Source organism: Bidens hawaiensis, unplaced genomic scaffold, assembly GCF_021521415.1.
Source record: "Bidens hawaiensis isolate Kalapana, Puna unplaced genomic scaffold, B.hawaiensis_p1.1 tig00012283_1, whole genome shotgun sequence".
NCBI lineage: Eukaryota > Viridiplantae > Streptophyta > Magnoliopsida > Asterales > Asteraceae > Bidens > Bidens hawaiensis.
In genome coordinates this window covers 386,478-530,656 of record NW_027491999.1, presented here as the reverse complement: position 1 = coordinate 530,656, position 144,179 = coordinate 386,478, and the positions used below count along the sequence as shown (strand labels likewise).

Genomic DNA, 144,179 nt, shown 5'->3' with positions numbered 1-144,179 from the left:
CATTTCGGTCCGAGGTGAGAGAAGCGGCATGACCACCAGCGTCATTACCCTCATGAAGGCGCAGAAGTACCTACGAAAGGGTCATCCGGCAGTTTTGGCGCAGATTGTTGAGAAACCCGCGGAGGAGAAGCGAATTGAAGATATACCAGTTGTGCGAGATTTTCCGGAAGTTTTCCAGGATGATTTGCCGGGACTCCCTCCTATACGACAAGTCGAATTCCAAATCGAATTGACACCCGGTGCAGCACCCATAGCACGAGCCCCGTATCGGCTCGCACCGGCGGAGCTTCAGGAGTTGTCCACTCAGTTGCAAGATTTGTTGGATAAGGGTTTTATCCGACCTAGCTCATCGCCATGGGGAGCCCCTGTCTTATTTGTCCGAAAGAAGGACGGGACTTTCCGCATGTGTATCGACTACCGGGAGTTGAACAAGGTGACGGTCAAGAACCGTTATCCTTTACCCCGAATTGATGATTTGTTTGACCAGCTTCAAGGATCGAGTTACTACTCGAAGATCGATCTGCGATCTGGTTACCATCAACTAAGAGTGCGCGAAGAAGATATTTCAAAGACGGCTTTCAGAACACGGTATGGTCACTACGAGTTTTCGGTTATGCCTTTTGGCCTAACCAACGCACCAGCCGTATTTATGGATCTCATGAATCGAGTATGCAAGGCGTACCTCGACAAGTTTGTGATTGTTTTCTTTGATGATATTCTCGTCTACTCCAAGAACGAGGCAGACCATGAAGAGCACTTGAGGTTAATTTTGAAATTATTGAAAAAGGAACAACTGTATGCTAAACTCTCGAAATGTGAGTTTTGGCTTCGCGAGGTTCACTTTTTAGGACATGTGATCAACGAGAATGGTATCCATGTCGATCCCGGTAAGGTAGAGGCCATCAAAAACTGGGAAGCACCTAAGACTCCGACTGAGGTGCGGCAATTCCTAGGACTGGCCGGCTACTACCGGCGTTTCATCGAGGGATTTTCAAAGATTGCTCAACCCCTCACCGCTTTGACTCACAAAGGCACTAAGTACAATTGGGGTGACGCGCAAGAATCCGCTTTTCAACTGTTGAAAACCAAACTCTGTAGCGCCCCTATTCTAGCCCTCCCCGAGGGAACGGAAAATTTCGAGGTACACTGTGACGCATCAATACAAGGTCTCGGTTGTGTGCTGATGCAACTCGAGAAGGTTATAGCTTATGCCTCTCGACAACTAGGGTTCACGAGAAAAACTACACGACCCATGATTTGGAACTCGGAGCTGTGGTGTTTGCCCTTAAGATATGGAGGCATTACTTGTACGGTACCAAGTTTACCATTTACACCGACCACAAGAGTCTCCAGCATATCTACGATCAGAAGGATCTGAACATGCGACAGCGTCGCTGGGTCGAGCTGCTTAAAGATTACGATTGTGCCATCAAGTATCACCCTGGCAAGGCCAATGTAGTGGCCGACGCCCTCAGTAGAAAAGAAACAGATAAACCCAGACGAGTGCGAGCATTGCAACTCACGATTCATGCCAGTTTACCCGATCAGATTCGCGATACCCAACTCGAAGCTTTGAAAGATGATAATCTTCCACCGGAACTCATGCGGGGCATGAGCAAGCAACTTGAAACCAGATCGGACGGGGTCCGGTATTTTGAGAACCGGATTTGGGTTCCACGGTACGGAGAGTTGAGAACTCTGGTGATGGACGAAGCACACAAGTCCCGATATTCTATCCACCCTGGCTCAGATAAAATGTATCATGATTTAAAGGCACTTTACTGGTGGCCGAACATGAAAGCCGACATTGCCACCTACGTGAGCAAATGCTTGACTTGTGCCAGAGTCAAAATAGAATACCAGAAACCATCTGGTCTACTGCAACAACCGGAACTCCCAATGTGGAAATGGGAACACATCTCAATGGATTTTATCACGGGTTTACCTAAGACACCGACGGGATGCGATACCATCTGGGTGATCGTTGACCGGTTGACTAAGTCTGCACACTTCTTAGCGATTAAGGAATCGGACAAAATGGAAAGACTGACTCGTGTTTACATGAAAGAAGTGGTGTCTAGGCACGGAGTGCCTGTCTCAATCATTTCCGATCGAGATTCTCGTTTCACTTCGCACTTTTGGAAGTCGCTGCAAAGCGCACTAGGCACCCGTCTTGATATGAGCACAGCATACCATCCTCAGACGGATGGGCAAAGTGAACGAACTATTCAGACCCTGGAGGATATGTTGCGTGCATGCGTATTGGATTTCGGAAAAAGTTGGGAACCTCACTTACCTTTGGTAGAGTTTTCGTATAATAACAGCTACCACGCAAGTATTAAAGAAGCGCCCTTTGAAGCGCTGTACGGACGGAAGTGTCGATCAACACTCTGCCGGGCAGAGGTGGGTGACAGCCAAATCACTGGTCCAGAACTGGTACTCGAAACTTCGGAAAAGATTGTTCAAATCCGAAATCGCATGGCAGCAGCACGAGATCGCCAAAAGAGTTACGCCGACAAGCGCCGAAAACCTCTCGAATTTCAAGTGAACGATCGAGTGTTACTCAAAGTCTCACCTTGGAAAGGTGTGGTTCGCTTTGGGAAGCGAAACAAACTCAACCCACGGTATGTTGGTCCTTACCGGATAACTGAGCGCATTGGTCCGGTGGCGTACCGACTGAACCTATCAACGGAACTCAGTGGCGTACACAATGTTTTTCACGTATCCAATTTGAAGAAATGTCTATCTGATGAAACCCAAGTAGTCCCTTTGGAGGAACTGCAAGTTGATGAACAGTTACGTTTCATTGAGGAACCAGTCGAGGTTTTGGATTGGGAAACCAAAACGCTCAAGCACAGCAAAATTCCAATCGTTAGGGTTCGTTGGAACTCGAGAGGTGGACCGGAGTTCACGTGGGAACGCGAGGATCAAATGATGAAAAAGTATCCTCACCTTTTTGAAGGGCTGACCAAACACAGAAAACCGCGAAACCCGGCAAACCGTCAGAAATCACCGGAGGTATGAATTAAATTTCGGGACGAAATTTCTTTCTACTATGGGATGATATGACAAACTGAAAATTTGTCTTACTTTTTCTGACACTCATCACGACTTGACTCAAATTTTCGAGACGAAAATTCTTTAACTTGGGAATGATGTGACAATCGTCAATTTCAGGTTAACTCCGTTAACTCAACTCCGTCAATTCAAACTTAAGATCACTGAATCTATAACGCACACTTCATTACATTTAAACTAGGGTTTAAATGACGCTTAACACTTACTACATGTGTAGTCTTTCGGGAATTGCACCGAAACGCAAACGAGTTGACACAAACGATTGGTGAATAAACGAAAAACGTCAAAACAGTAATTATGTGATAATTATGTGTTAGACTTATGTGTTATGTGATAACATCATTATAAACACTAACTCAAGATGTAAACAAGTTAGTTTAAGCTAGGAAAAGTAATACTTAGAAGTGGAGGGGCCAAAGTGTAACATAGTATTATTATAAATAATAATAATAATAAACCCTAACTATTCTTTTCTTTTCCCACACATCCCGATCGGAACCCCAAACCCTTGGCTCCTTGGCTGCCGTCACCTATACACACACATACAACCATCAATTTCAACTTTTGATCGAAGATTAAGGTGCTAGGAATGTATAAACGACTATCCTATGCATCCTTTATACTTGATTTTGATGTTTAATGGGTTAATTGAAAACCCTAAAAGCCGATTTTATGTGTGTATGTAATTAATATGATTGTTGTTGATTTGATGATGATTTGATAACTAGATTGGATATTGTTACATGTTAATTGCTTGTGTCTTTGATTTGAGTTCAAACAAAAACCCTAATCATGTATGTAATGTGTAATTGATGTGCATGGATAGTGTTTATGGAGTCTAGAGTGTTATATGAATGCATGATGGTCCATAGATAGTTAATATGTTGAGTTTGGATGCAAACAGTTTCTGGACAGATTGTGTTATTGATGTTTAATTGACTGTAACGAAGTGTAAATGTGAAAATTGGTTGAGATTATTGATATTACAGTAAACTAGGTTGAGTCTAGTTTCTAAAGAATATAAATTTGTAATTTTTGGACAAGTAAAGGTTAACTTTTATGATTTTACAAAAACATTGTGCAAAGCTGAGTTGTTAGACCTGCTGTTAGGTTGTTTTGTAAATGTTATATCTCATGAACTACGAGACCAATTGGGTTGGTTCCACTTCTGAAAGTTGACTCATTCAGTTAGGAACCTAACCCAAGTGGTCTTGCATTTATTGGATTTTTCGTTTAACGGGAATTTCAAATAACATTCAGTTGCGCATGAATTTGACTGTTATGAGTTTGCTGTAATGATTTGATGATTGTGAGAGATCTATGTGGAATAAAAATATAATAAAATATGTTCTGGAAACCTAAGACATATATGCTTTTGTGATGATTTTTGGTAAATTAACTGTGATGCTGTGATCGCTGAGATAGTACAATTTTCAAGTAGAATTTCTGTCTCGGTGAAACTAGCTGCTGAGTTTTGTGAAATTGCATGAAACATGATACTTGCTATATAGTTGTTATGTTTTGACCAAATTGCCCTTGCGGGGAATAATTGCTAATTGATTGTCATGATTTGACCAAATTGCCCTCATGGGGAATAATGGCTAGTTAATTTTTATGTGTTGACCAAATTGCCCTTACGGGGAGTAATTGCTAGTGATATACTTTATAAATACGTGACACGTAAATAATTGCTTAACATGTAACGTGTCACAAATACACTTGTTAAAGTCACACACGATTCACAAACGAAACACGAAACATGTTATGTGCATAGGTATTATGTGCCGGGTCTAGAGACTCGATAATATTCCGACACTTAGAAAAATCTCTTTATTGTTTTAGAACGCTAGAGAGAGTTTTTCTGTGACGCGCATCTTGGTGAATTATTTTGGGAATACTTCGCAAACAGTGAGTTTCACTTTCCCCTTTTAAACTTTTTAAACGCTTTTCACTTGGGGGAGATAACATACTCCGAAAACGCATTTAAGATTTTGTTAATATAGATTATATATCACTTGTAAAGACTAAGTGGCAAACGCGTTAACTAAAGTCCTTCATTCACATCGAACCGTTTAATATTGGATAATAGCGAGTCATTGTTGAGTAGTACTACTGGGTTTGACAAACCCCACCCAACGCTAAACTCGACTGGAGGTCGAGTGGGTGTAATCTTGGCTAAACACATACCATGGTCTGGATGACCTGGTGGCAAGGCAAATGATAAACAGTCAGCTTCGGTGTCGAACACTTAGTGATACTTGTTTTATAGGCTAGCTACCTATAGATATATAATTGACATAACATTATCTGGTAAAGCAAAACGCTGTAACGCAAAACGCTTAACGCAAAACGCTGAACGCAAACGCTAAACATTTATTTTTATATAAACTTGTGAACTCACCAACCTTGTGTTGACACTTTTAGTATGTTATTCTCAGGTAGCCGAGGCGGGCGCGCGGTTTAGGAACATGCATTGCTTGAAACATTTTTAATTATGTAAACTTATTTTAAACTGTGATCATTGGGTTTTAAGTCGTCCTGCGTGACGTAACATTGTTTTCTTTGATTTTACGCTTCCGCATTTAATTACTCGTAAACGTTTTCATGGTTTTGAAACTTTGTTTTATGGTTTGATTATAACTAATGATTTCGATCCTGTTAGTTCACACCCTCTGAAGGTAAAACTCCGTTAGTGGATTTTGAGGGTGTGACAGATTGGTATCAGAGCCATTGGTTATAGCGAACTAGAAGCTGCATGCATACTAGACTATAACCGTGACGACCCATTAGTTATAATGTTACGCACTGCATAGATTTGTGTAGTCTTTGTTATCTTATCTCTTTACCTCTTTCACTCATACGCGCGCGCATACACGGCTTACCTGTAGGAATGTCGACGCCGCCACCCTCATCATCATCTGATCCGATGACTCATGCTCACGGGAAGGAACCGCAGTTACCCACCGCATCGCCACCCCGTGTAGTCCCGGAACTCGAAGCTCCCGCACCAAAGAGGTACCGCTTATCGGGAGGCATGTACGAAAACGAAGTTAGCTGGGATTGGTACCCTAACATGATCAGACGTATGGTCTATCGCGAACAAGTTCCCCCGTTACCTCACCCGAACCACCCTGCTTATCCCAACACCCTACCACCCATAACCGAACCTGTAGAGCGAGTTCTCGCAGCTGTTGTTTCATGCTTGGAGCTTGACGTGGGTTACATGCGCTATACGAGAGCGAACGTTTCCGGACTGTTAAAAGACGGAACCGAGACTAAGGAGGAAATTGCCCGCATGGCAGCGGCAATGAAGGAAATGCAAGAGGCTAGTGATCAACAGATGAAGATCATGAGAAAGATGCAAGCCGAGATGATAGACTTGCAAGTGCAACTCCAAGTAGCAAGGACCCGAACCGAGATGGCTCTAGAGCGTTGCGATGTGTTACAAATGCAAATTGCTCAGAACGCAGCAAAACCTGGGGCAGAGCCTGAAGAGGAACCTGAAGAAGATCCCTAAGAGGAGCCCGAGGAAGATCCCGAGGAGGAACCCGAAGAAGAGCCGGAGGAAGAACCGGCTGAGGAGGAGGCACACTCAGAGGTGTCCTCAGATGATGACATCTAGTGATGATGACACCTAGATGGAGGGGTTGTCTCCATCCGAACTATTATTTTCTATGATTATAAGGATTGATTGAAATACTTTGTAGCGAATACAATGGTTTTAATCATGAATTACTAATTAGATTAATATATGGTTGTGATGTGATGTTGTTTCTTAGGTCCTACCTACCTGTCTTTTAATTACGAGTATGGTGTGTTGTATATGAAAGAAAAATTCATGTTTAACATTTTATACTGTGATTCTAGGAAATGGCTGGAAGAAACGCTGGACACGGACGTGGTAACATCAACTTGACTGCAGCTGAACTCCAAACTCTGCTGAACGACCATGCAGCGGCCGCTTTAGCCGCACACGTTCAGAATCAAGCTGGAGGTCCAAGTGGAACGTGTACCTTCAAGAATTACCTTGACTGCAAGCCCATTACGTTTAAGAGCACTGAGGGAGCTATAGGCTTCCTGCGTTGGGCTGAGAAGGCCGAGTCGGCGTTTGAGATGTGTAATTGTCCCCCTGCCAGTAGGGTCAAATTCGCTGCTAGAACACTTGAGGATGCTGCCCTCACTTGGTGGAATTCGAACGTGCAGATCCTTGGATTGGAACTGGCTAACGCGATGAACTAGGAGGAGTTCAAAAACATGATGCGAGAAGAGTACTGTCCGAGAGAAGAGATTTCAAAGTTGGAGTCAGAATTCTGGTCATTGAAGATGGTGGGTTCAGAAATTGAAACCTACACTACCCGTTCTCACGAGTTGGCTGTGATGTGCCCGCGGATGGTGGATCCGCCGAGTAAGAGGATTGAGATGTATATTGATGGGTTAGCACCGCAAATTCAGGGCATGGTGACGTCTTCCAGACCAGCCACGATTCAACAAGCGATCTGTTTAGATCACAAACTAACGAATCAAGCAGTGACCCAAGGTGCGTTACCACCTAGGGGTTCAACCACTAAAGCCCGTGACAACCCGAGTAATGACAACAACAGCAACAGCAACCCGAGCAGCGGAAAGAGAAAGTTTGACAACACCAGATCCTCATCCTCGAACCTCCCACCGCAACAACACTACCGTAAGCCCGAATTCACTCGGAGCTTTAACAATGAGAGTCACAACAACAATAACAACGGTAGCGGGCAGGGTTCGAGCGGATATGCTGGGAAATATCCGAGGTGCAATAGGTGCAACTATCATCATGCTGGCCCGTGTGACCGTGTCAAGTGTCAGAGATGCGGAAAGATGGGTCACCAGGCAAAGGAATGTAGAGGAGACCTTGCGGCAAAGGGTGCTCCTAAACCACCTATGACGACGAAGGGATGTTTCGAATGTGGGCAGGAAGGTCATTTCAGGAAAGATTGTCCCAAGCTGAAACAGAACGACAACAATGGAGGTAATGGAAGTGGCAGTAGTGGTGGAAGCAATGGCAAAGGAAGAGCTTTTGTAATTGGGTCGGGTCAAGCCCGCAATGATCCGTACGTGGTGACTGGTAAGTTCCCTGTGAACGATTGTTTTTCTTCTGTATTGTTTGACACTGGAGCTGATAGGAGTTTTGTGTCGAAATCCTTTAGCCAACTCTTAGACCGTCCAACTCCGTTAGATGCTAAGTTTCCTGTTGAATTAGCTGACGGTAAGACTATAGTAACGACTCATGTGCTTGCGGGATGTAAGTTAAAACTGTCAGGTCATGTCTTTGATATCGACCTTATTCCTTTTACGCTTAGTAGTTTCGATGTCGTGGTCGGCATGGACTGGTTATCCGAGAACCGAGCGGAGATTATATGTCACGACAAGATATTCCACATTACTACCCCTTCCGGCGAGATCATTTCGGTCCGAGGTGAGAGAAGCGGCATGACCACCAGCGTCATTACCCTCATGAAGGCGCAGAAGTACCTACGAAAGGGTCATCCGGCAGTTTTGGCGCAGATTGTTGAGAAACCCGCGGAGGAGAAGCGAATTGAAGATATACCAGTTGTGCGAGATTTTCCGGAAGTTTTCCAGGATGATTTGCCGGGACTCCCTCCTATACGACAAGTCGAATTCCAAATCGAATTGACACCCGGTGCAGCACCCATAGCACGAGCCCCGTATCGGCTCGCACCGGCGGAGCTTCAGGAGTTGTCCACTCAGTTGCAAGATTTGTTGGATAAGGGTTTTATCCGACCTAGCTCATCGCCATGGGGAGCCCCTGTCTTATTTGTCCGAAAGAATGACGGGACTTTCCGCATGTGTATCGACTACCGGGAGTTGAACAAGGTGACGGTCAAGAACCGTTATCCTTTACCCCGAATTGATGATTTGTTTGACCAGCTTCAAGGATCGAGTTACTACTCGAAGATCGATCTGCGATCTGGTTACCATCAACTAAGAGTGCGCGAAGAAGATATTTCAAAGACGGCTTTCAGAACACGGTATGGTCACTACGAGTTTTTGGTTATGCCTTTTGGCCTAACCAACGCACCAGCCGTATTTATGGATCTCATGAATCGAGTATGCAAGGCGTACCTCGACAAGTTTGTGATTGTTTTCTTTGATGATATTCTCGTCTACTCCAAGAACGAGGCAGACCATGAAGAGCACTTGAGGTTAATTTTGAAATTATTGAAAAAGGAACAACTGTATGCTAAACTCTCGAAATGTGAGTTTTGGCTTCGCGAGGTTCACTTTTTAGGACATGTGATCAACGAGAATGGTATCCATGTCGATCCCGGTAAGGTAGAGGCCATCAAAAACTGGGAAGCACCTAAGACTCCGACTGAGGTGCGGCAATTCCTAGGACTGGCCGGCTACTACCGGCGTTTCATCGAGGGATTTTCAAAGATTGCTCAACCCCTCACCGCTTTGACTCACAAATGCACTAAGTACAATTGGGGTGACGCGCAAGAATCCGCTTTTCAACTGTTGAAAACCAAACTCTGTAGCGCCCCTATTCTAGCCCTCCCCGAGGGAACGGAAAATTTCGAGGTACACTGTGACGCATCAATACAAGGTCTCGGTTGTGTGCTGATGCAACTCGAGAAGGTTATAGCTTATGCCTCTCGACAACTAGGGTTCACGAGAAAAACTACACGACCCATGATTTGGAACTCGGAGCTGTGGTGTTTGCCCTTAAGATATGGAGGCATTACTTGTACGGTACCAAGTTTACCATTTACACCGACCACAAGAGTCTCCAGCATATCTACGATCAGAAGGAGCTGAACATGCGACAGCGTCGCTGGGTCGAGCTGCTTAAAGATTACGATTGTGCCATCAAGTATCACCCTGGCAAGGCCAATGTAGTGGCCGACGCCCTCAGTAGAAAAGAAACAGATAAACCCAGACGAGTGCGAGCATTGCAACTCACGATTCATGCCAGTTTACCCGATCAGATTCGCGATGCCCAACTCGAAGCTTTGAAAGATGATAATCTTCCACCGGAACTCATGCGGGGCATGAGCAAGCAACTTGAAACCAGATCGGACGGGGTCCGGTATTTTGAGAACCGGATTTGGGTTCCACGGTACGGAGAGTTGAGAACTCTGGTGATGGACGAAGCACACAAGTCCCGATATTCTATCCACCCTGGCTCAGATAAAATGTATCATGATTTAAAGGCACTTTACTGGTGGCCGAACATGAAAGCCGACATTGCCACCTACGTGAGCAAATGCTTGACTTGTGCCAGAGTCAAAATAGAATACCAGAAACCATCTGGTCTACTGCAACAACCGGAACTCCCAATGTGGAAATGGGAACACATCTCAATGGATTTTATCACGGGTTTACCTAAGACACCGACGGGATGCGATACCATCTGGGTGATCGTTGACCGGTTGACTAAGTCTGCACACTTCTTAGCGATTAAGGAATCGGACAAAATGGAAAGACTGACTCGTGTTTACATGAAAGAAGTGGTGTCTAGGCACGGAGTGCCTGTCTCAATCATTTCCGATCGAGATTCTCGTTTCACTTCGCACTTTTGGAAGTCGCTGCAAAGCGCACTAGGCACCCGTCTTGATATGAGCACAGCATACCATCCTCAGACGGATGGGCAAAGTGAACGAACTATTCAGACCCTGGAGGATATGTTGCGTGCATGCGTATTGGATTTCGGAAAAAGTTTGGAACCTCACTTACCTTTGGTAGAGTTTTCGTATAATAACAGCTACCACGCAAGTATTAAAGAAGCGCCCTTTGAAGCGCTGTACGGACGGAAGTGTCGATCAACACTCTGCCGGGCAGAGGTGGGTGACAGCCAAATCACTGGTCCAGAACTGGCACTCGAAACTTCGGAAAAGATTGTTCAAATCCGAAATCGCATGGCAGCAGCACGAGATCGCCAAAAGAGTTACGCCGACAAGCGCCGAAAACCTCTCGAATTTCAAGTGAACGATCGAGTGTTACTCAAAGTCTCACCTTGGAAAGGTGTGGTTCGCTTTGGGAAGCGAAACAAACTCAACCCACGGTATGTTGGTCCTTACCGGATAACTGAGCGCATTGGTTCGGTGGCGTACCGACTGAACCTACCAACGGAACTCAGGGGCGTACACAATGTTTTTCACGTATCCAATTTGAAGAAATGTCTATCTGATGAAACCCAAGTAGTCCCTTTGGAGGAACTGCAAGTTGATGAACAGTTACGTTTCATTGAGGAACCAGGAGAGGTTTTGGATTGGGAAACCAAAACGCTCAAGCACAGCAAAATTCCAATCGTTAGGGTTCGTTGGAACTCGAGAGGTGGACCGGAGTTCACGTGGGAACGCGAGGATCAAATGATGAAAAAGTATCTCACCTTTTTGAAGGGCTGACCAAACACAGAAAACCGCGAAACCCGGCAAACCGTCAGAAATCACCGGAGGTATGAATTAAATTTCGGGACGAAATTTCTTTCTACTAGGGGATGATATGACAAACTGAAAATTTGTCTTACTTTTTCAGACACTCATCACGACTTGACTCAAATTTTCGGGACGAAAATTCTTTAACATGGGAATGATGTGACAATCGTCAATTTCAGGTTAACTCCGTTAACTCAACTCCGTCAATTCAAACTTAAGATCACTGAATCTATAACGCACACTTCATTACATTTAAACTAGGGTTTAAATGACGCTTAACACTTACTACATGTGTAGTCTTTCGGGAATTGCACCGAAACGCAAACGAGTTGACACAAACGATTGGTGAATAAACGAAAAACGTCAAAACAGTAATTATGTGATAATTATGTGTTAGACTTATGTGTTATTTGATAACATCGTTATAAACACTAACTCAAGATGTAAACAAGTTAGTTTAATCTAGGAAAAGTAATACTTAGAAGTGGAGGGGCCAAAGTGTAACATAGTATTATTATAAATAATAATAATAATAATAAACCCTAACTATTCTTTTCTTTTCCCACACATCCCGATCGGAACCCCAAACCCTTGGCTACTTGGCTGCCGTCACCTATACACACACATACAACCATCAATTTCAACTTTTGATCGAAGATTAAGGTGCTAGGAATGTATAAACGACTATCCTATGCATCCTTTATACTTGATTTTGATGTTTAATGGGTTAATTGAAAACCCTAAAAGCCGATTTTATGTGTGTATGTAATTAATATGATTGTTGTTGATTTGATGATGATTTGATAACTAGATTGGATATTGTTACATGTTAATTGCTTGTGTCTTTGATTTGAGTTCAAACAAAAACCCTAATCATGTATGTAATGTGTAATTGATGTGCATGGATAGTGTTTATGGAGTCTAGAGTGTTATATGAATGCATGATGGTCCATAGATAGTTAATATGTTGAGTTTGGATGCAAACAGTTTCTGGACAGATTGTGTTATTGATGTTTAATTGACTGTAACGAAGTGTAAATTTGAAAATTGGTTGAGATTATTGATACTACAGTAAACTAGGTTGAGTCTAGTTTCTAAAGAATATAAATTTGTAATTTTTGGACAAGTAAAGGTTAACTTTTATGATTTTACAAAAACATTATGCAAAGATGAGTTGTTACACCTGCTGTTAGGTTGTTTTGTAAATGTTATATCTCATGAACTACGAGACCAATTGGGTTGGTTCCACTTCTGGAAGTTGACTCATTGAGTTAGAAACCTAACCCAAGTGGTCTTGCATTTATTGGATTTTTCGTTTAACAGGAATTTCAAATAACATTCTGTTGCGCATGAATTTGACTGTCATGAGTTTGCTGTAATGATTTGATGATTGTGAGAGATCTATATGGAATAAAAATATAATAAAATATGTTCTGGAAACCTAAGACATATATGCTTTTGTGATGATTTTTGGTAAATTAATTGTGATGCTGTGATCGGTGAGATAGTACAATCTTTCAAGTAGAATTTCTGTCTCGGTGAAACTAGCTGCTGAGTTTTGTGAAATTGCATGAAACATGATACTTGCTATATAGTTGTTATGTTTCGACCAAATTGCCCTTGCGGGGAATAATTGCTAATTGATTGTCATGATTTGACCAAATTGCCCTCATGGGGAATAATGGCTAGTTAATTGTTATGTGTTGACCAAATTGCCCTTACGGGGAGTAATCGCTAGTGATGTACTTTATGAATACGTGACACGTAAATAATTGCTTACACATGTAACGTGTCACAAATACACTTGTTAAAGTCACACACGATTTACAAACGAAACACGAAACATGTTATGTGCATAGGTATTATGTGCCGGGTCTAGAGACTCGATAATATTCCGACACTTAGAAAAATCTCTTTATTGTTTTAGAACGCTAGAGAGAGTTTTTCTGTGACACGCATCTTGGTGAATTATTTTGGGAATACTTCGCAAACAGTGAGTTTCACTTTCCCCTTTTAAACTTTTTAAACGTTTTTCACTTGGGGGAGATAACATACTCCGAAAACGCATTTAAGATTTTGTTAATATAGATTATATATCACTTGTAAAGACTAAGTGGCAAACGCGTTAACTAAAGTCCTTCATTCACATCGAACCGTTTAATATTGGATAATAGCGAGTCATTGTTGAGTTCTACTACTGGGTTTGACAAACCCCACCCAACGCTAAACTCGACTGGAGGTCGAGTGGGTGTAATCTTGGCTAAACACATACCATGGTCTGGATGACCTGGTGGCAAGGCAAATGATAAACAGTCAGCTTCGGTGTCGAACACTTAGTGATACTTGTTTTATAGGCTAGCTACCTATAGATATATAATTGACATAACATTATCTGGTAAAGCAAAACGCTGTAACGCAAAACGCTGTAACGCAAAACGCTTAACGCAAAACGCTGAACGCAAACGCTAAACATTTATTTTTATATAAACTTGTGAACTCACCAACCTTGTGTTGACACTTTTAGTGTGTTATTCTCAGGTAGCCGAGGCGGGCGCGCGGTTTAGGAACATGCATTGCTTGAAATATTTTTAATTATGTAAACTTATTTTAAACTGTGATCATTGGGTTTTAAGTCGTCCTGCGTGACATAACATTGTTTTCTATGGTTTTACGCTTCCGCATTTAATTACTCGTAAACGTTTTCATGGTTTTGAAACTTTGTTTTATGGTTTGATTATAACTAATGATTCCGATCCTGTTAGTTCACACCCTCTGACGGTAAAACTCCGTTAGTGGATTTTGAGGGTGTGACATGATTACACCTATTAAATTATTTATGTTGGTATGCTATATATATTTATTATATATGTGGTACGTGTAAGCAGGTGTATGTACGGTATGCGGACTCTATGCCTAACATAATAAATTAGGATGGAAAATCCTTCTAAACTTCTGTTTGGACATGGACGTGGCATGTGATAGCATAGTTAAGGACTATGGACCTTATATGTGTTGTAGATATAGGTGTCAGCATAGGAAAGGACTACGGACCTTATACATGTTGCAAATGTAATGTGGTAGCATAGGGGAGGAATGCGGACCTCGTACGTGCTATGATATAGGTGACAGCAAAGGGAAGGACGGCGAGCCTTGTATGTGCTGTTAATGTATGATGGTATATGGAATGATCGCGGACCTTGTACGTACCATGAATGATGAACACAGGTAAGGACTGGGGACCTTGTATGTGTTCATGACCTTGAGTATAGGTATAGACGGCGGACTATATACATACTCTTGGTAGGTTAAGGTAAGTGTTGAACATGAATGTGCTAAATATATATACGTATGGTCAAATGTTAATAAAGTTTGTATGAATATATGAATGTGGACAGCTTATTAATTGTATGTGTATCTTCGGATATGAATGTATGGATGTGTAAGTATGGCTTGTTGTCTGTTAAAACTAGAACTCACTCAGCATAGCTGACTATTAGTATGCATGCAGGTAGTTGATTACGGAAAGAAATGGAGCTAGGAGTGCACGCAGGGTTATCCATACAGTGTTGGTATCCAAAGAGTCATTTTAGAAAGAAAGTATTATGTAAATGTAATAACATTCCGTGAAAGTTTTTGTAAACTCTGATAATTAAGCTGTGTTCAAGTGTAAATCCAACTGTTAGTAGGGTTATCGGGTCCGATGCCTTACACTTTGCCACCACAACCCCATTCCCTTACACATCAGATTTCGCCAGAGAACGATTCTCACCCGAAAACCTTTGCTCGTTTTTATCTCCGGCACTATCTTCGTCTCCGAGCACTACCAAATCTGTCACCGAGCACCTCTATATCCGTCATCGAGCACCACCTCCGACACCTTCTTTTTGGGTATAACAAATTTTTCAAGAATCGCCCAACCATTATAATCATCAACATCTCGTCGATCAGAAGAAGCCAAACTCAATTCATAGTTATCTTGGGTAGCAAATAAAGATGTTAACTTGTTTGAGATTAGGATTATTGATTGAAATTGGAAACGAGTATGAAATTTAAGGATGTGGCGTTTTGTACGAGGGGTGCAAAATGGGAAAAAGATGGATGTGAAGAAGTTAGAAGGTGAGTATGAAGAAGTTGGATACTAGCTTATTTTGTAAGGCCATAAAAGCACTTTTCATATCTTTTTTAAAAAATAGTCTTTTGAGGCTTATGTTTGCAAGCCTGCAGACCTTTTATGCAGAAACAAACATAACCTAAGTGTTCATAGATATGTTATAGAAAGCAAATTGTTTAATATAGTTTTTTTTTCTTTTCAAATTAACTAATTCTGAGAACTTTATTTAAAACATAAATTCTGTGATTTGTGCAACATGAGTATTATAAATTTGAGACCAAATTTGTAATTACAAAGATATGTCCTTTATTTTCGAAATTACATACTTTGTACTTTACGTTTCCAACTACTACATTGTTTGTCCTTTGACCCTAACCAGGTTAATTTTTCTCGTTAATACACACACACACACACACACACATATATATAAATTAAGTTTTTTAATTGCTTTTTATTTAATAAAATATTTTTAATTAAATAGGTAAAATGATCAATTTGACCCTCATGTGCAGGCGTATGACCTAACTTAACGAGAAAAAGTAACTGGGTTATGGTCAAATGACAAACGGTATAGTATTTGAAAATCTCAAGTACAAATTATTTCAATTTGGCATGTAAAGGACAATCATTTAATTTGAAACAAATATAAAGGATAGTTTTTGTAATTCCGTCTAAATTTGAAGATTTTTTCAGATAGTCACATGTAGGGGTATTAAAAAAATCCGAATCCGAATTATCTGAAATTTCGGTTTTCCGAATTTTTGGTTTTGGATTCAGATTTGGATTCGGATATTAGTTTTGAAAATTTTCGGATATTTCGGATATTCGATATCCGAAATTTTAAATTTGATTATTTTTAATTAGTTTATATACATAAATATATATATTGTTAGAAACGGGGTTGGATATGGTAAAAAACAAGTTTTACGTAAGAATGGTGAGAATAGATCCTGACCGTACGTAATTAAGATTGATGGTCAAGATCTACTTTGTTAATAATTTTAAAAACTGATTGATTTCTTAATGATAATAAGGGCAAATCGGTCCAATTTTTTAGGCTTACTAAATGATCCCCCATTTAAATTCCAGAAAATTTGCACTTTCTATCACACGGTTTGCAAAATCCAAGGAGGATTAAATTCCAAATTAATATAAAATCTTTCCTAAAATTTAATAAATCTTCGCAACAAGCATTCTGTTTTCAAAATATTTCGTTTAAATCTTTTCAATAAGAATATAAAACTAAAACAACACTAATACTTTCTTTGTAGTTGTTCTTGTGTTGTTATTGTATGGGTGGTGTTGTTGGTGGTGTTATTTAAATAGCACAATTATTTACAGTACATTGTAAAACCAACACAAATATGTTTTACCAGCACATACGGTAAACATTAGCAGCACATAATTAATTTTCAAGATGTAGAATTAAACATGCACACCTTTATAATTAATATATAATATTTCTGATTTATCTATCGTGAACTTCTCTTCCATAAATATAGGAGACACAACAAAATGGCCGAATCAATTTTTTTTTTGAAGTACTATAATGCCCTTTCTTATTTATTTATTAATTTTCATGTGTCATCTTTTAATTGGTTCCTATCATTCTCACAAAAAACACATTTTTTATTTGATCCTACCTCTTTACAAACCCCTAAAATCCCTTATATCAGTTATTAGCATACGCCGTTATCCCCATTAAGCAATCGAACTTTTCACGCCATCGACTCCAACACGACCACTCGCTAAAACTTAGTTCTTCGCATCTCTCTAGTAACCACTCTATCGACTTTTGTCGGCCTTTGCTGCATTGAAGTTATTACTTCTGTGGTTACCGACTTTCACCGGGTCAATAGATAACTCAATTTTCTTTGGTCATCAATATTCCATGCGTGTTCTTATTTGAGTGTCATTTATTAGAATTGTGGAACACAGGAAAAGGTAGGTGAAAGTCTTGAAGAGATCGAACTGGATGTATTTTTCTTTTTTATTTTATTTTTTGGTATTAGGAATTTGGATATCCAAAATTTCGGATATCAAAATTCACTATCCGAAGTTTTCGGATATCCTAAATCCGGATATCCGATTTTGAGCACCCCTAGTCACATGTAGATGATTTAAAAATTTTAGAAAGTAGATTAAATGTTAATATGTAATAATAATGAGAAGTAAGAATCGAATTGTTAGCACAAACACACAAACACAGTAAAACAAAAATAAAAAAGAAAATACAGATACAAATAATTATAATCTATAATATATATAAATAAAACCCTTAAAATCCTACGTGTGGTAATGTGGTCGCTCCCTCCTTTTATGGAAATCACCAGATTACTTGATTTTTAAATGGAGACATCTCATTGATTTAACCCAAATTCATGGGTATGGGTCTTACCAAAATCAGATAGCTCTTAAACGGGTTATAACATCTCATTAAATTAAAAATAATCTTACCAATTATTTGATATGAAAATCCTATAAAATAGGGATATACTAAAATTTAATATCTAATTTAAAAAGAAAAAGATATTATTTATAATTAATAAACAATTTTATAGTAAAAACATACGCGGGTCATGGGTCACCAAATCCAGATAGCTTTTAAACGGGTTATAACATATCATTTATTTATGAAACCCTTTCATCATCAAACCCTAAGTATATTAAAATCCAAAAAATAAATATTAAAAAACGAAAAATGTAAAACAACCATTCTCTTAAGTCATCATATTGCTTTATTTGTAAATGAAAGTTTCTTACGCATTTGACCTGAATTCACGGGTAAAGGTCTCACCAAACCTAGATAGCTCTTAAACGGGTTATAACATCTCATTATATTAAAAATTAATCTCACAAAATATTTGATATGAAAATCCTATAAAATAGGGATATACTAAAAATTAATATACTATTTTATTTAAAAAAAGATATTATTTATAATTAAAAAAACAATTTTATAGTAAAGAAAATAAACGGGTAATGGGTATCATCAAGCCCAGATAACTTTTGAACCGGATTATAACATATCATTTATTTGTGAAACCATTTTATCATCAAACCTCAAGTATATTAATTATTAACTTTCTTACAATTAATAAAATTAAAATCCAAATATACATATATAAATATTAAAAACGAATAATGTAAAACAACCCCATCATACGAGGGATAAACATAAAATATGATTGATGACGCATGCAAATTTTATCGGTTAAATATGGGAAAAGAATAACATGTTGAAATGTTTATCTAAAAAGATAGAAACTTCTATATAAACCGACATGCATATAGCGAGAGCGTTGATAATATTTGAAACCTTCTATATATAGGTAGCATTTTATAAAGAAAATAAATCACTTTATTAATATATTAAAGGTAGCATTTTGAAAAGATTTCACTTGAATTAAATTTAATTAAAAAGTTTTTTTTTAAATATATAAATTACTGTTATGTAAGGTGAATCAAACTTGAAGGACCAAACATGCTAAATATCTAGAAAAGAATTGTTATAAAAAATATAATAAAGTTACATAATCTCGATAGATAATGCGAACCAGTTATAATTGAGTGAATTGACAATCGAAAGCTTATATAAGAAAAAAAATCAGTTAGAAAAGTTCACGTCAAAACATGTATAAAACTAAACACGCCGCATCGACAAGAACGTTTATAACAGAACTTCCAAACTTATATCAAACCATGAAAAAAATTGTGATGGGCTAAAAACATAACATACTATCTTTTTTAAGTATTATGTAAATGTTTACTAAGATAACGTGTTTATTTAATTATTTTACAAAGTATGTTTTTAAAATTACTAATTTAAGTATCATATAAAGAATAGGACAAAAAGCGGATTTGTGTGAGATGAAATATTATTTGCATATTCATGAAATATTCATACAAAACGGTTTGCAGGGCGATTCGACCTTTTCTAAAGTCCTAATAAGTTTTAAAATCATTGTATCTTCTTTCAAGAACATACATTTTGTTTACGATCCTTGAAAATAGATGATAAAATTAGCTCACGACCATTAAAAAGAGTTACTAGTGCATCTAATATTCCTTGACCCCCTAATTAAGTTATCGCCTTTAAAGTAACTTAAACGAATACGACAAAAGTTACTTGTTATCAAGTGAGTTAGACGCCTTACAACTTATTGCTCGAAATCCCTCATGCACATCTGAGTTAGACAAGACACCACGTCTACAATAAATGCATTTGTCAAGTTTAAAATCACAGTTTATTATAATATGTTCCAATAACTATGCCGCTATTCAAGTTCACGCGTTGTTTGTTGTATTATTTTTCATAAATATTTTTACATTTAGGTGTTTCTTATAAGAAACAAAATTTATTGCTATCCATGGTTCGATAGCTGCCAGAAAATGTGGTGTGGCAATCTCAAATCAATAAGACTTGGCTAACATTATTTAAGTTGTAGCTTTCTATATATCATATGAAAAGACAATTCGTTTCCAAGTTGATACAACAAATCAAACCTCGATTTTGAGAGGAAAAATAACATGTGTGCCAATAGTGCTTATGACTTCATGCCGATCATATGAAGTCTAGAAGGCCGATCGTTTGAGTCTTTTTATAAACAATATATAGAAATAGATACCCACAAGAATATTGTGGGGTTAAACCCATATAATGTTAAAATAGGACAGTTTGATTAGCACAATAAGTTGATGTATGTGTATCTATGGCGCGTACGTATATTACATATGTGCACAAAGTTCGTGAGAGAAAAAATAAATAAAAATAGGCATGGGTTTATCAGCGTACCCAGCCTTAATCAGGTAAGATCAAATTAAATAATATTTTTTGAGTTTTAATTTTCTAACTATTTTCAATAATAATAACAACATATAGCATGGCTTTTACAGGATGTTGCATAATCAAGTAGAATAATGTAGAGTTGGTAAAGAATCTTAAAATATTTTTTTAAATAACATGCCAAACATTAATAATAACTAAGTTAACAACCCAATTAAATTTAAATTAAACCAAACTACTAGTAGTGAGTGTTTCTATCTTCTATAGCGAGTAGTCGGATTTTAAAAAATGTTAACAAAAAAACTACTTTATAAAAAAAAGTACTCGGCATGCATATGATTTTACTATACATTATTTTATATGTACAATTTCATTTATAAACAATATTTTAAGTCATTAGAACTTGTTACCAGAAAACTCATGTGATAAGGTAACATCATGTTAACCAACGAGATTAGATAAATTACAACTTGTTTTATGCATGTGGCATTCAAGAGGTTATCATAGGAAATTAAGTAGGGGAAGAAAGATTAAAATTAACCTAGAGCCCCGGCTAGTGATGAATAAAATGTTTACCACTAAACCACCGCTTGAAGGTTAAATAAATAGTTAATGATCTCATATTAGCCCATCACATAGTAGACAGAATCAAGCAAATATCAACCCCAATCCTACAATAGAACCAAAAAAATAAGGCTCAAGGCTGCACCCTAAGTGGCTGTCTGGCTGAGTCCCTTAGCAGTTAGCACAATGTTTCATGGAATATGCTGGTTGGGTTTTAATGGGCTTATTGTAAGGCCAGTTCATAGCATGCCCAATAGGCCAGTGTGCTACACAATGAAGGCCCATCTGAAACCAACTAACAGGGTATAATTTTTGACGAGTTCCACCCGTGTTAAACTTAATAGGACTTTACTTATTTGCTAATAAATATGATAAATGCTAGATTTCTGATGCTTCGTATATAAACGAACCAGGTCGCACTTACAAAAATCATATATCTACAAATGATGAGCTTGTTTCACTTACTTTCTTTGCTCGATCGAAAGTATGACAAAATATAAAAAATAAACACAATAATAATTATCAAATGCAGTTGCTCTAATTATTACTACATATTTACTCACTAACTAATGACTGTTGATTTAATTGTAAATGCACTTTTGAATTATTACTTTTTTATTTGGAAAAAAACAATATACATTATCAATTTTCCAAAGGCTGACAACATGGTTTCGTGGTGTAGTTGGTTATCACGTCAGTCTAACACACTGAAGGTCTCCGGTTCGAACCCGGGCGAAGCCACATAAGATGTAATTTTTTGGCTCAGCAGAGATCTAAAAACACCCGAACCTGTAACAAAGATTATCCATGGCTGCTGTTCCAGTTACTTGTGTTTGGTGTTCTTGAAACTATGCTTATAATTTGTCAGTGTCTATAATATGTCGATCGTTTACACATGTCAAGTTCAGGTTACATATATCATTTAACTTTTAAGTGGTGTCCGACATTAAATATATGGGTTTTTTTTTTCTTCTTATCATTGTCAATGCATTAACCTAACACGACTGCAATAACCGTTTGACTCAAATGATTCTTGCATACGATTTACTTAGCAGATGGTAGGAAAATCCTTAATATTTCAGTTAGTAGCCACGAGTGGAGAAAACGGTGGCTTGAGTACATCACGGTTTCAAATCTCTTGCTCTGCAATTTCATTGTTATTTTATTTATTAATGGTTTAACGTTTATACAAATTCGGATTAATATTTGTAAATTGAAAAATGTAGTACACAAGGGCGGAGACTATAAACAAAGTTTGTGAAATCTCCACATAAGAAAAACACCGGTCAGATAATGTTAGCTTACACATATGAAAAACATTATCCTTCAAAAACATCAAAATCTCCGCAATAAAAAGATCCAAAGTACCCAAAAGCCTTATCACATCATTAGCACATTTAAAATAATAATAATAATAATCGTCCCCACCATCTTTTCGTTCTTTTTTAGTCAATGGCGAATCATGAATTTTTTCCAATGGGTTCACTATTTTCATACACTACAATTTCATATGACTGGACATAGAAATTTTCGGATCAATTCGACAGTTTGAGTCAGGTAGGGGCGGCTCATTCATTCTAGAGGCCTAAAGCGAATAAGAACTCGGGCCTTTCACAAAAAATATAACTTTTGTTTAAAATCCTAACACACGCGGTTTCCCAATTGAAAACTCCCTTCTTGTACTCAATACAATAATCATAACCCAACAACTTTGGTAGTCATCTCGATTGAGCCGGTTTCGTAACCACAGACAGGCACCCCAACAAATAATGGCGTCAATTCCAGACTGTCATGAAAAAAAAAAAGAAAAACTAAAAGATGAAGTCGATATTACATATACTCAAGTTGATCTTTATCTATATTGAATTACCTCTTTAAATCATTTAACATCATTTTAATGTGACACGACCACCAGTCGATATTACTTTTTGCTAGATTTTTAGATTTGTTAATTATATGAGCTTTTGGTTCTATTAAAAAGTTTTATAATTGTTCATATTTTGTTGTTTGTACATGCTTTCTTCACAGAATCCCTTGAAATAATGAAAGATTTAACTATTCATAAAGGACCAACCATAAAATGGGGGCAAAAGTTAAGGCTAGGTTGGGTATAGGTGATCGTGTCACATAAACGTACCGGAAAAAAAAACGTATGTATTTTTACCATTCATTCTTTTTATTGATACCGGTGTAACCGGTAAATTTATATGCAATTTTAGCAACACTATATGTTCTTTTATTGACACCAATCTACCTTGCTAATCCATTTTAGCAATTTCTTATATACTAATGAGTAATATTTAATAGATGTTTATGTGTAATATAATTTAAGGGTAAGCAATAACAATTATAATAGAACATAGAAAGCAAAACTTATGGCAATTTAAAGCAAATGTATTTCATAATGTGTCAGTCAGTTTATAAGCAAATGTTGATAAATGTGTATCTATAATATGCTTGATATGGGGTAATGTAATAAAATGAATGTAAAAATGAAATGAACGAGGTAATGGAATGGATAATCATCATTTTATTATTTTGTTTGGTTATCATGTGCGAATGGAATGAATTATTACTTTGTGTTGTTTGGTAGATGAAGGAATAAAATAAAATTAGTGGTGACTCGAGGTGGTGGTGGTGGTGGATGGCAGCGATGATCGGTGGCGACGGAGATGGTGGATGGAAAAATTGGTCGGAGGTGGTGGTGATGGAGGAGGAGGATAGCGACAGTGGTACCCTGGTGGGTGGCAGTGGTGATCGATGGCGGTGATGGGTGGCGGCGGTGGTGGGTGGCGGCGGTGGTGGGTGACGGGTGGGGGCACATGTAGTTGTGGAGGTGATGTAGGGTGAAAGATTGAATGAAATGGAAAAAAAAAGACATAGGTGGTGGATGTAATGAATTTGAGTTGTTTTAATGGGAACTAGGATATAGCCCGTGTGATACACGGGTGGTTAAAAAGAAAACAAAAAAGTTAAATTTAATAATATACATAATAACATACTTTATGAATTTATAAGATATAAATAATTTTTTTTTCTAAAACACATAGATTGGTAAGAATATCTTGTATTTGTATTTTAAAAGAAATCAAAATGTAAGGTTGTGAATCTATAACAATTAAGAAAAAGAGAAGGTTAATATCAATTCATTCTAGGTGAGTTGGTAAGCCAAAAACATTTTTAAATTAAGGTAGTGAGTTTAATTCCTACCAACAACATATTTTTCATTTTATCATTCATTAAATGAAAATTGTAAAAATGGAAAGTTATACACTTGGCACCTATGTGGAGGGTCTAGTTGAATGACATGTGGAGAGAATGTGTTGCTATAGGTAGATAATGGACTAGCTAATCTGACTACTATATTAAAGCAATACATAGTTTCCAGATGACCTTTAACTAAGTTATCCACGTAAGATTTCACCTCAACAATTTTCAAAATTATAATTTACGCACAAGTTTTCATTTTTACAATTCATAAATTGTAAAATGAAAATATGTTGTTGGTGAGAATCAAACTCACCACCTTGTTATTAAAATGCTTGTAACTTACCAACTCAACCATGATGAATTGATGTTAACCTTATCTTTTTTTAATCAATATAGATTCACAAGATATGTTATTATGTATATTATTAAATTTAATTTAATTTTGATATTTTTTAACCACCCGTATATCACACAAACTATATCCTAGTTGATCATTCTATTAACCAACCAAACATTTTTTAGCATTGATCTATTCTATTCCGCCTCTCATTTCTGCATATCAAACACTACCTAAGCATCTAATAAAGAATTACAAAAACAACTATCGTCATAAATCAACGCAATTAACATATAGTTCAATGAATCTAATTTAAAGAAATACTATGATTTGTGCGATTTTAAAATTGTTTATAAGGCTTTCAGTATGAGTTAAATAGGCACATTATTTATGCGATTGTTGTTATATGTATATCTTGGTCTTAAAGTATAATACTTGATTGTTGGAATCTTGGAGATGGGGCCTAATGAAAAAATGTGTTGTACATCCTATTGAGACATGTGACAACTGTAAATAAAAAAATTAAAATCATTCTGAATATCAAGCTACCCATATAAGAAAAGCCGTTGTGATTGTAGTGTAATAGAAAAGCATATTCCGCTAGCATTACACTACAACAAAATCGATAACTGAAAAGTATATAGTTTATTAAGTTAGTAAAATATTTCATGTTTCACATTAGTAAACCAAACTTTACCAATGAATTACTGACGAATATTGCCTTCGGTGATACACATGTTTTTTTAGTTTAAGTGATGCGGCATGATAGTGTTAGGGAATGAATTAAGGGTTAGGCCATCAAAAAAAAGTAGCCTCCACGTACCCTTTTTCAAAAGATAATAATTATATATCGCGAGGGTATTATTTTGTTTTTAAATACAGATCGCTCATTCTTGTATTCTTGACCTTTTACTTCCTTGAACTAGGGTCTCTTAGTTCAAATTTTTATTGTTCAGGTTGTAAAGTTCTTAAGATAGTAACCATAATGTAATGTCTAAATGTGATTATTAGGCCTGAGTATCTGACTTGAAGACCTTGATTCCAAGTTCATGTAAAGAAAAAAAGGTTTAGTAAATGAGTAGGAAAAAGAAAAAGGAAACAACTTGATAATTGAGGACATATGCAAATGAAAGATTTCAGAAAGATCAAAAGCATGAGTTTGGTGTGAATATCTAAACTTACTTTCGTAAGTGATTTTCTTATCTTAACTTATATTTGTTCGTATGTATGCTTTTGCTTTTATATGTTGGTACGATTGAAATAAGTTAGAGCTATTCGTGGTTGTATAGCTTAATTAAGTCTACCGTAAGCAAAATAATATTTTTGTTTTTACGAGAAAGACCACAATTTTAGAATTCACCAGAATTACAAAAAAATTGGCATAATGCAACCTTTATTTTACAAAAAAAGCTGCATTAGGTGAAGTTGCATTAGATCTAATGCAACCTTGTTATCAGATAACGCAACTATTTATTTCAAATGCAACCTTTTTAAAATGTTACATTTGAAAAAACAGTTGCATTATCTAACAAAAAGGTTGCATTAGGTCTAATGCAACTTCACATAATGCAGTTTTTTTTGTAAAATAAATGTTGCTTTAGGCTAATTTTTTAGTAGTTTCGCTCCCAAAAATTGTTGAGTCGGGTCCTAACCATTAGGATTCTAAATTGTCATGTAGAGTCAGAATTGAGCCACGAGCTTTTACTGATAGTTATATTCTTGCTAGGATTTCAATTTTGAACTATGAATTCTTAATTCTTGGTTATGTAGGTATGGTATGATTTTTAAATGTTCTTGGTGATGAGAAGATGTTGTCGGAAATCAAGAGTTAGTCTGTAGTCAGATGAGACAACACGATAAATTCGATTTTGAATAAGAAATAAGATAAAACTAACAGATAAATTCGATTTTGAATAAGAAATAAGATAAAACTAACTTATCTTTTAATTAGCGAATTGAATTCAAATGCTCATACATAATATAGATGTTAGAACGGTTTGATGTGAACCGAGGAGCCCATGGACTGTTTCTTAAGCGTTTTCCAACCCTATTGCAACTTGAGCCGTTTACATTGCATACTAACTACGACATAAGTAATTGTCACACTAATAATAATAAACTAGCATAATATATCCTAAGGTTTATGTTAAACATTTAATAGTCGCGTTGATGGCGGATTTACTTTTAACCTCAAATTAATTGGTTAATTAAACACATCTAAAGAACATATATTCACAATTGATAGTGATAATTAATTGCCAAAAATTTTTGGGATTGAGTTTAAAAGCAACTTATTGATTTATTAGCTTTTTAAAAAAGTTAGTAAGTTACAAAAAATGTGTGTCAATCACAAAAGTCCTTTATATTTAACTTTCTGTTAAGTTTAAAAAGTTGTTGTCTAAAAGACACAAATTAATACTTTAAAAAAATGTTTTTTAAAAAAATTAATGAGTCAATAAGTTAATTTCAAACTCAATACATGTTCCCCATACGGCCAGAGTATGATAGAATAAAAAAAACTATGGTCTGATGCCTTACTAAAAGGGAGAATCAATAACTTTAACGAATGACAAACAAAGTTTATGTTATGATCTAGCACACAAACGAAAATGAAACGCATACGAGCAGGGGTGGATTTAATATGGGTTCACTAAGTTCATGGAACCCATTGATTTTCAATTTTACATTAAAACGATACAAAGAGATATAGTGAGCTTATAACGAAAAGTTTAAGATGATGTAATTCAAGTCTTTCTAAGACTGATTTTGGTAACCTACCTTTTTTCTTTTTGGCAAACCATCAATGTGCTTAGTATTTTTAAGACCGATCCTGGTAACTTTTTTTTTTCTTTTTGGTAAACCATCCTCGATCCACCACTGCATTCGAAAGTAATAAATGAACACGAGGATTTAACTTGGTTCAGTCTAGACTAGCCTACATCTACAAGTTGCAACTGGATATTCTTTATTAAGTTGCAAAAACATTGCAGGTATATTATATATAGGGCAAATCTAAAATAAAAACCCAACCAAGTTTAAAAAACTCTTGCAAACTCTATATGTGGTCTACATACAATACACCACATCACCATGTCCATATATAATCAGATTTTTCATAAGAGGGGCAAATTAGTCCAATATATTTTTCGTGTACCTGCATCCCTTAAACACAGATTTCATGTTCTTCGAGAATTCTGATCCAAGATTACATCCACCTTGATTTGACCTTAAACATAAGAGGCGCCATCTGAATGTTAATTTAAACATAAACCACCCAACTAACATTATCTCATTAATCCTCTTCCTTTTATCCCACCCCCTCCCAAACCCAAAATAGCCCCTGGAACATTGAATGAGTAGTCATCATCTTAGAGCATTGAATGAGTTTTCATTGAATTCGTAATCATGGAACCCTCGTATGTTGTGTCAACATCAAACGATCCAGGTTATTGTTTTCTTTTATTATTTCATTTTTTGTACATACCAAATTCCAATCTTCAATCGCTGAACGTTTTATAAATGTTTTTTCAGGTGAAGATCATGTGGTTGTTTCGTCTCCTTTATATGTGAATCCAGTTTTTCAAGTTAATTGCAACTCTCCTGTTCTTTCTCGGTCACATGAACCCGGAGGTTTTTTTTTTTTTTTTTTTTTTGTTATGTATTTTTTATCTAGTTTTATGGTATTTTTAACCCCTTAGTTTTTGGTATTTCAAGTTAATTAGTTTTTTGTAATATTTTTTGGTATTTTTAACCCCCTTAGTGACAATTTACATTTTTGTTAGTGTTTTTACCTTTCCGTGACAGTTTATAATTTATACCTTTTATTTTAATTTTTTTTTTTTGGATTTAGCATCATCACTAAGTATAGCTAATTTTGTCCTTTTTTGACATTTTTTTCAAGATACCAATGAGTCCGAGGGAGACAATTTCTTTCATACTCCAAACAGAACCACATTTTGGTGTCCTGATGTTAGTGCCCACCTAAAACCGGCGATTGGTGTTACTTTCAATAGTTGGGAAAAAGTTGTTCGGTTTTACAAAAATTATGCCTTTAAGGCTGGTTTCTCAATTTGAAAAGGACAGACCAAGAGATGGAAGGATGTTGTTACACATAAGTATTTGAGGTGTAACAAGGCTGGCAAACCACAGGGTAAACGTAAATTTGACACGTTATGTGAGAGCTCCTTGAAAATGAGGCAGTGTATATTTTCTATTACCGATTGTCCAGCAAGCATTACGTTACAAGTATGCGAAGAAACGTCCGTGTACAATATCAAAAAGTTCTGTGAAAATCACAATCATCCTTTAATTGAAGAGTACAACAGAGATTTAACCAAGATATCTCGAAAGCTCACATTCTCAACCCAACAGTTATTCACCAAATGAGTTTAAACAAAATTGGTCCTACTATAGCTCATCGTTTGCAAGTTTCAATGAAGGTGGTCACCATAATGTGAACAGAACTGCTACAGATTTCAAGAACTGGTACAACTCTATGAGGATACATATTGGTGACCGAGACTCGCAATTAGTTCTGGACCGCCTGAAGGATCGTTCTAAAAGTTTACCAGATTTTCATTTTGACTTCGTTGTTGAAAAAGGGAAATTGAAGTCGGTGTTTTGGGTCGATGAAATATCGAAGATAAGTTATCAAGCATTTGGGGATGTAATTGCTTTTGATGCTACTTATAAAACCAACAAGTAAGTATTTTTGTTAACTGTTTTCATTTTGTTTAGTTAATATTTTATTAACTGGTTACAATTTTGTGTAACTGTTTACAATTTTGTGCAACTGTTACATTTACTTGTTTACATTTCCATGTACAAAATGATTTTTGTACCCTTTACCGGTGTTGACAACAACAAGAGATGTGTCACATTCGGTGTCGGGTTGTTAAGTAATAAAACCATAGAATCATATAAATGGGTGCTTGAAGCTTTTATTAAAGTTCATGGGAAACAACCGCAACTTGTATTAAGTGATCAAGATCCAGCTATGAAGCAAGCAATTTCCCAAGTCATGACTCAATCGCGCCATAGGCTTTGCATGTGACACATTATGAAGAAATTACCTTCCAAGGTAACACAATGTGATTTAGTTTTAGGTTAGCCATATGGTTTTTGCATGCATCAATCGCGCTCCTCCGCAGAAAACAAACACCAATAAAACACTATTATACAGTATTAAACCAAAACCAATATCATCACTGTTTAACAAAACAACCTCAAAGTCTATAACACAAAAACACTATTCAACGTTACTAAACCAACATCAACAAAACAACATAACACAAAACACTACTTCACTTTTTCAATCGGTGTTTATCGCATTCACTATTTTATTTTACAAAACCCCAAATCGATTAAACATAACAACGAACAACAAAAAACTACTATCGTCTACAAAACTAACAATATCAGACGATATTTTTCAAGCCATACCTTCAATCGCTGTTTATAGCCTTCGATTGGTGTTTCAAGCCTTAAAATCGGTGAGTCGCATACAATATCAGACGATATTTTTTGTTCAAAAGGGTTATGGTGAGAATCGTGAAGCAGAAAACGACGGGTCACTTTTTGTATGATGTGATTTGCACGGCGAGGGGGGGTTTCCAAGTGTACTGGTGAGAGAGTCTGGCGAGAGAAAGCATGTGTTTATAAGCAATTTACCCAAACTGCCCCTATGTGTACTATTAAACATTTAAATAAACACTTATAACACATGGCACCCACCAGATTGAATCTGGTCCATCCATCCAAATGATCAACGGTCAGAAATGGGTTTTGGGGGTTTTCTCCACTAAAGGGGGCTTGGTTAATATATACATATATATATATATATGATTGTATTTATAGAGAAACGACGCCCGCAACCATCAGCCGTCTCCTCTTTTTAATTTCAACTAATACCATGAGAAAACAAGGCCTATGAAACTCCGTTTTGAGGTATGCATGATAGAAAAACTTGAACAAAATCGTTATAATTATGGTACTCTGTTAGAACAATGGAACAAGTTTGATGATGTGAACAGTGCCGGATCTAGAAAATTTGGCCAGTGGGTGTCAAAAATGGTCAACCTAGAGCGGGTCAAGTCAAACTAAAACTAGTCAAACCAAAATGGGCCGGGTCAAACGAAATTACATTAAATAAACTAAGTATAGAAATGTAAGCAGTAAATCCCCTCAAAATGCAATAAACAAAATGCATATTACAATTGATAAAAACCTTTGCATAATTGTCACGACACGACTCTCTTATGTACAAATAAAAAAAATTAAAGTTAAATAGTGTAGAATTATAAAAAAGAAATGATACTCTGAATAGCGAATACTATCATATTTTGGAACACAGGTAAAGTAATTATTATTATTGAAAAAGATGAAACCCTTTTCAAGATTAATGAATTAATATCACATTTTCTTGAAAAATTCAGAGGCAAACATGTTGTATTTAGAGACCCCAGTTGGAGTAGGGTTCTCTTATGATTCATCAAATTCATCTGCTTATGAAGTTGTCAGTGATGCTATAACAGGTGTTTCTGGTGCTTCTACTTTCTGTGAAGTATTTGTTTAGTTAGGTTCTTTTGTGCTCTAAAAAGGTTTTTGATAAAAAGAACAAGCCCTTTTTTAGAACCTTAAAAAGGTTTTCTTTTTAATGTTTATACCTTCAAAAGTTGTTTTCTTCATCTTCTTGCCATCTAAAATGCAGAAAAAAGGGTTCTTTTTTTATTTTTCTTCTTCTTTTTCATGTTTCTAAATATTTTTATTTTATTATTATTTTTTTCTTTTTAAATTTTAAAGCTAGTGTGTTCTTGCACAAATGGTTCTTGAAATTCCCTCAATACCAGCAAAGAGATCTGTTCATAACAGGAGAAAGTTATGCAGGTAATCATTACATGTTTAATTTCTTGAATATCTTCATATTTTTTTTCATAATTTAATGCTTTTTTGGGTTATTGTACCAGGCCATTATATACCTCAACTAGCAGAACTTATGGTTATATTCAACAAAAAGCAGAAGATTTTCAATCTAAAAGGAATTGCTGTAAGTGTTTCAAGATGGAACTTAATTTCCTTTATTCTATTAAGATGTTAGCTTGGACTTTTAATATCAATGATTATTATTCAATCTGTTGAAGTTTAACAGAATTAATCAGCAAATTGTGTTACAATTCTAGAAATGGGATAAAATTGAGGGTAAATCAATCAAGAAAGTACAAGATTTGACTTAATAAAGTCAAATCAGTTAATTTTCCTGTGCTAATGTCAAAATGCTAGCTAGGATAGTCATGTTGAATATACATCCATAAATTTTGACTTTATAAAGTCAACCTTTCAATATTGTTGTGATCATTCTAATTATTTTATGTATCGATGTAAATATGCAGCTAGGAAATCCAGTTTTGGAGTATGCTACTGATTAGAATTCTCGGGCCGAGTTTTTTTGGTCTCACGGTCTTATATCCGACTCGACATACAAATTATTCACTTCTGTATGTAACTATTCACGCTATGTGAGTGAATATTATAGAGATTCGGTTTCACCTATATGCTCGAAAGTTTATAGTGAAGTTAGCCGAGAAACGAGTAGATTTGTGGACAAATATGATGTCACTCTTGATGTTTGTATCCCATCAGTACTCTCACAATCCAAGATTATTGCTCCCCAGGTGCATACACAATTTATAAAATTGGTTTCAGTTAAAAAATTGTTTTTTTTAAATAAAAATACCAGCTTGATTTTAAAGTTTGTTTCTTGAAAAATAATCTGACTGAAAGTATATATTTTTACACACATTTTCACCACTTCACATCCATATAGAATATTATAAAGATCTTGAAATTATGTTGCTTTTTTTCAGCAAGTAACTGAGAGGGTTGATGTTTGTGTGGAAGATGAAACTGTTAACTACCTTAACCGACGTGATGTCCGTAGAGAGCTGCATGCGCGTTTGGTTGGAGTCCGAAAATGGGAAGTTTGTAGCAAGTTTCCGTATACTATTTTGCAGGCCCGCTTCAGTTATAAAATATGTTTTTAACGTGTTTGACCCGTAAACAGCATTCTAGATTATGAACTGCTCAATATCGAGATACCAACGATCAACATTGTGGGATCGCTTATCAAAGAAGGGATACGCGTTTTGGTTTATAGGTAAACATTAAACGTGCATGTTCTTGGTGTATTGAATATTTTGTGAACCAGGTGTGGATTTACTGAATTTTTGTGTAAACATGTTCTTGAATTTGATTAAATATAGCGGTGATCAAGATTCGGTAATTCCGTTAATGGGGAGCCGGGCTTTGGTCAATCGACTTGCTACTGAACTGGGACTCAAATCAACAGTACCTTACCGAGCTTGGTTCGAAGGGCAACAGGTAGCAACCCATATTTTTGGTGTCGGGTTCAACACAACCCGTATTTTTATTCGTGCCAAAAACATTAACCTAACCTACACACACTTGAAATTGTGTAACCCGAACACGTTCCGTTTAACCTGTTTATCTTGACGAGTCAAACCAGCTAGCGGGTAGCAATGAAGTTGTGAACTTCTTAATCAGGTTGGTGGACTGTGGAAAAACTGGTTAAACGGGCCATAAAAGTGTAGTGGGTTGGCTTGCTCAACTAAGCAGATCGGCAAGTCAACCTATTTAACTAGGCCCAGTTATATAGGTCAACCAGGAGTCCAGGACACGACTCGTTTAACCCATTTATCTAAACATGTCAAATGGGTTGGCAGATTGACGGGTAATTATCAAGCTGTATACTTTGTTAATCTGGTTGTGAAAAATGGGTTAAGTTGTTATTGGGTCCACATGTTTAACTAAATAGGTTGGTGGGCCAACCTGTTTAACTAGAAGGGTTGTTATACATGCCGACCTGAACATGACCATTAATTAACTAATTAATGTCAACCCAAGACATAATTATATTTGTGTCGTGTTCAGGTCAACTTGTTTAACTAGTAAGCAAGTCAACCCTTTAACAAACAGGTTACATAGGTCAACCCGAGCATGACCTGTTTTTTAAATAGGTCAGCCAAAGCCTGTTTATTTTTGTGTATGTGTTTTGGGTTATGTCAGAAATTGCGAGCCAATGCCATAAACACAATGCATAAATTTGATTTGATGAATATGATATTATCTTAGGTTGGAGGGTGGACCCAAGTGTATGGGAACATATAAACGTTTGCAACTGTACGTGGAGCGTCACACGAGGCACCATTCTCACAACCTCAAAGATCGTTGGTGTTGTTTCGTTCGTTTCTAAAGGGAAATCCATTGCCAGAAACGTTTTGAGAGTTGGAAATATGAATAAGTTATAGTCCGTCTGAGTCCGGGTTTGCATTGTAAGTAAATTTTGTCATGATATCAATGGTAATCTGTAATTGAGTCAACCAACCTGTTTTTTAATTTATTTTTTTGGCTTGTGGAAGTTGAAAGAACGTACATTTGCATGATTGCTTGAATGTTGCTTGTGTAGTTTGAATACTTGTTATATTTATTTTAACGTTTCTTCTTCGCGTTGGTGGCCGCCTAACGACAGTGGTGGTGGTTCTGTTAAGATGGTGGTGATGATATTTATTTAAGAGAGAAAGCATATCGGTTTGTATGATAAAGAGAGTATCGCGTACATGCACGTTATGGACCAAGATAACTGATTTTCAAATAAAATACAAGTTACAATTTACCTCCCCGAACTAGTTCTATATTCAGATATAACCCTCAAGTTGCTATGCTTAAAGGAATTGCATGACTTGTAGACACAAATATACACCTTATTGCCATGCTTAATCAAAAACTACATGCTTAACACTCAAATTGAAACTTAAACTAAAACCACCTTTAAAAATTATATGAAATTAAATTAAAACCATGTATCTACACTAAAAAACACAAAATAGTTCAGTGACCATACTAACAAAATTATAGTAACACGAACCGGAAAAAATCTCACTTAATAGGCATACATAGTTCCAATTTTTAATTTGGTCATTGGGTTAAAAGCCAATGTTCAAAAAGTTTCATTTCATAGATTACAACTGATTATACGCCGGTATGGAAGTATCACAATATAGTCAAAACTTAGAATTTTCCAATTACCCACTGAAATTGGCATAACAAGATTCTAGTAACATGGTCCGGATAAAGCTTTTAAAACATACGAAAACTGAAAATATGTGATCTAACCAGTAACCCGTTAAAATCTATGGAATGGAACCAGGGCCGGGTCATAGGCCCGAACTTTTTTTTAAAATTATATATATTTTTTTGAAAAAAATATATATATGTATTCTTAATGTTCACTCAACTAATTTAAGGCTCAATTGTTTTTCCTATGACCCAAAATATTTCATGATTATCGGAGAGAGCCCTAAATTGAACTTTTATCCAAGCGATTGATTGATCATGGACTAGTTTTGGGGCCTAATATGCTTCAACAATATACTTAAGGGGTTAGAAGAAACTTATGAAAACATGAGGGTAGTTTCTGCTATTATCATCATCCCTTAAAAGGCGTATATATTATTATTATTATTCCTCCTTCCCACCGACCGTCACGTGATTAACCGAAATCAACCGTAAGTCTTTCCGGCCAGCCTGATTATTGAAATCTAACAATGGCGGCCGGCGAGACAAAGGATGACCTTTACGCTCTCTCTATTCATCAGGTGATTTATTTATTTCCCTCTCAACTTTTTAAATTCAAATTCAAATTAAAAAGGCGCGTACATTTGTTTAATTGCTTTGGATCTAGCCTAGGGTTGTACTTGTACATTGCACCGTGCCCTAATATTAATTTAATTAACCTATCTGCAGAGAGACGATGATAAGGAGTTTGATTTCGGATATGATGATACTGATGCTCCTCTTCCCCTTACCGTTGCCTCTCGTGTTCGCTTACTTCATTTTCTCACATTATTCATCTCATTTTTTGCAATTAGGCCTGCAAACGAACCGAACATTAAGCCAACACTTCGTCCGGAAGTTCATTCGTTTAATAAATGAACGCACACAAACAACATATTTTGTTAATTCTTTGTTTTATAAACTCCTGCTTTAACTAACAACAAATCTACTTACTTGTGCTTCATTGACATTATCATAATAAAAGCGCCGCCAATGAGGATTATTATTATTATTATCTCAAGTGCTTAAATTTTGTCTAATGTTTTGGATTAAGAATGCTGCATTTTTTTCAACCTTAAATAGTACATGTTCGTTTGCGTTCGTGAACAAGTTCAATTCCTTAACGAGAACAATAGTTTTTTCCTTAGGTTAGCATTCATGAACCGTTCATGACCAAGTTTAATGCTAAACGAACGAGCATGAACAAGGCTTTGGTCGGTTCGTTTACAGCCCTAGCTGCAATTCATGAATGTTTATGCATAGTCTTCCCAAATTGGAGTATAATGTGTATGATGCACTGGCTGAACTGATTATTGGTTATTGGTTGGTTGATGTAGGTATTGTACATGTTGGGTCATAATGCAGCAGGCACTGCTTTTAGGTTTTCTCAATGGTTGGAGTTAGTTAGGAAACGGAGCGCTAGATATAAGTCGTCTGGATTCCCTCGCCACCCTCAAAGACTTGATACCATGCTCTTAAGGTTATTTTTTATTTTCTTTTTCTTATTTTCTTGTGTAAACGTTTATAATAGGAATTTTGATTGCTTAGTTTTGTAATTGTGATTATTGCTGTACAGTGCAGCAGGGGATTTGAGTTTGGATTTAAAAAAGCTTCCGTCTTTTGAGCAAGTTACAGAAATTATCTTATGGGAAAGACTCGGTAAGGCTTCAATGTTGAACATCGAGTCAAGCTCGTTTTCATGGAGCATGCTTTCTTCACTTCACCGTACTGAACAAAGCAGCAGTAATGAACATTCTGAGGATGATATGAATAAAGCGTTAGAAGTATGTGTTTCTTCAGTGATATGAAATTCGGGTCTTAAAATTTACTGTTTGTAACTTAGCGTTTTGATCAAGTACAGGTAACAGTAAATTCAGGTGGAGTTGTATTCTTTGTGCTGTTTAACCATAATGAAAGCGGCGACTTTGTCCCTAAAGAATCAGCAGCTGTTATCAAATTTGCGTCTTCTAGAATGGCTACACAGTCGGAACGACTCGGTTATGAGTTTGCAAAATGGCTTGGTGTTAGAACTCCACAAGTTATTATAGTTTCTTGACTTTTTTTTACCAGATTTAGATTTATCGTTTGTGAAAATGTGAAAAAAATGTTACTGCGTTGTAACGTGTGCAGGCTAGAGTGATTCACAATTGTAGTCCTGAGTGGTTAGAAATCAAGGAAGCTGCAGAAAGAGCAAGAGAGGCTGCAGTTTCTGATGGAGATGAAGTTGGTGAAGTTACTTGCTCAGAACTTCTAGAAGCTCTTGAACTCAGCCGATGCCTTTTCTTGATGAAGTATGGTTTTGTCTTTTACTACTGTTCGTGTTCATTCGTTTAAATTCAACTGAACACGAGCAATTAAACGAATGGGGTTTTCTTGTTTGTGTTCGTTTGTTAAGAAAATGAGTGTGTGCTCGTTTGTAATAGAATTAACGAACGATTCACGAACATAAATGAGCACACATATATGAACAAACATAACCAAGCGAACGCCTATTTAAATAAAATGTGAACTCAATCCACCGGGCCTAAAAAGTAATAAAACTAGACTAAATTGTAGTGGTCCTAAAAAGTTTAACTGAATGTATAGACGAACGTAAACGAACAAACTTAAACACAATTAAACGAACAAACATCAACTAGCATAAATGAACATAAATAAACAGATGTTCACTAACATAAGTGAACGGACAAGAAATGTGTTCATGTGTGTTCGCTTAACTAAAATGAACTTCACAAACTGTTTACTAAATGTTCGGTTTGGTTTGTTTACAGTTATGTGCATGGATCTCCCCTTTTGGAAAACTCAAGTGCATTCCAAACACAAGAAGCTGCAGAAAAGACGGTGGCTGCCCTTGGCAGAATCTCAATGTTGGATCTCGTTATCAGAAACGAAGACCGGTTTCAGTGTCGATATCTGAGGTGGCGTGGTAACTCTGCAAACTTATTATTAGCAGACAAAATGGCGCCTGCAAATAGAGACGCATTAGAAGAAGCTTTCGATTCTGCTATTAATAGATATAGGCCAAGGGTAATTCGGGCACTTCAAAAAGAAAGAAGATCAACTTCAGGAGATATGAGAATAAGTACCGATGATTCAAATTTATCATCAAAAACCTTTCATCTTTCTGATGAAAAAACTTTAAAAAGACAAGTTACAATGGATCCGATACTAACCGATTTTGATATTGTGGCTATTGACTCTGGTGTCCCTCGCCGACCGCCAGCTGGAAAGCGTTTACACGATCAAGAAAACTATCCTAACTGGTTGAACTCCTTATCAACTGTCCTGAATACGCATCGCATTTGTTGCATGAAATAACTATCGGGAAATTAGGATTCCCTTAAGAAGCTTCTGAAACTTCTGGAAACAATTCGCCTTTCATTAAAGATATGATCTCGGTTATTCATGAATTTAGAAGCGGGTTTCGTGCAGCTCTAATGGATTTACAGGGTTTTCATATCCTTTTACTCACACTTCACCAAAAGCTGGATACTTTGTTGAGGATTTTTATGAATATTATTGATAAATCATCGAGTGGTGATTTTGATAAAGATGATTTGATGATACTTGAGTCACATACACAATCACAGTCTGCACCGTGTGTTTCTCCTCAAAGTAAGGGTGGTCAGGCAGATTCAAATGATAGTGATTTACAGAAAACAGCTCAAAAAGCATCATGCTTGGGATCTAAAGAGAATCTAGACTCGGTTTCTCCATTATCACGGGATTCGTCTTCACATGGAAAGTCTAATAAGGCGAATGCAGAACCGTTACGTCCTGTGTGCATCAGCTCAAAGCTGCGTGATTTCCACAAATATGCTAAGGTTTGCTTATAGCGTTATGTTTAACTTCTAACAAGTCAAACATGTCAAATTATAGGTGGTAATTTATGTCAAAGTTTGACCTTAACTCAGACATATATAACCTGAGTTATCTAATTCGGTTAGGTAACAGATTGTAAATGGGTTATAAACGAGTTTGCGGGTATATTTATGACCTTTTGAATTTACATTGTAATTTTAAATGGGTCGGTCATGTCAACTCGAACCTGAACGAACATGAATGGGGGCATGATCATGTTCGCCTGTAAACGAACTGAACGAACATGAATGGGGGCATGATCATGTTCGCTCATATATCTTTAACCAAACACGAACACAAACAATTAACTGAACGAACTTTTATGTTCATGTCGAACTTCCTGCCAAACAGTTCACTGAAAGTGTAGTTCGTTTACAGGCCTGGCCCCAACGATAATCCCTGTCATGTTTTTGTCCAGTCAGGAGTTACCATTCCTTGGTAAAATTTTAAAATATTGTTAAGATAACATATCATCTTTGATACAAATTAGTTATCCATTTATCTTTCTCAGGTAGATGCTGAACTAAATAAAGAACTAGAACAATGGAACGAATTGCTAAAACGCGAAGCCATAAAGCTATGTCAAGAAAATAATTTCAACTCAGGGTATTTTGAGAGCACCGAGAGTAACTATGTTGTCGATGCTTATGAATTGAAGGTAATTTATCCAAATTATGAAAGCATTATCTCCTTAGTCCTTAATACCAAGTTACCACGTTATTTACAATTTACTTGTGATTGTTTAATTTACAGCTTAGGCTTGAACATATCCTTGAGAGAATATCAATAATATCCGATGCTGGAAATACAGAAAAACCATCAATGATTACAAGTAACTTATTTATTGGTGGAGTGTTAGCTGCAAGATCGGTTTACACATTGCAACATATAGGGATTACACATATATTGTGTTTGTGTTCTAATGAAGTTGGACAATCTGAATCTCAACGGACCGACTTGTTTGAGTATTTAAATTTTTCTGTAAGTTATATATCCTTTATTTGTTTTATATAAATCTTTTTGAGGTTGCAAAATGAGCATGGCCTGAACGGGTAGGCCTGTAAACTAATCGAAAGTTTAATATGTTTGTTTCTTTAATAAAGGAACGAACATGAACACATGTCTCGTTTCTTTAATGCGTTCGTTCATTTAAATTCGTTTATTTTTGTTTGTTTGTTTACATTCATTTATGTTTGTGAGTTTACATTTGTTTAAGTTTGTTTGTTAATATATTCATTAAATCCTTTTGGTATATTAAACTTAATAGTTTTTACGACTTCTTCGGCCAACACATTGTTCTTCACATTAGTTATAACTAGTTTTAGCCCAGTTATGCTTGTTAATTTGCGTTCATTTGTAAACCTTTCATTTGTTAATTTACGTTCGTATACCTTTCATTTATGCTATTAATAAACGAACATAAACGAGCAAACCATGTTTGTTAGTTGTCCGTGTGCGATCGTTTGTTCAGTTAAAGTTAAACGGACGAACACGAACCTCCCTTTGTGTATGCGTGGTTCATTGTAAAAGTCAAATAAGGTTTGGTTGACCAAAATCACTCTTTGTCCAGAGTCACTATTGTAAAAGTCAAATCAGGTTCGGTTGACCAAACTAACTTTTTGTCCAAAGTTTTAAATTTCATTGGCATTGTTATACTACCATATATAATTTCTAACAAATATACTATTTCAGTAATAATCTATTTTTTTAGATTAAATGATTTAGGAGATTATGTGCATTAAATGTACATTATGGGCTACTTTCAGCCTGTTTGGCACGTTTTTCCAGCTAATCTCTTTTTCATTTTACCTGTTTGACCCGTTAGAGATTTAACACATTGGAATCAGCCCATTAAGATTTTTGTTATGATTAACAGATTGGCGATGAAGAAGATTCAAACATCAGCGAAATTTTTGAAGACACGCATCAATTCATTGATGGTGTTGAACAAAAAGGCGGTAAGGTTTTGGTTCATTGCTTTGAAGGGAGAAGCAGGAGTGCAACAATTGTTCTCTCTTACTTAATGATGAGGAAGTAAGTAAAATTACTAATTTACCCCTTGTTTTAACCTTCTTTTACATACTTTTACTAATATAACATTATTCATTATTTATGGTTGTGGCTATTTGTGAAGGAATTTTACATTGCTGAAAGCATGGAATATTCTAAGAAGAGTACATAGGCGAGCGCATCCAAATGATGGATTTGCAAGGGCACTTTTGGAATTAGACAAGAAGTTGCATGGGAAGGCTTCAATGGAGTGGCAACAAAAAAAGCCCGCGATGAGGGTGTGCCAGATATGTGGGAAGAACGCAGGCTTAAGCAGCAACGCGTTGAAGCTTCACTTACAAAAAGCGCATAAGAAGTTGTCATCAGGGAGTATAGATAGTGCCATGACCATGGAGATACAAAAGGTTTTAGAGGCACTCAGTATTGCACAGAGACAATCTCTTTCTAGTGATTTAACTGAATGATAATGTATAAATACAATGTTGTATCAGTATATGCCATTGGTAAATAGAATAATAATGTTGTAAAATGCAATGTTTTTATAAACAAAAATCGCATAAAAATACTTTGCATATGAGATTAAGAGTCTATTCTTATTAGTTAGTAAACTATATTAAGAGTTAGCGACCCTAGTTTTCACTTGTTTTCTGTCTTTTAACCTCACCTTTACTTGATTTCATTGGTTCGTACTATAATGTTGATATCTTGCAATTTATTTATTACTAGGTGCTCACAGTTACCAAAAAAGATCACATATAGAATCAGCTAATAGATCACGCATGGTAAAAACTCTTCACTCCTTACCTCATCTTCATCTTCATTCCCTTCCTGATGTTCCCGTTAACTTAGAGAGAGAGAGAGAGAAAGAGCTGCATGCCTATAAAGATGAAGAGGGGAGGGAGAGAACGATGGGAAGCAGGGGCCTAAAGAGATTCTTCGCTTCTCCAACGTTGTGTACACAATGTTTACCCCCAAAGCGCACGGTGGTGTTCCCACTTGTAAAATAAATATGATGCAACATCTTGTTAAGTTGGCTTCTTGATGACTTGCCAGCCCATATGTATTTTTAAGAATATGTGGCATTCATTGACAGTAAACTAAAATTAAAAACATTGTTGAATGGACAGTAGTTGTGTAAAATTTTGATGCATTTAAGTAATGTTTTCTAAGTTTAATGGACAGTTTATCTTTTGTTATGTGCCAAAGTAACTTCAACACGTAACTAAATTACTCAATCGAATGACAAATGAAAACAAAAAATGTCCGAAAACCCCAATACCCCGACCAATGTAAAATGACCAAAATACCCCTTTCGTCTACACTACAATCGGCTCAGCTAACGCCTCTGGCGGAGCACCACCAGCAGCATTCAAAACCGTCACATTACCATCCGAATCAACATCCACAATCACCGAATCGCCCTCCTTAATCTCGCGTGCAAGCATCTTCTCGGCCATGCTATCCTCCAAAAGCCTCATTATAGCCCTCCTTAATGGCCTTGCACCATAACTAGGGTTATACCCTTCTTCAACCACCCTATCTCTAAATCTCTCAGTCACTTGAAGCTCTATTTCTTTACCCTTTAGCCTTTCAAATACTTCCTTTAACATAATATCAGCTATCTCTTTGACTTCCAATTTAGTCAACTGTCTAAATACTATCATATCATCCAATCTGTTTAAAAACTCGGGCCTAAAATACTGTTTCAGTTCTTCGGTTACTAAACTTTTGATTCGGTTATAGCTACTGTCTTTCTCGTCATAATCGAGGTCAAATCCGACTCTCCTACCGCCTTTTTCAATAACACTGCTTCCGACATTCGATGTCATGATTAAAAGCGTGTTCTTAAAGTCAACGGTCCGACCTTTGCTATCAGTCAACCGTCCGTCTTCGAGAATTTGAAGCATCATGTTAAACACATCGGGGTGAGCTTTTTCGATTTCGTCGAATAGGACGAGTGTGTACGGGCGACGGCGGACTGCCTCAGTCAACTGACCGCCTTCGGTGTAACCAACGTAACCGGGTGGTGAGCCGATGAGTTTTGAAACCGTGTGTCGTTCCATGAACTCACTCATGTCGAGTCGGATCATGGCTTCTTCAGACCCAAAGTAGTATGTGGCTAGTGATTTGGCAAGCTCAGATTTCCCGACACCCGTGGGACCTGAGAATATGAAGCTGGCGATGGGGCGGTTAGGATTTTTGAGACCGACACGGGCTCGGCGGATGGCTCGGCTAATGCCTTTGACTGCTTCGTCTTGACCGATGACGCGCGTGTGAAGGGTGTCTTCCATTTTGAGGAGGCGGTTTGACTCGTCACTACTGACTTTCTCCACGGGTATTCCAGTCCACGTGGCGACAATATATTGGATGTCGGATTCTGTCACTGTGGGTCCCTCGTCACCCGCTTCAACCTCGGCTTTACTCATTTCTTTGTTTTTATCAATTAGAGTTGATATCTGAAGCTTGAGATCCATTTCTCTATCTCTAAGCTCCCCTGCCTGGTCAAAAGTCAAAGTTAAGGTCAAAGACAAACATATGAATTAAGTCAATGAAGAGAAGAATTACCTTTTCAAAGTCCTGACCACGGACCGCTTTGTTTTTCTCTTTTGTTATCTGTCTAAGCTCTTTCTCAAGATCTTTAGCTTCCTCAGGTAACTAGCCACACAAGCGGGTCGTAAACGTGTCAAAACGGATCGTAAACAGATCAATATATATACAAAAATGTACCTGTGCATGGCGAAGTCTAACACGAGCTCCGGCTTCATCGATCAAATCGATTGCTTTATCAGGAAGAAAACGATCACTACAGCATACAGCATAACTCATCAAACATTGGGAAAAGTGATCTTATAATATAGATAAAAAGATTAAATACCTTATATATTGATGTGATAGCTCGGCAGCAGCAACTACAGCCTCATCAGTATACCGAAGCTTATGATGAATTTCATATCTTTCTCTAAGCCCTCTTAAAATCTGTATTGCTTCATCAACAGATGGCTCGGGCACCTTAACGGGCTGGAATCGTCTTTCTAATGCTGGATCTTTTTCAATATGCTTACGGTATTCGTCAAGTGTTGTAGCCCCAATGCACTGTCACATAACACATTAACACACATCAATTAATAAACTTCTTTTACAAAAAAAATAATAAATTACAATAATAATATTACTGGTTACCTGCAATTCACCTCTAGCAAGAGCGGGTTTTAATATATTAGCAGCGTCAATAGCTCCTTCTGCAGCACCGGCTCCAATAAGAGTATGAACCTCATCAATAAAAAGAATAATATCATCACTTTGTTTTATTTCTTCCATTAACTTTTTTAATCTTTCTTCAAACTCCCCTCGATACTTTGTGCCAGCAACAAGCAGACCCATATCTAGGGTTATCACCTGAATACATTACAAAACAAAAAAATGAAACTTGTTTTGACCCATTACCGACCCGCCCATCTTGCCACTTGTAAAGTTTCTAGAATGTCATGAAGTCAAGTAGTCAACTCACCTTCTTCCCCTCTATGGTTTCAGGGACATCACCATTTGCGATTCTTTGAGCAAGGCCTTCTGCAATGGCGGTTTTCCCGACACCCGGCTCACCAATAAGGCACGGGTTATTCTTGGTTCGGCGGCCCAAAATCTGTGTGACCCGTTCAATTTGTGGCTGCCTTCCAACCACCGGATCCAACTTACCCTATAAATGAAAAAAAAAGTGATTTAAATAACATTAATAAACATCATCAAGAAACCATTATGCAACATACCTCCTCAGCTAGCTTTGTTAAGTTTGTTCCATACTCCTCAAGTGTCGGCATCTTGCTGCCAGAGGTCCCGCCACCAACACCCGCACCAACTGCTTCTGCATTGTCACCAACCATTCGAATCACCTACTCGTGAAATTGAAAAAGTAATGAGCAAATTAGAATAAAGATAACACGTGGGGTTGGAACTTTGAAAATGTAAATGTGACTGGAATATCTACATGCTAGGCCTGTAAATGAACCAAACATCAACCGTTCGTGAATTGTTCAACGGGAAGTTGGCTAATTTAAAAAACAAAACAAAACAAAAACAAACGTTCATGAACAATTTTGTTCAGCTCAATCGTTCATTCATTTATGCTCGTGAACGCTCAATCGTTCATTTATGTTTGTTTAAGCTGGTTTGTTTACATTCATTTATATCCATTAGTCTAAATTTGCTAAGTTCATTAGTTTACGCTCATTAATATATACACTGCTGTTCACGTTTACTTTTAACTGGTTTGACCTCACTACCTCAGATATGTCTATTTATCTAAGTTCAGGCATGTTCGTTCGTTTACGTTTGCGAACCATTTGTTAACAACGAACGAACACAAACACGTTCACTTCGTTTGTTTAGTTGCCCACGTTCATAATTTGTTCGCTTAAAGTTAAACGAACGAACACCAACATGCTTTGTTCTTGTTCGTTCAGTTTGTTTACAGGTCTTCTATGGGCTATATACTAATAAACCCTAACAATAACATACTAGTAACTATAGCTAACAAATAACAACAATAGGCTTGCCTGAGTGCGAATGTTACTAGGGTCAGCCCCCAAATTCTCCAAAACACGAGCTGCAACACCCTCACCCTCTCGAAGCAAACCGAGTAGCAAATGCTCTGATCCAATATAATTGTGACCTAAAAACATTTCCACAATAAAATTAAATAACTGTTAATGAAGATAAATCTGATAAAAAATTTATTAAAAAAGTTGAAAATACCAAGTAGACGGGCTTCTTCCAATGAGAGTTCCAAAACGCGTTTAGCTCGAGGCGTAAACGGGATCTCAACGGCAACAAAACCACTACCCCTACCAATAATTTTCTCAACTTCCACACGGGCGTCTTTCAAACTAATCCCCAAAGATTTCAAAACCTTAGCAGCAATTCCGGTTCCTTCCCCAATAAGCCCTAAAAATATCTGCTCGGTGCCAACAAATTTGTGACCTAACCGACGTGCTTCCTCCTGCGCAAGCATAATTACCTTTATAGCCTTCTCCGTAAACCGCTCAAACATCGCTTTCGGAACAACACGTGTTGCGACCCGTTTCGACCGAACAGACGTTGCTAGCGAAACCCTGGAATGAAAATCTTGACCCGTTTTCATAATATTATCCAACGAATTCAGCCCGCGGAGCCCTGAAAAGGTCCTGATTCTCATCGGTGCATATGAACATGACATCATTTTAACAACTCTTTTAGCCTTCCCGGTTTTATAAACCTTTGTTTCGTGGTCAACCGACGCGAAACAAGCAGCATGAATTAGTGATCCAGCCATAGCTGCAACCAAAATAATAATAATAATAAGGTATATTTGCAGCAGCACTACTATTGACTAAGTCAAACATGAAATGAATTACAGGTTATGGGTTCTGGGTTTACAGCCAATTTGCATAAAACCATCAGATAATGAATCAAATGACAGGTAGCAAGATATGAACATAAGAAATGAATATCTGTTGGTACAAGAAAACGTTAAAGTATTCATTTTGAATGATTTAAAAGAACAAATCAGGTGATGAATGCCTTACCGGAGGCTGATATGAAGGAAAGGTAGGGTTTTGCGAAGAAGATGATAGCCGTCTATGGGATGATGCAGTTTTAATTTAATTTCATTTCATTTCATTTGCTAAACCCTAGCTTTGTATTCTCCACGTTTTTGTCCTATTTATTTATTTCATGTGTTTACGCTTTACATTTTTTCAGATTTATTTTTTAGTTTTTTAAATAAACAACTAGGAAATATTTATTGATGATTTCATTGTTATTGTTATGTAAAGTATTGAGATTGAGATGTTAAGTTTAAATTGATTTAGAGTATGGGTTTTGGATTTTAAGTTATATACTTTTTAAAATGATGGTAGTTTATTTTTATTTTTAGTATATCGGCTATAATAAACTTATACTATAAAACTTTGGTTTTAAACTCGATATGGTGGCAAGTGGTTGAATTGGTGGTAGGTGGTGGTTGTTTTTTGGGTAGAAGGTAAGTCTACCACCCTTCACTAGCCATTACTCACCATCGGCTTATCAAGTCCATCCACATTGGCGGATTAAAGCCCTAGATCGGCTCTATACCTCAAATCAGGAGTTAAGATCTAATCGGGGTGAATCAAAACCGAGTTGGCCTATATACGTACTCTCCCTATCTCTCTCACACATAACATCTCATTCAGCCATTTCAACACCAAAGTTCGTCCCTCGAACCGCCACCACCGCCGTGACGTCTTCAATGTCTTCATGGATTTGTATAAAATATTCAAAAGTTTGAGAAAGACGATAATAGTAGGTAAAAATAAGATAAAAACGTGTAAACATATTCAAACGTTTGTAAGACGTTTTTCATTTACGTGACAAAATATTTCAGTTTATCATAGATCTATTGCGGATACCCTAACGACCGAAGTTCATGAGTTTAATCTGGCTATAGATGATCAATCTCATGCATATGGTGTTAGTAGGTGGTTAAGAAGAAAGTTTTAACATAAAAGAAAGTGAATACAAATATAAACCAAGTACATAACTAAAAGTGAAACATCAAAGGCTATAAACTTATAAATATTGAAAATTTCATAAAATAAAAAAATTATAAAACAAGAATTTATAAAACAAAAAACTTCATAACAGGTTTATACAATAATAAAGGACCAATTTCATTTTATATTTCCATTTTCAACTTTCTAGCAACCTGCTAAGCTTGGCTGCTTGCAGCTTCCTATTGGAACCCTAAAATGCGAATCATCCTCAATGCATTGATCTAAAGCCCCATGGATTATCCACATCTATAGCAAAAGATCCGACCCATATTAAAACCGGACCAACCCATCCTTCTTCTTCTTCTTCATTTCATTCCTCTGTAATTATTTTCCATCAACGATGCGAGCAATAAATCTCATAAAAACCCAATCTTTTCCAAAATCAAGATTAGGGTTTTGCTCAAAGATCGAGGATAAACAAACTGTGACCCAAATCACATCAATTCTCCATCAAGATGACGACTGGCTTTCACGCATCAAATCAATTCAAAACCTCAATCAGAAGCTAAACCCAGATGTAATCGAATCAGTTCTTCATCAAAATCAATCACTTGACCCCAAAAGACTCCGCCTTTTGTTCAACTGGTCCACCAATGAAATGGGTATTGCTCAAAACCCTAAATCTTTCTTGATTCTTTCAATGTGTTTTTGTAATTCGGGTCGGGTAAGGAAGGCTAGTGCCATTCTTGACAAGATGATCAAAACCTGAATGCCGTTTTCGGATGTCGTAAGTGCGGTTGCAAGTGTTGAGTTAAGTTCTATAGGGCTTTCGCAACTGGTTTATGCTTATAAGAATCAATCTTTGTTGAATGAAGCTGTTTCTTTGTTGTTAAGCTTAAAGAATAGCGACGTTGTCCCGAATTCGGTGTGCTTGAGTTCTTTGATGGGTGATTTGTTAAAAAGCAATAAGATTGATTTGTTTTGGAAGGTGAATGATAGATTAGTTGAAGCCAATGTGGCACCTGATGCTTATAGATACAGTCATATGATTACTGCTTATTGTAAAAGCGGGGAAATTGACGAGGTGAAAAGGGTATCTTTGGAAATGGAGGGGAAATATTGCAGCCCTAATTTGGTGACATACAATCTGTTAATTGGAGGGTTGTGTAGACACGGACTCGTTAACGAGGCTCTTGATTATAAAAAAACAATGATCGAAAATGGTTTGATTCCCGATGAGCATACCTACTCGATAATAATAAAAGGATTATGCAAAGCCAAGAGATCAAGTGATGCAAAACGGGTTTTAGACGATATGAATAACGCGGGTTTGGTTGCCAAACCTGTTAGTTATGAGTATTTGATTGAGGGGTTTAGACGAGAAGGTAAGATAGACGAAACTTTACGGGTCAACAACGAGATGGTTGCTAAGAATTTAGAACCGCAATCCACTTTACGGCGGGTCAACATTTTGATGAATGATTTGTTGAAACGAGATAATATGGAGTTGTTTTGGAACACGTACGATAAAATGTCGGCATCGAAGTTAAAACCTGATAGCTTTACGTATACTAACATTATTGGTGGTTACTCTAGGGTCGGGAAATTGGACGAGGCGAGAAAGGTGTTTGGTGAAATGAGAAAAAAGGGTTATAACCCGAGTCTATTAACGTACAATGTGTTAATTAGCGGGTTGTGTAAAATGGGCCTTGTTGATGAAGCGTTTGAGTTAAAAAGATTAATGGGAGGGGAGGGTTTGAGGCCCGATATTTATACGTACACGAGTCTTATAGACGGGTTATGCAAATTGAAGCGATCTCACGATGCAAAACTGTTGTTAGAAAACATGTTACATGTCGGTTTGTATCCAGATAAGGTTACTTATACCGCGTTGATTGATGGGTTCTTGAAACAAGGGGATGTAGACGAGGCGTTTAAGTTGAAAAATGAAATGGTTGTTAAAGGGATTGAAGTTAATCTTGTGACGTTTAATTGTATTATAGATGGATTGTGTTAGCTTAATCGGTGTGATGACGCGATCGAGATTCTTGAAAATATGAAGGAGGCAGGTGTATTACCTGATGTTTTTTGTTACAATTCGTTAATTATTGGGCTTTGTAAAGCGGAACGAATGGAGGAAGCGCGTGCCTTTTTGGCTCAAATGGTGGAAGGTGGAGTAAAGCCAAATGCTTTCACTTATAAGGCGATTATTTCGGGTTATAATAATATAGGAAAAGTTAAGGCTGCAAATGTGTGTTTTAGTGAAATGATTGGGTTGGGAATCGTGGCAGATCAAGCGGTTTTGGCTTCTATGGTTGATGGTTATTGTAAAAATGGAAACAATAAGGAAGCACTCAAGGTTTTGAAAAACATGTTGGGGAAAAGTATTCTTCCGGACGAACAAATATACAACGCGCTTGTACAAGGTTTTTCAAAGAATGAAATGTTGGAGTTAGCAATGGAGGTCGTGTCTGAGGTTCGGGAAAAGGGTTTAAATCTTGATGTTCATGCCTGCAGTTCTCTGATTGCAGGGTTTGTTAATAAAGACGATATTCAGAACGCCTTCCAGGTCTTCGATGAAATGCTTCTGAGAAACATTCGTCCAAATATTGTCACTTATAATACTCTGATTCACAGGCTATGTAAGACGGGTGATGTTAAAAGGGCACGTGAGTTGTTTGATGGAATTCCAGGGGAGGGTGTGATGGTCAACGTGTTGACTTACGCTACGATTATTAACGGGTACTGCAAATCGAAGAATCTTTTGGAAGCGTTTAAGTTGTTAGATGAGATGCCCATGAACGGGATTCAACCAGTTGAATCCTTGTATGGAGTGCTTGTGAAGGGCTGCTGTGAAGAAGCTGATACCGAAAGGGCGCTTTTGGTATTTGACAGAATGGTGGAGAGCGGGCTTGCGCATACACCAACGTTTAACACGTTGATTAACGGGCTTTGCAAATTAGGGAAGGTGAATGAAGTATGTTTAGCGTTGAAAGACATGTTCACTTCCAAGAGTTTGACACCAAAAATAGAAGCTTTCGCACCCGTTTTACAATCTTACATAAAATCGGGAGAAAAATCAAAACTTTTTACAACCTTTGAAGATGTGATCTCATTGGGTACCAGTAAAACTGAAGCTTCAGAAATCTTGAATAATCTTCTTTCTGAAGAGAACAATTTCAAGAAATCTTTTGAGCTTTTGGACGTGTTATTAGTTAAGGATCTTTGTTGCAGCAACGTTTTTGATGGATTATTGGAAATGTTATGCAAAAGGGGGAAACTTTCTGAAGCATCGGCTTCCATTGATGAAGTGAACAAGAGAGGGTTGATTCTTGGTTTTGACACGCGTAAGACTCTGATTGGTGGATTAAAGTCGAGCGGTTATGGTGATGATGGTGTGACAGAGGTTTTGGATAAAATGGTGAAGTTTGGATGGGTTCCTAGTTCAACGACTGTGAACGAGTTAATAAGTCAAGATGAAACAGATGTGAAAGAGGTTAATGTGTCGAATGAAGCAGCTTTGTAAGTTGTGGTTCTGTTGACTGCTGACAGTTGACGGTGCGGGTCAAAGATGTTTGCATTTTATTAAATCGGTCAACAAGATAAGATGATGATTTAGTTCATAATGATTTACACCAGGTAATTTTGAGTTGTTTTTTTCTCTAATTTGTATGTTTTTTTCAATATAAAAGCATATGTTTTTATAGTTCAGTTTTAGTTAACTGTTAATTTGTTTTTTTAGGTCGAGATATGTGAATAAAATTGCTTAGAGCCGATTTTGAAGAAACATGTCATTGAAATGAAAGGGAGGATGAAGGCGGTTGATGACGAAGAAAACCTTTAACTTGGAAAATTACTGGTGTAGTAGCTGACAAGAATACAATTTTGGTACTTTTTTTTTTTTTCTGTTTACTAGTTTTGGATATCAAGTAGAATATGTAGGGAGGATAGAGCAACAACCATGGTAAAGGCTTTGAGTTTGGGTTGAAAAAAGAGTGGGAATAATAGCCATTATTGTATTAACTGCAATTGACAAAATCAAGTTATAACCATTCAGGATTTTGAAATAGTGAATTGTAAGATTCATAAACAAATATTAATCATAATATTAATCATAAAACAGTTTTGCATTGATATAAATTGCATTGATATAAAGTTTGGTTCTTTGTGTTGCTTACTTGATGAACTCATTTCTTTTGTGCGGGCCAAAATTGTTACCGGTATCAAAACAGTTGAATTTTATTAAAGTTAAACAAGGTACAACAATTTGTCAACCAACAAAATGTTGGTCTCCGCATCAAAATCTGCCTGTCTTGCAATTCTGACATGTGTAGTTATTACAAAATTGTAAATTCAGGAATTAGATCCAATCTTGATGATACAAGAATTGTTAAATGCTAAAGCTCCTACTTTCTCAAAATTCTGTACAAAACTGTTTTTGTGTAAACGCACGTCGTTATGTTGAATACAGAGATCAACTCGTATACGTTATGGTGATAAGACTTTAATGGTAAAAAAAAAGAAGAAAAAACTAAGAAAACTTCATTAAACTTGTAAAGAGCAATTATCATCTTCATTGACAACTGGTTACAAAATTGTTCAAAGTTTTAAGAAACTTGAACCAAAATCAAACTTAACTCAATTGATATATATTATCCTTACCATTAAGTTTAATACACTACAATTAATTAATTTTATATAGTTTGTATTCATCATCAATTCATCATATAAGGTCAAACCCTTTAGAAACAATCAACTGAAGAGGCAGATATTACAAGCAGCAAAAAAGTGTCCGGAAATCAGATTATTGTAGCGAATGAATCTCCTAGAACGCGTCTTAGTTACCAACTGTCACAATAAAGGTTCGTATTTCCATAGGGGCAAGTTCAACAACCAGCTTTTGCGAGTCAACGGGTCCACCCCTTTGACTTGCAGGTTCATCATTTTTGGACCCTTCTGCTTTCCACACTAACCTTTTCTTTTCCATTTCCGCCCTTCCTTGATTAGCCGATAAACTCATTTCTGATACTTTGGTTATCTTAAATAATATATAAATCGAAGATAAACAAGAAACAAGTCAAAAATAAATAATAAAACCATTATTGTACTTATTTTGTTAAAACGAACTGCGTTTTGGATCTTACCTTCCTTTTAGCAAGTAGTTTCTTCAACTCGACATTGGTTATCACCGAAAGATCCTTATCCTCTCCGATCTAAGACCAGAAAGTACAGAAATTTAACGGGACAGATATAAAGATTAGCTAAACTGAAAACGGGCCAAATGGGTCGAAGAGGTCAAACAGTCAAACATGTAGGACAATGTTCAAGTGTGTTTTAATGCTAACAAACTTCTAATTTGCTTATTCAAAAAGTTATCATAAAGGGTCATATAAAAAGATTAAGCTAAAAAGAAAACGGGTCAAATGGGTCAAAGAGGACAAACAGGTAGGACATTGTCCATGTGTGTTTTTAATGTTAACAAAATTCTAAAAGCGCGTTTCAAGTCGACCCAATCGATTTTGAAAAATGGCCCGTTTCTTACAACTCAGTACACTTAAAAGAAAAATCAAGAACCTCATATAAGTGTGCCAAACGAAGAAGAATTTTTCCATCTTCAAGATCTTGGAGTGTTAGCAATGCTGCATTATCAGGGAGACTATAATTGAAATCCATTCCTGAAAATTTCGACACTTGGAAGCTTGCTCCTTTATTTCCATCCTGTACAACGCGGCCGAATTAATTAATTACTAATATACAATAACTATCTATAATATCTAAAAAAACACTAAAACTGCACTTTTCTTTCACCTGCTCAGTGAATGCCAAAAGAAGTGGAGAGTATATCTCCTGACCATACGATCGACGCCACTTGGCGCCCTCTCCAAGTGGATCCATTCTAATATAGTATTTACCTTGAACCTATACACACAAGTACTTGAATTATCAATTTGTCTATATTTATTGGAATAAATAATAATAATAATAATAATAATAATAATAAGAATAATACAAAAATGCTTACTGCTAATCCTCTACATTCAGCACCAACACAAACTGTTTCATCTAGAGCTTCTGCAACACCTTTTCCATCATCATAGAGCAATCTCCTGCAAAAATTACAAAAGTATTCATACTGTATAGGGAAAACCACCAAATTAACCATTTTGACCAAGAAAATAACAAAATTAACCATTGACTTTTTATTTTTTATTTTTTATTTTTTTACCAAACTAGCCATGGACTTTACTTTTGACCGCATGTCATCCTATAAATGGGTGAACCGTTCGGTAAAAAAAAAGTTTCGATGGCTAGTTTGTCACTTTTGTGGGTCAGCATCGTTATTTGTGTGATTTTCCTTATTATATACCAATATACATGCGTATGTGGCTGATTCAAAATTGTTTAATTGTAAACTGTGAGAACTAATGACATAATCAAGGAAAGATGTACCTATGAAGCATCAACTCCAGTTGCCCGTCAACAATGCTCGATCCACCAACGGATCTATCTACCAAAACTGAGAGCTCACTTATTTTGTCTTTTATGTAAATTCCAAGATTGATCTACAAAATAATCCAACTTTGAGTTAAGCATGTGTAACTCAACTTGAGTAATGTATGCATAATACTACAAAAGTTTAAAACATACAGGATAATAGTTTCCTGCAATTGGTTCATTCACTTCAAGATCCCAGTCAGCTCTATAGTCTCGAATCTGCCACAAAAAAATTACCTTAAAATATTACGAACATGTTTTTTTTTCAAGAATCACAAATTTAAGTTTTGATCAAATACCCGTTTTGTAAAATCTCGACCGTTAGAATCAGAGTAAAATGTTTTATTGCTTTTTATGGTGGTTGTGATCTTAGTTGTAATCTCTTTCCCAACTCCATCTTCCCTAGGTATGGGGCCCACCTGAAATTCAGATTATTAGTCATAAGCATGTCCCAAAAACAAATACTAAAAAGAGTAAAGAATGCTGAACTTACAGTGAATTTGACTTCCGCATGTTCCTTATGTTTGTACACTCAAGTGATCTAAAAAGAAATTAATAATATTATCAAAGTTAATCAAGAAAGGATGCTGATCAAATAATTTATTACCTGGTAAATCCAGTTGTTTATTTTCTGATGCACTTCATCATATATTGTCCCTCTTAGAACTGTTATATTCTGTAATTTTATTGCAACTGAACATTATTAATTCGGAATTTTGGATCAGGCTACAAATCATAGCATACATGCATCAGGAAATAAATATATACCTGCTTCTGAGAAGCAATAGGATAGTCACCATTTGGACGAAAAATATATGCTCCGGACGCCTAAAACAAAAATAATAATTTTATGACATAGTAATAACAATAATAAATAATTAACAATAACAATAATAATAAAGTTACCTGACCCGAGCCATCATATCCAGCATAATAGCTATATGATTGCTTCAAAGAGGCTTCAATCTTTCATAACCAACACATAAGACACACATTAGCAATTTAAATGTTAATAAGTTTGAGTAAATTACAATTTTCGTTTTTAAGTATATATTGAATTTCACTTTTCGTCTTTACACTAAGGAAATAACAAAAATCTCCTTTATGTTCATATGTTGTCACAGTTTACGTCCTTTCCACTAACGGATGTTAGATTTTTCCGTGTCTTGCACATGAGGGCATTTTGGTCTTTTTACCCAATTAACTTTAAAAATATATTTTATCAAGATAACGAATACGCTAAAGTACTTACAGAGCTTCGACTATTAGCATACTGAGAAAGCTTTCCTTCAGTTCCAGAATATATTAATTTTAAATTTCCCGTCCCTATCTTTATATCATCTTTTCCGTTTCTTGTAAGTGCGTAAAACTCTTCCTTTACATAAGATGAAGCTGCATAGTAATTTTAATCAATACATAAAATTTGATTATTCAACATGCAAATAAATTTATTTTAAATAAAAGCTTAGACATTATAGATTTTTACCTGGTTTTTTGGTGCTAGAAATGATGTATGTGCTATATCCCAAAGGCGGAACGTCTGCTGTAAACGCAAGCCAATATTTTGGAGTAGAGTTTGGTGATTCACCCGTATATGCAGTCGTGTAGTAGTTTCTTATGGATATAGATTCATTTATTATAGGGAGAATTTGAGATTCAACTACTTTCTCACTGGAGTCATACACTGCAAGATTTTCACTAACAACCTAATGTAATAATATACAAAAAACCAAATGACCAATAATCAATATTAGTATCAATATCAATATCAATATGTATAATATAAGGAAAGGAGTATGATTGTATGAAGCATGATGTAATACTTACAGGAAGTCTTATAACATCAGATCTCTTCCACCCCAGTGAATTATATACAACAATCTACAGTAAAGGTGACAACAGTACATTTAATTTTGACGCGTGCATGCATAATATAACATAATGTTTTATGCCATTTCCTTGTGTATTGGACAATATCAGGTATGTGTGACAATCATGACCCATTTTTCTAAAGAACGGGTTGATTTGGGCAAAAGTTAATTTATATGGGTTTATTTGGGTTAACTCGAATTAGACAGCGGGTCAATTTGCGTCTATTCAAACTAGACACTGCTGACAACCATTATTTAACTTATTTTGCTTAGACCCGTACTGACCCGAACCTATTTTAGCCCAAGCCAAGTTGATTCTTTTTAAAACAACTCGTTTTGACTTGAACTCATATTGCTTAGAACTCGTATTGACTAACACCGTTTTTATCAGAGCCAAATTGATACTTTCTAAAACGATTCGTTTTGACCCGAACTCATATTGACCCAAGCGAAAATGATACTTTAAACAAGACCAGTTTTAACCCGAACTCATTTTGCTGAGAATCTGTATTGACCAGAACATGTTTTGACCCGAACTCATTTTGCTTCAAACCTGTTTGTGACCCGTCACCAAACCCGCCGAGTTTTCCAGGCTTAATATTAAGTATCAAGAATCTCACTTACCAACTTTTTGCCAGATGAAAGATCAGCTTCAGTTGGAGGGCAGTTGCTTATGTTCAGAAGTGGACACTAGAAATTAATGAAGAAAAATCATTAGATACAAAAAGATATATATATATATATTCTTTCTATCATATACACATATATGTTGCATACATACCTGTTGAATATTAGTTGCTGAACTTGCACATCCCGGTTTTGGTGATATCATGCAAGCTATCGAATTCTGCAACCACCTTTTCAGCTTCTTTGTAACCTATCGCAAGGCGTTTTGAATCGTTAGCCACATGTTGTTGAGATGTACCACTAACAGCATCATGATGCTGAGCAACCCCTAATGCATCACCCAAATACTCGGTAGTTGGCCCGGTTTTTTTCCTTCCCTTTATTACTTCCAACTGTCTTGCTGCCTGAAATAATTTTAGTCAAAAACTAGAATCATAATCAAGAACTTTAAATAATAAACTAAGATGTAAAACAAATAAATACTTGTGTTACGCACCAGATAATAACCGCTCAACATTCTCACATATCCCTTGAGAGCAGGCCTACTAGTGAAGTATCCTGTCCAGTACGTGTTTATGTCGCTAGCATATCTAAAAAAACAAATATATGTTTAAACTATAAGCAAAATGGAGACTAGAAATGCCAATGCCATAATATTAAATATATAACTTAAGGTTTACAAAATATACTTACGGAAAATAATCGTCTTTTTTGAGAGACCAGGTGTCAGTCTCAGCATGTTTAGCATCAGTGTATATAGACCGGTGTTGAATAGAGCGCATTGACCCGGCCATCCTGTATGCATATGTAGTCAAAACTCAAAAACCATTTAAGTCCGTTTTGAATTTTTTTTAATATAATGCGTTAAATATGATTACAAAAAAACTATATTACTATAAAATTTTAAAATAAAGTGACTTAGGAGGTATTGATAGAGTAACTAACTTTATTGACATAATGAATAAACTTATCCATATTCCGAAACCATGACTCTGCATACTGATATTTGAAATCTGTCCCCATTGTCCACATAACATGATTTGTGCGTGTAATGTTTGCCTGATAATACAAGTTAAAGTTCAACAAATATTTTTAGTTCATTAATAATAAAACGACAGACGGATGCTAATAGTTAAAAGTTAAAACAAATACACGCAGCTCACCTGTGACAAAGCTGCATCTACAAAATCATTGACTCGTTCTTGAACGTTGTAGTCAAACAAGTTGACGTCATCCTTCAGTATAAAATATGCAGTTATGTATTTATGTTACAGTTTTAATAAATATTCATAAACCTTAATCTTGGTTTGAAGTTTACCTGGACGATCGGGGATTCGTCATTGACTTCAAAGTAGAATCCGCCAGGTGGTGGTTCATAATTTTCGGGGAATGCACCTGCAAAAATCTGTATAGATCAATGAAATCGTTAAATAGTGTTAATAATGATAAAGTTACACTTTCGTATGTTTTTAGTACTAATGATAATAATACTGAAACGGACCTGTGAAGATGACCCGAGACTCTTGGAGGCTCGCCAGATAACTTCAAGATTTTTATCCTGTTTTCGTTTAGCTCTATCTTGGTAATCAATCCGGCCAAAGAAAAGGGAATCAAATCCAACCTAAATGATCATAAGGGTTAAAGTCTAAAACTTGAAAATATTATTATTTAAGAAGCATCAGTAACATGTGACCTCTGCTCCCAATAGATAAGCCTGCACTGCGGAATGACCAAAGGGGTCTATTTGCCAGCCAACTCTTGGTGTTACATTAAACTGTTCCTTGATGAATTTATGCCCGTACGTTGTTTGATCAATCATGTCAATGTAATGCGGTGCTGCCTCATCATGCATGCACCAGCCTCCATTTCTGCCCAACAAAAACAAATTACACATGAAGAAACACTAATCGACCCCGGGCAGATTACGGATAATCTGGGGGTTAAATAGATGTTTCCCACGAGGGGTTAGACCCGGCAAAGATGGTTCTTCTGATAACCTGCAAAACAGACACCGTGAGCTCGTCACTGAGAAGGGGGGGGGGTACCTCCTTGTGACCACCCTCCGGCGTGAGAATCAGACTAGATTGCTCTTGAGTATAAATGTATATTAAGAGATTGCTAGAGCAGATATCAGGTATATGATGTAAGATACAAGATAAGATGAGATGATCATACCATTTGGGGTATTTATAGCCGAAGGTAGGTTTCCAAGAGGGTATAGCCGGTTGAATAGTATTCCTGTTCTACCAACTATGGCCTACGCACGTGCCATGCTGGTAGTTGGTGGGTAGGCAGCGGCTGACAGTGACCAAGCCTGCTGTGTACTATTCCTTTTCCACCAACTGCAGGCTATGCACGTGGTATGACAGGAGTTGGTGAGTAGGTAGCGGCTAATAGTGACATACAGTACAAGAGCATGCTGCTCGCCATACTGTTGTCAATGGGCTGTCGTATCTCTGGTCAGATCTTTTGCCCATACCTCGTCAGGTACAGTACAAAAGATCTTCCAGTATCATACGGACGGGCTCATTTGGGCGAGAGTATTCCCCCTCCCGCCTTTGTGCGGGATTGTTCCCGGCTTTGCTCATTCCTTCAGGTGACTACTGAATTATTGAGAGCTAAGTGCCTTGTGCGTGTAGCCTTGCTGTGCGGGTGGCCTTCCCTGATGGCTTGTATCCGCAGCTGCGGGAACAGGCGGAGTACTTCACCATTGGGAGGCATTTCCTGCGGGAACAGCTTGCGTACTGCGCGTAAGGACGTCATGTCTCTGAGCATGGTGGGTCCTGCGGAAGCAGTTGGTCGTTGCGCAGACGTCCCTCTTCAAGGTGAGTCTTGCGGTCCAACTGGGCTCTGCTGGGACCTACCTCTTCAAGTCCCCCCAGTCCAATGTTCTTCTCATGAATTATTAATAAGTGAGGTGAACTTTTGGACTTAAGCAAGGGGTTTTGAAAAGGGTTTAGTTTTAAGGTTTTCCATGGGGATTCTTCCCGCGGAAGTCCTTATATCACTTGCAGAAATTCCCGACTTTCCTGCTTGATCTTTGGGTATGATGCGGGTAGGTCTGTAACCTCCTCGCAAGTCAGGAGCGTTGAGTCCCACTTGTGTGGATTCTCCATGAGGTTTTGGTAGTTTTGAACATAGTGATCAATTATGTTAAAACCACCAATTCCATCTTGAAGCTTCAAACAATATAGTTCTCGACGTTCCCGCTATGCGGGGGTGCTATTCCCGTTTCCGCAAGCATTGCCCAGAGGATCCTTCTTGGTTTCAATTCCCTGCGGAGCGCTAGGTATGTGAAGGGTTTTGCCTTAACACTGTACCCGCACTCGTCTTACGGTTACTTTACTTCCAAGGTATTCCTGGCGTCAATTCCCTGCGGGTGCTAAGTATGTGAAGGGTTTTTCCTTAACACTGTACCCGCACCCGTCTTATAGTTACTTGGTTGCCGAGGAATTCTTGGCTTCAATTCCTTGCAGGTGCGAAGTATGTGAAGGGTTTTGCCTTAACACTGTACCCGCACCTGTCTTACAGTTACTTGGTTGCCAAGGTAAGGGGTATTTTCCCGCTTTTGAATTTTTTTTGAAATTTTGAAATTCGAAGAGTTCGTGAAAGGATAAGAACAGTCCAAACTATTGAAACGTCGTCCGACGGTTTCTTCTGACTATGTCAGGACGTGCAGGAAGTTATGGCGACGTGACAATATATGGTCATTCCAGGCGCTTTTTCAGGCGCGTGGGCGCGAATTTTCGGGCGCGTGGCCGCGAAATTACTGGCACGCGTCCTTTCAACAGCTGTTGCCAGCTTGCTTTTTGCCACGTGTCATAGTTTCATTGCACCTGCGATTTCTCTCTCTTCCGCATTAAATTCATCGCATTAATTGCGATTAGTATATAAAGGGGGAGAGGGTCCTTTGTAATCCACACTTTCACTTTTCTCTTCATCTTCAAAACGATTTCCGGCGAATACTCACCTTTTCAGTCGAGCATTCTCTTGAAATCGTTCTCTTTTTCATACCTGCAAGATGTCTTCTCACGATCTTGAGGCTACAGCCCAGGAGGCTGGGGTGTACGCCGATGACAAGAGTACTGCTGGCGAGTGCCAGTGTGCTCTGCCTGTCGATCTATATCAGTACATCGTCAGGAAGATCATGCTCGAGTCTCTCGAGCCTGAGTTTCCTGAACCTCATCAGACGGTGTATGATGCCCCCAGAGGCAAGATCGGGGTATATGCTGCATTCTTTGTCTATGGGAATCTTAGGTTCCCGTTGACAAAGTTTGTGTACCGTGTCCTAGAGAGGCACGGTGTACACCTGACGGAGGTGCACCCGATGGCGATCGCGAAGATTTGCCACTTCGAGTGGGTGTGCCGGATTCTGGGCATTGAGCCATTCGTCGACCGCCTGATGACCTTCTACTCTTGGAGGTGCATCCAGGGGTGGTATACTCTGATAACCCGGATCAAGGGTTTGAAGATTTGCGCAACCGAGCGCAGTCTTCGTTCGTGGAAGCGGGAGTTCTTTTTTATCTCCGCTCACGCCATCCCCCTTGCCATGAAGTTCAAGAATGGGCAAGCACTCCCCAGCCTTCACGCCTCCAACTACCAGGAGGCGGAATGGTTCTCAAAGATATCCCGAGTCCAATCTCCGGTTTACCGCTTTGCGGAGTCCGGGATGGTGATGCTCGGGATGAGCCGGGTATGGAAGGATGCGGATGCGCAAAAGATCCCGATCGTCCTCGAATACGGTTTGAACTCTGTTTCTTACTGTATGCTCTGTTTACTTTGTTTATATATGTTTGTCTTCTAACTGTTTTGTCTTTTATTTCAGAGGGGAACGACTTGCAGTCGCTCCTGTATCCGCGGGAGGCTGATGGTCCCGCCCGGATGGGTACTCGTGCTCTAGATGAGAATGAGTTGCCCATCCTTGAACAGATGGCGGATCGGTTCGTGGAGGTCTACCCGCCAGGCCACGAGATCCTGAGCGCCAGGCGACCAGGTAAGGCGTTATTCAACCCTCGACCCCTCAATGCTGAAACCTCTGCTGGAATTCCTCTAATCTTATGTTCTGATGAGGAATCCGCAGATGGTCCTCCGTTGGTGCGGAAGAAGAAGGCCGCCGGCGGGAAGGGGAAGGCGAAGGTGGCCTCCACTGCCGATCCGGTGCCTCAGTCTGACTCAGAGACCGAGAGCGAAGAGGTGGCGGGGAACCCCGGTGGTGATAAGACCACTGCTCCGGAGGCTGCGACGATTGTCACCTCCGGAGAGCCCAGGATGACAACGGTGAGCGGCGTGAAGAGGCCGGCTCCATCGGGTTCATCCCCGCCTGTCCGCACTTTTAGGCTCAAGAAAACCCGTAAATACAAACTTTATTTTTAACTTCATAGCTTTCCCTCATTAATACTTATCTTCTTTGTGCAGGCGTGGATGCTACCGCATTCCAGGGTGGAGCGGGGAGGAGTACCTCCCCGCCCATGACGGTAGGCTTGGTCAGCCTACCTGAGGCGACGACCCAGGCGGCTGCGCCTGCTTCCGCTGATTCAGTTGCTCACTCCGTTGAGCCAACTGTTCCAGCTGTGATGACATCACCGCCGGCTGTCAGTGCCATTTTTACCGCATCTTTCACTGAGCCGGCGGTTACTTTTTCTGCGGACTCCGCAGCGGCGACCACGGTTTCTACTACCGCAGCGGCCTTCACCATGCCTCCTCCGTCATCGGCAACGACGGCCGATCCTTCAGGTATGCATGGGGCTTCTCGCCAACCTCTGCCTCCTTCCCATCTACCTGACCTTTTGGACGGATTTCCCTTGGGTTCAGGTGATGGGTTTGGCGGCTATCGGCCTGTTGTTGACCCTACAGGTGCGTAGGGTTCTTTTGGCCTTTTTTTTTTTATTATTATCTTTTCCTAACTGCTTTTTGTTTTTTGCAGTGTCGGATTCCAATGAAGTGTATGTTCCACGATGGAACATCCGCCGAGGAACAACCCTTCGCACACCTGTGGAGTGTGTGGAGTGGGCTCGTCACGCAGCTCCCAGTGGTGCGTTGGGGGAAGCCATGGCTAGCTACCAGGAGGGTAGGCTAACCAATGAGCTTCGGGTTCTCCTGGCCCGGATGCAGCCGCGCGTCGAGCTGCTTTGTCGTGAAAACGACAAGTTAAAAGCAGCTCGCATTCAAGAAGTAGCTCAGGCGCGGGCTGTCCGGAGGAGAATAGGAGGCTCTCCGCAGCTGCTGCGGAGAAGGAGAAGGCGTTCAAGGCCCTTGAAGTTGAAGTTCAGGCCCGTCTCGAGGCCCGTTCCAAGGCTGCCCAAGCTGTTAACGAACAGCTTCGGCTGGCTAAGGAAACTGCTAGGAACGCAACTGAAAGGGCCACCAAGGCTGAAGCTGTTGCTGAGCCTCTACGCCTCGAGAATGAGGAACTTAAAGCTAAACTAGAGGCGCTCCAACAGGCTCATGATGCCTTGGCGATGGAAGACGCGAAGAAGCTCCAAGAGATCCTGGACCAGAGGGGGGTGCTTGACCAGACTGAGCGGAAGCTAAAGGGCGTTGAAGAGGCTGCGGCTAAAGAAGTGTTGCTTGCCAACCTCAACAAAAGTGAAGCCGAACGCGCCCGTACCCAAGCTCAAGCTGCCCTCCAGGAAGCTCTGGTTACCAAGGAATGGCTTCTTCGAGAAGCGTTGTCTCAGGTAAGCTTAACTTCATAATGTCTTTACGCTTTTCTTTGTAAATAGAAAAGGTTTTGATACTTGTATTTTTTCTTCTTTGTAGGTTGTGCATCGGGTCTTCACGGAGACGTCTTATGACGATGCTATGAGCGCAGCCCTCAACGCTTCTCATGAGGATGGGGAAAAGGCCGGCTTCCTGCTTGGTCTAGGGTTCGTTGAGAAAGGCATCCCGCCTTCCAACTTCCCTTTATTTGATGTGGATACTGAAGCTGTATACGACCAAGCAGTGAATCAGTATGCCGCCTTCCCGCATCCGGTGGTGGAGAAGGTAAACGAAGTTGCCGCTGCTGATGATGGGCTAGCTATCCTTAAAGCTTTCCTTGAACCGCCACACTCTGCTGATGGTGCGGGTCCAAGTGGTAGTGGTCCTGAGGCTTGATCTTGAAGATCCCTTTTCACCATTAGAGTAGATTTTTACTTTTGTATAGCTTTTTTTGTATGCGGGTATGTACCCAGCAATCTTTGTAATAATTGAATTTCGATGGAATAAAGATTATTTGCCTATCCTTTGCCTTGTTTATTTCACGCATATTCTGATTTAACTTAGCAATTTCTTTAGTACTTAGATAATTTAACTTTTCAACGTGGTAGATAATAAGCTAAAGTTTTGCGTCCTCTTTCATGATTGTGCGGATAAGACCGTCACTTGCACTTAGTAGGATGGCTAAACTTTACCTATATCTGACCTGCGTGGAAGTTTTCCTCATCTTTTCCTTTGAAATTTTCTAAGTGTTTAGAATAAGTTAACCTTTGAACGTGGTAGATAATAGGTTGAAGTTTTGCTTCCTCGTTCGTGATTGTGCGGGTAAGACCGTCACTTGCACTTAGTAGGATGGCTAAACTTTACCTATATCTGACCTGCGTGGAGGTTTTCCTCATCCTTTTAGAAATTTCTTAATGTATTTTGAATAAGTTAACCGTTCGACGCGCGGTTGTCAATAGGTTCGGTTTCCTCTCATGATTTGTGCGGTTAGGACCGGCACTTTCATTTAGTTGGATGACCAAAGTTTACCTGACTGACCTGCGTGAAGGTTTACCGTCTTTTGGGTTTATGCGGGTTTTGCCGCCTTCCCCACGCAACGACTTTCCCCGTAATTATGCGGTGAAAACCGGCATCAGTGTTGAATAAATTAACCGTTCGACGCGCGGTTTTTAATAGGTTAGTGTTCAATTTCCTCTATCATGATTCGTGCGGATATACCGGCACTTTCATTTAGTGGGATGACTGAACTTTACCTTTAACTGACCTGCGTGAAGGTTTGCCGTTTTTTGGTTTTATGCGGGTTTTGCCGCCTTCCCCACGCAACGACTTTCACACTTATGTATGCGGCGAAGACCGGCATATCCGTGTGGAAAGTTCATAAGTATAAATGTAAAATCATCAGCGTCGATGTTCTAAGGAGAATCATTTCCATTAGAAGTGGCTCTGGGCCTTTTCTTTACAAATTTGGAATTGATCTACATGCAAACTGTGTAATTGAGCTCCCTTCCATGTTGTTGGGATGGGAGTGCCATCGAGCCGATATGCACCTGGTTCGGGATCTCGTTGTTTACGCAGTATGTAGTCTTCAACATTAAAGCTGCAATTTTATTCGTGTTTTCCCCAGCTAGGGTTCTACACGCATCAGCCTGCTCAGCGTTCATTGCGCCACGAGGTGCGCGAGCGTCCCATCTATGACAAATGCTTCGACCATGTCCTTTACGTCTGTGCATTCTTCAGTGTTGTGGCCTTTTGTCCTGTGAAAGTCACAGTATTTGCTCCGATCAGCATTGTGACGATGTCGGATTATTGGAGCCTTTGGCCATGGGAGCTCCTCAGTGGCGAATATCTCGGTGACGCTTTTTGTGAGTGGCGTCCATCTGGAGTTCTGGTTCGACTGTACGTTATCCCTTCCGCCTAACCGATGTTGCAAGCCGGATGAGGTGTCAAAGTTTACCCTTGACTGCAAAATGCTAAGCTTCCGCTTTTTGTTTAGTCGGGCGGTAAGGACGTTGTCTTCTCTTGTTTTCTGGGTGTAGAGGTTTGTGCTCTGGGGGAGATCTCTACCCAGTTGCTTCTCCGTTTCCGCAAAGCGTTTAGCTGCTGTCATGATGGCATCCCATGTGGATGGCATGCCATCTTTACCCGTTAAGGTGCGGATGAGCTCTGGGTCGTTTGCGCCCTGGATGAAAGCAGCGCGAACAAGATCTTCGCTAATATTACCCAGACTTAGCTTCTTTGAGTTGAAGCGAGTGATGAAGTCTGGCAAAGATTCATCTTCCTCTCGAATGCATTTGAGGATTGTCCATTGCTCTTCGGTATACTTTCTTTGTTGGCTAAAGTGTTGGCTAAATTTTTGCTGGAAGTCTTCCCAATCGTAGATGTGGTGGACCGGTAGACGATCGAACCACGCTCTAGCTGCCCCAACAAGCGTCATTTGGAACATGTAACACCACGTAGGTTCCGTCCAACTACTGACGGTTGCCCCCGCTATGAACCTATTCAAATGATCGTCTGGATCAGATATACCATCGTAAGTGCCGATGTTGGACATCTGTTTGGCACTTTTCGGGACGATTGCTTCCGCAATGTCCCTTGCAAATTTTGACGTTCCTGCCTTTGCAGCAGTTGGTGTAAATGTTTTGGAGAAGTCACGTGGGTTTCCCCCTGCATTTTTTGGTTTGAAGGTTTCTCCAAAACGCCTTCTCGGTTGGTAGTCCGTTTCCTTACGCTTCCCTTTCGCCTTATGGCGAGGGTTTACGTCGGTGTCGGATTCCTTCGAATCATCGTCCAAGTACTCTCCGAATTCCTCAGGCTGTTGGAGTGAACGTAAGCGTTCATCCAACTCGGCTTGAAATTCTTTTTGACGTGCTTCCGCCCACGCTTTAACTTCATCAAGTGTTTGGCGGGGGAGCCTCGTTCGTTGTCTCTCTAACTGGGTATCGGTGAATCCCAGTGAGCGATTATTTACTGCACTTGCCCCAGCTTGGGTAACTGGGGTAGTGTTCGTAAAATTTGTGTAGTCGCCGGTATCCCCCTGAGTAGCTGGAGTTGTGGTTACCGGAGTTTCTTTAACCATCTTTCCAGAAGTTCGAAAAAACTGAAAAGAAATGAAGTTCTAGCTTTTATGCACGGATGGCGCCAATGAAGAAACACTAATCGACCCCGGGCAGATTACGGATAATCTGGGGGTTAAATAGATGTTTCCCACGAGGGGTTAGACCCGGCAAAGATGGTTCTTCTGATAACCTGCAAAACAGACACCGTGAGCTCGTCACTGAGAAGGGGGGGTACCTCCTTGTGACCACCCTCCGGCGTGAGAATCAGACTAGATTGCTCTTGAGTATAAATGTATATTAAGAGATTGCTAGAGCAGATATCAGGTATATGATGTAAGATACAAGATAAGATGAGATGATCATACCATTTGGGGTATTTATAGCCGAAGGTAGGTTTCCAAGAGGGTATAGCCGGTTGAATAGTATTCCTGTTCTACCAACTGTGGCCTACGCACGTGCCATGCTGGTAGTTGGTGGGTAGGCAGCGGCTGACAGTGACCAAGCCTGCTGTGTACTATTCCTTTTCCACCAACTGCAGGCTATGCACGTGGTATGACAGGAGTTGGTGAGTAGGTAGCGGCTAATAGTGACATACAGTACAAGAGCATGCTGCTCGCCATACTGTTGTCAATGGGCTGTCGTATCTCTGGTCAGATCTTTTGCCCATACCTCGTCAGGTACAGTACAAAAGATCTTCCAGTATCATACGGACTGGCTCATTTGGGCGGGAGTATTCCCCCTCCCGCCTTTGTGCGGGATTGTTCCCGGCTTTGCTCATTCCTTCAGGTGACTACTGAATTATTGAGAGCTAAGTGCCTTGTGCGTGTAGCCTTGCTGCGCGGGTGGCCTTCCCTGATGGCTTGTATCCGCAGCTGCGGGAACAGGCGGAGTACTTCACCATTGGGAGGCATTTCCTGCGGGAACAGCTTGCGTACTGCGCGTAAGGACGTCATGTCTCTGAGCATGGTGGGTCCTGCGGAAGCAGTTGGTCGTTGCGCAGACGTCCCTCTTCAAGGTGAGTCTTGCGGGTCCAACTGGGCTCTGCTGGGACCTACCTCTTCAACACATAACCGAGTTATATAGTACAAGATAAATCCATTACAATATATAAATCAAACACCACTTATGTGTCATAGTCATACACTCATACATATTGGCTCATCATACGGGTCACGATGTTTTCACGTCTAGTCATGTGACAACACACACCAATGACAAATTTTATAAAGCCCGTTTGACATTTGTCGTATGTTACGGCCCGTTTGACCATCCTTGACCTGTCATACGGCCCGTTTGACAAACTTTGACCTGTCATACGGCCCGTTTGACAAACTTTGACCTGTCATACGGCCCGTTTGACCATCTTTCACCTGTCATACAGCCCGTTTGACAAACTTTGACCTTTCATACGGCTCGCTTGACCATTTTTCGCCTGTGATATGGCCCGTTTGACCATCTTTCGCTTGCTATACGAGCCGTATGACTATCTTTTGCCTGTGATATGGCCCGTTTGACCGTCTTTGCCCGTTTGACCATCTTTTGCTTGTTATACGGGCCGTATGACCATCTTTCTTCGGTCATGTGGCCCGCATGATGACAGATGATATCAGATGGTGTATGTATAGCAGCCCAAGTATATCATATCTGTCTGCTTACATCATCTCAAGTTGACCCAAGCTAACAAGGCGCTTGACTTTAGCTTGGGTTGCCACACTCTGCTCCCTCCACCAACGCTGGAAAAACGCCTGCAACATTCACAACAGTTTGTTCAAAACCAATATGATAGGTGCAAACACATAACTGTATTAACCGAACCTAAACCAAAGTAACTGACTAAACCAAACAGTTTATATCAAATAACATTTAATGTAAATCAGTAGCACAATAAAATCAAAGGGTTCAAGATCTTTAACCTGTTCAACATAAATAAACTTCCCATTCTTATCAGCTAATAGCGCTTGAATCGTCGAATCAAGAATGTTTTGAACACAAGCAGCCTGCATAATGATCAACACACAACAATTCAGATATCAAACAGTAAAGCAAAAAATTAATAAATCAATGAATGTGTAAGACAAAAAACAATTTAGATATCAAATAATTACTTGAATGGTGTTGTTGGATCCAACATAGTACTGATCAACAGTCTTCAACCAACCAACATCATCATGCGAATGCGGTACAAGATGCATATTAAGCTTCCCCTTCACAACTCCTTGTGCAGTATCATATATCATATACTTGGATTCCACACACACACAAATAACACTCAAGATCAAAACCACAAACACTCGAATATCCGCCATTGTCCGAAAACAAAAACCAAACTCTATGTCAAATAACTGATTCAGAGCATGTGGTCATGCAATCGAATATTTCAAAGAATATAAAATCCACAATGAAAGTGGCTTTTGTTTTGTGTATATATTATGAGTGTAGAAAACAACGAAGACTAAGAAGGTATTGTGCATGGACCCCATGGATTATTATTATTATTATTATTAATGCCTTAATGGCTTTGACCTGTTGTTTGTAAATTTCTCCACGTTTAATGGGTAGATGAATAATAAATATGAAACAGGAATATTAATTAATTGGCGTTTTTTGATAACTTATCTTTTTTATATCAATATCGTATCTTACAAATCATATTTGTTAAGTCGTGATATGTCGGATCTTATGTTTTTTGATATATCTTTTATTTACAAAACAAACTATGACGATATCTTGTATTTATTATTGTTATATATCTTTTGATTGATTCTAACGAGTTTTTTTTATCAAAATGAATGAAGAAGAAAAATTATTTACCATAATAGATGATTTTGAAATATCAAAATGAGGTTATCACATATTTTCTTTTACTTTTAAGGTTTAAAAGTAGAAAAAAACTACTAATGAGTTTATCCTCTCTTCTTTCATTAATAATCGGATCTTCTATCGTGGCTCCGATCCACTAGACTTCAATCGCAATTTCCGGGTTCGATTTTATTATACCGAACATGTATGTCCAATTTTTGCTTTCTATCATGTTCGGTATTTGATCTCTAAGAATATTGGTTTCATTAGCATTATTTTTTATTCTTGTATTTGATTTCTTTCAGAATATGGTTTTTTTGTACGTTTTTTTCTCACAGCCATCTTTATTGGATTTCTTGAATGTTATTTTGATTCTTATATTTGATTTTGCTCATGTCTTGTAATTGTCTTACGATTTTTCATCACATCGGAATTGTTTTGGCATTTCCCTTTAGAAAAAATGAATGCTTTAGTGGGTGGAATTATTTTTGTTTATATTTTGATATTGATTCTTAACTTGTTAAACCATGTTGAGAAATAAAGGATAAAGATACAATTAATACAATTTTGTGCAATACCAATACCTACAATGCTAGTTTTTATTTTCATGTTTATTTACGTGTACTTTTTCAAAAGTATATACCTTTTGACTCATATTGTAGAACTAAATTTTTAATCGATGTATACTATATCATTGTCTTAATGTCAGCGATTGCACAATTGTTGGCCCACTAAACATGTTCAGAACACTCGAATTAATATGTAACTGCATCCAAATTTATATACAAAGACAATAGATACCATGTTTACAATTGAAAATGGTTATAGAGAAAAGAATTATAATTATGATTGAAAAAAACAAATTAAAAAGATGATAATAGATTAATTGACTAAATAAAAGCAAAATAAAAATATGAATAATCTGTCCTCTTCTCTTTGAAAGAATGGGCGCTTTCGGTTCTGTCGGTGCTTGAAATAATTTTGTCTTCTCCATATTACTATATCTCTAGAGTCAATAATTTTATATGAGAAACTACTGAACTCAATCACTTGCTGCTTTTACTCTTCAGTTTTCTGTTGAGGTCTATCCTGTAGAGGTACTCAAATTGGATCAGTGATCGATTTCTAGGTTTCGTCGTAAACCTAATTGGTTACTTCCAATTACGTAAATTAATAGTTCAAACAACACTAAAATGTAGGGCATTTCCCATTTTTATAGGAACTTCTGTACCAAAAACAATGGTATCTCCAATTATAGCCCCCCTGGGATGTAAAGTATATCTCTTCTCACCATCCCTATAGTGTATGAGACAAATGTATGCATTTCGATTCGGGTCGTATTCTATGGTTACGATTCTACCATATATAATGTTCAGAAATTCAAATAAAGTTGTGAAGTTGAAATTTTTCAAAAGAGTCTTTGATTACCAGAAATCACTTTCATACCCCCAATTAGATGTTGTAAGCGACCCTATGCTAATAAGGTATTTCTCCGGAAAGGAAAAAGGATTAAAATCGGGAAATGGGGCGAGCCGGATTTCTCACGGCTATTCGATCATTTCAATGTTTGAATTGAAGGTTCATACTGTCAGACTTATTTGATCTTATCAAATGTTATCATTTTTCTCGAATAAATCATGAATTCTATAAGATACTATTAAAGATTTTATCGAAAACTTACAGCAGCTTGCCAAACAAAGGCTAAAAGAAAAAAGAATAGGGGTATTACTGACATAACATCTACGATTAGATTCAAAAAAGCATAGGCTTCAGTCAATTTGGCGAAGAAAAGGCTACTCGGATAAAGGGCATAATTAAGACAGATCAAACTAAAGATATTAAGCATAACAGACATTTTTTTCGTCGAGATAATTGCATTTTGATTGAGTTATTGGTATAAGGAAAAATGAAGAAAGTGAGGTAGACAAAAAAATTCTTATTTTTCCACTCAATCAAAACTCCTCCAATTCTCAAAGGAGACTAGAAGAAATCATACTTTCATACAATATCTTAATTGAATTATATGTAATGATCAATAAATTAAGTTGAATTATAATAGATTATTAGAAAAAAAATATGACTAAAAAACCCTATTTTGATAAATACTTTCAAAATCACCTATTATGGTAAATAATTTTTCCCTTCCACCCATTTTGGTAAAAAAAAAAACTCGATTGTGTCTATAATATATAGCTTTAATGATTAAGTTATTAATTCCAACATTTTATACATTTCTTTTAACAGAATATACAAGCAACTGATAAATTATAACTATTTTTTATAACAAAATATGAGTAAAATTTAATAAATTAATTAATATGTCAGACTATAATAGTATAATATCATATTGTAAATCATTTGGTTAAGAACAAACTGTAAGTGCATTTATATAGTCCATTATGTATAATTTTTTAAATAATTGTATTTTTTTTGTTTATAAATTAAATATTATATTATCCAAATTAACCTCCTGTCCTTCACCTCATCCTATCATTATATTTCACGTTTCACTCTACTACAACAACATACGAATGAGTGTGAAATATGTAAGCCCAAAATGCCTATGTGATGCTTACGTGACGAAGTCACATTTCACACATTCCGTAAAACATAGCATAATAGGGGTGTTAGAGCATTCTCATATCATTTTCTATCTCCAAACCAAAAATTACACTAAAACTCACTTTATTTTCTATCTCCATTTCAATTAAATAATACTTCTTATACCTTTTATCATTACCTTTTCTCTTTCCTTCACTTACAACCACTTTCAAAATATATTAAAAAATTATATGGAATGAACAGTAACTTTTCAAATATACAGAAAAATCACTATTTTTTCTAAAATATAAAAACTCTTAACTCACAATACCCTGATCACTCTCTAAATTATAAAAACACCCCTCACATAATATAAGGAGTTGGTTGAGAATGCTCTTAATTAGTTTGCTTTTTTGGCATGTAACTTTTTCGGACCAAACAAAAAACAAATGAATCAAATTCAGATAGTTGGAAAAAAAAACTTAAAATTGATAATTCTTTAACATGGTCTAAAACCAACTGTTTATAATTTCCACAACAAAAGATACAAAAGCCAGGAAACATTCTAAAACAACACGTAAAAAATGGAAATTATTTAAATGGAAAGAGATTAGTGGCAGGGGCGAAGCTCTGTGGAACCTCGGTGGCCCCGATCACTGCTGTTTTTTCGGTTATTATGATAAATTTTGTGATTTTTTCTGAAAAATTTTATGGGTATTAAGTGCGGTCACCCCCAATGTATTTTTCCAAAAAGCTACGGTCACTACTGATTATGTATATAGAAACAAGATCAAATACATTTTATTCTTAACATGAAAACAGTGAGAACCAATTTGCTGTTATTGTTAGGTTTATTTTTATAAGTGTTTGCTGTTATTTTTTGTTCGTATTTGCTAATTTTCAATTATGAGACGTTATAAGTATTTGCTTATTTGTATTTTGTTGTTATTATTAGATTTTTTCATTTGCTGGTATAAGTATTTGTTGGTATATGCTGTTATTATTTTGTTATTGATTTTGATTCTTTTGTTGTAATTTTTAGGTTTTTTTCTTTGTTATTATAAATAATTGTTTATGTAGATTGGTATTGTAGTTGATATTGTTTCTTGCGTTCTCATTTTTTTATAAATTGATATTATTTCCTACGTTCTCATGTTAAGACTAAAATGTACATGAGCATTCCCCTATATATATATATATATATATATATAATACCTCATCGTTTGATTTTTCTAATAAAACCTCGTAGATTTTATAAGACCGGCTCAACACTCTCGGAGGCCTAAAACTAAAATATTAAGGTCTGCAAGAATTATAGAATGTGAATAATATGCAATGATAATGGATATTAAGCTATTATCCTTAGCTTATAGCCCATCAATGAGCTACTCTCGAAGGGAATAAAAACCTTACTATCTTATTTTTCACATTTTTTCTGATTTGTTTTCATTTTCGTTACTTCTCTTTTTAAATGTCCAAGTTGCACCACTGAACCATTTGACGTACTTAAAAGAAGATTAAAGATGCCAAGTTTAATCCAAGCTAGTTTTATGCTTAGAGGGAAGTATTGAAAGATTAGCATAAAACTTAGATGCTATGTTTTTTTTTTATTTATATTATGGTTATGATGTTAATTAATTGTGACGTTAGTATACGGGTCAATGATAATTGAGTTTGGTGAGAGGGAGGACGATGATATATAATCAATGATAAGTTAAAGGCGTTAATATAATAATAATAATAATAATAATAATAATAATAATAATAATGAGGGGAAAGTTAACGTACAAATGAAATTAGCGTGCTAATTATGAGAATCAAGTAGAGTAATTATGTAATTACTCTATGATGCAATTACATAACTATTCTATTTGTATATATAATTACTCTATTTAATTCTCATAATTTTACGTTAATTTTATTTGTATTTGATCCAAACTAATAATAATAATAATAATATAGCATTGTGTGTGTATCTAGAGAGAATAAAAAACATGCATGACACTTCTCATTACTTGGTTTAAGACTTTAAGTTGGTACATGGCAGTTAAAAGAAAAGTAAAACAAAAAATTTAACATTGCAACTTAGCTAGGTGAATCAAGACGCACACACTTTTCTGAATTTATTTAGAACTAGGCATTTTATAGAAAATCAAGGTGTTACCAGGTGGGCATTGGAAAACAAAATGAATCTAAGTACTCCGCTATCTTTAAGAAACGGACTTCAACTAATTTTTGGTGAGGACTAGGTAAGTCCGCTTGTGCCTTTAGCATTCTTGGACGTTGAAGACAAAAAAAAGGATGGGAACCAAGGTGCCACCTCAATGCTAGTTAGTTGAAAAATAACAGACTACCTAGATTTGATTGGTTTTCCAATATCCGCCCAGAAACACTTTCATTTTCTACAAACCGCTTACTCAAAAAAAAAAAAAAAAAAAAATCTTTAATATGATAATCATGACTCCCCTAATAGTTTCTTGGATCATAATCTTGCCAATATTGCGTGGACCCATAATCAGATGAGCTACCCTGAAGATTCCTAGACGACGATGATGAATTAGATGACTGCAAAATGTTCGGATAATAATCACCCATTTGATCATTTGAACCCACAAGAAACTGTGAGTAATCAACATAATTAGGATCTACGGTGGTGTGATACGGCAGCTGAGGCTGTGGAAGTGGTTGCTGAAGGTGGTGGGGAAAGGTAGTTAGATAACCTAACTCCGTCCTCCCTGGTTGAACCCTTTCAGGGAAATTGAGCTTTGCTTTGTTACCTTTAAACCTAAGAGCGGCTTCATCATAAGCATTGGCTGCATCTTCCGCGGTCTCAAAGGTGCCGAGCCACACCGGAGCCGCCTTCTGTGGGTCACGTATCTCGGCTGCCCATTTTCCCCATGGTCGTTGCCTTACTCCTCGATAGTGTCTCCTCCTTTGGTTCACATCTGTTCATAACACGTACAATTGTGATTCACATGCACATGCATATAATAATAAACAAAAGTTACATATAAATCACATGTTTCAAATAATGAGACGAAATATATAATAAATTGAACATATGGGGTCTTCTTAGATGAGTCTAGCATGTATGTTGCACGTACAATTGTGGTCTTCTTAGCTGAGTCTAGAATATATAGTAGAATGCATGTTGCATGTGTGGATCTTGATTGTAATAAATTGGAAAATTGGAAAACAAATATGTTGACATGCACACATCACATACGTATAAATTTGAAAACACAACACAAATGTTAAACACACGTGATATGCATAAACCAAACAAAAAACACACGTGAAGTGCATGTATTATGAAGGCAAAATAAACCCAAAATGTTGCAACCATAATTATCTTAAAAAATAGGTATACTACGTATGCAAATATGCATACTTATATATAATTTGTATATTGTTATACTACATATTTGTTTGGTTCCATGTGTGTGTGAGCGCACATGCACACACACATACATATATATATATATGTGTGTATATGCTTAATTATGATGCCACATAATTGTGCTTGCAGCTAAATGCCCAATGATGAATCCTAGAGAAAATTTCACATTAGTTGAAAGAGGGTTGGTGCCAAAATTTCATATATTCTGATAGGGATTTTAACATACATACCTCTAAAAAATTTCAAAAGAGTTGGTCGGATCCCTATACTTAATAGTAAAGGTCCGTCATATGCATGTCCATGTAAATATCAACTATATTTGTTTATCATGCATGATAAATTGAAATATTTACATGTGTTGGAACTATGGAACTGTGTGTGCTATTGTATGTCTACGTATAAGAGACGGTTAGGGATTAGAGAGAGGAGCAAAAGAAAACTTTAAAAAATAAAAGAGAAACTAATTAATGAATAATTAGTTAAAGAGACAAACCGCTCAATATTCTATAAATATACATTTTCATACACCTTTTAATCTTTGAATTTAAAAAGGAAAAGTCTAGTAGTACGTATAGATTGTTCTATATATTCTCACTTTTCACAAAAGATATATGTTTTTCATTTGATCTGTTAATATGCAATGCAATGATCTAGATAAAAGAAAGTGGAAGTCTGTACCTGGTGATTGTTGAATAACTTGCGGCGGTTGATTTTGAGTAGCCGAAGACATTTGATCACCATGACTGCTGTTGTCGGTGGTGTCGTCACCGCCAATGACCTGAGAGAGGGCGGAGACTATGGCAGTCATATCCTCTTGTGACTGAGGAGAGTACACCGGAAACGTGTCGTCTTCTTCCTCCTCTTCTGTCCGAGTGGTCCTCTTACCATGTCTTCTGCGAAACATCCTTCCACTTATATTATATTCTATTATATGTGTTTGTCTGTTTATATCTATATTGAGAGAGAAAGAGATCAAATGTGACTTCTGCAACAAGAGACTTGGGAGAGTTTTGGATCTGATCAGACGAACGTCTATATATAGTGTTGCATGGTGTGAAACCTTTGAATAATATTCACGCGTTTTTAAAGCAGCTACATGCATATCTCATCTCATATATATATATATATATATATATATATATGTACGTATTTTTTAAGATATATTATATATATACCTTTAGGTTTCTTTAACAATTTGAAATTGTATATGTATATCTTTTGAAATTCTTGTTTGTTTGTAGCTTATGCATTGAATGGAAAGGAATATAGATGATTTTAAATAAATAAATATATAGTTTACTTAATCAAAAGTTATATGTTGAACTATATGCATGGGATTTAAATGAATAATACTTTAGTTAGATCGCGACTTCAAAATTTTGACATTTCTGCATGCATCGATCACCTTTTATCATTAGTTCATAGATTCAACGCATGCGCGCTATTTGAATTTCATTTATTTCAGTCTTTGTTATATTGTACTAAAAGGAACATAAAAATATGTAAGGTGTAAACAAATATTCTAAGACTTTAGTTTTATGTATAGTGCTAATTCTCTAGACATTATTACAAAATACTCAAATCGTGTTTTTTGCTTTTAGAATCAAGAAACCAGACCCCACATGATGATGACCATTGAAAAAGCCAATTTGCACAACCAACTTCTTCCACAATCCACAATTCCATATTTACAAGTCAAAAAAGCTTCGGTTTATAATGATTTTAAAAGATGAAGCATGACAATAATTGTTCCTAGTTTCCCCACCTAAAAGTCCATAGCTTCTTACCTTCTACACTCATTACAAAACACATAATTACTGTCCAATATTCAAAAACTAATGACCTTTCTATATATTATACAGTAATTCAGTCTCGTGATTCGGCCATGAGGACAATTAAATAGTTTGTAACTATTTAATTTGAATTCTTTGTGAAAATATTAAATTTGGAGTATTTATATTAGAAAGACAAAATCTTTTTGAGAAAAAGCCATTTTTTGTAAAAATAATAAGGAAAACAAAATCACAATTTACATCCTCATGCTTAGACTTTTTGCGAAAAAAAAAGACCCTAAAATTTTCACACTTAGCGTTTGTGGGTTAAGGGATTTGCTGACCCTCTAGCCACTGGAATTGATGGGATGTCTTTTCTATAAAAAATGACTATTTCTTCAAGAAAATGTGAATTTTGCCTCCTAATTGTAGTGAGGAGAACTCAACGTCGCCAACATCTGTTAAGATGTTTTAATTCCGTTGCTTCACCTAGTGTATGGGAGACATGCAAGACGTTAGTTTCAAAAACACCAAAAAGCTTTCAAATCTTTCATATAATTATATAAATCATTCATAACACACGTAAAATTTAAATGAGATGCGTGGCAGCCTTACATACCAAGATTGCATCTTTGGTTAAATCTACAAAAACAAAATTTATTTTCATCCTCGGACTCAATCTTTAAAAACTGGTATTTTTAAAGTAGGTTTGTCGGTTTAAACCAGTATTTAAAAAAAAATAAACCGGGAGTATGATGTTCTAGCAAGCCGCCCAAAATACCGGACTCTAAATACCGATTGTCTTATGAAAATCCGGTATAACCGGCCAGTACGTACCGGTTTTTAAAGTATTGCTCGGACTAAACTAACACAATGCATAGTTCAGTACCACATCACACTAAATTAAGGGTATGTTTGGTTGGAGGTAATGGAATGAAGAGTGAATGGAATGGGAGAAGGAATGGAATGGACAAGGGAATGAAATGGATCATTGCATTCTTTTGTCTTGTTTGGTTTACCTATAAGAATGAAATGAATTATTACTTTATGTTGTTTGGTATCCAAAAAAATTATAAGAATTAAATAGAAATATAAAAACACTCATATCTCAATATATTTTTTTACCAAAAAAAAAAAAAAAAAAACTACACTGGTGATGGTGGTGGTAGCTCCGGTGACGAAAATGGTGGTGGCGATGACGACGGTGGTGGGGGTGGCGGTGGTGGGGGTGGCGGTGGTTAAGCAGTGGTAGCATTGGTAGTGATGGCGATGGTAGGGTGGAGACAACGGTGGTAGTGGTCAGGCAGCGAAAATGGTGGTGGCGGTGATGGCCAAGCGGAGGCGATGACAACGGGTGCGGTGGTTACTGCAACAATGGTTGCAACAACGATGGCGGTGGTAACACTGGTTGTAAGGTGGTGGTGGTGGCGGCGGCGGCGGTAGCGCTGGTGGTGGTGGTGGTGGCGACAGTGTTGGTAGTGGCGGTCAGGTGGTGGTGGTGGTGATAGTAGTGGTACTGGTTGTTGTTGTTAAGTGGTGAAGTTGTTGAGAAAGTATGGTGAATGAGGAATGGAATGAAAAAAAAGATGGGGATGGGAATGAGTGGTTTTGATGGAATGAGATTCCATATGTAATGGATGATTCCATTCCATTAAACAACCAAACATCATATTTTCCATTCCCACGTAAATTAGAAGGCAAATTGTATATGCATGACTCAATCATGAATCATGTAACTTAATAAATAACCTTTAAATCCCATTGCTCCAAATGCATACAATATGCAAGACATTCTTTAAAGTTGGAGGACTAGTAATGCAGTTTGGCCACAAATCTTTTACAGAGAATAACCCCTCAATCAGTTTTAAGTCAAACTCAAATCCCTAATCTGTACCCTAAGGCTGAGGGGTGTGGGGGGCGCGAGAGGGGGCGCGAGTGGGGGCGCCAGCCAATAATATTGTGACGTGTGGCAGAGAGAGAAACTTGATAAGATGGGTGTTGGTAGTGATGCTCGCGCCCCGGGGCATGGTGTGGAGGGGCGCGAGCGGTTTTTTTTTATTGTTTTATAAATGTATTAAAAAAACGTATTATTAAAAAAACTCATAAATTATTTAAAAAAACACACATTAATTAAAAAAACACATTAATATCTAAAAAAAAAATTAAAGTACTAAAAAAAACATTATTCTTATTCTTCGGCTTGGTCTTCTTCGATCAACCTCTTCCGGATACGTTCCTTTTGTTTTTCCATCAGCATTTGGTCGACCGGATTTAGGTTACTGAAGTCTCTTGTAAGGAATTCCAAATCTCTCATTCTTTTTTTTTCCTTTTTGTCATTAGAGACCACCTCCATGGTTTTGTTGAATTTATTGAGGGATTCAACAAGATCGTTGATGTTTACGGCTTCCCCCTCAGCCGGTTTTTTGCCCCTGGCGTCCCTTCCCAATGGCCGCCTCCTCGGCGGTGAAGACGTTTCCTCCCCCGCAACGTTTAGGTCGAATCCAACCCGGCAATCCGACCCGGCGGAAGTGCTGTACGCTCCAGACGAACTAGTTTTAGTCCGTTTCGGCCCTACTTCCGCATCAACGTCCGGCGCCACCAGCTCAACCCACTTAGAACACCTTCTCAACCTCTCCCACACCTTTACATCGTCCCACGTCTTCACCGTCCCATACCTCCGCAGGCACTCCTGCCTCCACTCTTCGACAGTGAAATTATAAACCGCCAAATCGTCACTGCCACTTGGTCTCATACGACCGGCGTTCCTGTTGAACAGATTAGTAAACAAGCCGACAAATTTTCTGATTTCGGTCCACCGACCCGAAATCATATCGGCGTTCTGCTCTGTACTCCCAACGAGCGAATAGAACGTCTCCCTAACCTTTGTCCAAAAGACCTTGCTCTTTTGGTAGTCCGCTGCAAAATGCATAAATAAATTTGTATGTCATTTAACTTTTTTATTTAACTTTTTTATTAAAAATCATTTTTAAAAACGTTAAAACAATTACCGCAACGCCGATCCTCAGAAGTGACTATCCAAGCCCGACACAGGGCTTCCTTCTCATCCGATGACCACGGAGTGATTTTCCGTTTCGACCTTCCGGTCGAAGCCGAACCCGACCCGTCCGTTGCAATTTGTTTTTTCCGGTGGACGCGTCTTCTTTGTCCCGCAGCTTCACCTTCTGGTTCTTGTGTCTCCGGAACTACAAAGTTAGGAGACGGTTGTATGTTGGATGGTTGAAAGCCGGATGGTTGTTGCGACCCCGGATAAAACATCGCTTGGTCCGGTGCCGACCATAAATCGTCGTAACTGTAATCTGATTCTAGGTTTGGGTACCAATTTCCAGCCATGTTTTTAAAAAAAGGTTTGGAAGATGGGGTGATTTTGGGTTTTGGGTGTGGTATGTGATATTGGTATGTGATATTGGTGTTGGTTTGGGTTTGATATAGGTTGAATAGAGAGAAAAAATCGGGTTTGATATTGGTTGCAATGTATGGTATTATATAGAGTAAAAAAATCTTTTTTTTTTTAATAAAAAACGAGCCCAACGGCTCTTTTCACGCATTCCCAGACCTCTTTCACGCTCCCCCCAGCCGCTACCCCACCCGCGCCTGCCTCTTTTTTCGCGCTCGCGCCCCTTTCGCGCCCCTCTCGCGCCTCGGTGGTGTGGTCCTCGCGCCCCGGGGCGCGAGCGTCTCGCCTCTTGCGCCCTTTCTCGCGCTCCGCACCCCTCAGCCTAAGGAATATGAATCTAGCTCTGCCACAATCTGCAGTTTGTGGCATTTTCCATTATCCACCACATGTGGGTTCTTAGGTAAAGTCATGTCATTCAACATTAATCAAGAAAAAAGAACAAAACCAAATCTTGTTCAAGATTACTGTTGATATTCCTCTGCTTATTAGTTTATTGGTTTATTTCATGTCAAGAATCTTGTTGGGGATAAAAGATTGGATAAAGGAAGCAACTTTATAACATTTGGTGGTGTTTATATACTTATTTATATGGTTACATATGTTATAATAATAAAGTTATAAAATTTATAATTTACTATATATTGTAGGCAAGGCAGGCAAGAGGTTCAGAAATCACCATCATTATCTCTGTTTTTTTAACCTGTTGGGAATAGGAATAAGCCTGTAAAGCCACTTTTAGTGTGGAACATACTCTTGTTTGTTGTAACTTCTAAGGGTATAGCAAATTAAATAGTATATATTGTCCTTTTCATTTCTATAGAAAACTGATTAATCTATATGTATTAGCAAACCAACAAAAGAGGGACCAAAAGCAACTTTTCATAAAAATTCTGAGACCAATGTACAGATGGGCAGAGAATTCATCTTTCAAATAAACATCAAGTCCATGCCCACATGCTCATAGACCCCAATTCACACACTCTCACCATTTTCAGGCCTGCAAGTGAGCAAAAAAGCTTGCACCTTATAATCATTATAAAAAACAAAGCATGCACACCAAGTGTTTGTTTATACTCCCCACTGAATATATAAAAAGAATTTCATAGGCTTCATGCCCTCCACTGACCATAAACCACCACCTACAGTAGTATATATTGTTGGTTTTTCATTTTCATAAAGGGTGGTGAAATCTTTGCCTTTGGTTTGATTCTTGAAATCTTGGCCACAATGGCTGCAATGCTTCTGGTGCTTGCACTGTGTGCTTTCATGGTGGTGAATGAGGCTTCATTGGCTGAACCTGACAGGATTTTGAAGCTGCCTGGTCAACCACAAGTGGGATTTCAACAATATTCTGGTTATGTGACTGTAGATGCCAAGAAAAAAAGAGCTCTTTTTTACTACTTTGTGGAAGCTGAAGTTGATCCAGTTTCAAAGCCATTGGTTCTTTGGTTGAATGGAGGTAATTTAAAAAAAAAATAATAAAAAAGAATATTAATGCCTTTTCAAGAATGATGAAAAAAGCTTAGATTTTTATGAAAATTAGTTTCACTTTTTCATAAAGCTTACATTTTAAAGCAAATTACATAGCAATTATCTTGTAGGGCCTGGATGTTCATCACTGGGAGTTGGAGCATTTTCAGAAAATGGGCCTTTTAGGCCAAATGGTAAGGGTCTGGTGAGAAATGAGTATAGCTGGAACACAGGTAAAGTAATTATTATTATTGAAAAAGATGATACCCTTTTCAAGATTAATGAATTAATATCACATTTTCTTGAAAATTTCAGAGGCAAACATGTTGTATTTAGAGACCCCAGTTGGAGTAGGGTTCTCTTATGATTCATCAAATTCATCTGCTTATGAAGTTGTCAGTGATGCTATAACAGGTGTTTCTGGTGCTTCTACTTTCTGTGAAGTATTTGTTTAGTTAGGTTCTTTTGTGCTCTAAAAAGGTTTTTGATAAAAAGAACAAGCCCTTTTTTAGAACCTTAAAAAGGTTTTCTTTTTAATGTTTATACCTTCAAAAGTTGTTTTCTTCATCTTCTTGCCATCTAAAATGCAGAAAAAAGGGTTCTTTTTTTATTTTTCTTCTTCTTTTTCATGTTTCTAAATATTTTTATTTTATTATTATTTTTTTCTTTTTAAATTTTAAAGCTAGTGTGTTCTTGCACAAATGGTTCTTGAAATTCCCTCAATACCAGCAAAGAGATCTGTTCATAACAGGAGAAAGTTATGCAGGTAATCATTACATGTTTAATTTCTTGAATATCTTCATATTTTTTTTCATAATTTAATGCTTTTTTGGGTTATTGTACCAGGCCATTATATACCTCAACTAGCAGAACTTATGGTTATATTCAACAAAAAGCAGAAGATTTTCAATCTAAAAGGAATTGCTGTAAGTGTTTCAAGATGGAACTTAATTTCCTTTATTCTATTAAGATGTTAGCTTGGACTTTTAATATCAATGATTATTATTCAATCTGTTGAAGTTTAACAGAATTAATCAGCAAATTGTGTTACAATTCTAGAAATGGGATAAAATTGAGGGTAAATCAATCAAGAAAGTACAAGATTTGACTTAATAAAGTCAAATCAGTTAATTTTCCTGTGCTAATGTCAAAATGCTAGCTAGGATAGTCATGTTGAATATACATCCATAAAGTTTGACTTTATAAAGTCAACCTTTCAATATTGTTGTGATCATTCTAATTATTTTATGTATCGATGTAAATATGCAGCTAGGAAATCCAGTTTTGGAGTATGCTACTGATTTGAATTCTCGGGCCGAGTTTTTTTGGTCTCACGGTCTTATATCCGACTCGACATACAAATTATTCACTTCTGTATGTAACTATTCACGCTATGTGAGTGAATATTATAGAGATTCGGTTTCACCTATATGCTCGAAAGTTTATAGTGAAGTTAGCCGAGAAACGAGTAGATTTGTGGACAAATATGATGTCACTCTTGATGTTTGTATCCCATCAGTACTCTCACAATCCAAGATTATTGCTCCCCAGGTGCATACACAATTTATAAAATTGGTTTCAGTTAAAAAATTGTTTTTTTTAAATAAAAATACCAGCTTGATTTTAAAGTTTGTTTCTTGAAAAATAATCTGACTGAAAGTATATATTTTTACACACATTTTCACCACTTAACATTCATATAGAATATTATAAAGATCTTGAAATTATGTTGCTTTTTTTCAGCAAGTAACTGAGAGGGTTGATGTTTGTGTGGAAGATGAAACTGTTAACTACCTTAACCGACGTGATGTCCGTAGAGAGCTGCATGCGCGTTTGGTTGGAGTCCGAAAATGGGAAGTTTGTAGCAAGTAAGTTTCCGTATACTATTTTGCAGGCCCGCTTCAGTTATAAAATATGTTTTTAACGTGTTTGACCCGTAAACAGCATTCTAGATTATGAACTGCTCAATATCGAGATACCAACGATCAACATTGTGGGATCGCTTATCAAAGAAGGGATACGCGTTTTGGTTTATAGGTAAACATTAAACGTGAATGTTCTTGGTGTATTGAATATTTTGTGAACCAGGTGTGGATTTACTGAATTTTTGTGTAAACATGTTCTTGAATTTGATTAAATATAGCGGTGATCAAGATTCGGTAATTCCGTTAATGGGGAGCCGGGCTTTGGTCAATCGACTTGCTACTGAACTGGGACTCAAATCAACAGTACCTTACCGAGCTTGGTTCGAAGGGCAACAGGTAGCAACCCATATTTTTGGTGTCGGGTTCAACACAACCCGTATTTTTATTCGTGCCAAAAACATTAACCTAACCTACACACACTTGAAATTGTGTAACCCGAACACGTTCCGTTTAACCTGTTTATCTTGACGAGTCAAACCAGCTAGCGGGTAGCAATGAAGTTGTGAACTTCTTAATCAGGTTGGTGGACTGTGGAAAAACTGGTTAAACGGGCCATAAAAGTGTAGTGGGTTGGCTTGCTCAACTAAGCAGATCGGCAAGTCAACCTATTTAACTAGGCCCAGTTATATAGGTCAACCAGGAGTCCAGGACACGACTCGTTTAACCCATTTATCTAAACATGTCAAATGGGTTGGCAGATTGACGGGTAATTATCAAGCTGTATACTTTGTTAATCTGGTTGTGAAAAATGGGTTAAGTTGTTATTGGGTCCACATGTTTAACTAAATAGGTTGGTGGGCCAACCTGTTTAACTAGAAGGGTTGTTATACATGCCGACCTGAACATGACCATTAATTAACTAATTAATGTCAACCCAAGACATAATTATATTTGTGTCGTGTTCAGGTCAACTTGTTTAACTAGTAAGCAAGTCAACCCTTTAACAAACAGGTTACATAGGTCAACCCGAGCATGACCTGTTTTTTAAATAGGTCAGCCAAAGCCTGTTTATTTTTGTGTATGTGTTTTGGGTTATGTCAGAAATTGCGAGCCAATGCCATAAACACAATGCATAAATTTGATTTGATGAATATGATATTATCTTAGGTTGGAGGGTGGACCCAAGTGTATGGGAACATATAAACGTTTGCAACTGTACGTGGAGCGTCACACGAGGCACCATTCTCACAACCTCAAAGATCGTTGGTGTTATTTCGTTCGTTTCTAAAGGGAAATCCATTGCCAGAAACGTTTTGAGAGTTGGAAATATGAATAAGTTATAGTCCGTCTGAGTCCGGGTTTGCATTGTAAGTAAATTTTGTCATGATATCAATGGTAATCTGTAATTGAGTCAACCAACCTGTTTTTTAATTTATTTTTTTGGCTTGTGGAAGTTGAAAGAACGTACATTTGCATGATTGCTTGAATGTTGCTTGTGTAGTTTGAATACTTGTTATATTTATTTTAACGTTTCTTCTTCGCGTTGGTGGCCGCCTAACGACAGTGGTGGTGGTTCTGTTAAGATGGTGGTGATGATATTTATTTAAGAGAGAAAGCATATCGGTTTGTATGATAAAGAGAGTATCGCGTACATGCACGTTATGGACCAAGATAACTGATTTTCAAATAAAATACAAGTTACAATTTACCTCCCCGAACTAGTTCTATATAACCCTCAAGTTGCTATGCTTAAAGGAATTGCATGACTTGTAGACACAAATATACACCTTATTGCCATGCTTAATCAAAAACTACATGCTTAACACTCAAATTGAAACTTAAACTAAAACCACCTTTAAAAATTATATGAAATTAAATTAAAACCATGTATCTACACTAAAAAACACAAAATAGTTCAGTGACCATACTAACAAAATTATAGTAACACGAACCGGAAAAAATCTCACTTAATAGGCATACATAGTTCCAATTTTTAATTTGGTCATTGGGTTAAAAGCCAATGTTCAAAAAGTTTCATTTCATAGATTACAACTGATTATACGCCGGTATGGAAGTATCACAATATAGTCAAAACTTAGAATTTTCCAATTACCCACTGAAATTGGCATAACAAGATTCTAGTAACATGGTCCGGATAAAGCTTTTAAAACATACGAAAACTGAAAATATGTGATCTAACCAGTAACCCGTTAAAATCTATGGAATGGAACCAGGGCCGGGTCATAGGCCCGAACTTTTTTTTAAAATTATATATATTTTTTTGAAAAAAATATATATATGTATTCTTAATGTTCACTCAACTAATTTAAGGCTCAATTGTTTTTCCTATGACCCAAAATATTTCATGATTATCGGAGAGAGCCCTAAATTGAACTTTTATCCAAGCGATTGATTGATCATGGACTAGTTTTGGGGCCTAATATGCTTCAACAATATACTTAAGGGGTTAGAAGAAACTTATGAAAACATGAGGGTAGTTTCTGCTATTATCATCATCCCTTAAAAGGCGTATATATTATTATTATTATTCCTCCTTCCCACCGACCGTCACGTGATTAACCGAAATCAACCGTAAGTCTTTCCGGCCAGCCTGATTATTGAAATCTAACAATGGCGGCCGGCGAGACAAAGGATGACCTTTACGCTCTCTCTATTCATCAGGTGATTTATTTATTTCCCTCTCAACTTTTTAAATTCAAATTCAAATTAAAAAGGCGCGTACATTTGTTTAATTGCTTTGGATCTAGCCTAGGGTTGTACATTGCACCGTGCCCTAATATTAATTTAATTAACCTATCTGCAGAGAGACGATGATAAGGAGTTTGATTTCGGATATGATGATACTGATGCTCCTCTTCCCCTTACCGTTGCCTCTCGTGTTCGCTTACTTCATTTTCTCACATTATTCATCTCATTTTTTGCAATTAGGCCTGCAAACGAACCGAACATTAAGCCAACACTTCGTCCGGAAGTTCATTCGTTTAATAAATGAACGCACACAAACAACATATTTTGTTAATTCTTTGTTTTATAAACTCCTGCTTTAACTAACAACAAATCTACTTACTTGTGCTTCATTGACATTATCATAATAAAAGCGCCGCCAATGAGGATTATTATTATTATTATCTCAAGTGCTTAAATTTTGTCTAATGTTTTGGATTAAGAATGCTGCATTTTTTTCAACCTTAAATAGTACATGTTCGTTTGCGTTCGTGAACAAGTTCAATTCCTTAACGAGAACAATAGTTTTTTCCTTAGGTTAGCATTCATGAACCGTTCATGACCAAGTTTAATGCTAAACGAACGAGCATGAACAAGGCTTTGTTCGGTTCATTTACAGCCCTAGCTGCAATTCATGAATGTTTATGCGTAGTCTTCCCAAATTGGAGTATAATGTGTATGATGCACTGGCTGAACTGATTATTGGTTATTGGTTGGTTGATGTAGGTATTGTACATGTTGGGTCATAATGCAGCAGGCACTGCTTTTAGGTTTTCTCAATGGTTGGAGTTAGTTAGGAAACGGAGCGCTAGATATAAGTCGTCTGGATTCCCTCGCCACCCTCAAAGACTTGATACCATGCTCTTAAGGTTATTTTTTATTTTCTTTTTCTTATTTTCTTGTGTAAACGTTTATAATAGGAATTTTGATTGCTTAGTTTTGTAATTGTGATTATTGCTGTACAGTGCAGCAGGGGATTTGAGTTTGGATTTAAAAAAGCTTCCGTCTTTTGAGCAAGTTACAGAAATTATCTTATGGGAAAAACTCGGTAAGGCTTCAATGTTGAACATCGAGTCAAGCTCGTTTTCATGGAGCATGCTTTCTTCACTTCACCGTACTGAACAAAGCAGCAGTAATGAACATTCTGAGGATGATATGAATAAAGCGTTAGAAGTATGTGTTTCTTCAGTGATATGAAATTCGGGTCTTAAAATTTACTGTTTGTAACTTAGCGTTTTGATCAAGTACAGGTAACAGTAAATTCAGGTGGAGTTGTATTCTTTGTGCTGTTTAACCATAATGAAAGCGGCGACTTTGTCCCTAAAGAATCAGCAGCTGTTATCAAATTTGCGTCTTCTAGAATGGCTACACAGTCGGAACGACTCGGTTATGAGTTTGCAAAATGGCTTGGTGTTAGAACTCCACAAGTTATTATAGTTTCTTGACTTTTTTTTACCAGATTTAGATTTATCGTTTGTGAAAATGTGAAAAAAATGTTACTGCGTTGTAACGTGTGCAGGCTAGAGTGATTCACAATTGTAGTCCTGAGTGGTTAGAAATCAAGGAAGCTGCAGAAAGAGCAAGAGAGGCTGCAGTTTCTGATGGAGATGAAGTTGGTGAAGTTACTTGCTCAGAACTTCTAGAAGCTCTTGAACTCAGCCGATGCCTTTTCTTGATGAAGTATGGTTTTGTCTTTTACTACTGTTCGTGTTCATTCGTTTAAATTCAACTGAACACGAGCAATTAAACGAATGGGGTTTTCTTGTTTGTGTTCGTTTGTTAAGAAAATGAGTGTGTGCTCGTTTGTAATAGAATTAACGAACGATTCACGAACATAAATGAGCACACATATATGAACAAACATAACCAAGCGAACGCCTATTTAAATAAAATGTGAACTCAATCCACCGGGCCTAAAAAGTAATAAAACTAGACTAAATTGTAGTGGTCCTAAAAAGTTTAACTGAATGTATAGACGAACGTAAACGAACAAACTTAAACACAATTAAACGAACAAACATCAACTAGCGTAAATGAACATAAATAAACAGATGTTCACTAACATAAGTGAACGGACAAGAAATGTGTTCATGTGTGTTCGCTTAACTAAAATGAACTTCACAAACTGTTTACTAAATGTTCGGTTTGGTTTGTTTACAGTTATGTGCATGGATCTCCCCTTTTGGAAAACTCAAGTGCATTCCAAACACAAGAAGCTGCAGAAAAGACGGTGGCTGCCCTTGGCAGAATCTCAATGTTGGATCTCGTTATCAGAAACGAAGACCGGTTTCAGTGTCGATATCTGAGGTGGCGTGGTAACTCTGCAAACTTATTATTAGCAGACAAAATGGCGCCTGCAAATAGAGACGCATTAGAAGAAGCTTTCGATTCTGCTATTAATAGATATAGGCCAAGGGTAATTCGGGCACTTCAAAAAGAAAGAAGATCAACTTCAGGAGATATGAGAATAAGTACCGATGATTCAAATTTATCATCAAAAACCTTTCATCTTTCTGATGAAAAAACTTTAAAAAGACAAGTTACAATGGATCCGATACTAACCGATTTTGATATTGTGGCTATTGACTCTGGTGTCCCTCGCCGACCGCCAGCTGGAAAGCGTTTACACGATCAAGAAAACTATCCTAAACTGGTTGAACTCCTTATCAACTGTCCTGAATACGCATCGCATTTGTTGCATGAAATAACTATCGGGAAATTAGGATTCCCTTAAGAAGCTTCTGAAACTTCTGGAAACAATTCGCCTTTCATTAAAGATATGATCTCGGTTATTCATGAATTTAGAAGCGGGTTTCGTGCAGCTCTAATGGATTTACAGGGTTTTCATATCCTTTTACTCACACTTCACCAAAAGCTGGATACTTTGTTGAGGATTTTTATGAATATTATTGATAAATCATCGAGTGGTGATTTTGATAAAGATGATTTGATGATACTTGAGTCACATACACAATCACAGTCTGCACCGTGTGTTTCTCCTCAAAGTAAGGGTGGTCAGGCAGATTCAAATGATAGTGATTTACAGAAAACAGCTCAAAAAGCATCATGCTTGGGATCTAAAGAGAATCTAGACTCGGTTTCTCCATTATCACGGGATTCGTCTTCACATGGAAAGTCTAATAAGGCGAATGCAGAACCGTTACGTCCTGTGTGCATCAGCTCAAAGCTGCGTGATTTCCACAAATATGCTAAGGTTTGCTTATAGCGTTATGTTTAACTTCTAACAAGTCAAACATGTCAAATTATAGGTGGTAATTTATGTCAAAGTTTGACCTTAACTCAGACATATATAACCTGAGTTATCTAATTCGGTTAGGTAACAGATTGTAAATGGGTTATAAACGAGTTTGCGGGTATATTTATGACCTTTTGAATTTACATTGTAATTTTAAATGGGTCGGTCATGTCAACTCGAACCTGAACGAACATGAATGGGGGCATGATCATGTTCGCCTGTAAACGAACTGAACGAACATGAATGGGGGCATGATCATGTTCGCTCATATATCTTTAACCAAACACGAACACAAACAATTAACTGAACGAACTTTTATGTTCATGTCGAACTTCCTGCCAAACAGTTCACTGAAAGTGTAGTTCGTTTACAGGCCTGGCCCCAACGATAATCCCTGTCATGTTTTTGTCCAGTCAGGAGTTACCATTCCTTGGTAAAATTTTAAAATATTGTTAAGATAACATATCATCTTTGATACAAATTAGTTATCCATTTATCTTTCTCAGGTAGATGCTGAACTAAATAAAGAACTAGAACAATGGAACGAATTGCTAAAACGCGAAGCCATAAAGCTATGTCAAGAAAATAATTTCAACTCAGGGTATTTTGAGAGCACCGAGAGTAACTATGTTGTCGATGCTTATGAATTGAAGGTAATTTATCCAAATTATGAAAGCATTATCTCCTTAGTCCTTAATACCAAGTTACCACGTTATTTACAATTTACTTGTGATTGTTTAATTTACAGCTTAGGCTTGAACATATCCTTGAGAGAATATCAATAATATCCGATGCTGGAAATACAGAAAAACCATCAATGATTACAAGTAACTTATTTATTGGTGGAGTGTTAGCTGCAAGATCGGTTTACACATTGCAACATATAGGGATTACACATATATTGTGTTTGTGTTCTAATGAAGTTGGACAATCTGAATCTCAACGGACCGACTTGTTTGAGTATTTAAATTTTTCTGTAAGTTATATATCCTTTATTTGTTTTATATAAATCTTTTTGAGGTTGCAAAATGAGCATGGCCTGAACGGGTAGGCCTGTAAACTAATCGAAAGTTTAATATGTTTGTTTCTTTAATAAAGGAACGAACATGAACACATGTCTCGTTTCTTTAATGCGTTCGTTCATTTAAATTCGTTTATTTTTGTTTGTTTGTTTACATTCATTTATGTTTGTGAGTTTACATTTGTTTAAGTTTGTTTGTTAATATATTCATTAAATCCTTTTGGTATATTAAACTTAATAGTTTTTACGACTTCTTCGGCCAACACATTGTTCTTCACATTAGTTATAACTAGTTTTAGCCCAGTTATGCTTGTTAATTTGCGTTCATTTGTAAACCTTTCATTTGTTAATTTACGTTCGTATACCTTTCATTTATGCTATTAATAAACGAACATAAACGAGCAAACCATGTTTGTTAGTTGTCCGTGTGCGATCGTTTGTTCAGTTAAAGTTAAACGGACGAACACGAACCTCCCTTTGTGTATGCGTGGTTCATTGTAAAAGTCAAATAAGGTTTGGTTGACCAAAATCACTCTTTGTCCAGAGTCACTATTGTAAAAGTCAAATCAGGTTCGGTTGACCAAACTAACTTTTTGTCCAAAGTTTTAAATTTCATTGGCATTGTTATACTACCATATATAATTTCTAACAAATATACTATTTCAGTAATAATCTATTTTTTTAGATTAAATGATTTAGGAGATTATGTGCATTAAATGTACATTATGGGCTACTTTCAGCCTGTTTGGCACGTTTTTCCAGCTAATCTCTTTTTCATTTTACCTGTTTGACCCGTTAGAGATTTAACACATTGGAATCAGCCCATTAAGATTTTTGTTATGATTAACAGATTGGCGATGAAGAAGATTCAAACATCAGCGAAATTTTTGAAGACACGCATCAATTCATTGATGGTGTTGAACAAAAAGGCGGTAAGGTTTTGGTTCATTGCTTTGAAGGGAGAAGCAGGAGTGCAACAATTGTTCTCTCTTACTTAATGATGAGGAAGTAAGTAAAATTACTAATTTACCCCTTGTTTTAACCTTCTTTGACATACTTTTACTAATATAACATTATTCATTATTTATGGTTGTGGCTATTTGTGAAGGAATTTTACATTGCTGAAAGCATGGAATATTCTAAGAAGAGTACATAGGCGAGCGCATCCGAATGATGGATTTGCAAGGGCACTTTTGGAATTAGACAAGAAGTTGCATGGGAAGGCTTCAATGGAGTGGCAACAAAAAAAGCCCGCGATGAGGGTGTGCCAGATATGTGGGAAGAACGCAGGCTTAAGCAGCAACGCGTTGAAGCTTCACTTACAAAAAGCGCATAAGAAGTTGTCATCAGGGAGTATAGATAGTGCCATGACTATGGAGATACAAAAGGTTTTAGAGGCACTCAGTATTGCACAGAGACAATCTCTTTCTAGTGATTTAACTGAATGATAATGTATAAATACAATGTTGTATCAGTATATGCCATTGGTAAATAGAATAATAATGTTGTAAAATGCAATGTTTTTATAAACAAAAATCGCATAAAAATACTTTGCATATGAGATTAAGAGTCTATTCTTATTAGTTAGTAAACTATATTAAGAGTTAGCGACCCTAGTTTTCACTTGTTTTCTGTCTTTTAACCTCACCTTTACTTGATTTCATTGGTTCGTACTATAATGTTGATATCTTGCAATTTATTTATTACTAGGTGCTCACAGTTACCAAAAAAGATCACATATAGAATCAGCTAATAGATCACGCATGGTAAAAACTCTTCACTCCTATGCGTTTTGCGCCACATGGCGTCTAGTAAGCTTTTTAGAGTTTTGCAAAAAGTGACTAGGTGAAAAGTTAAAACTCTACTCAAAACTATCTAACAACTAGTGTTTTAAAAACCGGTTTAAACCGGCCGGTTGAACCGGATTTCGGTGAGTAGCCCGGTATTTTGTACCCGGTATATTTGAGCGGTTTTATGGAACATCAACCGGCTGGTTTTTATAAAAAACCGGTTTAAAAGCCTGCTAGATTTTTTATGTTTCATGCCCATTTTTTTATTTATGTTACTTATTTCATGTAATTTTTGTATATTATGATTATAGGTAACTAAAATTTCATATTTATATCGTGGGAAATGAAAGTACTTATACTCTTGTTGATGAGGATGGCGATGAGAGTGAATTTCCTCTTTTAAGTGATCGTGAACTCAAGGCATGCAACACTCCGATGACATAAATCTATTGTGCACATTTATTTTAAAAGAACTTTGTTTGAAAATCAAGTGCTTTTATATTATTTATTGAACATGAATTAACTTTTAAATGATATTTTATTATGCAGTCATCTTCATCTTCATTCCCTTCCTGATGTTCCCTTGTAACCTAACTATATATATCATGTTATAAAGCTCTAGCCTTACCTCATCTTCATCTTCATCTTCATTCCCTTCCTGATGTTCCCGCTGCATGCCTATAAAGATGAAGAGGGGAGGGAGAGAACGATGGGAAGCAGGGGCCTAAAGAGATTCTTCGCTTCTCCAACGTTGTGTACACAATGTTTACCCCCAAAGCGCACGGTGGTGTTCCCACTTGTAAAATAAATATGATGCAACATCTTGTTAAGTTGGCTTCTTGATGACTTGCCAGCCCATATGTATTTTTAAGAATATGTGGCATTCATTGACAGTAAACTAAAATTAAAAACATTGTTGAATGGACAGTAGTTGTGTAAAATTTTGATGCATTTAAGTAATGTTTTCTAAGTTTAATGGACAGTTTATCTTTTGTTATGTGCCAAAGTAACTTCAACACGTAACTAAATTACTCAATCGAATGACAAATGAAAACAAAAAATGTCCGAAAACCCCAATACCCCGACCAATGTAAAATGACCAAAATACCCCTTTCGTCTACACTACAATCGGCTCGGCTAACGCCTCTGGCGGAGCACCACCAGCAGCATTCAAAACCGTCACATTACCATCCGAATCAACATCCACAATCACCGAATCGCCCTCCTTAATCTCGCGTGCAAGCATCTTCTCGGCCATGCTATCCTCCAAAAGCCTCATTATAGCCCTCCTTAATGGCCTTGCACCATAACTAGGGTTATACCCTTCTTCAACCACCCTATCTCTAAATCTCTCAGTCACTTGAAGCTCTATTTCTTTACCCTTTAGCCTTTCAAATACTTCCTTTAACATAATATCAGCTATCTCTTTGACTTCCAATTTAGTCAACTGTCTAAATACTATCATATCATCCAATCTGTTTAAAAACTCGGGCCTAAAATACTGTTTCAGTTCTTCGGTTACTAAACTTTTGATTCGGTTATAGCTACTGTCTTTCTCGTCATAATCGAGGTCAAATCCGACTCTCCTACCGCCTTTTTCAATAACACTGCCTCCGACATTCGATGTCATGATTAAAAGCGTGTTCTTAAAGTCAACGGTCCGACCTTTGCTATCAGTCAACCGTCCGTCTTCGAGAATTTGAAGCATCATGTTAAACACATCGGGGTGAGCTTTTTCGATTTCGTCGAATAGGACAAGTGTGTACGGGCGACGGCGGACCGCCTCAGTCAACTGACCGCCTTCGGAATAACCAACGTAACCGGGTGGTGAGCCGATGAGTTTTGAAACCGTGTGTCGTTCCATGAACTCACTCATGTCGAGTCGGATCATGGCTTCTTCAGACCCAAAGTAGCATGTGGCTAGTGATTTGGCAAGCTCAGATTTCCCGACACCCGTGGGACCTGAGAATATGAAGCTGGCGATGGGGCGGTTAGGATTTTTGAGACCGACACGGGCTCGGCGGATGGCTCGGCTAATGCCTTTGACTGCTTCGTCTTGACCGATGACGCGCGTGTGAAGGGTGTCTTCCATTTTGAGGAGGCGGTTTGACTCGTCACTACTGACTTTCTCCACGGGTATTCCAGTCCACGTGGCGACAATATATTGGATGTCGGATTCTGTCACTGTGGGTCCCTCGTCACCCGCTTCAACCTCGGCTTTACTCATTTCTTTGTTTTTATCAATTAGAGTTGATATCTGAAGCTTGAGATCCATTTCTCTATCTCTAAGCTCCCCCGCCTGGTCAAAAGTCAAAGTTAAGGTCAAAGACAAACATATGAATTAAGTCAATGAAGAGAAGAATTACCTTTTCAAAGTCCTGACCACGGACCGCTTTGTTTTTCTCTTTTGTTATCTGTCTAAGCTCTTTCTCAAGATCTTTAGCTTCCTCAGGTAACTAGCCACACAAGCGGGTCGTAAACGTGTCAAAACGGATCGTAAACAGATCAATATATATACAAAAATGTACCTGTGCATGGCGAAGTCTAACACGAGATCCGGCTTCATCGATCAAATCGATTGCTTTATCAGGAAGAAAACGATCACTACAGCATACAGCATAACTCATCAAACATTGGGAAAAGTGATCTTATAATATAGATAAAAAGATTAAAATACCTTATATATTGATGTGATAGCTCGGCAGCAGCAACTACAGCCTCATCAGTATACCGAAGCTTATGATGAATTTCATATCTTTCTCTAAGCCCTCTTAAAATCTGTATTGCTTCATCAACAGATGGCTCGGGCACCTTAACGGGCTGGAATCGTCTTTCTAATGCTGGATCTTTTTCAATATGCTTACGGTATTCGTCAAGTGTTGTAGCCCCAATGCACTGTCACATAACACATTAACACACATCAATTAATAAACTTCTTTTACAAAAAAAATAATAAATTACAATAATAATATTACTGGTTACCTGCAATTCACCTCTAGCAAGAGCGGGTTTTAATATATTAGCAGCGTCAATAGCTCCTTCTGCAGCACCGGCTCCAATAAGAGTATGAACCTCATCAATAAAAAGAATAATATCATCACTTTGTTTTATTTCTTCCATTAACTTTTTTAATCTTTCTTCAAACTCCCCTCGATACTTTGTGCCAGCAACAAGCAGACCCATATCTAGGGTTATCACCTGAATACATTACAAAACAAAAAAATGAAACTTGTTTTGACCCATTACCGACCCGCCCATCTTGCCACTTGTAAAGTTTCTAGAATGTCATGAAGTCAAGTAGTCAACTCACCTTCTTCCCCTCTATGGTTTCAGGGACATCACCATTTGCGATTCTTTGAGCAAGGCCTTCTGCAATGGCGGTTTTCCCGACACCCGGCTCACCAATAAGGCACGGGTTATTCTTGGTTCGGCGGCCCAAAATCTGTGTGACCCGTTCAATTTGTGGCTGCCTTCCAACCACCGGATCCAACTTACCCTATAAATGAAAAAAAAGTGATTTAAATAACATTAATAAACATCATCAAGAAACCATTATGCAACATACCTCCTCAGCTAGCTTTGTTAAGTTTGTTCCATACTCCTCAAGTGTCGGCATCTTGCTGCCAGAGGTCCCGCCACCAACACCCGCACCAACTGCTTCTGCATTGTCACCAACCATTCGAATCACCTACTCGTGAAATTGAAAAAGTAATGAGCAAATTAGAATAAAGATAACACGTGGGGTTGGAACTTTGAAAATGTAAATGTGACTGGAATATCTACATGCTAGGCCTGTAAATGAACCAAACATCAACCGTTCGTGAATTGTTCAACGGGAAGTTGGCTAATTTAAAAAACAAAACAAAACAAAAACAAAAGTTCATGAACAATTTTGTTCAGCTCAATCGTTCATTCATTTATGCTCGTGAACGCTCAATCGTTCATTTATGTTTGTTTAAGCTGGTTTGTTTACATTCATTTATATCCATTAGTCTAAATTTGCTAAGTTCATTAGTTTACGCTCATTAATATATACACTGCTGTTCACGTTTACTTTTAACTGGTTTGACCTCACTACCTCAGATATGTCTATTTATCTAAGTTCAGGCATGTTCGTTCGTTTACGTTTGCGAACCATTTGTTAACAACGAACGAACACAAACACGTTCACTTCGTTTGTTTAATTGCCCACGTTCATAATTTGTTCGCTTAAAGTTAAACGAACGAATACCAACATGCTTTGTTCTTGTTCGTTCAGTTTGTTTACAGGTCTTCTATGGGCTATATACTAATAAACCCTAACAATAACATACTAGTAACTATAGCTAACAAATAACAACAATAGGCTTGCCTGAGTGCGAATGTTACTAGGGTCAGCCCCCAAATTCTCCAAAACACGAGCTGCAACACCCTCACCCTCTCGAAGCAAACCGAGTAGCAAATGCTCTGATCCAATATAATTGTGACCTAAAAACATTTCCATAATAAAATTAAATAACTGTTAATGAAGATAAATCTGATAAAAAATTTATTAAAAAAGTTGAAAATACCAAGTAGACGGGCTTCTTCCAACGAGAGTTCCAAAACACGTTTAGCTCGAGGCGTAAACGGGATCTCAACGGCAACAAAACCACTACCCCTACCAATAATTTTCTCAACTTCCACACGGGCGTCTTTCAAACTAATCCCCAAAGATTTCAAAACCTTAGCAGCAATTCCGGTTCCTTCCCCAATAAGCCCTAAAAATATCTGCTCGGTGCCAACAAAATTGTGACCTAACCGACGTGCTTCCTCCTGCGCAAGCATAATTACCTTTATAGCCTTCTCCGTAAACCGCTCAAACATCGCTTTCGGAACAACACGTGTTGCGACCCGTTTCGACAGAACAGACGTTGCTAGCGAAACCCTGGAATGAAAATCTTGACCCGTTTTCATAATATTATCCAACGAATTCAGCCCGCGGAGCCCTGAAAAGGTCCTGATTCTCATCGGTGCATATGAACATGACATCATTTTAACAACTCTTTTAGCCTTCCCGGTTTTATAAACCTTTGTTTCGTGGTCAACCGACGCGAAACAAGCGGCATGAATTAGTGATCCAGCCATAGCTGCAACCAAAATAATAATAATAATAATAAGGTATATTTGCAGCAGCACTACTATTGACTAAGTCAAACATGAAATGAATTACAGGTTATGGGTTCTGGGTTTACAGCCAATTTGCATAAAACCATCAGATAATGAATCAAATGACAGGTAGCAAGATATGAACATAAGAAATGAATATCTGTTGGTACAAGAAAACGATTAAAGTATTCATTTTGAATGATTTAAAAGAACAAATCAGGTGATGAATGCCTTACCGGAGGCTGATATGAAGGAAAGGTAGGGTTTTGCGAAGAAGATGATAGCCGTCTATGGGATGATGCAGTGCACCTTCATGTACCTGCAACGCCTGTTTGTTTGTTTTAATTTAATTTCATTTCATTTCATTTGCTAAACCCTAGCTTTGTATTCTCCACGTTTTTGTCCTATTTATTTATTTCATGTGTTTACGCTTTACATTTTTTCAGATTTATTTTTTAGTTTTTTAAATAAACAACTAGGAAATATTTATTGATGATTTCATTGTTATTGTTATGTAAAGTATTGAGATTGAGATGTTAAGTTTAAATTGATTTAGAGTATGGGTTTTGGATTTTAAGTTATATACTTTTTAAAATGATGGTAGTGTATTTTTATTTTTAGTATATCGGCTATAATAAACTTATACTATAAAACTTTGGTTTTAAACTCGATATGGTGGCAAGTGGTTGAATTGGTGGTAGGTGGTGGTTGTTTTTTGGGTAGAAGGTAAGTCTACCACCCTTCACTAGCCATTACTCACCATCGGCTTATCAAGTCCATCCACATTGGCGGATTAAAGCCCTAGATCGGCTCTATACCTCAAATCAGGAGTTAAGATCTAATCGGGGTGAATCAAAACCGAGTTGGCCTATATACGTACTCTCCCTATCTCTCTCACACATAACATCTCATTCAGCCATTTCAACACCAAAGTTCGTCCCTCGAACTGCCACCACCGCCGTGACGTCTTCAATGTCTTCATGGATTTGTATAAAATATTCAAAAGTTTGAGAAAGACGATAATAGTAGGTAAAAATAAGATAAAAACGTGTAAACATATTCAAAAGTTTGTGAGACGTTTTTCATTTACGTGACAAAATATTTCAGTTTATCATAGATCTATTGCGGATACCCTAACGACCGAAGTTCATGAGTTTAATCTGGCTATAGATGATCAATCTCATGCATATGGTGGTAGTAGGTGGTTAAGAAGAAAGTTTTAACATAAAAGAAAGTGAATACAAATATAAACCAAGTACATAACTAAAAGTGAAACATCAAAGGCTATAAACTTATAAATATTGAAAATTTCATAAAATAAAAAAATTATAAAACAAGAATTTATAAAACAAAAAACTTCATAACAGGTTTATACAATAATAAAGGACCAATTTCATTTTATATTTGAGTTAATGCCATTTTCGTCCCTGTGGTTTGCTACTTTCGCCACTTCAGTCCAAAATTTGTATTTTTGTCAATTTAGTCCTCATAGTTTTAAATATTAGCCAATTACGTCCTATCCGTCTAACGGCATCCAACTATGCCGTTAGTTTAAGGGTATTTTTGTCTTTCTCCCTTTTATTTTGAGTTATTGGTCATTTTCATCCCTGTGGTTTGATACTTTTGCCAATTCAGTCCAAAGTTTGAACTTTTGTCAATTTAAGTCAGTTTTTTTTTCTATAACCCTAGAGAGCATTATCCAAGCCCAAAACAAGTCTGCATTTACTCTGTCGACAACAGTAATCATACCCCCTCCTCTCGTATTTAGTTTTTAGACGGTTCCTAAACTCTCCCCCATGGTGGAATTCAATGGTAAAGTGGTCAAAGCAATTCCGTGAAACCGAATTGTACGGAAAAAACAAAAAATCGTTTCTTTGATGAATGCATAATATTTAGGGTTTAGAGATTAACATATCATAACGAAAATCTGGGTCGTAATAAACTATTATACATTAATCAACAAAACAATTTTTAGTTTTTTCTGTATAATTCGGTTTCAGGGAATTACATTGACCACTTTACCATTGAATTCCACCATGGAGAAGATTTAGGTAATGTCTAGAAACTAAATATAAGGGGGGGGGGGGTATGATTACTGTTGACAATAGAGTAAATGCATACCAGTATTTGAGGTTGCTCGATGGTTTTGGGCTTGAATTATGCCCTTCAGGGTTATAAACAAAAAACATAAAAAATAAAAAGAAAACTAAACATTAAATTGACAAATTTTCAAACTTTGGACTGAATTGGCAAATATATCAAACCACAGGGACTAAAATGACCATTAACTCAAAATTAAAATAAGAAAGACAAAATTACCCTTAAACTAACGGCATAACTGAATGCCGTTAGACGGATGGGACGTAATTGGCTAATATTTAAAACTATGAGGACTAAATTAACAAAAATAAAAATTTTGGACTGAAGTGGCGAAAGTAGCAAACCACAGGGACGAAAATGGCCATTAACTCTTTATATTTCCATTTTCAACTTTCTAGCAACCTGCTAAGCTTGGCTGCTTGCAGCTTCCTATTGGAACCCTAAAATGCGAATCATCCTCAATGCATTGATCTAAAGCCCCATGGATTATCCACATCTATAGCAAAAGATCCGACCCATATTAAAACCGGACCAACCCATCCTTCTTCTTCTTCTTCATTTCATTCCTCTGTAATTATTTTCCATCAACGATGCGAGCAATAAATCTCATAAAAACCCAATCTTTTCCAAAATCAAGATTAGGGTTTTGCTCAAAGATCGAGGATAAACAAACTGTGACCCAAATCACATCAATTCTCCATCAAGATGACGACTGGCTTTCACGCATCAAATCAATTCAAAACCTCAATCAGAAGCTAAACCCAGATGTAATCGAATCAGTTCTTCATCAAAATCAATCACTTGACCCCAAAAGACTCCGCCTTTTGTTCAACTGGTCCACCAATGAAATGGGTATTGCTCAAAACCCTAAATCTTTCTTGATTCTTTCAATGTGTTTTTGTAATTCGGGTCGGGTAAGGAAGGCTAGTGCCATTCTTGACAAGATGATCAAAACCCGAATGCCGTTTTCGGATGTCGTAAGTGCGGTTGCAAGTGTTGAGTTAAGTTCTATAGGGCTTTCGCAACTGGTTTATGCTTATAAGAATCAATCTTTGTTGAATGAAGCTGTTTCTTTGTTGTTAAGCTTAAAGAATAGCGACGTTGTCCCGAATTCGGTGTGCTTGAGTTCTTTGATGGGTGATTTGTTAAAAAGCAATAAGATTGATTTGTTTTGGAAGGTGAATGATAGATTAGTTGAAGCCAATGTGGCACCTGATGCTTATAGATACAGTCATATGATTACTGCTTATTGTAAAAGCGGGGAAATTGACGAGGTGAAAAGGGTATTTTTGGAAATGGAGGGGAAATATTGCAGCCCTAATTTGGTGACATACAATCTGTTAATTGGAGGGTTGTGTAGACACGGACTCGTTAACGAGGCTCTTGATTATAAAAAAACAATGATCGAAAATGGTTTGATTCCCGATGAGCATACCTACTCGATAATAATAAAAGGATTATGCAAAGCCAAGAGATCAAGTGATGCAAAACGGGTTTTAGACGATATGAATAACGCGGGTTTGGTTGCCAAACCTGTTAGTTATGAGTATTTGATTGAGGGGTTTAGACGAGAAGGTAAGATAGACGAAACTTTACGGGTCAACAACGAGATGGTTGTTAAGAATTTAGAACCGCAATCCACTTTACGGCGGGTCAACATTTTGATGAATGATTTGTTGAAACGAGATAATATGGAGTTGTTTTGGAACACGTACGATAAAATGTCGGCATCGAAGTTAAAACATGATAGCTTTACGTATACTAACATTATTGGTGGTTACTCTAGGGTCGGGAAATTGGACGAGGCGAGAAAGGTGTTTGGTGAAATGAGAAAAAAGGGTTATAACCCGAGTCTATTAACGTACAATGTGTTAATTAGCGGGTTGTGTAAAATGGGCCTTGTTGATGAAGCGTTTGAGTTAAAAAGATTAATGGGAGGGGAGGGTTTGAGGCCCGATATTTATACGTACACGAGTCTTATAGACGGGTTATGCAAATTGAAGCGATCTCACGATGCAAAACTGTTGTTAGAAAACATGTTACATGTCGGTTTGTATCCAGATAAGGTTACCTATACCGCGTTGATTGATGGGTTCTTGAAACAAGGGGATGTAGACGAGGCGTTTAAGTTGAAAAATGAAATGGTTGTTAAAGGGATTGAAGTTAATCTTGTGACGTTTAATTGTATTATAGATGGATTGTGTTAGCTTAATCGGTGTGATGACGCGATCGAGATTCTTGAAAATATGAAGGAGGCAGGTGTATTACTTGATGTTTTTTGTTACAATTCGTTAATTATTGGGCTTTGTAAAGCGGAACGAATGGAGGAAGCGCGTGCCTTTTTGGCTCAAATGGTGGAAGGTGGAGTAAAGCCAAATGCTTTCACTTATAAGGCGATTATTTCGGGTTATAATAATATAGGAAAAGTTAAGGCTGCGAATGTGTGTTTTAGTGAAATGATTGGGTTGGGAATCGTGGCAGATCAAGCGGTTTTGGCTTCTATGGTTGATGGTTATTGTAAAAATGGAAACAATAAGGAAGCACTCAAGGTTTTGAAAAACATGTTGGGGAAAAGTATTCTTCCGGACGAACAAATATACAACGCGCTTGTACAAGGTTTTTCAAAGAATGAAATGTTGGAGTTAGCAATGGAGGTCGTGTCTGAGGTTCGGGAAAAGGGTTTAAATCTTGATGTTCATGCCTGCAGTTCTCTGATTGCAGGGTTTGTTAATAAAGACGATATTCAGAACGCCTTCCAGGTCTTCGATGAAATGCTTCTGAGAAACATTCGTCCAAATATTGTCACTTATAATACTCTGATTCACGGGCTATGTAAGACGGGTGATGTTAAAAGGGCACGTGAGTTGTTTGATGGAATTCCAGGGGAGGGTGTGATGGTCAACGTGTTGACTTACGCTACGATTATTAACGGGTACTGCAAATCGAAGAATCTTTTGGAAGCGTTTAAGTTGTTAGATGAGATGCCCATGAACGGGATTCAACCAGTTGAATCCTTGTATGGAGTGCTTGTGAAGGGCTGCTGTGAAGAAGCTGATACCGAAAGGGCGCTTTTGGTATTTGACAGAATGGTGGAGAGCGGGCTTGCGCATACACCAACGTTTAACACGTTGATTAACGGGCTTTGCAAATTAGGGAAGGTGAATGAAGTATGTTTAGCGTTGAAAGACATGTTCACTTCCAAGAGTTTGACACCAAAAATAGAAGCTTTCGCACCCGTTTTACAATCTTACATAAAATCGGGAGAAAAATCAAAACTTTTTACAACCTTTGAAGATGTGATCTCATTGGGTACCAGTAAAACCGAAGCTTCAGAAATCTTGAATAATCTTCTTTCTGAAGAGAACAATTTCAAGAAATCTTTTGAGCTTTTGGACGTGTTATTAGTTAAGGATCTTTGTTGCAGCAACGTTTTTGATGGATTATTGGAAATGTTATGCAAAAGGGGGAAACTTTCTGAAGCATCGGCTTCCATTGATGAAGTGAACAAGAGAGGGTTGATACTTGGTTTTGACACGTGTAAGACTCTGATTGGTGGATTAAAGTCGAGCGGTTATGGTGATGATGGTGTGACAGAGGTTTTGGATAAAATGGTGAAGTTTGGATGGGTTCCTAGTTCAACGACTGTGAACGAGTTAATAAGTCAAGATGAAACAGATGTGAAAGAGGTTAATGTGTCGAATGAAGCAGCTTTGTAAGTTGTGGTTCTGTTGACAGCTGACAGTTGACGGTGCGGGTCAAAGATGTTTGCATTTTATTAAATCGGTCAACAAGATAAGATGATGATTTAGTTCATAATGATTTACACCAGGTAATTTTGAGTTGTTTTTTTCTCTAATTTGTATGTTTTTTTCAATATAAAAGCATATGTTTTTATAGTTCAGTTTTAGTTAACTGTTAATTTGTTTTTTTAGGTCGAGATATGTGAATAAAATTGCTTAGAGCCGATTTTGAAGAAACATGTCATTGAAATGAAAGGGAGGATGAAGGCGGTTGATGACGAAGAAAACCTTTAACTTGGAAAATTACTGGTGTAGTAGCTGACAAGAATACAATTTTGGTACTTTTTTTTTTTTTTTCTGTTTACTAGTTTTGGATATCAAGTAGAATATGTAGGGAGGATAGAGCAACAACCATGGTAAAGGCTTTGAGTTTGGGTTGAAAAAAGAGTGGGAATAATAGCCATTATTGTATTAACTGCAATTGACAAAATCAAGTTATAACCATTCAGGATTTTGAAATAGTGAATTGTAAGATTCATAAACAAATATTAATCATAATATTAATCATAAAACAGTTTTGCATTGATATAAAGTTTGGTTCTTTGTGCCCTGCTTGCGGTGCGCGCATATAATGTATATATGTGTGAACCCTCGGGTGGGCAAAAGTAAAATTGCACTAATTTTGACGTTATTTTACTAATTTTGTGAAAATAACGTTAAAAGTGATGGAAGGTTAATCAGGCATCATGTGGTGGCGTTGATAGCCGAAAGACAAGGGTACATGCACCAATCAGCCGGCGTCCCGATGATTGAGTGCTATGTGCCTTATGTAATATGTCCAAGGCTTGATGCAAAACTACTATCGAGCCGGGGGTCTCACCGGAAGTAGCCTCTCTATCCCCATGGGGTAGAGGTAAGGATGTCTACATCTTACCCTCCTCAGACCCTACCATAGCTTTGCTATTGGTGGGATATACTGAGTACAATGAATGAATGATAAAGTTTGGTTCTTTGTGTTGCTTACTTGATGAACTCATTTCTTTTGTGCGGGCCAAAATTGTTACCGGTATCAAAACAGTTGAATTTTATTAAAGTTAAACAAGGTACAACAATTTGTCAACCAACAAAATGTTGGTCTCCGCATCAAAATCTGCCTGTCTTGCAATTCTGACATGTGTAGTTATTACAAAATTGTAAATTCAGGAATTAGATCCAATCTTGATGATACAAGAATTGTTAAATGCTAAAGCTCCTACTTTCTCAAAATTCTGTACCAAAACTGTTTTTGTGTAAACGCACGTCGTTATGTTGAATACAGAGATCAACTCGTATACGTTATGGTGATAAGACTTTAATGGTAAAAAAAAAAGAAGAAAAAACTAAGAAAACTTCATTAAACTTGTAAAGAGCAATTATCATCTTCATTGACAACTGGTTACAAAATTGTTCAAAGTTTTAAGAAACTTGAACCAAAATCAAACTTAACTCAATTGATATATATTATCCTTACCATTAAGTTTAATACACTACAATTAATTAATTTTATATAGTTTGTATTCATCATCAATTCATCATATAAGGTCAAACCCTTTAGAAACAATCAACTGAAGAGGCAGATATTACAAGCAGCAAAAAAGTGTCCGGAAATCAGATTATTGTAGCGAATGAATCTCCTAGAACGCGTCTTAGTTACCAACTGTCACAATAAAGGTTCGTATTTCCATAGGGGCAAGTTCAACAACCAGCTTTTGCGAGTCAACGGGTCCACCCCTTTGACTTGCAGGTTCATCATTTTTGGACCCTTCTGCTTTCCACACTAACCTTTTCTTTTCCATTTCCGCCCTTCCTTGATTAGCCGATAAACTCATTTCTGATACTTTGGTTATCTTAAATAATATATAAATCGAAGATAAACAAGAAACAAGTCAAAAATAAATAATAAAACCATTATTGTACTTATTTTGTTAAAACGAACTGCGTTTTGGATCTTACCTTCCTTTTAGCAAGTAGTTTCTTCAACTCGACATTGGTTATCACCGAAAGATCCTTATCCTCTCCGATCTAAGACCAGAAAGTACAGAAATTTAACGGGACAGATATAAAGATTAGCTAAACGGAAAACGGGCCAAATGGGTCGAAGAGGTCAAACAGTCAAACATGTAGGACAATGTTCAAGTGTGTTTTAATGCTAACAAACTTCTAATTTGCTTATTCAAAAAGTTATCATAAAGGGTCATATAAAAAGATTAAGCTAAAAAGAAAACGGGTCAAATGGGTCAAAGAGGACAAACAGGTAGGACATTGTCCATGTGTGTTTTTAATGTTAACAAAATTCTAAAAGCGCGTTTCAAGTCGACCCAACCGATTTTGAAAAATGGCCCGTTTCTTACAACTCAGTACACTTAAAAGAAAAATCAAGAACCTCATATAAGTGTGCCAAACGAAGAAGAATTTTTCCATCTTCAAGATCTTGGAGTGTTAGCAATGCTACATTATCAGGGAGACTATAATTGAAATCCATTCCTGAAAATTTCGACACTTGGAAGCTTGCTCCTTTATTTCCATCCTGTACAACGCGGCCGAATTAATTAATTACTAATATACAATAACTATCTATAATATCTAAAAAAACACTAAAACTGCACTTTTCTTTCACCTGCTCAGTGAATGCCAAAAGAAGTGGAGAGTATATCTCCTGACCATACGATCGACGCCACTTGGCGCCCTCTCCAAGTGGATCCATTCTAATATAGTATTTACCTTGAACCTATACACACAAGTACTTGAATTATCAATTTGTCTATATTTATTGGAATAAATAATAATAATAATAATAAGAATAATACAAAAATGCTTACTGCTAATCCTCAACATTCAGCACCAACACAAACTGTTTCATCTAGAGCTTCTGCAACACCTTTTCCATCATCATAGAGCAATCTCCTGCAAAAATTACAAAAGTATTCATACTGTATAGGGAAAACCACCAAATTAACCATTTTGACCAAGAAAATAACAAAATTAACCATTGACTTTTTATTTTTTATTTTTTTACCAAACTAGCCATGGACTTTACTTTTGACCGCATGTCATCCTATAAATGGGTGAACCGTTCGGTAAAAAAAAAGTTTCGATGGCTAGTTTGTCACTTTTGTGGGTCAGCATCGTTATTTGTGTGATTTTCCTTATTATATACCAATATACATGCGTATGTGGCTGATTCAAAATTGTTTAATTGTAAACTGTGAGAACTAATGACATAATCAAGGAAAGATGTACCTATGAAGCATCAACTCCAGTTGCCCGTCAACAATGCTCGATCCACCAACGGATCTATCTACCAAAACTGAGAGCTCACTTATTTTGTCTTTTATGTAAATTCCAAGATTGATCTACAAAATAATCCAACTTTGAGTTAAGCATGTGTAACTCAACTTGAGTAATGTATGCATAATACTACAAAAGTTTAAAACATACAGGATAATAGTTTCCTGCAATTGGTTCATTCACTTCAAGATCCCAGTCAGCTCTATAGTCTCGAATCTGCCACAAAAAAATTACCTTAAAATATTACGAACATGTTTTTTTTTCAAGAATCACAAATTTAAGTTTTGATCAAATACCCGTTTTGTAAAATCTCGACCGTTAGAATCAGAGTAAAATGTTTTATTGCTTTTTATGGTGGTTGTGATCTTAGTTGTAATCTCTTTCCCAACTCCATCTTCCCTAGGTATGGGGCCCACCTGAAATTCAGATTATTAGTCATAAGCATGTCCCAAAAACAAATACTAAAAAGAGTAAAGAATGCTGAACTTACAGTGAATTTGACTTCCGCATGTTCCTTATGTTTGTACACTCTAGTGATCTAAAAAGAAATTAATAATATTATCAAAGTTAATCAAGAAAGGATGCTGATCAAATAATTTATTACCTGGTAAATCCAGTTGTTTATTTTCTGATGCACTTCATCATATATTGTCCCTCTTAGAACTGTTATATTCTGTAATTTTATTGCAACTGAACATTATTAATTCGGAATTTTGGATCAGGCTACAAATCATAGCATACATGCATCAGGAAATAAATATATACCTGCTTCTGAGAAGCAATAGGATAGTCACCATTTGGACGAAAAATATATGCTCCGGACGCCTAAAACAAAAATAATAATTTTATGACATAGTAATAACAATAATAAATAATTAACAATAACAATAATAATAAAGTTACCTGACCCGAGCCATCATATCCAGCATAATAGCTATATGATTGCTTCAAAGAGGCTTCAATCTTTCATAACCAACACATAAGACACACATTAGCAATTTAAATGTTAATAAGTTTGAGTAAATTACAATTTTCGTTTTTAAGTATATATTGAATTTCACTTTTCGTCTTTACACTAAGGAAATAACAAAAATCTCCTTTATGTTCATATGTTGTCACAGTTTACGTCCTTTCCACTAACGGATGTTAGATTTTTCCGTGTCTTGCACATGAGGGCATTTTGGTCTTTTTACCCAATTAACTTTAAAAATATATTTTATCAAGATAACGAATACGCTAAAGTACTTACAGAGCTTCGACTATTAGCATACTGAGAAAGCTTTCCTTCAGTTCCAGAATATATTAATTTTAAATTTCCCGTCCCTATCTGTATATCATCTTTTCCGTTTCTTGTAAGTGCGTAAAACTCTTCCTTTACATAAGATGAAGAGTAATTTTAATCAATACATAAAATTTGATTATTCAACATGCAAATAAATTTATTTTAAATAAAAGCTTAGACATTATAGATTTTTACCTGGTTTTTTGGTGCTAGAAATGATGTATGTGCTATATCCCAAAGGCGGAACGTCTGCTGTAAACGCAAGCCAATATTTTGGAGTAGAGTTTGGTGATTCACCCGTATATGCAGTCGTGTAGTAGTTTCTTATGGATATAGATTCATTTATTATAGGGAGAATTTGAGATTCAACTACTTTCTCACTGGAGTCATACACTGCAAGATTTTCACTAACAACCTAATGTAATAATATACAAAAAACCAAATGACCAATAATCAATATTAGTATCAATATCAATATCAATATGTATAATATAAGGAAAGGAGTATGATTGTATGAAGCATGATGTAATACTTACAGGAAGTCTTATAACATCAGATCTCTTCCACTCCAGTGAATTATATACAACAATCTACAGTAAAGGTGACAACAGTACATTTAATTTTGACGCGTGCATGCATAATATAACATAATGTTTTATGCCATTTCCTTGTGTATTGGACAATATCAGGTATGTGTGACAATCATGACCCATTTTTCTAAAGAACGGGTTGATTTGGGCAAAAGTTAATTTATATGGGTTTATTTGGGTCAACTCGAATTAGACAGCGGGTCAATTTGCGTCTATTCAAACTAGACACTGCTGACAACCATTATTTAACTTATTTTGCTTAGACCCGTACTGACCCGAACCTATTTTAGCCCAAGCCAAGTTGATTCTTTTTAAAACAACTCGTTTTGACTTGAACTCATATTGCTTAGAACTCGTATTGACTAACACCGTTTTTATCAGAGCCAAATTGATACTTTCTAAAACGATTCGTTTTGACCCGAACTCATATTGACCCAAGCGAAAATGATACTTTAAACAAGACCAATTTTAACCCGAACTCATTTTGCTGAGAATCTGTATTGACCAGAACATGTTTTGACCCGAACTCATTTTGCTTCAAACCTGTTTGTGACCCGTCACCAAACCCGCCGAGTTTTCCAGGCTTAATATTAAGTATCAAGAATCTCACTTACCAACTTTTTGCCAGATGAAAGATCAGCTTCAGTTGGAGGGCAGTTGCTTATGTTCAGAAGTGGACACTAGAAATTAATGAAGAAAAATCATTAGATACAAAAAGATATATATATATATTCTTTCTATCATATACACATATATGTTGCATACATACCTGTTGAATATTAGTTGCTGAACTTGCACATCCCGGTTTTGGTGATATCATGCAAGCTATCGATTCTGCAACCACCTTTTCAGCTTCTTTGTAACCTATCGCAAGGCGTTTTGAATCGTTAGCCACATGTTGTTGAGATGTACCACAAACAGCATTATGATGCTGAGCAACCCCTAATGCATCACCCAAATACTCGGTAGTTGGCCCGGTTTTTTTCCTTCCCTTTATTACTTCCAACTGTCTTGCTTCCTGAAATAATTTTAGTCAAAAACTAGAATCATAATCAAGAACTTTAAATAATAAACTAAGATGTAAAACAAATAAATACTTGTGTTACGCACCAGATAATAACCGCTCAACATTCTCACATATCCCTTGAGACTCTCAAGTTGAGAGCAGGCCTACTAGTGAAGTATCCTATCCAGTACGTGTTTATGTCGCTAGCATATCTAAAAAAACAAATATATGTTTAAACTATAAGCAAAATGGAGACTAGAAATGCCAATGCCATAATATTAAATATATAACTTAAGGTTTACAAAATATACTTACGGAAAATAATCGTCTTTTTTGAGAGACCAGGTGTCAGTCTCAGCATGTTTAGCATCAGTGTATATAGACGGTGTTGAATAGAGCGCATTGACCCGGCCATCCTGTATGCATATGTAGTCAAAACTCAAAAACCATTTTAAGTCCGTTTTGAATTTTTTTTAATATAATGCGTTAAATATGATTACAAAAAAACTATATTACTATAAAATTTTAAAATAAAGTGACTTAGGAGGTATTGATAGAGTAACTAACTTTATTGACATAATGAATAAACTTATCCATATTCCGAAACCATGACTCTGCATACTGATATTTGAAATCTGTCCCCATTGTCCACATAACATGATTTGTGCGTGTAATGTTTGCCTGATAATACAAGTTAAAGTTCAACAAATATTTTTAGTTCATTAATAATAAAACGACAGACGGATGCTAATAGTTAAAAGTTAAAACAAATACACGCAGCTCACCTGTGACAAAGCTGCATCTACAAAATCATTGACTCGTTCTTGAACGTTGTAGTCAAACAAGTTGACGTCATCCTTCAGTATAAAATATGCAGTTATGTATTTATGTTACAGTTTTAATAAATATTCATAAACCTTAATCTTGGTTTGAAGTTTACCTGGACGATCGGGGATTCGTCATTGACTTCAAAGTAGAATCCGCCAGGTGGTGGTTCATAATTTTCGGGGAATGCACCTGCAAAAATCTGTATAGATCAATGAAATCGTTAAATAGTGTTAATAATGATAAAGTTACACTTTCGTATGTTTTTAGTACTAATGATAATAATACTGAAACGGACCTGTGAAGATGACCCGAGACTCTTGGAGGCTCGCCAGATAACTTCAAGATTTTTATCCTGTTTTCGTTTAGCTCTATCTTGGTAATCAATCCGGCCAAAGAAAAGGGAATCAAATCCAACCTAAATGATCATAAGGGTTAAAGTCTAAAACTTGAAAATATTATTATTTAAGAAGCATCAGTAACATGTGACCTCTGCTCCCAATAGATAAGCCTGCACTGCGGAATGACCAAAGGGGTCTATTTGCCAGCCAACTCTTGGTGTTACATTAAACTGTTCCTTGATGAATTTATGCCCGTACGTTGTTTGATCAATCATGTCAATGTAATACGGTGCTGCCTCATCATGCATGCACCAGCCTCCATTTCTGCCCAACAAAAACAAATTACACATAACCGAGTTATATAGTACAAGATAAATCCATTACAATATATAAATCAAACACCACTTATGTGTCATGGTCATACACTCATACATATTGGCTCATCATACGGGTCACGATGTTTTCACGTCTAGTCATGTGACAACACACACCAATGACAAATTTTATAAAGCCCGTTTGACATTTGTCGTATGTTACGGCCCGTTTGACCATCCTTGACCTGTCATACGGCCCGTTTGACAAACTTTGACCTGTCATACGGCCCGTTTGACCATCTTTCACCTGTCATACAGCCCGTTTGACAAACTTTGACCTTTCATACGGCTCGCTTGACCATTTTTCGCCTGTGATATGGCCCGTTTGACCATCTTTCGCTTGCTATACGAGCCGTATGACTATCTTTTGCCTGTGATATGGCCCGTTTGACCGTCTTTGCCCGTTTGACCATCTTTTGCTTGTTATACGGGCCGTATGACCATCTTTCTTCGGTCATGTGGCCCGCATGATGACAGATGATATCAGATGGTGTATGTATAGCAGCCCAAGTATATCATATCTATCTGCTTACATCATCTCAAGTTGACCCAAGCTAACAAGGCGCTTGACTTTAGCTTGGGTTGCCACACTCTGCTCCCTCCACCAACGCTGGAAAAACGCCTGCAACATTCACAACAGTTTGTTCAAAACCAATATGATAGGTGCAAACACATAACTGTATTAACCGAACCTAAACCAAAGTAACTGACTAAACCAAACAGTTTATATCAAATAACATTTAATGTAAATCAGTAGCACAATAAAATCAAAGGGTTCAAGATCTTTAACCTGTTCAACATAAATAAACTTCCTATTCTTATCAGCTAATAGCGCTTGAATCGTCGAATCAAGAATGTTTTGAACACAAGCAGCCTGCATAATGATCAACACACAACAATTCAGATATCAAACAGTAAAGCAAAAAATTAATAAATCAATGAATGTGTAAGACAAAAAACAATTTAGATATCAAATAATTACTTGAATGGTGTTGTTGGATCCAACATAGTACTGATCAACAGTCTTCAACCAACCAACATCATCATGCGAATGCGGTACAAGATGCACATTAAGCTTCCCCTTCACAACTCCTTGTGCAGTATCATATATCATATACTTGGATTCCACACACACACAAATAACACTCAAGATCAAAACCACAAACACTCGAATATCCGCCATTGTCCGAAAACAAAAACCAAACTCTATGTCAAATAACTGATTCAGAGCATGTGGTCATGCAATCGAATATTTCAAAGAATATAAAATCCACAATGAAAGTGGCTTTTGTTTTGTGTATATATTATGAGTGTAGAAAACAACGAAGACTAAGAAGGTATTGTGCATGGACCCCATGGATTATTATTATTATTATTATTATTATTATTATTAATGCCTTAATGGCTTTGACCTGTTGTTTGTAAATTTCTCCACGTTTAATGGGTAGATGAATAATAAATATGAAACAGGAATATTAATTAATTGGCGTTTTTTGATAACTTATCTTTTTTATATCAATATCGTATCTTACAAATCATATTTGTTAAGTCGTGATATGTCGGATCTTATGTTTTTTGATATATCTTTTATTTACAAGACAAACTATGACGATATCTTGTATTTATTATTGTTATATATCTTTTGGTTGATTCTAACGAGTTTTTTTTATCAAAATGAATGAAGGAGAAAAATTATTTACCATAATAGATGATTTTGAAATATCAAAATGAGGTTATCACATATATTCTTTTACTTTTAAGGTTTAAAAGTAGAAAAAAACTACTAATGAGTTTATCCTCTCTTCTTTCATTAATAATCGGATCTTCTATCGTGGCTCCGATCCACTAGACTTCAATCGCAATTTCCGGGTTCGATTTTGTTATACCGAACATGTATGTCCAATTTTTGCTTTCTATCATGTTCGGTATTTGATCTCTAAGAATATTGGTTTGATTAGCATTATTTTTTATTCTTGTATTTGATTTCTTTCAGAATATGGTTTTTTTGTACGTTTTTTTCTCACAGCCATCTTTATTGGATTTCTTGAATGTTATTTTGATTCTTATATTTGATTTTGCTCATGTCTTGTAATTGTCTTACGATTTTTCATCACATCGGAATTGTTTTGGCATTTTCCTTAAGAAAAAATGAATGCTTTAGTGGGTGGAATTATTTTTGTTTATATTTTGATATTGATTCTTAACTTGTTAAACCTTGTTGAGAAATAAAGGATAAAGATACAATTAATACAATTTTGTGCAATACCAATACCTACAATGCTAGTTTTTATTTTCATGTTTATTTACGTGTACTTTTTCAAAAGTATATACCTTTTGACTCATATTGTAGAACTAAATTTTTAATCGATGTATACTATATCATTGTCTTAATGTCAGCGATTGCACAATTGTTGGCCCACTAAACATGTTCAGAACACTCGAATTATTATGTAACTGCATCCAAATTTATATACAAAGACAATAGATACCATGTTTACAACTGAAAATGGTTATAGAGAAAAGAATTATAATTATGATTGAAAAAAACAAATTAAAAAGATGATAATAGATTAATTGACTAAATAAAAGCAAAATAAAAATATGAATAATCTGTCCTCTTCTCTTTGAAAGAATGGGCGCTTTCGGTTCTGTCGGTGCTTGAAACAATTTTGTCTTCTCCATATTACTATATCTCTAGAGTCAATAATTTTATATGAGAAACTACTGAACTCAATCACTTGCTGCCGTTACTCTTCAGTTTTCTGTTGAGGTCTATCCTGTAGAGGTACTCAAATTAGATCAGTGATCGATTTCTAGGTTTCGTCGTAAACCTAATTGGTTACTTCCAATTACGTAAATTAATAGTTCAAACAACACTCAAATGTAGGGCATTTCCCATTTTTATAGGAACTTCTGTACCAAAAACAATGGTATCTCCAATTATAGCCCCCCTGGGATGTAAAGTATATCTCTTCTCACCATCCCTATAGTGTATGAGACAAATGTATGCATTTCGATTCGGGTCGTATTCTATGGTTACGATTCTACCATATATAATGTTCAGAAATTCAAATAAAGTTGTGAAGTTGAAATTTTTCAAAAGAGTCTTTGATTACCAGAAATCACTTTCATACCCCCAATTAGATGTTGTAAGCGACCCTAAGCTAATAAGGTATTTCGCCGGAAAGGAAAAAGGATTAAAATCGGGAAATGGGGCGAGCCGGATTTCTCACGGCTATTCGATCATTTCAATGTTTGAATTGAAGGTTCATACTGTCAGACTTATTTGATCTTATCAAATGTTATCATTTTTCTCGAATAAATCATGAATTCTGTAAGATACTATTAAAGATCTTATCGAAAACTTACAGCAGCTTGCCAAACAAAGGCTAAAAGAAAAAAGAATAGGGGTATTACTGGCATAACATCTACGATTGGATTCAAAAAAGCATAGGCTTCAGGCAATTTGGCGAAGAAAAGACTACTCGGATAAAGGGCATAATTAAGACAGATCAAACTAAAGATATTAAGCATAACAGACATTTTTTTCGTCGAGATAATTGCATTTTGATTGAGTTATTGGTATAAGGAAAAATGAAGAAAGTAAGGTAGACAAAAAAACCCTTCTTTTTCCACTCAATCAAAACTCCTCCAATTCTCAAAGGAGACTAGAAGAAATCATACTTTCATACAATATCTTAATTGAATTATATGTAATGATCAATAAATTAAGTTGAATTATAATAGATTATTAGAAAAAAAATATGACTAAAAAACCCTATTTTGATAAATACTTTCAAAATCACCTATTATGGTAAATAATTTTTCCCTTCCACCCATTTTGGTAAAAAAAAAAAACTCGATTGTGTCTATAATATATAGCTTTAATGATTAAGTTATTAATTCCAACATTTTATACATTTCTTTTAACAGAATATACAAGCAACTGATAAATTATAACTATTTTTTATAACAAAATATGAGTAAAATTTAATAAATTAATTAATATGTCAGACTATAATAGTATAATATCAGATTGTAAATCATTTGGTTAAGAACAAACTGTAAGTGCATTTATATAGTCCATTATGTATATTTTTTTAAATAATTGTATTTTTTTTGTTTATAAATTAAATATTATATTATCCAAATTAACCTCCTGTCCTTCACCTCATCCTATCATTATATTTCACATTTCACTCTACTACAACAACATACGAATGAGTGTGAAATATGTAAGCCCAAAATGCCTATGTGACGCTTACGTGACGAAGTCACATTTCACACATTCCGTAAAACATAGCATAATAGGGGTGTTAGAGCATTCTCATATCATTTTCTATCTCCAAACCAAAAATTACACTAAAACTCACTTTATTTTATATCTCCATTTCAATTAAATGATACTTCTTATACCTTTTATCATTACCTTTTCTCTTTCATTCACTTACAACCACTTTCAAAATATATTAAAAAATTATATGGAATGAACAGTAACTTTTCAAATATACAGAAAAATCACTATTTTTTCTAAAATATAAAAACTCTTAACTCACAATACCCTGATCACTCTCTAAATTATAAAAACACCCCTCACATAATATAAGGAGTTGGTTGAGAATGCTCTTAATTAGTTTGCTTTTTTGGCATGGAACTTTTTCGGACCAAACAAAAAACAAATGAATCAAATTCAGATAGTTGGAAAAAAAAAACTTAAAATTGATAATTCTTTAACATGGTCTAAAACCAACTGTTTATAATTTCCACAACAAAAGATACAAAAGCCAGGAAACATTCTAAAACAACACGCAAAAAATGGAAATTATTTAAATGGAAAGAGATTAGTGGCAGGGGCGAAGCTCTGTGGAACCTCGGTGGCCCCGATCACTGCTGTTTTTTCAGTTATTATGATAAATTTTGTGATTTTTTCTGAAAAATTTTATAGGTATTAAGTGCGGTCACCCCCAATGTATTTTTCCAAAAAGCTACGGTCACTACTGATTATGTATATAGAAACAAGATCAAATACATTTTATTCTTAACATGAAAACAGTGAGAACCAATTTGCTGTTATTGTTAGGTTTATTTTTATAAGTGTTTGCTGTTATTTTTTGTTCGTATTTGCTAATTTTCAATTATGACACGTTATAAGTATTTGCTTATTTGTATTTTGTTGTTATTATTAGATTTTTTCATTTGCTGGTATAAGTATTTGTTGGTATATGCTGTTATTATTTTGTTATTGATTTTGATTCTTTTGTTGTAATTTTTAGGTTTTTTTCTTTGTTATTATAAATAATTGTTTATGTAGATTGGTATTGTAGTTGATATTGTTTCTTGCGTTCTCATTTTTTTATAAATTGATATTATTTCCTACGTTCTCATGTTAAGACTAAAATGTACATGAGCCTTCCCCTATATATATATATATATATATATATATATATATATATAATACCTCATCGTTTGATTTTTCTAATAAAACCTCGTAGATTTTATAAGACCGGCTCAACACTCTCGGAGGCCTAAAACTAAAATATTAAGGTCTGCAAGAATTATAGAATGTGAATAATATGCAATGATAATGGATATTAAGCTATTATCCTTAGCTTATAGCCCATCAATGAGCTACTCTCGAAGGGAATAAAAACCTTACTATCTTATTTTTCACATTTTTTCTGATTTGTTTTCATTTTCGTTACTTCTCTTTTTAAATGTCCAAGTTGCACCACTGAACCATTTGACGTACTTAAAAGAAGATTAAAGATGCCAAGTTTAATCCAAGCTAGTTTTATGCTTAGAGGGAAGTATTGAAAGATTAGCATAAAACTTAGATGCTATGTTTTTTTTTTTTTATTTATATTATGGTTATGATGTTAATTAATTGTGACGTTAGTATACGGGTCAATGATAATTGAGTTTGGTGAGAGGGAGGACGATGATATATAATCAATGATAAGTTAAAGGCGTTAATATAATAATAATAATAATAATAATAATAATAATAATAATAATAATAATGAGGGGAAAGTTAACGTACAAATGAAATTAGCGTGCTAATTATGAGAATCAAGTAGAGTAATTATGTAATTACTCTATGATGCAATTACATAACTATTCTATTTGTATATATAATTACTCTATTTAATTCTCATAATTTTTACGTTAATTTTATTTGTATTTGATCCAAACCAATAATAATAATAATAATAATATAGCATTGTGTGTGTATCTAGAGAGAATAAAAAACATGCATGACACTTCTCATTACTTGGTTTAAGACTTTAAGTTGGTACATGGCAGTTAAAAGAAAAGTAAAACAAAAAATTTAACATTGCAACTTAGCTAGGTGAATCAAGACGCACACACTTTTCTGAATTTATTTAGAACTAGGCATTTTATAGAAAATCAAGGTGTTACCAGGTGGGCATTGGAAAACAAAATGAATCTAAGTACTCCGCTATCTTTAAGAAACGGACTTCAACTAATTTTTGGTGAGGACTAGGTAAGTCCGCTTGTGCCTTTAGCATTCTTGGACGTTGAAGACAAAAAAAAGGATGGGAACCAAGGTGCCACCTCAATGCTAGTTAGTTGAAAAATAACAGACTACCTAGATTTGATTGGTTTTCCAATATCCGCCCAGAAACACTTTCATTTTCTACAAACCGCTTACTCAAAAAAAAAAAATCTTTAATATGATAATCATGACTCCCCTAATAGTTTCTTGGATCATAATCTTGCCAATATTGCGTGGACCCATAATCAGATGAGCTACCCTGAAGATTCCTAGACGACGATGATGAATTAGATGACTGCAAAATGTTCGGATAATAATCACCCATTTGATCATTTGAACCCACAAGAAACTGTGAGTAATCAACATAATTAGGATCTACGGTGGTGTGATACGGCAGCTGAGGCTGTGGAAGTGGTTGCTGAAGGTGGTGGGGAAAGGTAGTTAGATAACCTAACTCCGTCCTCCCTGGTTGAACCCTTTCAGGGAAATTGAGCTTTGCTTTGTTACCTTTAAACCTAAGAGCGGCTTCATCATAAGCATTGGCTGCATCTTCCGCGGTCTCAAAGGTGCCGAGCCACACCGGAGCCGCCTTCTGTGGGTCACGTATCTCGGCTGCCCATTTTCCCCATGGTCGTTGCCTTACTCCTCGATAGTGTCTCCTCCTTTGGTTCACATCTGTTCATAACACGTACAATTGTGATTCACATGCACATGCATATAATAATAAACAAAAGTTACATATAAATCACATGTTTCAAATAATGAGACGAAATATATAATAAATTGAACATATGGGGTCTTCTTAGATGAGTCTGGCATGTATGTTGCACGTACAATTGTGGTCTTCTTAGCTGAGTCTAGAATATATAGTAGAATGCATGTTGCATGTGTGGATCTTGATTGTAATAAATTGGAAAATTGGAAAACAAATATGTTGACATGCACACATCACATACGTATAAATTTGAAAACACAACACAAATGTTAAACACACGTGATATGCATAAACCAAACAAAAAACACACGTGAAGTGCATGTATTATGAAGGCAAAATAAACCCAAAATGTTGCAACCATAATTATCTTAAAAAATAGGTATACTACGTATGCAAATATGCATACTTATATATAATTTGTAAATTGTTATACTACATATTTGTTTGGTTCCATGTGTGTGTGAGCGCACATGCACACACACATACATATATATACATGCACACACACATACATATATATATATATATATATGTGTGTGTGTGTGTATGCTTAATTATGATGCCACATATTTGTGCTTGCAGCTAAATGCCCATATTTGTGCTTGCAGCTAAATGCCCAATGATGAATCCTAGAGAAAATTTCACATTAGTTGAAAGAGGGGTTGGTGCCAAAATTTCATATATTCTGATAGGGATTTTAACATACATACCTCTAAAAAATTTCAAAAGAGTTGGTCGGATCCCTATACTTAATAGTAAAGGTCCGTCATATGCATGTCCATGTAAATATCAACTATATTTGTTTATCATGCATGATAAATTGAAATATTTACATGTGTTGGAACTATGGAACTGTGTGTGCTATTGTATGTCTACGTATAAGAGACGGTTAGGGATTAGAGAGAGGAGCAAAAGAAAACTTTAAAAAATAAAAGAGAAACTAATTAATGAATAATTAGTTAAAGAGACAAACCGCTCAATATTCTATAAATATACATTTTCATACACCTTTTAATCTTTGAATTTAAAAAGGAAAAGTCTAGTAGTACGTATAGATTGTTCTATATATTCTCACTTTTCACAAAAGATATATGTTTTTCATTTGATCTGTTAATATGCAATGCAATGATCTAGATAAAAGAAAGTGGAAGTCTGTACCTGGTGATTGTTGAATAACTTGCGGCGGTTGATTTTGAGTAGCCGAAGACATTTGATCACCATGACTGCTGTTGTCGGTGGTGTCGTCACCGCCAATGACCTGAGAGAGGGCGGAGACTATGGCAGTCATATCCTCTTGTGACTGAGGAGAGTACACCGGAAACGTGTCGTCTTCTTCCTCCTCTTCTGTCCGAGTGGTCCTCTTACCATGTCTTCTGCGAAACATCCTTCCACTTATATTATATTCTATTATATGTGTTTGTCTGTTTATATCTATATTGAGAGAGAAAGAGATCAAATGTGACTTCTGCAACAAGAGACTTGGGAGAGTTTTGGATCTGATCAGACGAACGTCTATATATAGTGTTGCATGGTGTGAAACCTTTGAATAATATTCACGCGTTTTTAAAGCAGCTACATGCATATCTCATCTCATATATATATATATATGTACGTATTTTTTAAGATATATTATATATATACCTTTAGGTTTCTTTAACAATTTGAAATTGTATATGTGTATCTTTTGAAATTCTTGTTTGTTTGTAGCTTATGCATTGAATGGAAAGGAATATAGATGATTTTAAATAAATAAATATATAGTTTACTTAATCAAAAGTTATATGTTGAACTATATGCATGGGATTTAAATGAATAATACTTTAGTTAGATCGCGACTTCAAAATTTTGACATTTCTGCATGCATCGATCACCTTTTATCATTAGTTCATAGATTCAACGCATGCGCGCTATTTGAATTTCATTTATTTCAGTCTTTGTTATATTGTACTAAAAGAAACATAAAAATATGTAAGGTGTAAACAAATATTCTAAGACTTTAGTTTTATGTATAGTGCTAATTCTCTAGACATTATTACAAAATACTTCATGAAATTCGAACATTAGTCAAAATAAAAATATTCAGAGTAGCATCCTACTTAAATGGAACTCAAGTAGTGGATCTATCTATAGCAGCATTATTGTGCTTCTGGTGCGAAGTGAAGAAAAAAACGAACTAAACACAAAAGGCAAATAAATGAACACAAGGATTTAACGTGATTTGGTTTAAACTAACTTGCGTATGTCTACGAGCGGCAACTAGATATTCTTTTATTTTATTGATACAATTCCGACTACAAGTACATATATAAATATAGACAAATCCAAGAGTTATAAGTTCGTGCTTAATTACAAATCACTAAACGAATTGGGCATAGGGTTAGTTGCCGTTGTGCCCCTTCTCTCTTCTTGCGGTCTCATCTAAACATGGCCTAAAGGCCTAAGAAGCCCACAATCTGCCACTTAGAGGCCATGATACTTATGTTTGCACTTACGATCATATTTTTTTATCTGTTAAGCTTCTTCTAGTTGTTACCGCCTTGTCATCAATTAACCTGAAGACCGTATAAAATCATATTTCTTAATGTTTGTCCAGGAAATTGAATCTTCTTTTTAACCACTCAAGGTGGCTTAGTGATAGTGATAGAAGTTATCCGTAGAGACTTAAGTTCAAACCTTATACGTTTTGATTTTGGGTGTCATGTGATTAAAAAATATTATTTTAAGAACACGCCATAATTCATCTTTTAGCAATCCCAATGCAATAAGCTCAAAGTAATCATGGTACCGGTTGCCACGTAATTCATCGATCTATTAGCCAATCACACTATGGGTAACACCGTATTTTTAATTTTTTTTAGTTTAAAAAGGAGAGTGCCTACAATGATTAACATGATCTGATTTAGAAGTGACGTATGCCCACGATCACAAGAGTAATCATGCATGTTGAATCAGATTAGGGTATTATAAGAAGAAATTATTATACTGTGATAAGTAAGAGCAAAGGCTTGATAAAACTAATTCGGAGCTAACTAAATATGGGTTTTTATGTAAATTAAGTAGGTGTAGCTGTAAGTATAAAAATTGTTATAAAAATACATATAAAGCTCAAAATAATAGACAAATTAATTCAAACAATATTATTGCAAATTTGCAATTGTTCTTTCTTAACTTATATTTTACAATCACAACTTGATTTTGTTAAAACTTAAGTAAGCGGTTTTTTAATGTGGTTAACCCTAAAAAAAGAAAAGAAAAAGAATCACTACAAGAAAGTAGATATATGGGGGCAAAACCTTTTAGGCCTTTAGGGACGACATGTCCTTTCTGTAGCTCTAAAACCCCTGTAGAGACAACTTTTTGCTTACACAGATTTGGTCACTACATGCTTGTACCGATAGGTCCTTAGGTTGTCTCAATAGGTGTTGTCTCCATAGATATACTTTTAGGAACGATATGTGGTGTCAACAGATTTAAATAGAAAATACTTGTTTTTACTCTGTAGAGAGAACAAGTCGTTTCAATAGAATTAAAATAAAAAAAATTAAATTCAATTTATAGAAACGACATGTCATCTCAATAGACTAACAACAAAAAAAGATATTCAAAATTTGTAGAAACGATATGTTGTCCCTACAAAATAAAACATCTTAGACATCTGGTAAACCAATAGGGAAGATACGTCGCCTCTATAGGAATTATATATATATATATATATATATATATATATAATTTGCATTTTTAACCTGAATTCAAACAATATAAAAAAAATTAAAACGACACATAATATTCAACGAAAGTTCAAAATACAAAATAGTTAAAGTTCAAAACACAAGATATTCAAACTTCTAAATAAAGGCAAAACATTCGGTTCCTAGTTATCATCTTCATCAAGTTGAGGCAATATTCTTCTCAGTACATTTATTTCCTGTTGCAACTGCTGGGTCATTTGTTGCATTAGAAACTGATACTGTTGGTTTTGTTGTTGCATTATTTCCAGTAATGCTCGGTTTGAGAATGGTGACACTTGTTGCTGCTGGGCTGCTTGTTGCTGCTACATTTCTTGCATTTGTTGTTGCATTTTTTGCATTTCTTCTTGCATTTCTTGCAATTGTTGTTGTGGCGGGGGGTATGACCTTGATATTTCGGGGGTTACATTTCTCACAACACGTCCAACGCCGCGTATGTAACCACGCCTAGAACCTAAAGCACGCTGGAGTACCACAATCTCATCAACTGTTGCTGGATCAGCCGAATCTTTCAACGTTTATGCTAACTCGTCTTGAATTTTACCCTACATTAAACGATACATTATATTTTTTTTACTAAAACTTGACAGCAAAATTGCTTTAAAAGGAGCAGAACCAACCTATTCAAATAGGGTTGTTCACGGTCCGGTTTGGCCGGTTTTTGAGTCAAACCACAAGCCAAACTGTTACTAACGGTTTTTTATTGTTGGAAACCGAAACCTAACCGTTGAAATTCAAAACCGAACCAACCCGAATTGTTACTAACGGTTTGGTTCCGGTTCGGTTTCAAGGTTTTAGCTCATTGCACTTATGCATAAGCGCTCAAATAACAGAAAACAATCAAACAACTTAAAACAAAAAAAAATCCTAATGCAATACCAAAAACTACAAATTCACTAGTATATAATAAGCCCTCAAATTGTAACAAATTAAGCAAAAGGAAAAAACCCTAACACAATACACAAAACTATAAATTTACTAATATATAAGCACTCCAGTAGCTGACAACAAGGAAAATTGCAACAAATCACCAAAAAAGCCCTAACTCGTTACACAAAACTACATATTCACTGATATTTAAGCGCTCAAATAACATAAAACAACCAAATCGCAACATTAAGTCAAAAAAAAAACGTAATAGGATTTCTTTATAGGATCAAACCAAACCGTGAACACCCCTATATTCAATAAATAATAATAAACAATAACATTTCATTTATCTCAACAAATGCAACTATACTAAGAATAATATCTATAACGAAAACCGGTTATATAAGACTAAACCGAACAGCTAGATTATGACAATTTTTATATTGTATATATAAATAAATATATGTATATATATAATAATAAGATACTAAATCATACAGCAAATAGTTGTTTACAAAAATTTAAGCTCTATTGAATGTCTATTGAAGCTATAATGAAGACTTTTACAACTACTTAACAAAAGACTTTTAATACCTCATTTAAGCTCTATTGAATACCCACACATAAATAATAAGATACTAAATCATACAAAAAAAAGTTTTTACTTACCCAATCTGCTTCACAATCCTTGTTTGCCCATCCTTCCCCTTCCTTGAAATACGTCTTCTTGAAAATACCAATACGACTAGAACTTCCAGTTTTTTACTCCTTCGTAAACACCAAAAATACTAATTTTTAGACTTCAATATGAAAATTAATAGATCCTTGTGTAATATTGACAATTTTCTTACGTCCATGTGTTGAATTTGGGCAAAAGATTGACTGCCTTGAAAACTCGGGTATTTTTGTTTTTTTCGGTTATTTTTATTTGCTTCACATCTCAACCTATAGCCAGGATCCATGAACAAATCATCAATAAGCTTAATCCACTTGACTACATCATAATTCTTTAGGGGACACTTCTTTGCTGTTTCAACGTCGACATAACCTCCATTTTTTTCAAAATGTTCCTTAAATTTAGACTTTCGAGATGCGTAGCGTCTGTGACAATCAGCAGTAATTCCAAGCTGAATACTTGACCATTGGATGGGATCGGCATTTTTAAACTTGTTGAAATTAAAGTAATCCTGTAAAAAGAAATAATTGGAGATGTAAAAGTTACAAAATTGTAATACAAATATATAATTAATTACACATGGAGGCCTTACGAAAAGTTGCGGATAAACAATATTTTTATCCTCATCTGGAACATCCTTCCAACTTTCATAATGCAAAGGAACTAGCGCTAGAATAGTGTTGGAGATCAATCTTACAAAATCCGAGGCATTCGCTCCAACGAACTTATATTGACGTGCCCCTTCAACAACTTCAAGGGGTAGTGGCTCACCCTCATTTTGTTGACATTTATTATGTAACTTTATATTTCTCCCCGGTCCACGCTTTCTTTTGGCTTGGGCTACATATTTATACATGAAATTGAAAAGTTAGCAAATTAAAAAGATATTCAATATAAAAGGACATATAATTAAATGGAACAACTTACAAGACTCGCAAATGCTAGGGGTTGTATTTGGATTCCTATTGGGGTCCTGACTCCCACCATCCCCCTCGTGTCAATGTGCAACATCTGCCATCCCTTAACAAAAAAAAAACAAAACATGTAATAAAGATATAATAATAAGCATTCTTAATAAATATTCACAATTTAACATGAATAACTTATATACATACATGGAAATTCTAAATTGGCGCTACGTTATATCGTTCCCTCCATTCAGCCCAAAATAGTTGCTTCATTCTTTTTTTCTAAATATTTATTTATTAAAAAATCTATAAAATAATTATATTTAGCTATAGACACCACATTTCGTCTTTATAGGTAAACTAATCTTCCACCCGTCGCGTTGCGGCAATCTATTAACACGCGCTCGGTTGTTATGGATAAGTTCGTTATGATACTAACAATAATTTAGAAAAAGAAATAAGGCATAAAACATTAGTGGCACACTTAGCTTCGTTACGGTACTAAAAAAATTAAATTAATAAACGCCCAGAATTTGGTTACGGCACCGGAACTAAATCAAAAGAAACTCATATAACTTATGAGAAAAATATAATGCACTTAAAATGATGTTTATTCGGTCAATAACACCCGAGTATTACGGTGGCAAGTTGACGCGAATTCAGTCATTTTTGGTTATCTCTGTTACGGTATATGATACAAAAAAAAGTAACATATGTAAAATGACGTTTATTCGGTCAATAAAACCTGGGCATTGCAGCGGCAAATCGACGCAAATTTGATCGGTTTTGGTTATGTTCACTATGGTATATGATTAAAAAAAAACATATTTAAAATGACGTTTATTCATTAGTTCGATTACATTCGTTACGGTAACGGAACTACACAAATTACATATTTAAAGGTAAAATATAACACTAAAACAATCAAAAATTCCCGACTTGGTCTGAAGGTCTGCAATCTGAAAATATAATACTGTTTGTTTTATAAACTGGATATCATCTGCATAAGCTGAAAATTAGTTACCAGTAAACTGGATATCGTCTATATAAGTTGAACGGTGGTGGTGGACGGTGGGGTGGTGGTGATGGACGGTTGTGGTGGGTGTGGATGGTGGTGGTGGCCGATGGTGGTTGGTGGTGGTTGTGGTGGTGGGCGACGGTGGTTGGTGGTGGTGGTGGTGGGTGGTGGTAGTGGATGATGGTTGTGGCCGACGGTGGGTGGTGGTGGTGATGGACGGTGGTGGTGGCGAGGACGGTGGTGGTGGGTGGTGGTTGTGGCCAACGGTGGGGTGGTGGTGGTGATGGACGGTGGTGGTGGCAAACAGTGGTGGTGGCGGCGGACGGTAGTGGTGGGTGGTGGCAACGGCAGACGGTGGGTGGTGGTGGTAGGTGGTGGACCGTAGTGGTGGCGGAAGTGGTGGTGGTGGTGGGTGGTGGACGGTGGTGGTGGCGGACGACGGGTGGTGGTGGTGGCGGACGGTGGGTGGTGGTGGTGGTGGCGGCGGACGGTAGTGGTGGGTGGTGGCGGAGGCGGACGGTGGGTGGTAGGTGGTGGACCGTAGTGGTGGTGGTGGGTGGTGGACGGGTGGTGGTGGCGGACGGTGGTGGTGGGTGGTGGTGGACGGTGGTGGTAGGTGGTGGACCGTAGTGGTGGCGGAAGTGGTGGTGGTGGGTTGTGGACGGTGGTGGTGGCGAACGGCGGGTGGTGGTGGCGGAATGATTGGTAGGTTGGTGGGAAATATTTAGACGGCATGTCGTCTTTATAGTTTATATGTTAAACATTTTTTTATTAGTATTGAACATATTTGATGGATTGGTGGGAAATTTTGGCCCCTAATTTTTCATTAGTCAAACATTTTAAAGACAACATGCTGTCTCTGTAGGTTTAAATACATATTTTTAGTACTTTTTTTAACAAAGATCATGATTAAAATAAATTTATAAAAGATTAATTTTCCCTAAATACTTTTTAGGGACAATACGTTGTCTCAATGGGTTATATTATTTTTTTAATACAGTTTTTTTTCCGGAATGAATAAATTTTCCTTTTATTAAAAGTAAATTCTTTTCACTCAAATTTTTTAGGGACAACTAGTCGTTTCTATAAGTTGTAATATTTTGAATTTTTTATTTTTTTTTTATTTTTATCTTTAATTAAACAAAACCAAAAAATGTATATATGCATATTAAATGTTGCAGAGACGACATATCGTCTCTACAAGTTAAAACACTTTTTTTATTCTTGTTTTCCATCAAACACGAGTTAAAGAAAATTAAAAGAAAGTCATTTTCAATCTATAGGGACGACATGTGGTGTCTGTAAGTTATCAAACTTTAAAAGAAGGAAAATCCTATAGAGACAATATGTTGTCCCTATATGATAAACTATAGAAACAACTTGTGTTGTTTCTACAGGTTTCGTCCCTGTATGGTCTTTTTCTTGTAGTGAATAGGATTAGTAGTGCTAAAGTGTATTAAACTTGACATGTACCGTAATTCATAAAAACTAAAATCCTTCTATATTAATTGCGTATCAAACCTATAAACATTATCATGTTATGAAACAAGTGACTTATTTGAAACTCGTCACTCATTTTAATCCTAAGCAGATGACACGCAATTTATGCTTGCTTATAAGTACATTTTTAATAAGAAAATTAGAACTCTACCTACAAAAACTTAGAAACCTAGCTTGCATTTCCTATTTACCATCTATTTTATCCTTCATCATCTTGAGCCTCCCTAGCTAATTACGTACCAATGCTTTTAATCCTCTAAATGTTCTCCCTCCAAAAACAAAAAAAAAAGAAAGAAAGAAAGAAAAAAAGAATATTAGCATCTACAATTAGAAACCAACAACCAAAAAATTACAAAATAAGATACCTTGTGGTGCTTCTTTTAGGGGACTCTTTGTTTCAGCCACCTTTTGACGTAGAGCTCATTCAAAAGCTAGAAAATTTGGATCAGCATGATAAAGGCAAAAAAAAAATAAAAAAAGACTTTGTATGTTTACTCTACGTGAGAAGTTACTGACCCCAAAGTAGAGGTGTTCAAAAAAACCGGTTACGGAACCGGTTTGGGCGGTTAACCGGAAAACCGGTTTTTTAAAAACCGGTTTTTTTAAAAACCGGTTTGACCGGTTTACGTAACCGGTTTACGTATCGGTTATACGTTTTGGAGCCAAAACCGGTTTTGTAACCGGTTATAAAAAAAAACCGGTTTTTTTTTAATAACCGGTTATTAAAAAACCGGTTAACCGGTTTTTAAAATAACCGGTTTATAGCCGTTATAAAAAAAACCGGTTAACCGGTTTTTTAATAACCGGTTAACCGGTTAAACCGGTTTTCGAACGTTACCAAACGGCTTTATAGCCGTTTTTTTTTTTTTTTGCCCGTTTTTTTTTGCCGTTTTTTTTTGTTTTTTTAACCCCCACAAACATCTATATATAGTTTAGGTTGGGTATTGGTTAGATCACACTTGATTATACAACTCCAAAAGCTCTAAACGTTTATTTCATACGCGATTATAACTCCAAACGCTCTTCTTTCGTAGTCGTTTATTTCATACTCGAGTATACCACTCTTAATTCGTTGTCGATTATCATGGCCTCCCAAAGTGCTGCTTCATCGGTCAACATGGGTGCCTCGAACACGGGAGAAACCGTCGTTCGGGTCATCCCCACGAAACGAAACCAAGATATTTGGCAACATTTCGACCTATGCGAAATGTCTAACGGAACCCAAAAAGCTAGATGCAAACATTGTTTGAAGTTTTATAACAAAGAAGCAAACTCCAGTTTAAGAGCTCATGTAGAAAAGCCCTCTTGCAAGGTCTTGAAGGACGAATCCGGAAGTAGTTCGCAGCCGGAGATGACGAATCAAGGAACGGTGTTTACGTACGACCTTGAAGCGGTACGTCAACAGTTTGGCAACTTTGTGATTCAACAATCACTTCCTTTCAACCACTTCGACAACCCTCAATTCACGCAGATGATGCAAAAGTATGTTCAACCACGCTACCAACACGTAAGTCGTTCGACCCTTAGAAGAGATATGCTTAAAGCATGGAAAGACGCTAAATCCGAACTAATTTCATACTTTTCAAACTTACAAACTGGTGTGAACTTAACAACGGATGTGTGGTCGGTACCTAATGGTTCGCCCGACTCATACATTTGTGTGACGGCTCATTGGGTTGACCCCCGGTCGTGGCAAATGATGAAACGAACCGTTGCGTTTCAATTGTTTGATTACCCGCACACGGGTAGAAATATTTTTAAACTCTTGGATAAAGTCATTCGACAATACAAGATTGAAGATAAAATCTTTTCAATATCGTTTGATAACGCGTCCAACAATACGGCCGCGGTTGGCCATTTAAAATTAAAGTATAAACCTATTTGTGATGGAGCGTTTTTTCATAGCCGATGCATTGCACATATTATCAACTTGGCCGTGCAAGATGGGTTAAACGTGATCGAAACGCAAAGAAACAATTTTAAAAGAATGTTACGAGATGTTTTTAGCAACAATAAAACATTTTCAAGATACAAAAAATTTTGTGATGAAGCTAATTGTCAATGGTTGGGGCCCAATTGGGATTGTCCAACAAGATGGAACTCGACTTGTGATATGTTTGAGAAAGCCATCCAACAAAAAGAATCACTAGTTGCGTTTCATCAAATAATGTCAAGTAGGGGTAAATGTGCACCGTACGATCCTAGAAACTGGTTATTGATTGAGATCGTTACGGAGGTTCTTCAAATTTTTAAATCTTGCACAACTAGTTTATCCGGGTTTACTATCCAACAAGCCCCATTGCTTTACCAAAAATTGCTGTCATGTGCACAAAGTTGACTGAAATTCATTGTAGGGGTGCACCTTATTTTGATATGGGTGCAAAAATGAAAGAAAAATTTATAAAATATTTTCAACAACTACCCGCTGTTTTGACCTGTGCGGCTGCGTTAAACCCTTGCATCAATGTTGGTGGTGTTGAAGCTTTAATAGAAAAAATTTGTGATGAGCTAGGGTTAAACGACGATCAAAACCCCTATCATAGCCAAACTTTAAAGAATGATTTCAACACCACATTGGCAAACATGTATGATGTTTACCTTACAAAACACGGGTCGTCTTCCCAAATTCATGACTCGTTAAGAGCTGTTGCCCAATCCCAATCCCAAACCGACCTTGAAATGGGGATGTACTACATGATTTGGGAAGACGCCGGTAAACGTCAAAGGGTAAACACCCCAAGCAGTGAACTTGGAAGGTATGGTGGTACCAACTTTGTGAAACACATGACTCCGGATGAATTTAGAAGTCTTGATTTGCTGGCTTGGTGGAGAGGTAAGGAGGATGAGTTTCCGATCCTCGCCGCCATGGCCAAAGATTTACTAACGGTCCAAGCTTCCACGGTAGCTTCGGAGTCTGCTTTTTCTGTTTCTGGCAGGGTTATATCGATTAGGAGGACTCGACTCACTCCAGCAGCTGTAGAGATGTCGATTTGCTACAAGGATTACTTGGACTCTTTAGACAGGGCACAACATCAACGCTCACTCGAGGGGGAAATGGACTATGAGGCGGCCTTGTATGAAGACGAGGTCAATCAAGGACACATTCAACCAATGACCGATGAAGAAGCCGCGTACGACGATTACCTAAGGAATAGCTCGGGATCGGGTAGCGAAGAAAATGAGTAACAAACATCAACTTGTTAATGTAATCGTGTCTAAGCATTCTTTAATGTTTGTATTTTTGAGTTACGAATATGCGATAACGATTTAATGTTTGTATTTTTAATGTAAAAGCTATAAATGAAAGTTATGTGTTTTTAATCTTCCAAGCAAAGAATGCTAACAACGAAACCCTAAACCCTAAACCCTAAACCCTAAAGCAAAAAAAAAAAAAAAAAAAAAAAAAAAAAAAAAAAAAAAAAAAACCGGATAACCGGTTAGACCGGTTATTAAAAACCGGTTATAAAAAAACCGGTTTAATAACCGGTTCTAACCGGTTTTTTAAACCGGTCCAAACCGGTTTGGCCGGTTTGAGTTTTCACCATTAAAAACCGGTTAATAACCGGTCCGGTTATTAACCGAACCGGTTTTTTTCTGGATAAAAAAAACCGGTCCGGTTAATAACCGAACCGGTTTTTTCAAAAAAACCGATTTGTGCACCTCTACCCCAAAGTAATAATGTCACCCGATTTCCATTATCAGGAACCTCAAATCTGAACTCAATTGTTTTTAATCAATTTTAGCGATGTTGATTTATTTCATTTTTATTATGATATCGCGAGAATGTTTAATTTGAGTACGTTGCATTTTTCATTTTGGAAGTTAATTATGCGGCCGTCTTTAGTTTTTCAAAATTTGGTTCAACCTAAAAATTTGGATTTACTTGGATTGATATAATAGTTTAGTGATTGAACACTATGTTGAGATTTCTGATTCCCCTCTACGTCATGGTGTGTTATAAATTCAATTTATATGAAATTTGATTACACTTGGGCACTGCATTTTCATTGGCTCTGAATGCCAAGGTTGATCATAATAAATAAGTTCCTAAATACTAAGAAACACTGGGGCTGGGTGAGCCTTAAGTTCTGCTATTTCCAACTCCTAATCTTCTCAAAAAAATCTTAATTGGTAAAACAAAATGAGCACTAGGACTCTAGGAGAAGTACACTTGTCACAACAATGTGCCGGAAAGTCTTCGTTAGGAACATAATAATTAGTGACCGGAGATTCTCGATCTATGCACTTACCTCCAAACATGCACTAGAGATCTACTCTTTCACAAACAGAGTGCCAAGCGGCCAGCTGGTTGTCGTTAGTCGTGTTCCTTAAAACGTTGTTGATCTTCGTTTTCGATTGTCAACAAAACAAATTGTTTGTTGTAATGAAATAAATCCCCCCAAACAAAATTGTTTTGTTGAGCAACTTCCACATAGATTAATTTAGGTTGGTTTTTAATTAATCCTTTGGGCCTAGCCTCCAAGAGAAATAAAGATATATAGTCCATATGCTACATCTAGTATATGTCTCGGGCTCGAATCTTATAACTTAAACGCCATATTAACACAAGTTTTATTTTACCTGATCTATTAGTAGTGTGACTTTACGTTGAACATACTCATGCTTAAAAAAACAATGAACGGAAAAGGGACGTTTTATTGTTCCGGTAGATATGCAAAAAAATCGAAAGTAGTAACTATATGGTTTTTACTCTTAACTAGAACATAACAAATTTGGTCTTTTGACATTAACTCCCTCCACTACCAAAAGGCTAGAACTTGAGACCTCATGATATCAAGTGACACTTAGAGCATTCACAACAAGAAGCTTCGACAAACAGGCACATCAATGCCATATTATATTTCAAACTTTTCTTAAAACCCTCATTTTGTTCCACAGCAACAAACCCCACAAAAAAATTATTAAAACTATATATATATATATATATACATATATATATATATATATAAGATTAGGTTTAATTCAGAAGTGTTTCTTATTGCGAAAGTGCGAGAAATAACTCCAACCAATCACTTTTTTTCTTTTATTTTATCATTTATTTAATGAAAAGGGTGTTATAGTAAAATGCAAATTTTTTCATATTTGGTAGGTCATAATGTATGAAGAGGTTACAAGTAATTTGTTTTCATATTTTTTAAAATATAGTCAAATCAACCTATATTGAATTCTTTATCATATTCAATTTTGTTGTTTATAAATATTATTTTTTTTATTCTCGTAATTTGATATTCATACCTTTATCCAGATAGTGGTTCTTAAATACAATAGCACCGACATATTTACACACTACATAAATGAGCATACACATGAACAAAATTACATATACAAAATTCAAAATACCACCTACATAGTACATATATGAACCTACACGGTATATAAATAAACCTACACACGATAAAAATTACACATACATCTTTCAAAATACCACCTACAAATATATGAACCTACATATTACATAAATGAACCTACGCACGATAAAAATTATACATACACAATTCAAAATACCAGATACGTAGTACACAATAAAAATTACACATATACAATTCGAAATACCATATACACAGTACATATACGAACCTACACAATACATAAATAAACCTACACAATACAAAATAAGCTTTTTTTATTGCATTAAACTATATATAATAAATAACGTATAATGATAATAACATGTACTTGTAAAATTTTCACATAGACATTCGTAATACCACCTAAATAGTACATATATAAACCTTACACGGGACAAAACATGTAACGTCCAACTTTTGTTAAATAAATTACAGAAAGTTTTGTTAATAGTGTGTGTCGTTAAATTAGTCATGTGTTAAGTGTTTGGGGGTAGAATTTGGAAATTCGTGGGGGGACCCGTGAAACCCCCCTCTATATAAGCCCAACCACTTCTTCTTTTCCTTTCTTTTCTCATCCAAATACACAAACACACACACTCAAGAAACACACACATACTCTCTCTCAAGACCCAAATCCATTCTGGGATTAAATTAAGGAAGAGTTTGGTGATTCAAGTGTCTTCAACTGACAAGAATCACGTCCAGATCCTCTAGTTGTCCGGATCTGAACTCGAACCCGAAGCAAAAGGTAGGTTTCGGTTTAAATGGTTAAGTTTTATGGTTAGAATCGACATGCAAACCGATAGAAGGATAGATTGGGGTATGTGATGGAAGCAAAACATGAACTTGATAAGTTATAACCCCACGAGAAAGTTATATGGTAAAAATGTGATGTTCGGGCCTTATAACATGCAAGTATGAAAAGTTGGTACAACCCAAAACCTCTAAAAAGGGTAAAATTGGGTCCTAAGTGTAACATTCGTTACTTTTCAAACCCGAAAACCTGACCCATTTCAAATTTTCGGTTTTTTTGTTTACAAATATATATATTATTAATATTCTCAAGTTTCACTTCATGTGACATTCGTCATTTTTGAGTTTGTATTGTATTCGTTAAACCGACCCGGTTTATCATTTTAATGTACTCTTGTTTGTTGTTTATCATACCTCCATTTTCTATTCGTATTGAATTATGAAGATTTACGGTTATCATTCGTCACTTTTAATTCATTTTGCGCAATTAACGAAAGATAACGTTTTAAAGATAAAACAATTTGCAAACTGTGCGGGTAAAATATAAAAATATCCAAGTTATATAAATTCTATTTCATATAGATTGCACCTCAAAGTTCAAGGACTAAAGAGTAAATATATTTTGAAAACTAATTCGTTTTATTAGTCGATGTGATCAATTTAGTTATAAATACAATCATATGTTACATATTTCGTATGAAATAGCTTTTACTAAAGTTATTTAAATATATTAACCATTAATAATATATATATATATATATATATATATATATACTTTATTCAATGTCGCATAGATAACATTACTTATGCATAACCAAAGTACATTTTTGTTATTATTTAATTATGTTAGATTTTTTTTACCTAGATCGTTTTAAAAGATGAAGAAAAATATATTCCTACTACATTTAAATCTTGGTCAAAATTCTTTATGATGATAATAAATGTGTTTGAATATAAATTGAAGGTTACAAATTAATTTTTATGACCAATTACAAGCTTTAAATGTCATTCATGACTCATTAAGTATTTTGACCAATTTAATACAATTGAAACAACTCTAGCTCACTTCACTTATAAATAGAGCTCCATTCCTTCTCATTTCCTCACAACTCAATTTACAAAACATTCTTGTTATTCTCTCATTTTGGTGATTTTCACCTACTTTGATTTATGAAGTTAAACCGTGAAATTCAAGATTTCTTCTTTTATTATCTAAGTTATTGTTCCGGGTATGTTTTTTAGTTTCTGCTTGTTCGGGTCGTTTAGAACTTAATGTTATATTATTTATTTAACATTAGTGTTAGTTCATCAAAAACGATCTTGACTCGCTTATGTATTTATTTGGTTCGGTTTAGTTATTTTATTTATCCAACATCTAAAACTAATTTTTTTCACCTCACTCTCTAAAATATAATACTTTTTACTATGTCGGAAACGAACCCAACCTAAAGTTGAGTCCGGGTCCGACCGGAAATGAACCGAATTCTTTTAAGTCGTCTTTATTATTAAATAAACCAAATAAATTATTAAAAATTATTTTAAATCAAATAAAATCATTTTAACATAAATAAATTACTTATAAATTTAAGTTTAACATTTTTCACCTAAAAACTAACGTTCACCTTCATTAAACCCGATAAAATTATTTTATTTTTCCGTTTCGTTAACTATAGCTCGTTACCTTTTTATAAATTGTAAACATAAACATTTTTTCGAGATAAAACTATAGTTAAAATCCGTGATTCGCAAATATTATAATTCCCGTATTAGCGTTAAGTTATTAATAAAATATTAATTTAAAACGTTAAAACCCGTTAAAGATTAAAAAATATTATTATAATATAAAAATGTCATAAGATAATAAAATCTACATTAAATAATTCTTAACTCCGTTAACAAAATAAATTGAACCTTTTCAATCCCGATAGTTAGACTTTGCTTTTGTTTTAATTATAGTTGGAGAAGTTCAATCGTTTCGGATTTCTTTAACGCATGTTTGACCGCTTCGGTTTCGTTATCATGCTTTCGGTTTTCATTGCAAGGTTTATCTTCAATTTCAATGTGAGTTTCTCACCACCCCTTTTTAAGCGTTTTCATATTTTGGGGTAGCATATGTATCCTACAAAACTTCAAGTATTTATTATTGCGATACAAACTACAATTCACTATATGGACTTGTGTGTTACTTGATTATTTGCTCGAATTTACTTGCACGTGGTAGCCTCAATAAGTATGATCATACACCCCCCTTTGCACTCAGGTCCATTTGTATCGAGTGGAAAAGGGCCTCATTACCCGAGTACGTTGGTTGTTACCTACTGGAAAGGACCTTACTTGCGCGATTACCCGAGTACGTTGGTTGATACCAACTGGAAAAGACTTTACTTGCTCGTTTATCACTTGTCCATGAATTGTATGATTTTTACGTATTATATCAAATTGTGGGAATCTCACCAGCTATGTTCATAGCTGACTTTATTTTATACATATGTTACAGGTGTAAAGATACGAGAATGAAAGTTAGAAGACACATAGCATGCCTATAGGATATTCAAAGAACGACTTGTCATTTGTTTATTTATTTGTTACAACTTGTATTATTTGATAAACTTGTGTTACATGAATATTTAAATGAAATAATGTTATTATGGTCACCTAATAGTGTCACGTGTGTTTGAGCAATCTGTACGTCACACTCAAGCGTTTCCGCTTTAGCCGGGGTGTTACACTAAGGAAGAGTCACGAAGTAAAATGGCCATTGAATGGTAAAAACGAAGAAAGGAAGGCATTTCGCTTCGCTCAGCCTTGAGAAGCGAAACAGGTATTTCGCTTCGCTCAGCCATTCGAAGCGAAACGTTCCCATGCAAAGCGAAACGCTTGTAACACCGTGAAAATACCCCATCAGTTTTTGGGCCAAAAATGTCAAAGATTAGAAGTTAAAGGCTAAAAATGTCAAATCCAGAACTAGAAGGACTGAAAATGAAATTTTGCACCTTCGCTTATCGCGAAGATGCAAAGAAGGAACATCTTCGCATATCGCGAAGATGCTGGCACAAATTTCAACGTTATCCAGTGACGTAGTGACACGTGGCAGCCTGGGGTTGACATGCAAAATTGCGGCGCCGACTTAAGCAACTTCGTTTATCGCGAAGATGCTCAGGCAAACATCTTCGCGTATCGCGAAGATGCACAAAAACGGCTATAAATAGGGCAGCCACGAGTTCAGTCGTTTTCATCCCATTTTCACACTTTTCTCACACACATAACCTTGGGAGTCGTGCCAAGAGAGTTCTGGTGGTTCCAAGGCTGTTCTAGCAAAGAATCGGGTGTTGTTACGCTGCCGAACGAGCTGTTAATCTTGAAAACGAAGTGCAAGTCGAAGTGCTGCTGATTTCTTAAGTTCTTAAGTCTCGTCGAGCCGATTAAGGTAGGATTAAGGTTAAGTTACTTTACTAGTTACTTTAAATACATAAGATATAGCTTAATTTGAGGGTATAGTCGTTAAACTATAATTATTTTCCAAATAATGTTTTATAAAGCAAAGACATTGCTTCCATGTGAAGTAATGTTATCAAAACTATTATTTTGATGGGCATGTAGTAACTGGAAGGGGGGTATCATTAGTAGACTCTTCTTGCCTAAGGAAAGCAATTCGTACAAATCCCAATCAACCGCGGGACCCGTTTGCTTACCTGGAGAAGTTTGCCAACGTGATATCCTTTATTAGGCCAAAGCGTGTTATTCCAAACGTCATATGTAAATTCAAAGTATTTTCATAAAACGACTATAACTATACTAAGGTTAGGCCAAACCTAAGAGTCTGCTGATCAGACCTCGAGTCTGCTGAACTGAATCAGACATTAAGTCTGCTGATCAGACCTTGAGTCTGCTGAACTGAAACAGACTTAAAGTCTGTTGAATAGTATCAACTAGGTACTTATGCTTACCTATTATGAATATAGGTTGTTAAGCATACTGAGAAGAGGAGTTTGATATTATCCACTGATATACGAGGTGAACACGTTAACCTTTTACTGTATGAACTGATTTTACTCTTGTAATAGACTGGTTGTTTATTACAAAGAGTCTGATAAATGTTTGCATGAGATATAATCTCTAAAATCGTTATAATACAAAATAGATAATAAAAAGCAACTCAGACCGAATACACATGTGTCTGGATCCAAACATAACTGATAATTGGCATACAAAACCAAGTCAGTCGTAACCAGTTCTCCAACAGGGTTATATAGCCTAGGGGAAGGTTGTCTCCGAACAGGGGCTATATACTCGGGGAACCTTTGAATTGTGTGTGTAGGGCAGTGGTACAAATCCCGGGAATGGACAGGCGTTCCTGTTGAGACTGTGAAACAGAAAACTATGTTTGTATTTAACGACTGTTATAAATATTTTATCGAGTCAACGTTTCACCAGCATATAGCTGACGTGTTTTTTTTTCACCCTTACAGGTAACTAGATGATAATAGATGATATACAAGGATTGGAGTCATAGAAGATCGCTCGAGATGGCTTGTTTTTGAATATTACAAATCCTTGTATTATTAATATCACGGTGTTGTAAAACTGAAACTCGGGTGTTTAATTCCCGAGTAATTTTGATAATGTAAATTAATATTTTAATATTTAAAGTCTTCCGCTAAAATGAACCCGCTACTCTGATATATTTACAAAACAGGTACCAATTGATGGTCACGCTCCTAGGCCCTGGATTGGGGTGTGACAATGCTCCCATGCGAAGCGAAACGCTCCCATGCGAAGCGAAACAGTTTCATGCGAAGTGAAATTCCATGCATGCGAAGCGAAATTCTTCCATGCGAAATTTTATAAAATTCATTTTCTGATGCATTTTTGTTAAAGGACTGTTAATGAAAATAAAATTTTTCTGAGGACCTTCCAGGGTTACCACCGGAGCGAGAAGTGGAATTCCAGATAGAATTGATACCAGGGGCACAGCCCGTCGCGAAAGCACCTTATCGTTTGGCGTCGTCTGAGATGAAGGAATTGATGTCCCAACTGCAAGAACTCCTCGACAAGGGTTTCATAAGGCCGAGTGTTTCCCCGTGGGGCGCGCCGGTGTTATTCGTTAAGAAGAAGGATGGGAGTATGAGAATGTGCATCGACTACAGGAAGTTGAATAAGCTTACCGTAAAGAATAGATATCCGTTGCCCCGGATTGATGATTTGTTTGATCAGTTGCAAGGTGCTTAGTTGGTTTTCGCGAATAGACCTCAGATCGGGTTACCATCAACTGAAGGTGAAAGAGGCGGACATCCCTAAGACAGCATTTCGGACGCGGTACGGACACTACGAGTTCCTTGTGATGTCGTTTGGTCTAACCAACGCCCCCGCGGCATTTATGGACTTGATGAACAGGGTATGTCGGCCGATGTTAGACAAGATGGTTATCGTTTTCATTGACGATATATTAATTTATTCAAAGACCGAGTCTGACCATGCTGAGCACCTGAAGGAAGTACTGGAAGTTTTGAAGAAGGAGAAATTGTATGTAACGTTCTCAAAGTGCGCATTTTGGTTGTGAGAGGTGCAGTTTTTAGGCCATATAATCAATTCAGAAGGGATTACTGTGGACCCAGCCAAGATCAAAGCGATAAAGAATTGGAAGACTCCGCGAAACCCGACCGAGATACGCAGTTTCCTAGGGTTAGCTGGCTATTATAGGAGATTCATTCCGGACTTCTCTAAGATAGCCGCACCGTTGACAGGTATGACCCGAAGGACTGTGGTGTTCGATTGGGGTAGGTGGCAAAAAGAGGCGTTTGAAGAACTAAAGAAGAGGCTCACCCAAGCTCCAATCCTTGTTCTGCCCAGTGGAGAAGAAGATTTGGTAGTTTGCACCGATGCTTCATATCAGGGGTTAGGTTGCGTGTTGATGCAACGAGGGAAGGTCATAGCTTACGCGTCTAGGCAATTGAAAGTTCACGAATGTACGTACCCGACGCATGATCTAGAGCTAGCCGCTGTAGTACATACTCTTAAGATCTGGAGACACTACTTGTATGGTACCAAGTGTACTATATACACGGACCACAAGAGTTTGAAATACTTCTTTGAGCAGAAAGAGCTGAACATGAGGCAAAGAAGGTGGTTTGAACTGATAAATGATTATGATTGTGATATCAAGTATTACCCGGGAAAGGCTAATGTGGTTGCTGATGCCTTAAGCCGGAAGAACGCAGAAGTTATCGCGATAGTAAAGTCTTATAAGCTGATAATCAACTCTGATTTCTTTGAAGAGATCAGCAAGGTCCAGTCAGAAGTGTTGGTAGATGAAGGGTTAATGAAGAAAGAAAGGATTTGGGGCAGCAGAACGAGTTGATAGATAACACTCTTGGCGTAAAGACCAGGTTTGACCGGATGTGGATTCCACGACATGGGAAACTTAGAGGTCGAATCCTAGATGAGGCCCATAAGTCTCGTTACTCGATTCATTCAGGATCTACCAAGATGTATCAAGACTTGAAGAAAGACTACTGGTGGCCGGGTATGAAGAATGAAGTAGTAGATTATGTCAGTAAGTGTTTAACCTGCCTACAGGTTAAGGTCGAACACCAGAAACCATATGGAAAGATGCAGCCGTTGGAGATACCAGAATGGAAGTGGGAACACATCACCATGGATTTCATAACTAAGCTACCGCGTACAGCTAGAAGTCATGATACCATATGGGTGATTGTGGATCGTTTGACTAAGAGTGCTCACTTTTTGCCTATACGAGAGGCTATCTCGTCAGAAACATTGGCAAACGTGTTTGTCAAAGAAGTGGTTACAAAGCATGGAGTGCTGTTGTTGATTGTGTCAGACAGGGATACCCGCTTTACTTCAAGATTCTGGAAGAAGTTCCACGAAGCCATGGGAACAAGACTAAACATCAGCACGGCGTATCACCCTCAAACAAATGGGCAGTCCGAAAGGACTATCCAAACCCTTGAGGATATGCTACGTGCTTGTGTGTTAGACTTTGGAGGAAGTTGGGATGATCATCTGCACTTGGCAGAATTCTCTTACAACAACAGTTATCATTCAAGTGTCGGTATGCCTCCTTTCGAGATGTTGTATGGAAGACGTTGTAGAACTCCTGTATGTTGGGGAGAGATTGGACAAAAGGAGATTGGAAGTTTGGAAGTGGTGCAAGAAACCTCTTCGAAGTTTGATCAGATTAAGGCCAGGATGAAAGCTGCTCAAGACCGCCAGAGGTCATATGCGGATAAGCAGAGACGGCCCATTGAGTTTGATGTTGGAGACCACGTGATGCTTAAAGTCTCACCTTGGAAGGGGATTATTTGTTTTAGAAAAAAGGGAAAGTTGAGTCCAAGGTACATAGGACCGTTCAAGATCGTGGCCCGAGTGGATGAAGTGGCTTACAAGCTTGATCTACCTGATGAGCTGGAAGGAATCCACTCTACCATTCATGTTTCTCACTTGAGAAAATGTCTAGCTGACGACACATCCCATGTGCCACTGTTGGACATCGAAGTGGACGAGCAATTGAATTATGTCGAGCAGCCCATTGAGATAGTCGACCGCAAGGAGAAGCAGCTCCGTCGTAAGGTTATTCCCCTAGTGAAAGTGATATGGAAGCACCGTAAGGGATCGGATGCCACTTGGGAAGTTGAAGAAGAAATGCGCAAGTTTTACCCTGATTTGTTTAAGTAATAGTTAGGTTTCGGGGACGAAACCTCTTTTAAGGAGGGTAGACTTGTAACGTCCAACTTTTGTTAAATAAATAACAGAAAGTTTTGTTAATAGTGTGTGTCGTTAAATTAGTCATGTGTTAAGTGTTTGGGAGTAGGATTTGGGAATGGGTGGTGGGACCTGTGAAACCCCCCTCTATATAAGCCCAACCACTTTTTCTTTTCCTTTCTTTTCTCATCCAAACACACAAACACACACACTCAAGAAACACACACATACTCTCTCTCAAGACCCAAATCCATTCTGGGATTAAATTAAGGAAGAGTTTGGTGATTCAAGTGTCTTCAACTGACAAGAATCATGTCCAGATCCTCGAGTTGTCCGGATCTGAACTCGAACCCGAAGAAAAACGTAGGTTTCGGTTTAAATGGTTAAGTTTTATGGTTAGAATCGACATGAAAACCGATAGAATGATAGATTGGGGTATGTGATGGAAGAAAAACATGAACTTGATAAGTTATAACCCCATGAGAAAGTTATATGGTAAAAATGTGATGTTTGGGCCTTATAAAACGCAAGTATGCAAAGTTGTACAACCCAAAACCCCTAAAAAGGGTAAAATCGGGTCCTAAGGAAGAGTCACGAAGTAAAATGGCCATTGAATGGTAAAAATGAAGAAAGGAAGGCATTTCGCTTCGCTCAGCCTTGAGAAGCGAAACAGGCATTTCGCTTTGCTCAGCCATGCGAAGCGAAACGTTCCCATGCGAAGCGAAACGCTCCCATGAGAAGCGAAACGCTCCCATGCGAAGCGAAACAGTTTCATGCGAAGCGAAATTCTTCCATGCGAAATTTTATAAAATTCATTTTCTGATGCATTTTTGTTAAAGGACTGTTAATGAAAATAAAATTTTTCCGAGCGCTGCCCCTTGGACCCTGCTAGGGGCTGCCGCCTCTAGACCTGCTACCAGGGGCGCTGCCCCCGGACCCCCGTTAGTTGAGGGTGTCATTGACTTAGATATAAGAAGTAGTAGTAATGGATATTTGACACTCGTAATGCGTTATACAGTTAGCTGTGCACAGTTAAAGAAGAACATTACTATTAACGGCGAGAGAAACCGACTTCAGGTGAGTTTCTAGCCCCTTTATCCGTTATGTTTTTGGGGCTGTGTGCATACTCCTTTGTGATAGTTGTTAATACACTTAACTTAAGTGGTAAGTGTATGATATGTGTATGTTATATGTATGACTAAGTATTGAATGTTATTACGGAATGTTTATACGAATGAATATGTATATACACGTATATACATGACCAGAAGATATGTAAAGTATGCATGAATGAAAATGAATGTATGATCGAGTGACATGACAGGTATGGTTATTGGAGACAAAGGGACCAGACCCTAATAATATCTGAGACAGAAGGGACCAGACCCTGATAATATTTGAGACAGAAGGGACCAGACCCTGATAATATCTGAGACAGAAGGGACCAGACCCTAATAATATCTGTGATGGTAGAAATAGAATAGCCTATGGTAAATTACAATTTCTTATGAAAGAAAGTATGTAAGCGCGAGTGCATGTATATAAAGTTTGTATGAAAGAAGTAAGAGTAAATAAGGTATGAATACGTATCTTCGGATGCGTATGAGTAAGGGTATGAATGTATTGTATGTTAAATGATTAACTAGAACTCACTCAACGTAGCTGACTTTTAGTATGCATGCAGGCAAATAGATTGAGGCAGCTGGCTTGAGGAGAGACACATGGCATGGACGGAAGAGATTGACATCCATGATGAAGTGTCAAAACTATTTTATGTTATGTTATGAAAAGACAATTTGCATGTTAAGACGAAAATGAATGTTTGTAATGTGATGTTTGAAGTTTTAAATTACTCCACGAAAGTTTAAATTAACTCTGATTTTACAAAACAAATTATTTTTCACATTAAACTAAATCTAATAAATAACATGTTAACAACCTACAATTTTAAAATTTTCACATACGCATTCATGATTCCACCTACATTATACATGAATATGCATGTTTATGCAACACATAATTAAATTTGTGTAGGCATTATATAATGGTTGACACATTTGAAGAAATATGATTGAAGATATTATAGTATTTGATTAAAGTTATATTTGTTTAGCATTAGTTTGATTAATGATAACAATTAAAAAATTCATAGGTAACTTTCTGTTAGTTAATAATTATACAAATAAATGCTATTAATTGCTTAAGTTTCACTTTGAAAAGTCTAAAAAGCAAATACTAAACTACCCTTTTTAATTAAAATATTGATAGATTAATATTTTAATAATTACAACTTTGCCATAACTTTTCTAATCCATTGATTACATATAATCAATGGTCTAGATTGATTTCTCGCACTTCTCGCTGTAATTTGACTTCTCGCATGATCCATCCCCTATACACACACACACACACACACACACAATTGATTCAGGATCAGATACAAATCATTCTTAACATTAAAAAAAGTGAGAACCAATTTGCTATTATTATTAGGTTTGTTTTTATAAGTGTTTGCGGTTATTTTTCGTTCATATTTGTTTATTTCTGATTATGTGACATTGTAAGTATTTGTTGATTTACATTTTGTTGTTATTATTCAATTTTTTTATTATGTTGTTATAAGTATTTGCTATTATTATTTTGTTGCTAATTTTGATTCTTTTGTTGTTAATAGGTTTTTTCTTGTTATTATAAAATATTGCTTATGTAAATTGGTATTGTAATTGGTATTGTTTTCTACGATCTCATTTTGTTAGGTCAGTATTGTTTCATGCGTTCGCATGTTAAGATCATTTTCTACATAAACCTTCCCCATATATAGTGTATATATAGGTGTATGTGAGAGAAGGAAAGAGGGAAACTGCCATGTCATCGTCTTTTTCAAGTGTGCAGCCACAAACTTAGATGTGGCAGACTTGCTCCACAGCAATGCGCGTCTGTGTTGCCTTCGTCTGTCCCTGTCACCTAGACATGGACCTCGGGCTTTGTTGCCCTTTATAGATGTTCTTAGAAACAATCAGACCACAAGGGATGTCTTTTGACATTAACTAACGCTAACATTTTATATACCTATACAATTAGGCCGGAAAGAGAAAACACCATAGAATAGTAATCTAATTTTAAGTTTGTTCTGATTAAGTCACTCATATTTTATCTTAATTAGATCACTCAAATTTCAGTTTGTTTCAATTAGGTCATTTAACTTTCAATTTGTGTTCTAATACAAGAGGGACAACTACTATATTATTATAAGTGATATATTATGATAAAAAAATGTTGGTTTTAATGACGTTTTATTATTTTTTGAACATAGAATATTATTAAAAAAATATAGTATTAGAACATTTATTGAAAATTCAATGACCTAATTGATTTGATATTGTGACCCATGTTTGCAACCATTTAGCGAATGGATCAGGGCTGGTTGCTTGTTTTACCACGTTATATGATTTCGGTCACGTTTTGTTCATAAATTTTACAACCTGGTATTCTGATTGCAAATTTTGGCTGCATGTGCCCAATTTTTTTGTAGTTATGTCGTATCATTTTAGATATCAAAATAGCATATAAGCCGGCCTTGGTGGAAAATCATTATAAATGGATGTCGTTTATGTCTAATACGACGAAGCTATAGCAACGACACAATGTCATTGCTAGACATCGGGTCAACCCTTTAGAGAAGACAAGTCGTCGAAAATGTTTGAAATTTATTCCATTTAATATTTTTTTAATTAGGAAATATTTGTCGAGTCAAGCCTTTAACGATGACAAATCGCAGGGTAAAGTATGAAATATATATTTTCTTTAAATCTTTATTCTTAATCAGGAATA

General features: G+C 36.6%; 6 protein-coding genes, 1 long non-coding RNA gene, 1 other non-coding gene and 6 pseudogenes across 12 annotated transcripts; 6 read left to right on the top strand and 8 right to left on the bottom strand.

The window, feature by feature from the left end:
• The first annotated feature begins 21,638 nt into the window (after positions 1-21,638).
• Positions 21,639-21,712, top strand: TRNAV-AAC (transfer RNA valine (anticodon AAC)). Its single transcript has one exon. It is a non-coding gene; the product is annotated as a tRNA-Val (tRNA).
• Positions 21,713-27,923: 6,211 nt separating this feature from the next.
• LOC143540581 (dual specificity protein phosphatase PHS1-like) lies at positions 27,924-40,981 on the top strand (annotated as a pseudogene).
• Positions 40,982-41,833: 852 nt separating this feature from the next.
• LOC143540629 (ATP-dependent Clp protease ATP-binding subunit ClpA homolog CD4B, chloroplastic-like) lies at positions 41,834-46,115 on the bottom strand. Its single transcript, XM_077033633.1, has 10 exons — positions 46,076-46,115; positions 45,267-45,824; positions 45,068-45,183; positions 44,282-44,404; positions 44,026-44,211; positions 43,698-43,913; positions 43,393-43,610; positions 43,245-43,320; positions 43,083-43,172; positions 41,834-43,015 (listed from the first exon to the last, which is right to left on the bottom strand). The coding sequence occupies exons 2-10, from the start codon at positions 45,820-45,822 to the stop codon at positions 41,834-41,836; spliced, it is 2,763 nt and encodes a 920-aa protein (XP_076889748.1). The 5' UTR covers positions 45,823-45,824; positions 46,076-46,115.
• A 1,305-nt stretch (positions 46,116-47,420) lies between these two features.
• Positions 47,421-50,902, top strand: LOC143540625 (uncharacterized; annotated as a pseudogene). The gene is made up of 3 exons (XR_013136622.1): positions 47,421-50,001; positions 50,311-50,659; positions 50,763-50,902. The product of XR_013136622.1 is annotated as an uncharacterized LOC143540625 (transcript).
• Positions 50,903-51,794: 892 nt separating this feature from the next.
• Positions 51,795-54,028, bottom strand: LOC143540580 (putative alpha-mannosidase At5g13980). Its single transcript, XM_077033599.1, has 9 exons — positions 54,009-54,028; positions 53,815-53,917; positions 53,669-53,734; positions 53,471-53,583; positions 53,043-53,127; positions 52,829-52,939; positions 52,595-52,738; positions 52,165-52,233; positions 51,795-52,058 (listed from the first exon to the last, which is right to left on the bottom strand). The coding sequence occupies exons 1-9, from the start codon at positions 54,026-54,028 to the stop codon at positions 51,858-51,860; spliced, it is 912 nt and encodes a 303-aa protein (XP_076889714.1). The 3' UTR covers positions 51,795-51,857.
• A 2,288-nt stretch (positions 54,029-56,316) lies between these two features.
• LOC143540628 (uncharacterized) lies at positions 56,317-56,769 on the bottom strand. The gene is made up of 3 exons (XR_013136623.1): positions 56,707-56,769; positions 56,510-56,603; positions 56,317-56,417 (listed from the first exon to the last, which is right to left on the bottom strand). It is a non-coding gene; the product is annotated as an uncharacterized LOC143540628 (long non-coding RNA).
• A 129-nt stretch (positions 56,770-56,898) lies between these two features.
• On the bottom strand, positions 56,899-57,875 carry LOC143540627 (putative alpha-mannosidase At5g13980). Its single transcript, XM_077033632.1, has 5 exons — positions 57,707-57,875; positions 57,515-57,634; positions 57,332-57,418; positions 57,177-57,248; positions 56,899-57,072 (listed from the first exon to the last, which is right to left on the bottom strand). Exons 1-5 carry the CDS (start codon positions 57,863-57,865, stop codon positions 56,932-56,934), a joined length of 579 nt encoding a protein of 192 aa, XP_076889747.1. The 5' UTR covers positions 57,866-57,875; the 3' UTR covers positions 56,899-56,931.
• Positions 57,876-73,574: 15,699 nt separating this feature from the next.
• Positions 73,575-75,412, bottom strand: LOC143540605 (ethylene-responsive transcription factor ERF114-like). Its single transcript, XM_077033620.1, has 2 exons — positions 75,187-75,412; positions 73,575-74,053 (listed from the first exon to the last, which is right to left on the bottom strand). Exons 1-2 carry the CDS (start codon positions 75,410-75,412, stop codon positions 73,575-73,577), a joined length of 705 nt encoding a protein of 234 aa, XP_076889735.1.
• Positions 75,413-80,922: 5,510 nt separating this feature from the next.
• Positions 80,923-84,369, top strand: LOC143540624 (serine carboxypeptidase-like 45; annotated as a pseudogene). The gene is made up of 10 exons (XR_013136621.1): positions 80,923-81,154; positions 81,297-81,398; positions 81,481-81,588; positions 81,848-81,931; positions 82,012-82,091; positions 82,435-82,716; positions 82,909-83,033; positions 83,110-83,202; positions 83,309-83,426; positions 84,198-84,369. The product of XR_013136621.1 is annotated as a serine carboxypeptidase-like 45 (transcript).
• A 1,292-nt stretch (positions 84,370-85,661) lies between these two features.
• Positions 85,662-91,500, top strand: LOC143540579 (dual specificity protein phosphatase PHS1-like; annotated as a pseudogene).
• A 1,459-nt stretch (positions 91,501-92,959) lies between these two features.
• LOC143540623 (ATP-dependent Clp protease ATP-binding subunit ClpA homolog CD4B, chloroplastic-like) lies at positions 92,960-96,951 on the bottom strand. Its single transcript, XM_077033631.1, has 9 exons — positions 96,393-96,951; positions 96,194-96,309; positions 95,408-95,530; positions 95,153-95,338; positions 94,825-95,040; positions 94,520-94,737; positions 94,371-94,446; positions 94,209-94,298; positions 92,960-94,141 (listed from the first exon to the last, which is right to left on the bottom strand). Exons 1-9 carry the CDS (start codon positions 96,946-96,948, stop codon positions 92,960-92,962), a joined length of 2,763 nt encoding a protein of 920 aa, XP_076889746.1. The 5' UTR covers positions 96,949-96,951.
• A 2,708-nt stretch (positions 96,952-99,659) lies between these two features.
• Positions 99,660-103,141, top strand: LOC143540621 (uncharacterized; annotated as a pseudogene). Its single transcript, XR_013136619.1, has 2 exons — positions 99,660-102,898; positions 103,002-103,141. The product of XR_013136619.1 is annotated as an uncharacterized LOC143540621 (transcript).
• Positions 103,142-104,431: 1,290 nt separating this feature from the next.
• LOC143540622 (putative alpha-mannosidase At5g13980) lies at positions 104,432-111,747 on the bottom strand (annotated as a pseudogene). The gene is made up of 25 exons (XR_013136620.1): positions 111,537-111,747; positions 111,345-111,428; positions 111,088-111,176; positions 110,330-110,504; positions 110,138-110,257; positions 109,955-110,041; positions 109,800-109,871; positions 109,582-109,695; positions 109,330-109,430; positions 109,119-109,226; positions 108,778-109,026; positions 108,623-108,688; positions 107,955-108,008; positions 107,614-107,833; positions 107,386-107,528; positions 107,040-107,099; positions 106,627-106,674; positions 106,433-106,552; positions 106,287-106,352; positions 106,089-106,201; positions 105,668-105,752; positions 105,466-105,576; positions 105,232-105,375; positions 104,802-104,870; positions 104,432-104,695 (listed from the first exon to the last, which is right to left on the bottom strand). The product of XR_013136620.1 is annotated as a putative alpha-mannosidase At5g13980 (transcript).
• Positions 111,748-117,267: 5,520 nt separating this feature from the next.
• Positions 117,268-119,170, bottom strand: LOC143540603 (ethylene-responsive transcription factor ERF114-like). Its single transcript, XM_077033619.1, has 2 exons — positions 118,945-119,170; positions 117,268-117,746 (listed from the first exon to the last, which is right to left on the bottom strand). Exons 1-2 carry the CDS (start codon positions 119,168-119,170, stop codon positions 117,268-117,270), a joined length of 705 nt encoding a protein of 234 aa, XP_076889734.1.
• Positions 119,171-144,179: the final 25,009 nt, after the last annotated feature.

What these genes read in the sequence shown, in the direction of transcription:
- LOC143540603 (XM_077033619.1), bottom strand. Translation starts at nt 119,170, where the DNA reads ATGTTTCGCAGAAGACATGGTAAGAGGACCACTCGGACAGAAGAGGAG. An exon ending in AGTTATTCAACAATCACCAG is followed by an intron (nt 117,747 to 118,944) that starts GTACAGACTTCC and finishes TGTTATGAACAG; the next exon opens with ATGTGAACCAAAGGAGGAGA.
- LOC143540623 (XM_077033631.1), bottom strand. Translation starts at nt 96,948, where the DNA reads ATGGCTGGATCACTAATTCATGCCGCTTGTTTCGCGTCGGTTGACCAC. An exon ending in CTATCACATCAATATATAAG is followed by an intron (nt 94,447 to 94,519) that starts GTATTTTAATCT and finishes TGTATGCTGTAG; the next exon opens with TGATCGTTTTCTTCCTGATA. An exon ending in TTAGACTTCGCCATGCACAG is followed by an intron (nt 94,299 to 94,370) that starts GTACATTTTTGT and finishes TTGTGTGGCTAG; the next exon opens with TTACCTGAGGAAGCTAAAGA.
- LOC143540629 (XM_077033633.1), bottom strand. Translation starts at nt 45,822, where the DNA reads ATGGCTGGATCACTAATTCATGCTGCTTGTTTCGCGTCGGTTGACCAC. An exon ending in TAACAAAGCTAGCTGAGGAG is followed by an intron (nt 44,212 to 44,281) that starts GTATGTTGCATA and finishes TTTCATTTATAG; the next exon opens with GGTAAGTTGGATCCGGTGGT. An exon ending in GTGGTCAGGACTTTGAAAAG is followed by an intron (nt 43,016 to 43,082) that starts GTAATTCTTCTC and finishes ACTTTTGACCAG; the next exon opens with GCAGGGGAGCTTAGAGATAG.
- LOC143540627 (XM_077033632.1), bottom strand. Translation starts at nt 57,865, where the DNA reads ATGCATGATGAGGCAGCACCGCATTACATTGACATGATTGATCAAACA. An exon ending in CTTATCTATTGGGAGCAGAG is followed by an intron (nt 57,635 to 57,706) that starts GTCACATGTTAC and finishes ATGATCATTTAG; the next exon opens with GTTGGATTTGATTCCCTTTT. An exon ending in GTCTCGGGTCATCTTCACAG is followed by an intron (nt 57,419 to 57,514) that starts GTCCGTTTCAGT and finishes TGATCTATACAG; the next exon opens with ATTTTTGCAGGTGCATTCCC.
- LOC143540605 (XM_077033620.1), bottom strand. Translation starts at nt 75,412, where the DNA reads ATGTTTCGCAGAAGACATGGTAAGAGGACCACTCGGACAGAAGAGGAG. An exon ending in AGTTATTCAACAATCACCAG is followed by an intron (nt 74,054 to 75,186) that starts GTACAGACTTCC and finishes TGTTATGAACAG; the next exon opens with ATGTGAACCAAAGGAGGAGA.
- LOC143540580 (XM_077033599.1), bottom strand. Translation starts at nt 54,028, where the DNA reads ATGCGGAAGTCAAATTCACT. An exon ending in TTGCAGGAAACTATTATCCT is followed by an intron (nt 53,584 to 53,668) that starts GTATGTTTTAAA and finishes ATTATTTTGTAG; the next exon opens with ATCAATCTTGGAATTTACAT. An exon ending in TTTTGGCATTCACTGAGCAG is followed by an intron (nt 52,739 to 52,828) that starts GTGAAAGAAAAG and finishes CGCGTTGTACAG; the next exon opens with GATGGAAATAAAGGAGCAAG.